The sequence below is a fragment of the Panulirus ornatus genome, chromosome 28, assembly GCF_036320965.1.
Source record: "Panulirus ornatus isolate Po-2019 chromosome 28, ASM3632096v1, whole genome shotgun sequence".
NCBI lineage: Eukaryota > Metazoa > Arthropoda > Malacostraca > Decapoda > Palinuridae > Panulirus > Panulirus ornatus.
In genome coordinates, this window is record NC_092251.1 from 279,526 (window position 1) to 423,704 (window position 144,179).

At 42.1% G+C, this 144,179-nt stretch overlaps 2 protein-coding genes across 3 annotated transcripts; both read left to right on the top strand.

Annotated features, from left to right (window-relative positions):
- The first annotated feature begins 5,567 nt into the window (after positions 1 to 5,567).
- On the top strand, positions 5,568 to 109,604 carry LOC139757749 (putative neural-cadherin 2). 2 transcript variants are annotated; one of them, XM_071678503.1, is made up of 22 exons: positions 5,568 to 5,681; positions 26,685 to 26,997; positions 51,004 to 51,123; positions 66,684 to 66,799; positions 72,034 to 72,198; positions 74,233 to 74,367; positions 83,857 to 84,034; positions 86,296 to 86,529; positions 86,790 to 86,953; positions 87,119 to 87,274; positions 89,707 to 89,883; positions 90,634 to 90,825; positions 91,265 to 91,478; positions 95,190 to 95,398; positions 99,375 to 99,535; positions 101,727 to 101,889; positions 102,099 to 102,311; positions 103,924 to 104,210; positions 105,967 to 106,363; positions 106,597 to 106,905; positions 107,749 to 107,849; positions 109,015 to 109,604. In XM_071678503.1, exons 2-22 carry the CDS (start codon positions 26,949 to 26,951, stop codon positions 109,214 to 109,216), a joined length of 3,942 nt encoding a protein of 1,313 aa, XP_071534604.1. In that variant the 5' UTR covers positions 5,568 to 5,681; positions 26,685 to 26,948; the 3' UTR covers positions 109,217 to 109,604. The 2 variants fall into 2 exon arrangements, with proteins under 2 accessions (XP_071534604.1, XP_071534605.1); XM_071678504.1 differs by lacking the exon at positions 74,233 to 74,367.
- A 21,037-nt stretch (positions 109,605 to 130,641) lies between these two features.
- On the top strand, positions 130,642 to 133,717 carry LOC139757750 (uncharacterized). Its single transcript, XM_071678505.1, has 2 exons — positions 130,642 to 130,966; positions 131,841 to 133,717. Exons 1-2 carry the CDS (start codon positions 130,648 to 130,650, stop codon positions 132,173 to 132,175), a joined length of 654 nt encoding a protein of 217 aa, XP_071534606.1. The 5' UTR covers positions 130,642 to 130,647; the 3' UTR covers positions 132,176 to 133,717.
- Positions 133,718 to 144,179: the final 10,462 nt, after the last annotated feature.

Here is a 144,179-nt window from a genome sequence, read left to right on the forward strand (position 1 = left end):
TCACCATAACGCATATGATTATTCGACTAGTTATTGAAAATGTACTCGGCATTCGGAAAGATATTAGTATATATAATTTATCTAATGAGGATGATGTAACTGCCACTTGAAACTCATATTTCGACAGGATTTCTCAGTAAAGCAATCACCTTCAAACATAAATCCTTTCTATTTCCCCTCTCTTTCTATTTAAATCTTCTCTAATGGATGTGTAATTCTGCCACTAATCAGAATAAACATACTTGTTATCACCGTAACATCTGATTATGATTAACGTATTTGTTATTACCGTAACATCTAATCTAATACACTGGTATTCCTTTTCAAATACCGAAAATTCTTTCCACTGAGCAAACGTTTCAACTGTCCAACGGACGACTGTGTTTTGTGAAGAGTTCTGCTCCCACTGCCTGAAATGTTCTCGCTCTACCTATCAATTTGATAGTCAAATCTACAGCCAACGGACTTGCCCCTTCTCCCAGTCAGACTTCAAGTCTTTACCCATTTTTCCTAGCCACAGTGTGTGTGTTTGTTTGGGTGTGTAGGAAATACAGTGTGAAAAATGTTATCTGTGATATGCATGTTGTGCACCTAAACACTGCTACATGGAATATATCATCTCTGATATGATGTTAGTTGTTTATGTAAACATACTGCTCCATGGGAAAGAAAATTAAAGTAAGAGAGTTACTAAATATTTTATGTAGTCAATTATCTCGAAGTACTCATCCGGACCTTGTCTTTCAAACTGTCTGGTAAGGGAACCTGTTCTTGAACGTCATCCAGATGACAGGTCACCAGTCTTACTACATAACACGTCACCTTCTGCACCAGCTTCGTCCGTCGCTCAGGTTCCTTCACAACTTATTTTCAAGTATCAGGTCCATAGAGCCAGAGTCCAGCACTAACTTCCCTCCCTGGCTCTCACAGGTTTTGATTAACCCCTTAAGGACGATAGTACGCCCTCTTGATGTGTTGTCCTTGGACGTGAACTCTTAGGGTCATGGCAAAAACAAGGCCGTCACACCCGAGGGTTTTATCGTCATGCTGAAGTGTCATGCAAAGGGTTGACGTCCGATTTAGATGCATATGCCGTGCCTCTGTACAAAGCATCACTCTGAACACACCCTGACTGGTCTGTAAACAGATCCTGACTAGTCTGTTTAGGAATTAGATCTACGGTGAATGAATGAAGCTGGGGCAGAGGGCTTACCGAGACAGTTACCACACAATGCGATGGCTACACACACGTCATGAGCCATGTTCAAAAGAGCACAGCTATTCCAGAGGAAACAGATGAGACATTTAGTGCATGATGCTTGCAGGTTTCTTTGTTTATTTTCTTAATTTCCTATGTCGTTTACTCCTGTATGTTAGGCTAATTCCGTGGAGATTCTTTTCCAAGTGTTAATTGTTCTAATCTACTGTACCATGACATCACAGAGATTTCTTAAGGGCCTAAAGTTTTAAGACACAGTACAAGAAGACCTCATAGTATTCCAGGTGATTCCTGAGAGCTTAAGAGACAGAGGGGACCTCATGAGACCAAAAGACTCGAGGAGATCTTGAAAGGTTCAAGGAGACCCTAGAAAACCTCAAGAAATCGTAAGAGGCACCAAGGGAATTTCACAAGCACCGAGAGTTCACAGACGATACTAGAAGACACTTTAACACTTGAAAGTTTCCAGTATACACCCGAAGGGTCAAGAAGACCACTTTGACGCCCATGACATACTACGAGATACCAGGTCTCTCAGGACTTCACAAGATCCGAGTGTACTCTGGACGTAATAAAAGTACTATTATACCTCAGAAAGAGACCAAGAGGCCTTAAGAAACCTCAGGACTTATCAAAGTCACTAATAGCCTCAGGGACCTAGATAGACTTGCACATTCCACTGAAGTTACTAGAAACCTCGAGGAGCTTCAGTTGTTTTCTAGATCTCAGATACAAGAAAACCATAATGAACCCCAGAGAAACTCAGAGAGATGATAGACTTTTCCACAAGTCGCACCATACTTCACGTCCTCGCTGTTGCCAACTGGGTGCTGTGTCAGGCAATGAGAGTGGTGAACTGATAACTGACAACATAGAATGGTAGACTGATAACTGACAACATAGAATGTGGACTGATAACTGACAGCATAGAATGGTAGACTGATAACTGGCAAAATAGAATGGGGATTGATAACTTACAGTCTGGTCGACTGATAACTAACAGGACGGGATAGTCGACTTATAACAAACAGTACTGAAGAGATTAAGGTGAATAAAGTATCATACATATGGACAGACTAAAGTATGCCAAGGGAGTCAAATAAATAAGGCTGGATCAGTCAGATCACACAGGGTTTTAAAACAATTATATTTCACGTACACATCTTTTGATCATACTGCTAATGACAATTTATGTCAGATACAAATACTCAGATTTTGTACATGTATAATGACAACCGTTATCAACTACTCTAGTGAGCCTAGCCATTCTCTTCCTAGCCTTTGCTTTTTACACATGCAGGCATATGAGTCAGACATTCACTGGTCTCGAGCAGAAATTAATTTCGTCTCATCTGAAATTCAAATTCCAGTTCTGATTTGTATAAAACATGGTCCATTCAGTGAGTTATATCAGGACGGAATATTCCGAATATCTGTAAAAATTAGGTATAAAGGAAGTGCATAGCGAAATGAATGGTCTTAACTCAAGGAAATATTACCTGAATTGTATCGTTGGCTGGTAATATGAAGTTTGGAATGATGTGATGTGCATTTTCATATATTCATTCTGGGTGATGAAAAGGTGGACATTTTCGCGGAAAGTAATGTGTAGACCACAAAAGACGTAGAAGAAGAAGAAGAAGAAGAAGAAGAAGAAGAAGAAGAAGAAAAAGAGAGAGAGAGAGAGAGAGAGAGAGAGAGAGAGAGAGAGAGAGAGAGAGAGAGAGAGAGAGAGAGAGAGAGAGAGAGAGAGAGAGAGAGAGAGAGAGAGAGAGAGAGAGAGGAGAGGGGGGGGGGGGGCAAAAAACAGACAGACAGACTCGGATAGGGAATGGATACCATTACCCTATGAGTGATAAGCAGCTAATGCACAAGGTGTTTATAATGTACAAGGTGTTCATAACCTACGAGTTAAAAGTTTTTACTTGTAACCTGTTTGACCAAAGGACCGAGCCTGATCTGTCAAAAGCCAGGTGTCACAACAAAATGTTGGTCTGGCCTGATCACTGAAAACAAAGTCAAAGGTCAAGTCATCATACCCAGCTATCGCTCCTTCGTGAACATAGTCTTAACATGGCAAATGATTTTCTTGGACGCCGTCAAAACTACCTAAGTCACAAGTATGACTTCCTCCTCTTCTACTACAGAACTAGTAAGCAAATTCTATCCTAAATTTTTCGTAGAGATAATATCAACTGATACTGTTGGTGGAGATCAGAGTTATTTAAAACAGAGTACATCTATGTTACCAACGCTATAGGAATTTCGACTGTATGTGCATAGTGTCTTTCTCGCACGCAATACTTATAGGTCAGCCAGCACACACTTCTGATGAAACATGCAGTGAACTGCAAACCGACATGAGCTCATGGGCAAATCATCCACAAAAACTTTAATGGATGCAAGTATTTGCCTAAAACATATCAGTGATCAGCTGCATCCTCTTAATCCATCTGTGAGACCTATGACAACTGGAATTTCTCCAATCCTCCCAACTATGCGTACATTCACTGGACTAGAGAGAGATGAAATATGAATGAAAAAGTGTAAATCATTTGGTACTGGTTGAGGACATCAAGATAATATGTGAAAGTCCTTCTTAACCTGCACAAGACTGGAATGCTTCAGTGTGGTATGTAACTGTAACCAGATAATTTTGGATACATTAAGGAATGATTTGTTCGCAAAAGAAGAACTTGCCAGAGATTAGTTTAATCCATATGATAGCATTTTCCTGGCATCTGAACCGGATTAACTAGCCATTGATCATTTAGTGTCATAGCACACAACAGGATCCGAGTGTACCATACTACGTTAATTTTTGGAAAATTGATGAGATGGGCAGCCTTATAGGCAGTGCCTTGACTAACAAAACAGTTTAAGGAAAAATATGTATCTATGTAAAGAGCAGATAATGTAAATTGTCAAGCAAGGAGGTGCAACTTCTAACATGACGAGTCTTGAACATACAGTTATGTGCGTGATTCAAGACATTTGTCACTCGAACCATCTATGAGTTGGCATCATGATGAGCATGAGTGAAAAGTTATATAATGCAATAAACAATTTATTGTGTGACTGCCAATGTAAGAATGATTACATGGTAATATGTCATGTGTCAACACAAATGATTATAAACATTGAAGTCAACTGGTAAAGTTCGAAGACATTAAACAATTCCACAAGATGTCAACACGTTTTATGTGTAAGTTAAGATGAATATTGACGAAGTAAAAAGTTTTCTGTAAATTTGTTATTATTTACATTCTATCAAGAAAAGAAATGCACTTTTTTTCGCCGACGATTCTTGAAAAATGGTTGTATCTGTCAAGTTCCTCACTGTTGCCTTTAGCATCTCCTCTCCTGCTAGGTCTGGATGGGTTTGGGTGTGAAGGGCCAACCTGCAGTGCATTAGAACTACCACTACAGGTCTTGTAAAACCTTTAACCCTAGCTGTTTGCAATGGAAGTCAATATCATACGCAGCTCATTTCTACAAAAAATCTCCAGTATTGGTTCAATGAGTTGTACTGATCCCAAGTCAGCAAGGGTGACTCTCCTGTCGTGCAATAAGAGGAACCACTAATACCTCACATGACGGCCTCAGGTGAAGAGACTTCTCCAGCAGCTGAGTATAAGAACCGGAAACTTCGAAGAAAATGATTATTATGACTTCTCGAGGTTCTTGGTTATAGCAGAGTGTAACACACCACTTAGGGATAAAGACGTTCTCCACCCCACATGGTTATGTACAGCGAGGGAGAGAGTTAATCATTCTCCCACTTAGACCTTCCCATATAACCGAGCCAGAACCAGTAATGACTCCCCTTATTATGAACCTCTTTCCTCTGCTGGTTACAAAGCAGACTGTATTTATAGAAAGTTCAGATCAGAGGGTTTTGTGAATTTCCTGTAGAGCATAATCTCCCGAGAGTCACTTTGCTGAGTTAGTGAGATGAAAAATTTGAGGAATGGAGAATAGTGAAGGAAGTTGAAACCAGCGCCAGGGTCTCTCACGTAGACGGACGGGAGACACACTGTGAATTATTTGATTGGTCACACTAGCGCAGTGTTTACCCGGTGTTGCAACCCTCTGGGCGACTGTCACCAAAACCTCCCTCGTGCCATAGACAAAAAAAATGAAATGTATGATAACAATTAATGATGAACTTGATATATCTCTCTGACATCCTGTAATTAATCTATGCATGTTTAGGTATCTGTTTCATAAAATTTAATGATCAAAGGAAGTGAGGATAGGGAAAGGGTCACGGTGCTATGTTGTGTTGGCAATAGTGGACCGGGTGTGAGGGTGAGACCAGCATGGCCAACCGTCAGTCTGGGTCCGACCCTCACACCGTGTGAGTGTATACCTTACCGCTCCTGTGAGCCAAACTTGCCATCGTGACCATTTAGTGACGAAGTGCATGACTAAAAAAAACACGGTTGTGTTCTCTGCTTCGGTGAGGCGTTTAAAAAGTGTTTATTGTCCGATTAAACGCTGATGTTTTTAGAGATGTGGAAAGATAATCATATTTCAAAACCTTTACGAAGATAGTGTATTGATATGCAAAATGTTTATCAAATACTCTCAGAAAACTGGTTATTGAAATTATATTTTCATACACGAAACATACGGCTCACCATTATATACATAATTTCGGTAAACTAACAGTTCTTGGAATAAATGTCTTCAAAAATAAGTTTGAGAAAGTTCAGTGTTCTATGCAAAGTAACTTAGACTGTTGTTAACTACCATAAGGTAAGTTTATATATATATATATATATATATATATATATATATATATATATATATATATATATATATTTTTTTTTTTTTTTTTTTTTTTTTTTGCTTTGTCGCTGTCTCCCACGTTTGCGAGGTAGCGCAAGGAAACAGACGAAAGAAATGGCCCAACCCCACCCCCATACACATGTATATACATACGTCCACACACGCAAATATACATTACTACACAGCTTTCCATGGTTTACCCCCAGACGCTTCACACGCCCTGATTCAATCCACTGACAGCACGTCAACCCCGGTATACCACATCGATCCAATTCACTCTATTCCCTGCCCTCCTTTCACCCTCCTGCATGTTCAGGCCCCGATCACACAAAGTCTTTTTCACTCCATCTTTCCACCTCCAATTTGGTCTCCCATTTCTCCTCGTTCCCTTCACCTCCGACACATATATCCTCTTGGTCAATCTTTCCTCACTCATTCTCTCCATGTGCCCAAACCATTTCAAAACACCCTCTTCTGCTCTCTCAACCACGATCTTTTTATTTCCACACATCTCTCTTACCCTTACGTTACTTAGTCGATCAAACCACCTCACACCACACATTGTCCTCAAACATCTCATTTCCAGCACATCCATCCTCCTGCGCACAACTCTATCCATAGCCCACGCCTCGCAACCATACAACATTGTTGGAACCACTATTCCTTCAAACATACCCATTTTTGCTCTCCGAGATAATGTTCTCGACTTCCACACATTCTTCAAGGCTCCCAGAATTTTCGCCCCCTCCCCCACCCTATGATCCACTTCCGCTTCCATGGTTCCATCCGCTGCCAGATCCACTCCCGGATATCTAAAACACTTTACTTCCTCCAGTTTTTCTCCATTCAAACTTACCTCCCAATTGACTTGACCCTCAACCCTACTGTACCTAATAACCTTACTCTTATTCACATTTACTCTTAAATTTCTTCTTTCACACACTTTACCAAACTCAGTCACCAGCTTCTGCAGTTTCTCACATGAATCAGCCACCAGCGCTGTATCATCAGCGAACAACAACTGATTCACTTCCCAAGCTCTCTCATCCCCAACAGACTTCATACTTGCCCCTCTTTCCAAAACTCTTGCATTTACCTCCCTAACAACCCCATCCATAAACAAATTAAACAACCATGGAGACATCACACACCCCTGCCGCAAACCTACATTCACTGAGAACCAATCACTTTCCTCTCTTCCTACACGTACACATGCCTTACATCCTCGATAAAAACTTTTCACTGCTTCTAACAACTTGCCTCCCACACCATATATTCTTAATACCTTCCACAGAGCATCTCTATCAGCTCTATCATATGCCTTCTCCAGATCCATAAATGCTACATACAAATCCATTTGCTTTTCTAAGTATTTCTCACATACATTCTTCAAAGCAAACACCTGATCCACACATCCTCTACCACTTCTGAAACCACACTGCTCTTCCCCAATCTGATGCTCTGTACATGCCTTGACCCTCTCAATCAATACCCTCCCATATAATTTCCCAGGAATACTCAACAAACTTATACCTCTGTAATTTGAGCATTCACTCTTATCCCCTTTGCCTTTGCACAATGGCACTATGCACGCATTCCGCCAATATATATTTTTTTTTTTTTTTTATACTTTGTCGCTGTCTCCCGCGTTTGCGAGGTAGCGCAAGGAAACAGACGAAAGAAATGGCCCAACCCCCCCCCCCCCATACACATGTACATACACACGTCCACACACGCAAATATACATACCTACACAGCTTTCCATGGTTTACCCCAGACGCTTCACATGCCTTGATTCAATCCACTGACAGCACGTCAACCCCTGTACACCACATCGCTCCAATTCACTCTACTCCTTGCCCTCCTTTCACCCTCCTGCATGTTCAGGCCCCGATCACACAAAATCTTTTTCACTCCATCTTTCCACCTCCAATTTGGTCTCCCTCTTCTCCTCGTTCCCTCCACCTCCGACACATATATCCTCTTGGTCAATCTTTCCTCACTCATTCTCTCCATGTGCCCAAACCATTTCAAAACACCCTCTTCTGCTCTCTCAACCACGCTCTTTTTATTTCCACACATCTCTCTTACCCTTACGTTACTTACTCGATCAAACCACCTCATACCACACATTGTCCTCAAACATCTCATTTCCAGCACATCCATCCTCCTGCGCACAACTCTATCCATAGCCCACGCCTCGCAACCATACAACATTGTTGGAACCACTATTCCTTCAAACATACCCATTTTTGCTCTCCGAGATAATGTTCTCGACTTCCACACATTTTTCAAGGCTCCCAAAATTTTCGCCCCCTCCCCCACCCTATGATCCACTTCCGCTTCCATGGTTCCATCCGCTGACAGATCCACTCCCAGATATCTAAAACACTTCACTTCCTCCAGTTTTTCTCCATTCAAACTCACCTCCCAATTGACTTGACCCTCAACCCTACTGTACCTAATAACCTTGCTCTTATTCACATTTACTCTTAACTTTCTTCTTCCACACACTTTACCAAACTCAGTCACCAGCTTCTGCAGTTTCTCACATGAATCAGCCACCAGCGCTGTATCATCAGCGAACAACAACTGACTCACTTCCCAAGCTCTCTCATCCCCAACAGACTTCATACTTGCCCCTCTTTCCAGGACTCTTGCATTTACCTCCCTAACAACCCCATCCATAAACAAATTAAACAACCATGGAGACATCACACACCCCTGCCGCAAACCTACATTCACTGAGAACCAATCACTTTCCTCTCTTCCTACACGTACACATGCCTTACATCCTCGATAAAAACTTTTCACTGCTTCTAACAACTTGCCTCCCACACCATATATTCTTAATACCTTCCACAGAGCATCTCTATCAACTCTATCATATGCCTTCTCCAGATCCATAAATGCTACATACAAATCCATTTGCTTTTCTAAGTATTTCTCACATACATTCTTCAAAGCAAACACCTGATCCACACATCCTCTACCACTTCTGAAACCGCACTGCTCTTCCCCAATCTGATGCTCTGTACATGCCTTCACCCTCTCAATCAATACCCTCCCATATAATTTACCAGGAATACTCAACAAACTTATACCTCTGTAATTTGAGCAATAATTTGTATATATATATATATATATATATATATATATATATATATATATATATATATATATATATATATATATATATTACACATGACAGCTAGAGACTGAGCGAACGAATGTGGCCTTTGTTGTCTTTTCCTGGCCCTACCTCGTACGCGGGGGGAGGGGAAGGTGCCATTTCATGTGTGGCGGGGTGGAGGCGGGAATGGATGAAGGTAGCATGTATGAATATGTACATGTGTATATATGTATGTGTCTATGTATGTATGCGTTGAAATGTATAGATAAGTATATGTGCGTGTGTGGGCGTTTATGTATATACATGTGTGTGTGGATGGGTTGGACCATTCTTTCGTCTATTCCTTTGCGCTATCTCGATGACGCGGGAGATAGCGATATAGTATAATAAATTAATAGATATATATGGTTAAACGTAAAACCACACAACGCAGACGATTTTTTCTGGATTCCATGACAGTTTCGGGTTTTCAGAAGCCTTTACGAATTGGAATGACATCAGAAATAGAGAACGAAATTTTTTTTTTTTTTTTGCCGCTGTCTCCCGCGTTTGCGAGGTAGCGCAAGGAAACAGACGAAAGAAATGGCCCAACCCACCCCCATACACGTGTATATACATACACGTCCACACACGCAAATATACATACCTACACGGCTTTCCATCGTTTACCCCAGACGCTTCACATGCCCTGATTTAATCCACTGACAGCACGTCAACCCCGGTATACCATATCGATCCAATTCACTCTATTCCTTGCCCTCCTTTCACCCTCCTGCATGTTCAGGCCCCGATCACACAAAATCTTTTTCACTCCATCTTTCCACCTCCAATTTGGTCTCCCACTTCTCGTTCCCTCCACCTCCGACACATATATCATCTTGGTCAATCTTTCCTTACTCATTCTCTCCATGTGCCCAAACCATTTCAAAACACCCTCCTCTGCTCTCTCAACCACGCTCTTTTTATTTCCACACATCTCTCTTACCCTTACATTACTTACTCGATCAAACCACCTCACACCACACATTGTCCTCAAACATCTCATTTCCAGCACATCCACCCTCCTGCGCACAACTCTATCCATAGCCCACGCCTCGCAACCATATAACATTGTTGGAACCACTATTCCTTCAAACATACCAATTTTTGCTTTCCGAGATAATGTTCTTGACTTCCACACATTCTTCAAGGCTCCCAGGATTTTCGCCCCCTCCCCCACCCTATGATTCACTTCCGCTTCCATGGTTCCATCCGCTGCCAGATCCACTCCCAGATATCTAAAACACTTTACTTCCTCCAGTTTTTCTCCATTCAAACTTACCTCCCAATTGACTTGACCCTCAACCCTACTGTACCTAATAACCTTGCTCTTATTCACATTTACTCTTAACTTTCTTCTTTCACACACTTTGCCAAACTCAGTCACCAGCTTCTGCAGTTTCTCACATGAATCAGCCACCAGCGCTGTATCATCAGCGAACAACAACTGATTCACTTCCCAAGCTCTCTCATCCACAACAGACTTCATACTTGCCCCTCTTTCCAAAACTCTTGCATTCACCTCCCTAACAACCCCATCCATAAACAAAGTTATGTACATGTATATCTGAGATCTTCCCTGCCATGACCTCACCCGTTACCTGGGCAGTTGTACATATTCCTTAACATTATTACACATAATTTTGTTACATATTCCTTAACATTATTACATATAATTATCTTACATGAGAATTTGCCCAATTCATTAGAATTATGCACAGAACTCATGAGAAGAGATTTAACAATTATGCATTTCACATAATCATAAGATTTAAAAGCAATATCACAGTAGTTGACATCGATATTATGGTCAAAGTCCCTTATGTGTACCAAAACAGCACTGTTATCGTTTTCCGCTCTAACATCTCTTATAATCATAGATTCGTTTACCAGTGTCTATTCCCGTTTCTCCCACATATACTCTATCATGACAATCCTTGCATGTTATCACATATACACCTGTCTCTTTATCATCTGTAGGTTTGTTCTTTGCTAACACAGCCTTTATTAAAGCAACGCTGTTTTTCTTTATCTGTTCGTGGAGCTAATTCGCTAACGCGGAAAACGGCGAGAGTATAATCTATATTGATGCAGTAATAGACATATATAGTATTAACGTAAGGTAAATTAAATTTACAGTGAAAATATTGTATTCCACGACTGATTGTTTCTTCCTTGAAAAAGGAAAAAAGTGTCCTTCTTACATGATGCAGATTCTTAGTAGTAGTTATTTTGTACAGAGATATTCATCTATAAAGGGAGTTCAGCTTTTACAACTGGAAAGACTCTATAACTTCGTAGTTCATGCTCGACACAGTCGTTTCTACAGTTAACCGACTCTAAATCTGTCTTTAAACCTCACTATATACACTAAACCGTGATTTTGGTTCTTCCTCTCTTACAGATATTACGGGGTAAGCCATATTAATGTGTGGCTATTGGTTACTCGAGGATAGACAGTAGTTTTGTTGTTTTTTTCTAAACTACGCTTCACTAGAGTTCTTTACCTTCTAATATTTATCATAATCTCTATTATAAGATGATCCCTATTGAAATGGAAGCTTTCCGCACTTACATTACATTTTTTGTAACCTTGTTTCTTTTCATATATATGAAAAGAAAAGGTGGAAAGATGGAGTGAAAAAGATTTTGAGCGATCGGGGCTTGAACATGCAGGAGGATAAAAGATGTGCAAGGAATAGAGTGAATTGGAACGATGTGGTATACCGGGGTCGACGTGCTGTCAATGGATTGAACCAGGGCATGTGAAGCATCTGGGGTAAACCATGGAAAGGTTTGTGGGGCCTAGATGTGGAAAGGGAGCTGTGGTTTCGGTGCATTATACATGAAAGCTAGAGACTGAGTGTAAACGAATGTGGCCTTTATTGTCTTCCTATCGCTACCCCACGCACATGCGAGGGGAGGGGGTTGTCATTTCATGTGTGGCGGGGTGGCGACGGGAATATATAAAGTCAGCAAGTATGAATTATGTACGTGTATATATGTATATGTGTGTATATATATATGTATATGTTGAGATGTATAGGTATGTACATGTGCGTGTGTGGACGTGTATGTATGTACATGTGTATTTGGGTGGGTTGGGCCATTCTTTCGTCTGTTTCCTTGCGCTACCTCGCTAACGCTGAACCAGCGACAAAGTATAATAAAATATATATATATATATATATAGAAGGTGCGCGTTCATATACACTTTATTCGTATTCATATAACTCCGCGTTGTACAGTCAGGTTCGGTAAAACGCTCTCAGCTGGCTATGTGTTCTGTTCGGAAACAACCGATAGACCCCGTTGCTCACCATAGTGAGACGAAGGGTATTCGAGTACTTAGTATTTCGAATAGTTGTTTCCTATTATACAGTCCCTTAGCCTAGCGGTTAGCATGCCTGCCTCTTGCACAAGGGGTCCCAGGTTCGATCCTGGCTGATGGAGCTTTGTATGTTCTATGAAGGTGCGCGTTCATATCCACTTTATTCGTATATATATATATATATATATATATATATATATATATATATATATATATATATATATATATGTATATATATATATATATATATATATATATATATATATATATATGCGGGTACACATGAGCACGCGTGGGTGAATGTGGATGGGGTGGGCGATATATATTAGATGAGCGTGCGTTAACGTGGGTTTGCTCAGTAGTCATTAATATTTAACGTTCTCATGATGGAACGTGCACGATCCCTTTGTCTTCAAATTTCACGTTGATATCGCATGCATTATGGAGCGGGGAGACACATCGCAAAGGTGTTGTCAGACGACATCTCTTAAATTCTTATTGCCGAGGTTTTCTAGTTACTTTCTCTTGATACTACTTTAGCAAAAGTGAGCGGAAAACGCAGTGGTATGAAAATCATCAGGTCTTCATTGTTATTTGTCATTAACCTAATTTGCTGCCATGCTAACAACACAGCTAATGAGCAATAACATGACTGATGGCGAGAGAGACATATGAGATTTCTGAAAAGAATGTTAAGCATCAGATAGAATAATTTTGTCGTCATTTAGTCTGCAACTAAGACAGACATGGATTTTGAAATGGTTTGGACATGTAGAGAGAATGGGAGACAGCAGATGAACCTGAAAGAGCGGAGGTGCGTGGGAGGAGGGCCCGGGAGGGTGTTGAGGACGGAGGTGCGTGGGAGGAGGAGGAGTCAGGTTGGCCAAGAAGATGGTTAAAGGTTGTAGCAACAGATCTCAGGAACGCGGAACTCAGCGTGAGAAGTGGTGCATGACCTGAGGGACAAGTAACTCATAGTGAGAAGTGGTACAGGTCTTGAGGGACGCGGAGCGCAACGTGAGAGTTGGAGCAGGATATCAGGGACGCGGAGCACAGCGTGAGAGTTGGAGCTGGATATCAGGGACGCTGAGCGCAGCATGAGAGTTGGAGCAGGATATCAGGGACGCGGAGCGCAGCGTGATAGTTGGAGCTGGATATCAGGGACGCTGAGCGCAGCATGAGAGTTGGAGCAGGATATCAGGGACACGGGGCGCAGCGTGAAAGGTGGAGCAGGATATCAGGGACGCGGAGCGCAACGTGAGAGTTGGAGCAGGATATCAGGGACGCTGAGCGCAGCATGAGAGTTGGAGCAGGATATCAGGGACGCTGAGCGCAGCATGAGAGTTGGAGCAGGATATCAGGGACGCGGAGCGCAACGTGAGAGTTGGAGCTGGATATCAGGGACGCGGAGCGCAACGTGAGAGTTGGAGCAGGATATCAGGGACGCGGAGCACAGCGTGAGAGTTGGAGCAGGATATCAGGGACGCGGAGCACAGCGTGAGAGTTGGAGCTGGATATCAGGGACGCGGAGCACAGCGTGAGAGTTGGAGCTGGATATCAGGGACGCGGAGCGCAACGTGAGAGTTGGAGCTGGATATCAGGGACGCGGAGCGCAACGTGAGAGTTGGAGCTGGATATCAGGGACGCGGAGCGCAGCGTGATAGTTGGAGCTGGATATCAGGGACGCTGAGCGCAGCATGAGAGTTGGAGCAGGATATCAGGGACGCGGAGCGCAACGTGAGAGTTGGAGCAGGATATCAGGGACGCGGAGCGCAACGTGAGAGTTGGAGCTGGATATCAGGGACGCTGAGCGCAGCATGAGAGTTGGAGCAGGATATCAGGGACGCTGAGCGCAGCATGAGAGTTGGAGCAGGATATCAGGGACGCGGAGCGCAACGTGAGAGTTGGAGCAGGATATCAGGGACGCGGAGCGCAGCGTGATAGTTGGAGCTGGATATCAGGGACGCTGAGCGCAGCATGAGAGTTGGAGCAGGATATCAGGGACGCGGAGCACAGCGTGAGAGTTGGAGCTGGATATCAGGGACGCGGAGCGCAACGTGAGAGTTGGAGCTGGATATCAGGGACGCGGAGCGCAACGTGAGAGTTGGAGCTGGATATCAGGGACGCGGAGCACAGCGTGAGAGTTGGAGCTGGATATCAGGGACGCGGAGCGCAACGTGAGAGTTGGAGCTGGATATCAGGGACGCGGAGCGCAACGTGAGAGTTGGAGCAGGATATCAGGGACGCGGAGCGCAACGTGAGAGTTGGAGCAGGATATCAGGGACGCGGAGCGCAACGTGAGAGTTGGAGCTGGATATCAGGGACGCTGAGCGCAGCATGAGAGTTGGAGCAGGATATCAGGGACGCTGAGCGCAGCATGAGAGTTGGAGCAGGATATCAGGGACGCGGAGCACAGCGTGAGAGTTGGAGCAGGATATCAGGGACGCTGAGCGCAGCATGAGAGTTGGAGCAGGATATCAGGGACGCTGAGCGCAGCATGAGAGTTGGAGCAGGATATCAGGGACGCGGAGCGCAGCGTGATAGTTGGAGCTGGATATCAGGGACGCGGAGCACAGCGTGAGAGTTGGAGCAGGATATCAGGGACGCTGAGCGCAGCATGAGAGTTGGAGCAGGATATCAGGGACGCTGAGCGCAGCATGAGAGTTGGAGCAGGATATCAGGGACGCGGAGCGCAACGTGAGAGTTGGAGCAGGATATCAGGGACGCGGAGCGCAACGTGAGAGTTGGAGCAGGATATCAGGGACGCGGAGCACAGCGTGAGAGTTGGAGCAGGATATCAGGGACGCGGAGCGCAACGTGAGAGTTGGAGCTGGATATCAGGGACGCTGAGCGCAGCATGAGAGTTGGAGCAGGATATCAGGGACGCTGAGCGCAGCATGAGAGTTGGAGCAGGATATCAGGGACGCTGAGCGCAGCATGAGAGTTGGAGCAGGATATCAGGGACGCTGAGCGCAGCATGAGAGTTGGAGCAGGATATCAGGGACGCGGAGCACAGCGTGAGAGTTGGAGCTGGATATCAGGGACGCGGAGCACAGCGTGAGAGTTGGAGCTGGATATCAGGGACGCGGAGCACAGCGTGAGAGTTGGAGCTGGATATCAGGGACGCGGAGCGCAACGTGAGAGTTGGAGCTGGATATCAGGGACGCGGAGCGCAGCGTGATAGTTGGAGCTGGATATCAGGGACGCGGAGCGCAACGTGAGAGTTGGAGCTGGATATCAGGGACGCGGAGCACAGCGTGAGAGTTGGAGCAGGATATCAGGGACGCTGAGCGCAGCATGAGAGTTGGAGCAGGATATCAGGGACGCGGAGCACAGCGTGAGAGTTGGAGCAGGATATCAGGGACGCGGAGCACAGCGTGAGAGTTGGAGCAGGATATCAGGGACGCTGAGCGCAGCATGAGAGTTGGAGCAGGATATCAGGGACGCGGAGCGCAACGTGAGAGTTGGAGCAGGATATCAGGGACGCGGAGCGCAACGTGAGAGTTGGAGCTGGATATCAGGGACGCTGAGCGCAGCATGAGAGTTGGAGCAGGATATCAGGGACGCGGAGCGCAACGTGAGAGTTGGAGCTGGATATCAGGGACGCGGAGCGCAGCGTGATAGTTGGAGCTGGATATCAGGGACGCGGAGCACAGCGTGAGAGTTGGAGCTGGATATCAGGGACGCGGAGCGCAACGTGAGAGTTGGAGCTGGATATCAGGGACGCTGAGCGCAGCATGAGAGTTGGAGCAGGATATCAGGGACGCGGAGCGCAGCGTGATAGTTGGAGCTGGATATCAGGGACGCGGAGCGCAACGTGAGAGTTGGAGCTGGATATCAGGGACGCGGAGCACAGCGTGAGAGTTGGAGCAGGATATCAGGGACGCTGAGCGCAGCATGAGAGTTGGAGCAGGATATCAGGGACGCGGAGCGCAACGTGAGAGTTGGAGCTGGATATCAGGGACGCGGAGCACAGCGTGAGAGTTGGAGCTGGATATCAGGGACGCGGAGCACAGCGTGAGAGTTGGAGCTGGATATCAGGGACGCGGAGCGCAGCGTGATAGTTGGAGCTGGATATCAGGGACGCGGAGCGCAACGTGAGAGTTGGAGCAGGATATCAGGGACGCTGAGCGCAGCATGAGAGTTGGAGCAGGATATCAGGGACGCGGAGCGCAACGTGAGAGTTGGAGCAGGATATCAGGGACGCTGAGCGCAGCATGAGAGTTGGAGCAGGATATCAGGGACGCGGAGCGCAGCGTGATAGTTGGAGCTGGATATCAGGGACGCTGAGCGCAGCATGAGAGTTGGAGCAGGATATCAGGGACGCGGAGCGCAACGTGAGAGTTGGAGCAGGATATCAGGGACGCGGAGCACAGCGTGAGAGTTGGAGCTGGATATCAGGGACGCTGAGCGCAGCATGAGAGTTGGAGCAGGATATCAGGGACGCGGAGCACAGCGTGAGAGTTGGAGCAGGATATCAGGGACGCGGAGCACAGCGTGAGAGTTGGAGCTGGATATCAGGGACGCGGAGCGCAACGTGAGAGTTGGAGCTGGATATCAGGGACGCTGAGCGCAGCATGAGAGTTGGAGCAGGATATCAGGGACGCTGAGCGCAGCATGAGAGTTGGAGCAGGATATCAGGGACGCTGAGCGCAGCATGAGAGTTGGAGCAGGATATCAGGGACGCGGAGCGCAACGTGAGAGTTGGAGCTGGATATCAGGGACGCGGAGCACAGCGTGAGAGTTGGAGCAGGATATCAGGGACGCTGAGCGCAGCATGAGAGTTGGAGCAGGATATCAGGGACGCGGAGCACAGCGTGAGAGTTGGAGCAGGATATCAGGGACGCGGAGCACAGCGTGAGAGTTGGAGCAGGATATCAGGGACGCGGAGCGCAACGTGAGAGTTGGAGCAGGATATCAGGGACGCGGAGCGCAACGTGAGAGTTGGAGCAGGATATCAGGGACGCTGAGCGCAGCATGAGAGTTGGAGCAGGATATCAGGGACGCTGAGCGCAGCATGAGAGTTGGAGCAGGATATCAGGGACGCGGAGCACAGCGTGAGAGTTGGAGCTGGATATCAGGGACGCTGAGCGCAGCATGAGAGTTGGAGCAGGATATCAGGGACGCTGAGCGCAGCATGAGAGTTGGAGCAGGATATCAGGGACGCGGAGCGCAGCGTGATAGTTGGAGCTGGATATCAGGGACGCGGAGCGCAACGTGAGAGTTGGAGCAGGATATCAGGGACGCTGAGCGCAGCATGAGAGTTGGAGCAGGATATCAGGGACGCGGAGCGCAACGTGAGAGTTGGAGCTGGATATCAGGGACGCGGAGCACAGCGTGAGAGTTGGAGCTGGATATCAGGGACGCGGAGCGCAACGTGAGAGTTGGAGCAGGATATCAGGGACGCGGAGCACAGCGTGAGAGTTGGAGCTGGATATCAGGGACGCTGAGCGCAGCATGAGAGTTGGAGCAGGATATCAGGGACGCTGAGCGCAGCATGAGAGTTGGAGCAGGATATCAGGGACGCGGAGCACAGCGTGAGAGTTGGAGCAGGATATCAGGGACGCGGAGCACAGCGTGAGAGTTGGAGCAGGATATCAGGGACGCGGAGCGCAGCGTGATAGTTGGAGCTGGATATCAGGGACGCGGAGCGCAGCGTGATAGTTGGAGCTGGATATCAGGGACGCTGAGCGCAGCATGAGAGTTGGAGCAGGATATCAGGGACGCTGAGCGCAGCATGAGAGTTGGAGCAGGATATCAGGGACGCGGAGCACAGCGTGAGAGTTGGAGCTGGATATCAGGGACGCTGAGCGCAGCATGAGAGTTGGAGCAGGATATCAGGGACGCGGAGCGCAACGTGAGAGTTGGAGCTGGATATCAGGGACGCGGAGCACAGCGTGAGAGTTGGAGCTGGATATCAGGGACGCGGAGCGCAACGTGAGAGTTGGAGCTGGATATCAGGGACGCGGAGCGCAGCGTGATAGTTGGAGCTGGATATCAGGGACGCTGAGCGCAGCATGAGAGTTGGAGCAGGATATCAGGGACGCGGAGCGCAACGTGAGAGTTGGAGCTGGATATCAGGGACGCGGAGCACAGCGTGAGAGTTGGAGCTGGATATCAGGGACGCGGAGCACAGCGTGAGAGTTGGAGCTGGATATCAGGGACGCGGAGCACAGCGTGAGAGTTGGAGCTGGATATCAGGGACGCTGAGCGCAGCATGAGAGTTGGAGCAGGATATCAGGGACGCGGAGCACAGCGTGAGAGTTGGAGCTGGATATCAGGGACGCGGAGCACAGCGTGAGAGTTGGAGCAGGATATCAGGGACGCTGAGCGCAGCATGAGAGTTGGAGCAGGATATCAGGGACGCTGAGCGCAGCATGAGAGTTGGAGCAGGATATCAGGGACGCGGAGCACAGCGTGAGAGTTGGAGCAGGATATCAGGGACGCGGAGCGCAGCGTGATAGTTGGAGCTGGATATCAGGGACGCTGAGCGCAGCATGAGAGTTGGAGCAGGATATCAGGGACGCGGAGCACAGCGTGAGAGTTGGAGCAGGATATCAGGGACGCGGAGCGCAGCGTGATAGTTGGAGCTGGATATCAGGGACGCTGAGCGCAGCATGAGAGTTGGAGCAGGATATCAGGGACGCTGAGCGCAGCATGAGAGTTGGAGCAGGATATCAGGGACGCGGAGCGCAACGTGAGAGTTGGAGCTGGATATCAGGGACGCTGAGCGCAGCATGAGAGTTGGAGCAGGATATCAGGGACGCGGAGCGCAACGTGAGAGTTGGAGCAGGATATCAGGGACGCGGAGCGCAACGTGAGAGTTGGAGCAGGATATCAGGGACGCTGAGCGCAGCATGAGAGTTGGAGCAGGATATCAGGGACGCGGAGCACAGCGTGAGAGTTGGAGCAGGATATCAGGGACGCGGAGCGCAGCGTGATAGTTGGAGCTGGATATCAGGGACGCTGAGCGCAGCATGAGAGTTGGAGCAGGATATAATAAGGAATTATTTATTTCCAATGGTTCAGATGTTCTTTTTAAGCATCCTAATTTTCATGGAAAATGTGGCACTTATATGTTCCAATGGTTTTACTCAGTAATGAATCTGTCTTTTCAAATACATAACTAATTTCATCCACGACTCTCAGAAAAAGTATTACGTCTTTAAACGAGTGGATTTCTTTCCGAAATGATCATATAGTCTGGATATGTACAATGGTTTTAGATGTCTGGATAAGCCAAGACCCAACCCTCATCTATGGCTACGTGTCATCAGAAATTGTTGGAGCCCCTTTGGTTGCTGTTGGTCTGTGAGAAGCCTGGAAGGCGTGTGGCGACCCATGAGCTGTGAGAGTAGGCGTGCAGCGACCCACGAACTGTGTAGGGAGGCGTGCGGCGGCGTTAGAACTGTATAAGTAGAGACCTGCGCGGATCCGTTTTCAACTGACGCGCACATACCTTGGCACACACACACACACACACACACACACACTCACACACACACACACACACACACCAGCAAGCAAGCAAAACACATAGCTACAGACAAAGAGGAAGTTACATGTTATTTGTTCCTCTCCCCGGGCATCATACGTCCATAGTTTCCCTTTCTCAGTCAGCGTTCTTTATGCACACCACAACACCTCTCCTCTATAGGCCCGCTCGGTCAATAATGGTGTTTAGCAAGATCAGAGGCCACCACGTCTCTCTATCGTGTGGGTGAAGTGTCTGTTGAGTGGTTCCCTGCAGCCTCGCTTCCTGCAGCACTGGGCTAGGTTTTCTGACAGAGATGCAGCCAACTCAGTTGTCTGGTAGTCTACTTGGACAATCCAGCTAATAGATGATCTGATGTTCTATTAAGAGGTTATTGCTGGAGAACAGTAATGGTTCCCGTTCTGTATAATAGAGACAGGCTAAAGCAACTTTGTAGATCTTTTTTATATTAAACAAATAGACATATCTGAAGGTTAAGACAGAAGGATTTGTTGGTATCTTTAGTAGGTAGATAAACATAACCTGACATTAACGACGGTTTAGAATCACATCTTGTTATGAACCCAGCTACATAGGTCGCTGTTCAGGTTACTCAAGAAAAAGAGAGCGCTGGATGTCTTCGACGACACAGCACGTCGTCTTTTATATGGCAGAGCCACCATGGGTCTGAAAAAGGCTGTACCTGTTCCACTTCGAAGACAGCTATATAGTTCTTTCTACAACGTCACGAGAGGATAAAGATACGATAGTTTTAAAGCCAAGTAAGAAAATTTAGAGGGGACATCTTGAAGGATGGTAATGTTAAATGTCGCGAAAGCCAGACTATCTGAAGAACAAGGATTAGGAGGAGGAGGAGGTGAGGAGGCCGATATGGAAATTTGGAAGTCGCTGTACGTAGGTAACCTGAGCCATACGGACGTAAGGCATTGGAAGTCGCGTACCTCTTGAGGTCTGAGAAACAAAAAACCTTAACCCCATGCTTGACGGTATGCCCCTTGTTTATGATGTTACGACCATTAAGCACAAAAGCATGACCTTTAAGGATCAGGTCAAAGACCACACAATCATACCCAAAGGTCGTATCGTCACACTCAAGGGTGTTTGTCGTTCTCAAGGAACACCGCTGTACTGAAAGTCTGGCTCAATGGACTTAACATTATCTACGGGCTAAGAAATCAAACTGAAAGGGAAATGACCATGGTCAACTATCTGAAGTCGATGAAAACAAGATAAGTCAGTCAACATTTCATGCTAATTTTCCTAGCTAAGGTGAACAACAATATATCAGAAGGTTTATAACAATAGGCAGTTGTAAAACTGCGGTAAGAGCTCTCACAGTCTGCGAGAAGCGACCGTCTTGGTCGGAATTTGCACTTCATTAGAAATGAAGCTTTGGAACGAGAAGCAGTTTGAGTTTTAACAGCAAACAATCTGAAACATGATACTCATAGATACTCTCTCTCTCTCTCTCTCTCTCTCTCTCTCTCTCTCTCTCTCTCTCTCTCTCTCTCTCTCTCTTAAGAATATATGACGTGTCTGTTCTCACCTAGCGGAGGAGCGACGCCTGACGCCAAGGACTCACCCAAGAAGGCATAAGGGGAGAGAGAGAGAGAGAGAGAGGGGGGGGGGGGGTTGAATATGTTTCTTTAACGGCCAAACTACTGGCTGGAGAAACGGGTTTAGGAACTTAACAACTTGGCGAAGGTTTTACTGGAGGGATCTTCGGAGTGTGGTGATCAAGAGGAAATTCGAAAATTAGACGAAAAATAGGGGCATTATAGAGCCTTGGGCTCAGCCGAGATGCTGTGCTTATTGCAGTTCAGTAGACCGTGGGGAAAGTTTAGAGACCAATCATACCAATTTTTTTTTTTTTTTACTAAGTTGCTGTATAACAGGAACATTATGAAGTATCTATTACGACATTTGATCTTTCCAAGTTTAGATTATACATCTCTTGGATGTAATGTCACCGTTGAGAGAGAGAGAGAGAGAGAGAGAGAGAGAGAGAGAGAGAGAGAGAGAGAGAGAGAGAGAGAGAGAGAGGGTTGTTCTGCGGTATATAACTGATGAAACTTAGGGCTCTGGCAGACGTCCTCACGTTGTAACGTTATCAAGTAATCACAGCTCCTCAGACCATACATAATTCTGTCCCTTCATTAGTCGGTAAACAACCTACCTGGCACACATGCCTCTCCAGGTTATGAAGATAATGACAGATTAAGATGTTTCCATTAAGAATTTCAATAAATTCAGTAAACGATGGATATCAATAAACTGTTTCCACGATGATAAACAGTTTTCACGATGGATATTAATAAACTGTATCCACGATGGATAATAGTGAAGTATATAGTAACTTGCCCAGAATTATGATCAGGTATATGTTAGTCAAAAACGTACGCATATCAAAAGTTTCTCATTAGAATCTAAAGAGTTCGGAGTCGAGTCTTCGTCTCGTTGGTCTGAGTATAATCATGAGATTTCGTCTTGTGACGTGGCTCACATGGGATGATTTTATATATAAACAAGAACATCGATTCTTTAACGTTTATGTTGTAATAAAAGAAACTTTGTATAATTAACGAATACTACTACAACTTCAGTTTTCATCTCTGTGTTCATTTAAGTCGAGAACTATCAATTATATTTAATGAACTGATAGAACCTGGAATTTAAAGATAATACGCCATTATGAAAGAGACTTACATTCATTCATCCACTCACATGACTACGCCTCCCGGCCTGCTACAGTGTATGTATATTCTAATGCTTCAGGCGTTCGTCTCTTGCTACCTGTTCTCTGCCGTGTGTTTCCTACACGGAGGGAGGGTGAAAATGTGTGAAAGTGTGTGTCATTTCATTTGTGGCGGGGTGGCGGCGTAAATGGATGAAGGCAGCGTGTATGAATATGTGCATGTATATATATGTACATGTCTGTGTTTTTATACGTTAAAATGTATAGTTATGTATATGTACTTGTGTGGGCGTTTATGTATATACATGTGTATGTGGATGGGTTGGGCCATTCTTTTGTCTGTTTCCTTGCACTACCTCGCTAACGCGGAAGACAGCGACAAAGTATAATAGAATAAATAAATATATATATATATATACGAATAAAGTGTATATGAACGCGCACCTTCATAGAACATACAAAGCTCCATCAGCCAGGATCGAACCTGGGACCCCTTGTGCAAGAGGCAGGCATGCTAACCGCTAGGCTAAGGGACTGTATAATAGGAAACAACTATTCGAAATACTAAGTACTCGAATACCCTTCGTCTCACTATGCTGAGCAACGGGGTCTATCGGTTGTTTCCGAACAGAACACATAGCCAGCTGAGAGCGTTTTACCGAACCTGACTGTACAACGCGGAGTTGTATGAATACGAATAAAGTGTATATGAACGCGCACCTTCATAGAACATACAAAGCTCCATCAGCCAGGATCGAACCTGGGACCCCTTGTGCAAGAGGCAGGCATGCTAACCGCTAGGCTAAGGGACTGTATAATAGGAAACAACTATTCGAAATACTAAGTACTCGAATACCCTTCGTCTCACTATGCTGAGCAACGGGGTCTATCGGTTGTTTCCGAACAGAACACATAGCCAGCTGAAAGCGTTTTACCGAACCTGACTGTACAACGCGAAATTATATGAATACGAATAAAGTGTATATGAACGCGCACCTTCATAGAACATACAAAGCTCCATCAGCCAGGATCGAACCTGGGACCCCTTGTGCAAGAGGCAGGCATGCTAACCGCTAGGCTAAGGGACTGTATAATAGGAAACAACTATTCGAAATACTAAGTACTCGAATACCCTTCGTCTCACTATGGTGAGCAACGGGTAAAACCTAACCTTACCTAACCTAACCTAACCTAACCTCTCCGAGATAATGTTCTCGACTTCCACACATTCTTCAAGGCTCCCAGAACTTTCGCCCCCTCCTCCACCCTATGATTTACTTCCGTTTCCATGGTTCCATCCGCTGCCAAATCCACTCCCAGATATCTAAAACACTTCACTTCCTCCAGTTTTTCTCCATTCAAACTTACCTCCCAATTGACCTGTCCCTCAACCCTACTGTACCTAATAACCTTACTCTCATTCACATTTACTCTCAGCTTTCTTCTTTCACACTTTACCAAACTCAGTCACCAGCCTCTGCAGTTTCTCACACGAATCAGCCACCAACACTGTATCATCAGCGAACAATAATTGAATCACTTCCCAAGCTCTCTCATCCACAACAGACTGCATACTTGCTCCTCTTTCCAAAACTCTTGCATTCACCTCCCTATAAACCCCATCCATAAACAAATTAAACAACCATGGAGACATCACACACCCCTGCCGCAAACCAGCATTCACTGAGAACCAATCACTTTCCTCTCTTCCTACAGGTACATCCTCGATAAAAACTTTTCACTGCTTCTAACAACTTTCCCCCCACAACATATATACTTAATACCTTCTACAGAGCATCTCTATCAACTCTATCATATGCCTTCTCCAGATCCATAAATGCTACATACAAATCCATTTGCTTTTCTGAGTATTTCTCACATACATTTTTCAAAGCAAACACGTGATCCACACATCCTCTACCACTTCTGAAACCACACTGCTCTTCCCCAATCTGATGCTCTGTACATGCCTTGACCCTCTCAATCAATACCCTCCCATATAATTTCCCAGGAATACTCAACAAACTTATACCTTTGTAATTTGAGCACTCATTTTTATTCCGTTTGCCTTTGTATAATGGCACTGTGCAAGCATTCCTCCAATCTTCGTGCACCTCACCATGAGTCATACATACAATAAATAACCTTACCACCAGTCAACAATACAGTCACCCCCTTTTTCAATAAATTCCACTGCAATACCATCCAAACCCGCTGCCTTGCTGCTTTAATCTTCCGCAAAGCTTTTACTACCTCTTCTCTGTTTACCAAATCATTTTCCCTAACCCTCTCACTTTGCACACCACCTCGACCAAAACACCCTATATCTGCCACTCTATCATCAAACACCTTCAACAAACCTTCAAAATACTCACTCCATCTCCTTCTCACATCATCACTACTTGTTATCACCTCCCCATTAGTCCCCTTCACTGAAGTCCCCATTTGTTCCTTTGTCATGCGCACTTTATTTACCTCCTTCCAAAACATCTTTTTATTCTTCCTAAAATTTAATGATACTCTCTCACCCCAACTCTCATTTGCCCTCTTTTTCACCTCTTGCAACTTTCTCTTGACCTCCTGCCTCTTTCTTTTATACATCTCCCAGTCATTTGCATTATTTCCCTGCAAAAATCGTCCAAATGCCTCTCTCTTCTCTTTCACTAATAATCTTACTTCTTCATCCCACCACTCACTACCCTTTCTAATCTGCCCACCTCCCACGCTTCTCATGCCACAAGCATCTTTTGCGCAAGCCATCACTGCTTCCCTAAATACATCCCATTCCTCCCCCACTCCCCTTACGTCCTTTGTTCTCACCTTTTTCCATTCTGTACTCAGTCTCTTCTGGTACTTCCTCACACAAGTCTCCTTCCCAAGCTCACTTACTCTCACCACTCTCTTCACCCCAACATTCTCTCTTCTTTTCTGAAAACCTCTACAAATCTTCACGTTCGCCTCCACAAGATAATGATCAGACATCCCTCCAGTTGCACCTCTCAGCACATTAACACCCAAAAGTCTCTCTTTCGCTGACCTATCAATTAACACTTAATCCGATAACGCTCTCTGGCCATCTCTCCTACTTACATACGTATAGTTATGTATATCTCTCTTTTTAAACCAGGTATTCCCAATCACCAGTCTTTTTTCAGCACATAAATCTACAAGCTCTTCACCATTTCCATTTACAACACTGACACCCCATGTACACCAATTATTCCCTAAACTGCCACATTACTTACCTTTGCATTCAAACCACCCATCACTATAACCCGTTCTCTTGCATCAAAACTACTAACACACTCACTCAGCTGCTTTCAAAACGCTTGCATCTCATGATCTTTCTTCTCATGCCCAGGTGCATATGCACCAATAATCACCCATCTCTCTCCATCTACTTTCACTTTTACCCATATCAATCTAGAGTTTACTTTCCAACACTCTATTACATACTGCCACCACTCCTGTTTCATGAGTAGTGCTACTCCTTCCCTTGCTCTTGTCCTCTCACTAACCCCTGACTTTACTCCCAAGATATTCTCAAACCACTCTTCCCCTTTACCCTTGAGCTTCGTTTCACTCAGAGCCAAAACATCCAGGTTCCTTTCCTTAAACAATCTGCCTATCTCTCCTTTTTTTTTCATATTTTGGTTACATCCACACACATTTAGACACCCCAATCTGAGCCTTCGAGGAGGATGAGCACTCCTCGCGTGACTCCTTCTTCTGTTTCCCCTTTTAGAAAGTTAAAATACAAGGAGGGGAGGGTTTCCAGCCCCCTGCTCCCGTCCCCTTTAGTCGCCTTCTACGACACGTGAGGAATGCGTGGGAAGTATTCTTTCTCCCCTATCCCCTATATAAAAGTGTGAATTACAAATAATTCCCTTCTGAGTCCGTGTTGTCCAACTTGCACGTTGGAGTGTGAGGTGAGGATGACTCTACCTCTAGTGTACAGTGAAGACGATTCTTATCCAGAGCGAGGTATTATAAACTAAACCATAGGAACAAAGCCAAAATTAAGGGAACAAATGAAAGCCAACGCAAAGGTTATAACGTAAGCAAAGTCCAACACAAAACAGATATAATTTCATCAGAAAAGTCACAAGCAGTTGTCGTGAACCAGTCGAGAAGCTATGATAAAGCGTGTCTGGTGTGCCACACTACAGACAGATACGGTAAACCAGGACATTCCATAAACCACCAGAGAAGCTTGTGTACACTGTGGCTCCCACCACCGACATGGACCCCGCCAGGATTCTGCAGATCATCACCAACAGCACCTGGATGGGTGAGTAGGTCTTCTGGTGTTATCTTCCGCTCCACTTACTATCTTCTCTCTCTCTCTCTCTCTCTCTCTCTCTCTCTCTCTCTCTCTCATATATATAAATATATATATATATATATATATATATATATATATATATATATATATATATATATATATATATAAATATATATATATATATATATATATATATATATATATATATATATATATATATATATATATATATATATATATATATATATATATATATATATAGTACAGTTACAAAATTGTGTAGTTCTGTATGTATTAGATTATATTATATTGCACAGGTTCCATATTATAAAACAAGTACATGTCCGTGGCTTAGGCCGTAACAGCTTCTAGGAAACCACTGGCCAATCACATCTCAACTGTGACGTCAGCATCTCATTTACATATTTCTTGTTTTCAACCAGTCAGAATTTAGAGGAGTGATGGTTGGTAGGTAACCTCCAGCCAATCATAGTTAAGTTTGGAGCGTGTTCGGGTGACGTCAGCATCTCATTTACATATTTCTTTTTGTTAGCCAATATATATATATATATATATATATATATATATATATATATATATATATATATATATATATATATATATATATATATATATATATATATAGAAATACTTAGAAAAGCAAATGGATTTGTATGTAGCATTTATGGATCTGGAGAAGGCATATGATAGAGTTGATAGAGATGCTCTGTGGAAGGTATTAAGAATATATGGTGTGGGAGGCAAGTTGTTAGAAGCAGTGAAAAGTTTTTATCGAGGATGTAAGGCATGTGTACGTGTAGGAAGAGAGGAAAGTGATTGGTTCGCAGTGAATGTAGGTTTGCGGCAGGGGTGTGTGATGTCTCCATGGTTGTTTAATTTGTTTATGGATGGGGTTGTTAGGGAGGTGACTGCAAGAGTTTTGGAAAGAGGGGCAAGTATGAAGTCTGTTGGGGATGAGAGAGCTTGGGAAGTGAGTCAGTTGTTGTTCGCTGATGATACAGCGCTGGTGGCTGATTCATGTGAGAAACTGCAGAAGCTGGTGACTGAGTTTGGTAAAGTGTATGAAAGAAGAAAGTTAAGAGTAAATGTGAATAAGAGCAAGGTAATTAGGTACAGTAGGGTTGAGGGTCAAGTCAATTGGGAGGTGAGTTTGAATGGAGAAAAACTGGAGGAAGTAAAGTGTTTTAGATATCTGGGAGTGGATCTGGCAGCGGATGGAACCATGGAAGCGGAAGTGGATCATAGGGTGGGGGAGGGGGCGAAAATCCTGGGAGCCTTGAAGAATGTGTGGAAGTCGAGAACATTATCTCGGAAAGCAAAAATGGGTATGTTTGAAGGAATAGTGGTTCCAACAATGTTGTATGGTTGCGAGGCGTGGGCTATGGATAGAGTTGTGCGCAGGAGGATGGATGTGCTGGAAATGAGATGTTTGAGGACAATGTGTGGTGTGAGGTGTTTTGATCGAGTAAGTAACGTAAGGGTAAGAGAGATGTGTGGAAATAAAAAGAGCGTGGTTGAGAGAGCAGAAGAGGGTGTTTTGAAATGGTTTGGGCACATGGAGAGAATGAGTGAGGAATGATTGACCAAGAGGATATATGTGTCGGAGGTGGAGGGAACGAGGAGAAGTGGGAGACCAAATTGGAGGTGGAAAGATGGAGTGAAAAAGATTTTGAGTGATCGGGGCCTGAACACGCAGGAGGGTGAAAGGCGGTCAAGGAATAGAGTAAATTGGATCGATGTGGTATACCGGGGTCGACGTGCTGTCAATGGATTGAATCAGGGCATGTGAAGCGTCTGGGGTAAACCATGGAAAGTTCTGTGGGGCCTGGATGTGGAAAGGGAGTTGTGTTTTCGGGCATTATTGCATGACAGCTAGAGACTGAGTGTGAACGAATGGGGCCTTTGTTGTCTTTTCCCAGCGCTACCTCGCACACATGAGGGGGGAGGGGGATGTTATTCCATGTGTGGCGAGATGGCGATGGGAATGAATAAAGGCAGACAGTGTGAATTGTGTGCATGTGTATATATGTATATGTCTGTGTGTGTATATATATGTGTACATTGAGATGTATGGGTATGTATATTTGCGTGTGTGGACGTGTGTGTATATACATGTGTATGGGGGTGGGTTGGGCCATTTCTTTCGTCTGTTTCCTTGCGCTACCTCGCAAACGCGGGAGACAGCGACAAAGCAAAATAAATGAATAAATAAATGAATAAATAATAAATAAATATATATATATATATATATATATATATATATATATATATATATATATATATATATATATATATATATATATATATATATATGTCGTTAATTTTACTAGGATATATCAGATATATCATTCATCAACGGACAATATCTTCTGTATACATTAAGACAGGCATCGTTTAATACGCCAAGGTCTCATGCTAACCTACTAGCACATGTACCCAGGAGGTACAATCAAGGTAAAGCGCGAGGAAACAAGATGTGTTTACCTGCAATGTTGACAATATTGTTTCCAGGCCACACAACATCAGCTCAAGACTCCCACACACCTCACTTCTCGAGGTCTTTTACCACAATTCCTGACCAGAATATTGATGAGGGCACACACACCCCTTCAGCCTCTCACTTACCCCGTTTCTGGTGCCTCCGTCTCTTATTATCTACCGGTGTTTCCATCCCTTCTCTCTCTACCATTGCTTCCGTCTCTATTTTTTCTAATGAAGATTCCCTCTTTACATTTTCTGTTGGTGCTTCCGCTTCCACAGTCTCTTCTGATGATTCCATCTCTACATTATCTACTGGTGATTCCATCTCTACATTATCTACTGGTGATTCCATCTTTACATTATCTGCTGGTGATTCCATCTCTATATTATCTACTGGTGATTCCATCTCTACATCATCTACTGGTGATTCCATCTCTACATTATCTACTGGTGATTCCATCTCTACATTATCTACTGGTGATTCTAGTTCCATAGACCCTACCGACCCTGGTTCCATATTCTCTAGCACTTTAGACTACAATTTCAGGTAGATATTTCAAACTGTTACTAAACATTATGGAATAAGAAAGAGGATATTTACAAAACGTAAAATGTTGAGTAGAATAAGGTTTTGACTTATTGTAACATGTAAACGATAGTACACATCAAAATGATAAGGAGAGAAATGAGAGAAATGCCCTTTCATTAACAAGATATCTGATATATCTCTTCCTACCACAAACTTATTACTCTCATCCGTTTTAGAGATGGAATTCATGGTAATTCTAGTAATAGTTGGATCTTTTAAGGATCTTAAGCTACAAAAATCACGTTCATTTGGCAGTGTAGAGTAAATCAGTCCTCAGATCAGGATGATGATCCTTCACTTTGATGACCTTCACGTCATTAGATCTATCTGGATTATTTTGTCTCCGCGTGTTCGTTCTCTGGGACTGTAAATCAATCACAGAACTCTCTCTCTCTCTCTCTCTCTCTCTCTCTCTCTCTCTCTCTCTCTCTCTCTCTCTCTCTCTCTCTCTCTCTCTCTCTCTCTTATACTGTTTATTTATGTCTATTATACTTTGTCGCTGTCTCCCGCGTTAGCGAGGTAGCCCAAGGAAACAGACGAATGACCCAACCCACCCACATACACATGTATATACATAAAGCCCACACACGCACTTAACATTCCTATACATTTCAACTTATACATACATATACATACAGACATACATATATACACATGTACATATCATACATGCTGCCTTCATCCATTCTTGCCGCCACCCCGCTACAAATGAAATGGCACGTGCGCGCGAGGTAGCGCTAGGAAAAGACAAAGACCACATTCGTTCACACTCAGTCTCTAGCCGTCATGTGTAATGCACTGAAACCACGGCTCCCTTTTCAGATCCAGCCCCCCTCAAAAACTTTCCATGGTTTTCCCCAGACACTTCACATGCTCTGATTCAATCCACTGACAGCACGTCGACCCCGGTATTCCACATCGTTCCAATTCACTATTCCTTGCACGCCTTTCACCCTCCTTTATGTTCAGGCCCCGAATGCTCAAAATCTTTTTCACTCCATCCTTCCACCTCCAATTTGCTCTCCCACTTCTCCTTGTTTCCTCCACCTCTGACACATATATATCCTCTTTGTCAATCTTTCCTTATTCATTTTCTCCATGTGACCAAACCATTTCAATACACCCTCTTCTGCTCTCTCAACCACACTCTTTTTATTACCACACGTCTCTCTTACCCTTTCATAACTTACTCGATGAAGCCTCCTCACACAACATATTGTCCTCAAACATTTCATTTCCAACACATCCACCTTCCTCCGCACAACCCTATCTATAGCCCACGCTTCGCAACCATATGACATTGTTGGAACCACTATTCCTTCAAGCATACCCATTTTTGGACTCCGAGATAACTTTCTCGCCTTCCACACATTCTTCAACGCTCCCAGAACCTTCGCCCCCTCCCCTACCCTGTGACTCACTTCCATTTCCATGGTTCCGCTTCTAAATCTACTCACAGATATCTAAGACACTTATCCCTGGGGATAAGGGAGAAAGAATACTTCCCACGTATTCCCTGCGTGTCATAGAAGGCGACGAAAAGGGGTGGGAGTAGGGGACTGGAAATCCTCCCCTCTCGTTTTTGATTTTCCAAAAGAGGGAACAGAGAAGGGGGCCAAATGAGGATTTCCCTCAAAGGCGTAGTCTTCTGTTCTTAACGCTACCTTGCTAAAGCGGGAAATGGCGAATAGTATGAAAAAAGAGACAGAGAAATATATATATATATATATATATATATATATATATATATATATATATATATATATATATATATATATATATATATATTTATATATATATTTTTTTTTTTAATTTTCCAAAAGAAGGAACAGAGGGAGCCAGGTGAGGATATTCCAAAAAAGGCCCAGTCCTCTGTTCTTAGCGCTACCTCACTAACGCAGGAAATGGCGAATAGTTTAAAAGAAATAAAAAAGATATATATATATATATATATATATATATATATATATATATATATATATATATATATATATATATATATACATATATATATATATGAAGAAGTAAGAGTATTAGTGAAAGAGAAGAGAGAGGCATTTGGACGATTTTTGCAGGGAAAAAATGCAATTGAGTGGGAGAAGTATAAAAGAAAGAGACAGGAGGTCAAGAGAAAGGTGCAAGAGGTGAAAAAAAGGGCAAATGAGAGTTGGGGTGAGAGACTATCAGTAAATTTTAGGGAGAATAAAAAGATGTTCTGGAAGGAGGTAAATAGGGTGCGTAAGACAAGGGAGCAAATCGGAACTTCAGTGAAGGGCGTAAATGGGGAGGTGATAACAAGTAGTGGTGATGTGAGAAGGAGATGGAATGAGTATTTTGAAGGTTTGTTGAATGTGTCTGATGACAGAGTAGCAGATATAGGGTGTTTGGGTCGAGGTGGTGTGCAAAGTGAGAGGGTTAGGGAAAATGATTTGGTAAACAGAGAAGAGGTAGTAAAAGCTTTGCGGAAGATGAAAGCCGGCAAGGCAGCAGGTTTGGATGGTATTGCAGTGGAATTTATTAAAAAAGGGGGTGACTGTATTGTTGACTGGTTGGTAAGGTTATTTAATGTATGTATGACTCATGGTGAGGTGCCTGAGGATTGGCGGAATGCGTGCATAGTGCCATTGTACAAAGGCAAAGGGGATAAGAGTGAGTGCTCAAATTACAGAGGTATAAGTTTGTTGAGTATTCCTGGTAAATTATATGGGAGGGTATTGATTGAAAGGGTGAAGGCATGTACAGAGCATCAGATTGGGGAAGAGCAGTGTGGTTTCAGAAGTGGTAGAGGATGTGTGGATCAGGTGTTTGCTTTGAAGAATGTATGTGAGAAATACTTAGAAAAGCAAATGGATTTGTATGTAGCATTTATGGATCTGGAGAAGGCATATGATAGAGTTGATAGAGATGCTCTGTGGAAGGTATTAAGAATATATGGTGTGGGAGGCAAGTTGTTAGAAGCAGTGAAAAGTTTTTATCGAGGATGTAAGGCATGTGTACGTGTAGGAAGAGAGGAAAGTGATTGGTTCTCAGTGAATGTAGGTTTGCGGCAGGGGTGTGTGATGTCTCCATGGTTGTTTAATTTGTTTATGGATGGGGTTGTTAGGGAGGTAAATGCAAGAGTCTTGGAAAGAGGGGCAAGTATGAAGTCTGTTGGGGATGAGAGAGCTTGGGAAGTGAGTCAGTTGTTGTTCGCTGATGATACAGCGCTGGTGGCGGATTCATGTGAGAAACTGCAGAAGCTGGTGACGGAGTTTGGTAAAGTGTGTGGAAGAAGAAAGTTAAGAGTAAATGTGAATAAGAGCAAGGTTATTAGGTACAGTAGGGTTGAGGGTCAAGTCAATTGGGAGGTGAGTTTGAATGGTGAAAAACTGGAGGAAGTGAAGTGTTTTAGATATCTGGGAGTGGATCTGTCAGCGGATGGAACCATGGAAGCGGAAGTGGATCATAGGGTGGGGGAGGGGGCGAAAATTTTGGGAGCCTTGAAAAATGTGTGGAAGTCGAGAACATTATCCGGAAAGCAAAAATGGGTATGTTTGAAGGAATAGTAGTTCCAACAATGTTGTATGGTTGCGAGGCGTGGGCTATGGATAGAGTTGTGCGCAGGAGGATGGATGTGCTGGAAATGAGATGTTTGAGGACAATGTGTGGTGTGAGATGGTTTGATCGAGTAAGTAACGTAAGGGTAAGAGAGATGTGTGGAAATAAAAAGAGCGTGGTTGAGAGAGCAGAAGAGGGTGTTTTAAATGGTTTGGGCACATGGAGAGAATGAGTGAGGAAAGATTGACCAAGAGGATATATGTGTCGGAGGTGGAGGGAACGAGGAGAAGAGGGAGACCAAATTGGAGGTGGAAAGATGGAGTGAAAAAGATTTTGTGTGATCGGGGCCTGAACATGCAGGAGGGTGAAAGGAGGGCAAGGAATAGAGTGAATTGGAGCGATGTGGTATACAGGGGTTGACGTGCTGTCAGTGGATTGAATCAAGGCATGTGAAGCGTCCGGGGTAAACCATGGAAAGCTGTGTAGGTATGTATATTTGTGTGTGTGGACGTGTGTATGTACATGTGTATGGGGGGGGTTGGGCCATTTCTTTCGTCTGTTTCCTTCCGCTACCTCGCAAACGCGGGAGACAGCGACAAAGTATAAAAAAAAAAAAAAAAAAAAAAAAAAAAATATATATATATATATATATATATTCTTTCACCCCTATCCCCAGGGATAATATACATATATATATACACATACACACACATACACACACACACGCACATATACACACACACACACATACATATATATACATGTGAAAAATGTAAGAAACAATTTAGAAAACTGAAACTTCTAGCTTGAAATGAAATGAAAAAATGAATGTCACATAATGGTTCAACCTCTAGCTATGGAAAGGAAATGTTTAATTTATTTACACAAACGTCAATAGTAGTTCTCATCAATTTAACCACTGTATCAATAAGCTTCAATGTCTAAGCTACATTTTTTCCAATTTCACTATTTTCTTGTCAAAGCACCATGTATGAAAACTATCACTCCAGTAACACAACTATAAACATTTACTTCCCCTTTAAAAAAAGTTCTGGGGAAGTCTGTCTCGATACACTGCGGGACACTCTACCACCTGGCGAGGTTTGTGTTGCAATGGTTCTTGATTCACAAACGTAGTAGCATCACTGGTGGGCCAAGGTAGTTCCGTTGGCGAAGAGGAGCTCATGAAAATTGGAGGTGGAAAGATGGAGTGAAAAAGATTTTGTGTGATCGGGGCCTGAACATGCAGGAGGGTGAAAGGAGGGCAAAGAATAGAGTGAATTGGAGCGATGTGGTATACCGGGGTTGACGTGCTGTTAGTGGATTGAATCAAGGCATGTGTATGGGGGTGGGTTGGGCCATTTCTTTCGTCTGTTTCCTTGCGCTACCTCGCAAACGCGGGAGACAGCGACAAAGCAAAAAAAAAAAAAAAAAAAAAAATATATATATATATATATATATATATATATATATATATATATATATATATATATTTTCTTATTTGCTTTGTCGCTGTCTCCCGCGTTTGCGAGGTAGCGCAAGGAAACAGACGAAAGAAATGGCCCAACCCACCCTCATACACATGTATATACATACACGTCCACACGCGCAAATATACATACCCATACATCTCAATGTATATTATTATTTATTTTATTTTGCTTTGTCGCTGTATCCCGCATTTGCGAGGTAGCGCAAGGAAACAGACGAAAGAAATGGCCCAACCCACCCCCATACACATGTATATACATACACGTCCACACACGCAATACATACCTATACATCTCAATATACACATATATATACACACACAGACACATACATATATACCCATGCACACAATTCACACTGTCTGCCTTTATTCATTCCCATCGCCACCTCGCCACACATGGAATACCATCCCCCTCCCCCCTCATGTGTGCGAGGTAGCGCTAGGAAAAGACAACAAAGGCCCCATTCGTTTACACTCAGTCTCTAGCTGTCATGCAATAATGCCCGAAACCACAGCTCCCTTTCCACATCCAGGCCCCTCACAACTTTCCATGGTTTACCCCAGACGCTTCACATGCCCTGATTCAATCCACTGACAGCCCGTCAACCCCGGTATACCACATCGATCCAGTTCACTCTATTCCTTGCCCGCCTTTCACCCTCCTGCATGTTCAGGCCCCGATCACTCAAAATCTTTTTCACTCCATCTTTCCACCTCCAATTTGGTCTCCCACTTCTCGTTTCCTCCACCTCCGACACATATATCCTCTTGGTCAATCTTTCCTCACTCATTCTCTCCATGTGACCAAACCATTTCAAAACACCCTCTTCTGCTCTCTCAACCACGCTCTTTTTATTTCCACACATCTCTCTTACCCTTACATTACTTACTCGATCAAACCACCTCACACCACACATTGTCCTCAAACATCTCATTTCCAGCACATCCACCCTCCTGCGCACAACTCTATCCATAGCCCACGCCTCGCAACCATACAACATTGTTGGAACCACTATTCCTTCAAACATACTCATTTTTGCTTTCCGAGATAATGTTCTCGACTTCCACACATTCTTCAAGGCTCCCAGGATTTTCGCCACCTCCCCCACCTTATGATTCACTTCCGCTTCCATGGTTCCATCCGCTGCCAGATCCACTCCCAGATATCTAAAACACTTGACTTCCTCCAGTTTTTCTCCATTCAAACTTACCTCCCAATTGACTTGACCCTCAACCCTACTGTACCTAATAACCTTGCTCTTATTCACATTTACTCTTAACTTTCTTCTTTCACACACTTTACCAAACTCAGTCACCAGCTTCTGCAGTTTCTCACATGAATCAGCCACCAGCGCTGTATCATCAGCGAACAACAACTGACTCACTTCCCAAGCTCTCTCATCCACAACAGACTTCATACTTGCCCCTCTTTCCAAAACTCTTGCATTCACCTCCCTAACAACCCCATCCATAAACAAATTAAACAACCATGGAGACATCACACACCCCTGCCGCAAACCTACATTCACTGAAAACCAATCACTTTCCTCTCTTCTTAAACGTACACATGCCTTACATCCTCGATAAAAACTTTTCACTGCTTCTAACAGCTTGCCTCCCACACCATATATTCTTAATACCTTCCACAGAGCATCTCTATCAACTCTATCATATGCCTTCTCCAGATCCATAAATGCTACATACAAATCCATTTGCTTTTCTAAGTATTTCTCACATACATTCTTCAAAGCAAACACCTGATCCACACATCCTCTACCACTTCTGAAACTACACTGCTCTTCCCCAATCTGATGCTTTGTACATGCCTTGACCCTCTCAATCAATACCCTCCCATATAATTTCCCAGGAATACTCAACAAACTTATACCTCTGTAATTTGAGCACTCACTCTTATCCCCTTTGCCTTTGTACAATGGCACTATGCACGCATTCTGCCAATCCTCAGGCACCTCACCATGAGTCATATATACATTGAATAACCTTATCAACCAGTCAACAATACAGTCACCCCCTTTTTTGATAGATTCCACTGCAATACCATCCAAACCTGCTGCCTTGCCGGCTTTCATCTTCCGCAAAGCTTTTACTACCTCTTCTCTGTTTACCAAATCATTTTCCCTAACCCTCTCACTGCACACCACCTCGACCAAAACTCCCTATATCTGCCACTCTGTCATCAAACACATTCAACAAACCTTCAAAATACTCACTCCATCTCCTTCTCACATCACCACTACTTGTTATCACCTCCCCATTAACGCCCTTCACTGAAGTTCCCATTTGCTCCCTTGTCTTACGCACTTTATTTACCTCCTTCCAGAACATCTTTTTATTCTCCCTAAAATTTAATGATACTCTCTCACCCCAACTCTCATTTACCCTCTTTTTCACCTCTTGTATATATATATATATATATATATATATATATATATATATATATATATATATATATATATATATATTTTTTTTTTTTTTTTTTTTCATATTATTTTGCCCAACCCATCCACATACACATGTATATACATACACGTCCACACACGCAAATATACATACTATACATCTCAACGTATACATATATATATACACACAGACATATACATATATATACATGTTCATAATTCATACTGTCTGCCTTTATTCATTCCCATCGCCACCGCACCACACATGAAATAACAATCCCCTCCCCCCTCATGTGCGCGAGGTAGCGCTTGGAAAAGACAACAAAGGCCACGTTCGTTCACACTCAGTCTCTAGCTGTCATGTAATAATGCACCGAAACCACAGCTACCTTTCCACATCCAGGCCCCACAGAACTTTCCATGGTTTACCCCAGACGCTTCACATGCCCTGATTCAATCTATTGACAGCACGTCGACCCTGGTGAGTGTTCAAACTACAGAGGCACAAGGTTGTTGGGGATTCCTGGGAAATTATATGGGAGTTTATCGATTGAGAGGGTGAAGGCATGAACGGAGCAACAGACTGGAGAAGAGCAGTGAGGTTTCAAAAGTGGTGGAGGATGTGTGGATCAGGTGTTTCCTTTAGAGAATATGTGAGAAATACTTATAGAAATAGATGGATTTGTATGTAGCATTTATGGATCTGGAGAAGACATATGATAGGGTTGATAGACATGATTTTTGGAAGGTCTTAAGAGTATATGGTGTGGGAGGTAAGTTGCTAGAAGCAGTGAAAAGTTTTTATCAAGTATGTAAGGCATGTGTACGAGTAGGAAAAGAGGAGAGTGATTTGTTCCCAGTGAAGGTCGGTCTGCGGCAGCGGTGTGTGATGTACCCATGGTTGTTTAATTTGTTTACGGATGAGGTGGCTAGGGATGTGAATGCAGGAGTTTAGGGGAGAGAGGGGCGAGTATGCAGTCGGTTCTGGATGAGCGGGCTTGGCAAGTGAGTCAGTTCGTAGATGATATAACGCTGGTGGCCGATTCGGGTGAGAAACTGCAGATGTTTGTGACTGAGTTTGGTAAAGTGTGTGAAAGAAGAAAGCTGAGAGTAAATGTGAATAAGAGCAAGGTTATTAGGTTCAGTAGGGTTGAGGGACAAGTCAATCGGGAGGTAAGTTTGAATGAAGAAAAACTGGAGGAAGTGAATTGTTTTAGATATCTGGGAGTGGATTTGGCAGCGGGTGGAACCATGGAAGCGAAAGTGAGTCACAGGGTGGGGAGGGGGCAAAGGTTGTGGGAGCTTAGAAGAATGTGTGGAAGGCGAGAACGTTATCTCGGAAAGCAAAAATGGGTATGTTTGAAAGAATAGTGGTTCCATCAATGTTATATGGTTGTGAGGCGTGGGCTGTAGATATGGTTGTGCGGAGGAGGGTGGATGTGTTGGAAATGAGATATTTGAGGACAATATGTGGCGTGAGGTGGTTTGATCAAGTAAGTAATGAAAGGGTAAGAGAGATGTGTGGTAATAAAAAGAGTGTGGTTGAGAGAGCAGAAGAGGGTGTATTGAAATGGAGAGAATATGTGAGGAAAGATTGTCAAAGAGGATGTATGTATCTGAGATGGAGGGAAAGAGAAGTGGTAGACCAGATTGTAGGTGGAAGGATGGAGTGAAAAAGACTTTGAGCGATCGGCGCCTGAACATAGAGGAGGGTGAAAGACATGCAGGGAATAGAGTGAATTGGAACGATGCCGTATACAGGGGTCGACGTGTTGTCAATGGATTGAACCAGGGCATGTGAAGCGTCTAGGGTAAACCATGGAAAGTTTTGTGGGGCCTGGATGTGGAAAGGGAGCTGTGGAACCTGCACGCACGAGGGTGGGAGGAGGTTGCCATTTCATGTGTGGCAGGGTGGGGGCGAGAATGGATGAAGGCAGCATGTATGAATTATGTACATGTGTATATATGTATATGTCTGTGTATGTGTAAATATGTATACGTTGGAACATATAGGTATATATATATGTGCGTGTGTGGTCGTTTATGTATATACATGTGTATGTGGGTGGGTTGGGCCTTTCTTTCGTCTGTTTCCTTGCGCTTCCTCGCTAACGCGGGAGACAGCGACAAAGTTTGATATGTGTGTGTGATAAGGTTGTAGCACTGGCAGTAGCGTATCGTCACACTTGTCATTCTTAAAGAAGTTTATAATTGCCTGCTGCAGGTAGCCTTTACAAAGGTCCAGGAGTAATTGTAAATCTGAGTCACCTGTGACCTTGTGTGTCTGGTACCTTGTTGTTGTTGTTTTTGTTGTTGTTGTTGTGTTGTGTTGTCTGATTACAGTAGCACATCGAAGTATCGAGATTATCAAAGGGTATATGACCATGTGGGTACCATTACTCTATATCTTTACAGGTTTTCTCATAAATTGTCCTAAATCGCTATGTCGTCGGGGTTCACTTATAGCGTTCGCATGTGTTTCGTAATATTGGTTTCAAAGTCACACCCAGATAACTAGTTTACATATGCATGGAATGCAGATAGGTTCCGAGTGTCCCAGTATTATCAGAGCATTTGTGGAAGAGCTAGGCTGACACAAACACACCGCTGTGTGACGCGACGGGAAAGGAGAGAAGATATGAGAGAGAGAGAGAGAGAGAGAGAGAGAGAGAGAGAGAGAGAGAGAGAGAGAGAGAGAGAGAGAGAGAGAGAGGATGCAGAGGGAAGGGGATGGGATAGGACAAGAGGAAATAAAGTGAGGGTAAAGCGAGGATACATACGTCAGAAGAGAGAAGTCTGGAGTGATGAGAAGAAAACAGGATGATGGCGCGGAAAGTGAATCATGATAAAGAATGGATACATATCTGAGTAACCCTTGCTAGGCCAGCCTTTATATATCTAGGTAGCCCTTGCTAGGCCAGCCTTTATTACCTCACTTGACAATTCTTCATCTTCCTTATCCGTCTGTTGTCTTCCTTCCATCCGGTTTGTCAGTTAGTGTACATGTACATAGAGAAGACGGTACAATTACTCTTCTATAATGCGTTGAAATAATGAAAAAAAAACCTGGAATCTTGGCATGATTCTGTCTAATGAACGATAACCAACCGAGTGGAAATAACCGTCTAGTCTGCTCTGAAATCAGTCAACTATTTTAGCGTGTATAACAGTAGCAGGTAGTTAACCTTTTTCTCAATCACAATATTTTCATATAAAGATGTTTACTGTACGGCTTCCAGGCAACTGTTCCTGCCTACAGGATCCCTTGTAATCCGAACAAACTTTGTAGTGTTGACCTCATCTTATGGTCCCTATGTCGGCTCCACTGCCTTAGTGTTATGGGTTGTGCTGCACTTGAATAAACCCGAAAAAAGAGAAAGTAAACAAGATTCCCAGGTGTTATCAGCGGCGGATCGAGGGGGAACAGGTGAGTCGGGTCTGACACCAGCTCGACTCTCTAGGTGTCTTGGTCGGGTTATGTTGCCGACACTACGCCGCCGGCTCCCCCAACATCCTCACCACCTACCCACACCGTGAGTCTCCTAGCTATAGTTTGGTTACTGTTCCAAGACTCGTAAAGAAAAGAAATATGTAGAGACGGTAATTAAGGCATTAAGTAATTGAATGATATATAGTGGGATGCGGATTAGGTTTGGGTAAGGTCAGACTAACGTATGGGCAAGAAAAGTTGAGTTAATGTATGAAGAAAGGACCGTCAAAAGTTTATCTGATAAATGGATTAGGAAAGAGAGGTCTACATGCCCTTGGAAAGCGCAGAATGAGAAGGCTGTTGTGGTGGGATGGTCAGGTAATATGGAAAGAATAAAAGAGAATAGGATGACTGATGGTGAGGTGTAGCCAGAGCAGGAAACGTTAGATGGGCTTAGATTGAAGAAGTGTGAGGCTTTGAGTGTTGTAAACATGGGCGAATGAGCGTTTGGAATCACGTTAGCATAAGGATAGGTAGGAGAGCCTGCCTGTGCCACTCGAGTAGATAACACAGGACGGACTAGGCGACAGAGATGGACCAACTTGAACTGTAGTTGTAAGAACTGGTGATTTCTTGTTTCTTTCTTTGCATCATCACTAATTCTTCTCCACTAATGCCTCACCAGAAAGTCACCAGTAACACACTCCTGTTTGTCACTACTAACTTCTCCTCCACCAATACCACCACCACAAAAGCCGCCTTCGCCACCATCACCATCCCGTTCTCCACCAATACTACCGTCTTCACCCTTACCATCTCCTCCACTGCCATCACCACCACCACAACCATCTTCACCACCACCACCACCGTCATCATCACCACCACCACCACCATCAGCAGTCAAATAAAGACCACGTTGGTCATTACAACCACAATCCCAACAAAAGCTGGAGCAATACAATGTTTCATATCTTCCATAAACCCACATACAAACAGTGTTATGTTCTGCCATTATGTGTCCTCTAGCTGTCTCAGAGGCAGTGTGCCATCTACGTACGACTCTTCTATCAGTGTGTGTCTGTGCGTATATATATATATATATATATATATATATATATATATATATATATATATATATATATATATATATATATATATATATATATATATATATATATATATATATATATATATATATATATATATATATATATATATATATATATATATATATATATATATGGCCCAACCCACCCACATACACATGTATATACATACACGTCCACACGCAAATATACATACCTCTACATCTCAACGTATACATATATATACACACACAGACATATACATATATGTCTGTGTATGTATACACAGACATATACATATATACATATGTTCATAATTCATACTGTCTGCCCTTATTCATTCCCGTGGCCACCCCGCCACACATGAAATAACAACCCCCTCCCCCCGCGTCTGCGCGAGGTAGCGCTAGAAAAAGACAACAAAGGCCACATTCGTTCACACTCAGTCTCTAGCTGTCATGTATAATGCACCGAAACCACAGCTCCCTTTCCACATCCAGGCCCCACAGAACTTTCCATGGTTTACCCCAGAAGCTTCACATGCCCTGGTTCAATCCATTGACAGCACGTCGACCCCGGTATACCACATCGTTCCAATTCAGTCTTTTCCTTACACGCCTTTCACCCTCCTGCATGTTCAGGCCCCGATCACTCAAAATCTTTTTCACTCCATCTTTCCACCTCCAATTTGGTCTCCCACTTCTCCTCGTTCCCTCCACCTCTGACACATATATCCTCTTTGTCAATCTTTCCTCACTCATTCTCTACACGTGACCAAACATTTCAAAACACCCTCTTCTGCACTCTCAACAACACTCTATTTATTACCACACATCTCTCTTACCCTATTATTACTTACTCGATCAAACCACCTCACACCACATATTGTCCTCAAACATCTCATTTCCAGCACATCCACCCTCCTCCGCACAACTCTATCAATAGCCAACGCCTCGCAACCATATAACATTGTTGGAACCACTATTCCTTCAAACAGACCCATTTTTGCTTTCCAAGATAACGTTCTCGACTTCCACACATTCTTCAACGCTTCCAGAACTTTCACATCCTCCCCCACCCTGTGTTTCACTTCCACTTCCATGGTTCCATCTGCTACCAAATCCACTACCAGATATCTAAAACACTTCACTTCCTCCAGTTTTTCTCCATTCAAATTTACCTCCCAATTGACTTGTCCCTCAACCCTACTGTACCTAATAACCTTGCTCTTATTCACATTTACTCTCAGCTTTCTTTCACACACTTTACTAAACTCAGTCACCAGCTTCTGCAGTTTCTCACCCGAATCAGCCACCAGCGCTGTATCATCAGCGAACAACAACTGACTCACTTCCCAAGCTCTCTCATCCACAACAGACTGCATACTTGCCCCTCTTTCCAAAATTCTTGCATTCACCTCCCTAACAACTCCATCCATAAACAAATTAAACAACCATGGAGGAATCACGCACCCCTGCCGCAAACCAACATTCACTGAGAACCAATCACTTTCCTCTCTTCATACACGTACACATGCCTTACATCCTCGATAAAAACTTTTCGCTTCTTCTGACAACTTGCCCCCCACACCATATATTCTTGATCCCTTCCACAGAGCATCTCTATCAACTCTATCATATGCCTTCTCCAGATCCATAAATGCTACATACAAATCCATTTGCTTTTCTAAGTATTTCTCACATACATTCTTCAAAGAATACACCTGATCCACATCCTCTACCACTTCTGAAACCACACTGCTCTTCCCCTATCTGATGCTCTGTACATGCCTTCACCCTCTCAGTCAATACCTTCCCATATAATTTCCTGGGAATACTCAACAAACTTATACCTCTGTAATTTGAGCACTCACTTTTATCCCCTTTGCCTTTATACAATGGCACTATGCAAGCATTCCGCCAATCCTCAGGCACCTCATCATGAGTCATACATACATTAAATATCCTTACCAACCAGTGAACAATACAGTCACCCCCTTTTTTAATAAACTCTACTGCAATGCCATCCAAACCCGCTGCCTTGCCAGCTTTCATCTTCCGCAAAGCTTTTACTACCTCTTCTCTGTTTACCAAATCATTTTCCCTAACCCTCTCACTTTGCACACCACCTCGACCAAAACACCCTATATCTGCCACTTTATCATCCAACACATTCAACAAACCTTCAAAATACTCACTCCATCTTCTCACATCACCACTACTTGTTTTCACCTCCCCATAAGCCCCCTTCACTGATGTTCCCATTTGTTCCCTTTTCTTACGCACTTTATTTACCTCCTTCCAAACATCTTTTTATTTTCCCTAAAATTTAATGATACTCTCTCACCCCAACTCCCATTTGCCCTCTTTTTCACCTCTTGCACCTTTCTCTTGACCTCCTGTCTCTTTCTTTTATACATCTCCCAGTCATTTGCATTGTTTCCCTGCAAAAATCGTCCAAATGCCTCTCTCTTCTCTTTCACTAATAATCTTACTTGGGCAGATACAAGAAGTATCTGAGGTGACGCACATGCTCTGTCACGTGACATCTGCCTCATAAGTTTCAATATTGTAAGATCATCATTCCTCAGATCTCGTCTCAACAACGTTTTTTCTATAATCTGGGGACGATCTTGTGCCTGGTTACCGCGGTATTTCATAAGGATTGAAAAAGACCATAGAAATCAGGTCACACACAGGAGAAGGTTCTGTTAGGAAGTTGTGAAAATAGAGCGGAGCATCGTAACCCTTGAGAGCGGTTGGAAACTCTGGTCTCTAACCGGTAGAAATTCCTACTACATTTGGTCAACGCATCAGGAGACGAAGAAACTTCCGTTTGATTAAATTACCGCTGATGATGATGGTGATGATGATGATGACGATGATGATTATGATGATGATGATGACCTGTTACGTGCTATAACTTGGCTCACAAGGTTGTTGTTGGGAGCAGATGCTTTATGATGGTGTGAAATGATAGCCTCTTAAGTTTTGCTCTTAATGAGAGGATTCCAGTGTCCATCTCTCTCTCTCTCTCTCTCTCTCTCTCTCTCTCTCTCTCTCTCTCTCTCTCTCTCTCTCTCTTACACACACACACACATACAAAGGTCTCTATATCACTGCACAGCGGTACTGAGACAGTATCCCTGCCCCTCAGCGTTTCTCTGGGTTAAAATTAGTGTGTGGTTCGGCCAGCGTAATGGCGACGGGAGAACCAAAACTTGACAGGGTCTCGTAAAAGCAGAATTTTGGTCGTAAACCGAGAATACTTACCGTAAGGCTTATGAATATATGTTGGAATTTATGAATATATCTCGTAAATTATGAAAATATGTTGTAAATCACGAAGCTGTGCAGCATGATATGACAGTCTTATTGTAAATTGTGTGTGTCACATATACAATTGTTCTATAAGGTGTTGTGTTGTGTATACAACTCTTTGATACATACGATTGTGTCGTACATACATGTGGTGTTGTACATAGCGTTGTGTCGACGTTACAAATTTTCTTAACATATTTTTGGCGATATTCTTTGACTATGTAATGGAGCTTGGGCTCTGTTTTTTAACTACGAAATTCATGAGTTTAGATTCGGCAAATCTCAGCTCCCTGGCACATCTCAGCTCCCATGGTGATTTTTAGCTTTCACGAATAATTTCAGTCGCCCTCACAGTTCGCAGTATCTACTGGCTCCCAGAAACACTCAGCAACTCCAGCAACACTCAACATCTCTAACAACATTTAGCATCCCCAAAAAGCTCATTTTCTTCAGCAATAATCAGCATCGCCAACGACGCTCAACCTTCCCCAGGAACGCAAGCCATACTCTTATAAAGAACCCTCATCTCCCCCTAGCATCCTTCATTGTCCCTCAGCAGCTCTCAGCCTGAGCGTACCTATTGATCCTCGGCATCACTTTAGTTTTCAGCTTCCCAGGAAGACTCCTAGATCTACACCTTTAGGCAGCCGTGTGCTCTCTCCCCGGAAGTTTGATTCGCTAAGAATTCGTCATTCCCACAATATCTGCAAGGTTTTCCTTGCAGTAAGTGTCTCACTCAGCAACATTCAGCTCGCGCAACGTTCACTGGCTCTCAACAACAGTCTTGAACTTCCCCCAGCAACATCCACCAAGTAACATTCCCTTTCATTCCCAAACTTCTTTAAACATCCTCGGTCCCTAACACCATTCGTCAACATTATATCCCTAACAACCCCTGCATTATTTAGCCTCTCCACCAACACTTTACAACTCGCCGATGATAACAAACAAATCACCCCAGCAACCTGCAGGTTCCTCCAGCATTCTCAGAGAGCCTCAGTACCACTGGCAAATTCGAGTTTCCCCACCATCTTGACATCCTTATGGCACTCCCTTGCTTCCCTCTAGACCCTTCAGCAACTCCATGGAACTCCTGGAATGGCCTCCCAGTTCAGTCAGTAGGATGGTCCATTACATTCGACTACGGTTTCAGTGACGGGTTTCACTCGACATTGTCAACATCAAGATGTCATTCAAACAATTTTTCGCTTCGTGATTCTTGTCTGATTAAGAGGAGGTTGCTCTAAGATGATTGGTTTGAGACTTGTTTCTTACTATAGGCAAGCTGTTTGAATATGAATGCCCTCAAGTTTTGTTTTGTTTTTCCTGTACAAATTATGATTTTTCGTTTGAGATAGATGCTATGGAAGCGTTTCTTGACGCGTTTTCTTGACAGTTATCTATATGTTAGTATGTTTGATGAGTGTTTTGGAAGTAATTATTCTCTTCTCATACATGATGTCTCAGAAATCTACGTGAAACGTTATAGTTTGATAATGAGAGACATTCTTAAAACATTTTTAGTTGGAATATTTCGCAACGTGAGTTCACTGTACAGTGTGATAGTCCATCTTGAACACACTGGGTTGAGGATGTGTGTGAGGGAGACCTCGAACGCTGTGGGTACCTGATCTATCCCATGGAATCTGAAATGCAGAAAATGTGATATACTGGGAGGTACATTGAGAGAGAGAGAGAGAGAGAGAGAGAGAGAGAGAGAGAGAGAGAGAGAGAGAGAGAGAGAGAGAGAGAGAGTATAACATTTATTCTCAGACTATCTTTGGATGAATGTTTCCCAGCTGATTGTTTCACAGTTGTTTTGAAACCACAGTCGTGAAAGTCGCTATTCTCAGGTAGTTCCTGTCTTGTTTTGAGCCACTTGTCCTTCCTGGAGGAACAGTTTCTTATCTAAATCTTGAAAGTTATTTTGAGACAAGTTGTCAGGAAGTGGGTCTCCAGCCCAGTTGTTCCAGAGTTGCTCCCACACACCTGGCTGCCAAGTTTTTATGGCCTAGTTTAGGGCTGTTTCGAGGAAAAAACTAAGAGAAGTGCTCCTTGCCCGACACTCTGAGAATTGTTTTGAGACTTAAGTTAGAAAAGATAATTGTAAACTATAATTTACTGTATGTTAAGGAAAGCATTCTGTTAAGTCACACTTTACTGACCAGTCGTTTACACTAATTTGTCTGAGCACCAACGACCTTCGTCTGATTTTTTCGCCTTCGTGAATTATTGGTTCAGAAAAACAACCATTGAACTGGTTTTTTGTTGACGTTCTGTGAATCCTCACGGGCACTTTCAGATTGCTTTCTTCACTCACGATGTACGGTCGCGTTGTGATGACTGAAATGATGATTGGGGAGTGAGTCGTTGTGTGGGGATGAGTGTCTAGTGGCAGTAGGGCGAATGCGTGCTGGTGAGAATGGGATAATGTAACGGAAAGTGTGTTTGTGTGTGTGTATGTGTGTGTGTGTGTGTCTGTCTGTCTGTCTGTCTGTCTCTCTGTGTCAGTGTGTGTGTGTCTGTCTGTGTATGTGCAAGTGGGAAATTTACTTTGATGAGGTAATCTCAAAGTTAGCTCTTGTTGTGTGAGTTTTGTAAATGATCCAGAATTCATCTCTATCAGAGGCTTGCATATCTACATATCTTGGGTTAATTGATGACGCATACTAATACATTCGTCTTCCATGAGTCAGTTTCCTTTTGGGTCGACTTCTATATCAGTGTTCTGGAGAGAAAATATTTGTTTGGCCTTTACATTATCACCTAAAACTCATACAATGCTTGTGCTTGTAGATTCTTGTTAGAAAAATTGCAACGGTGTTTGATTTCTTGATGCCACAGGTTTGCACCTATACTGTTATGGGAGGCAGCACCACATTTCAGTCTGGATTACATATTTATTACGAAAAGAAAATATTCTTCGTTCTTATAATAACATCTTCCAAGAGGAAGCCATGCTTTTCAAAATGTAACATACGTCCTTTTCCAGAGGACACGTCTTTGTTCCACCATTGTGAGCGTTCCAGGAAACCACTGAATATGTCAGAGCTCTGGCTAGAGTTATAAGCCTTCCAGGAAAAGGGAATATAGTTGTTTCCTTCTCACTAGAGGAAGTAGTTTATATATGCCTGTCAATATTGTATGGCTGCTGAAGGTGACTTGTACTAGAAACAGAAGCTTTTGATGATGGAACTCGTTGGGAATAAGTTAACAACGAGGAACTTATATGGATATGAAATTGTTAACATCGTATTGATGTGAGAACTGTGAAATGTGTGTGCTTGTGTGTGTGTGTGTGTGTGTGTGTGTGTGTGTGTGTGTGTGTGTGTGTGTGTGTGTGTGTGTGTGTGTGTGTGATGGTGTGTATGTGTGTCAGTATGTCGGTCTGTTTTTGTAAAATATTGAAGCAGTAGGATCAAGTATCAAATAATCCTACGTCTTCCCTCGCCTTTGTAACGCTTCTGCCACAGTAAACTAACTCTACTGGAATGTGTTGAGAAATGCAGAGCAACGCACAAATAGAGGGAACTCCCTAAATGGTGGCAGGTGTCACTAGGGTGAATTATGTTACCTGAGGAAAAGAAGGAGAGAAAGCGATTCAGGAACTGAAAGGCATAAAAATCGTCATAATTCCAAAGGACATAAATACCAAGACACCAGATGAGCTTCCTCACAATCAAGAACTACCAAGTGACTAAAGGCAAAAGAAAAGACCCATAAAACCCTCCTAAAACATCAGCTTCCATGTAAGATCCTTGGAGCAAATTGCTGTGTGCCTGGACGAGTGAAAGTGGTGAGGTTGACAGCGTAACATCAGGGCTCCCGGGCGATGTCGACAAGAAAGTTGGGTCATAAGAACGAGATAAGAGATAAGAAAACTCCCTACGGCGCAAGATCCTCTCTCTGCCGGACGAACCAAGAATCTGAAATTACTTCACGAGTTGCCTTGGTCGCTATCAACAGTACCGGATGAATCTGATTTTTTTTTAATGACATCACGAGAGACAGAGAGAGAGAGAGTTTTCTTGCTGTGATATTCCTAAAGTAAGTTCGTTTTATGTTTTGCATGTTCCTTCCGCTTGTCTTTCTAAGTTCTCTTTTTCTCCTCCATCAACTTTCTTAAAGCTTCGTTCCATTTTGCTCTACTTCTCTTTGTTTCACCTATGCAGCCCTCAGTATTCACCTCTTTCATACTTGATTCTAAACCATCGGCAATAACATGCTAGACTACATGATCTGACAAATAACTTACTAGAGACAAGTTATGAAATCCTGGACTCGACAAACAAGCTCCCAGACAACAGGTGTGAGTTATCGAGCACACTGGAGAGAAACTTAAGCTGGCCGCTTACGAAACATTTCGTGAAGGGCGGAAGTCTTAATGATTACAGCTTCGGGCAGGTACATACTGGTACTGAACCTTGCCGAGGCTGTCATCTCGAATGACGCCGAGGACTGTGATATATCTGGAGTGTGGCGAGGATGAAGTCTTACTAGGAGCGTAAGAAGTGACAAGAGGCTGGAGACGTAGTGAATTTCCATAATGTCAACTTTTCGTCCGTTGATAACGACGTGTTTGGCAGTGTCCCAGACCTGCAGGGTATCTGATATGAATAGGGTTGATTCTGTAGCTGTGAGATTCGTTGTTAATGGTGGTGTTTGAAATGAATTATTAAGAACTTCCAATCGAAACTGTCCCTTAGAGGACGTCGCTTGGAAGAGTAAGGAAACAAAGAAAGGTCATCCATTACCCTTTGGCACCCGGCAGGTTCAAGACTAGAAGCAGAAGATGGTTCCTTAAAAGAGTACAGCCTACCAGTGCTGAGAAGAAAAGTCTGTTATCAACGGGAAGGGTCCTCCTTCTGCTCGGGTGACGTGGTCGGCTAAGTGGATGTACCCTGCTCAAGACTATGACCATAAGAGTTGCAAAGGTCTTTACGGACCTTCGTGGTAAATTGAAGCCTCCTCAGTGCCGATGAAGCTGCTCACAGAGTGTTGACCTAGAGTATAGTTAGAGCGGAGTTGTCGCAAATCTCGAGACTTGTGCAGGCAGCAGGAAAGCGCTGGAGTTTGGCGAGAATCCCAATTGTTACACAGAATGCGTGTGGTTGCATTCTATGGGCTCATGGTTTAAATTCGCCTACAAGTGAAAACTGCAGAAAGAAAAACTGGAAATACTAAGTGGTCCTATGGGATTCAAAATACATCTTAAGGTTTATCATTAAGACTTAGGAAGAGCTTGATAATTCCAGATTTTAAAAGTGGAGTTAAATAGCAAGAAAGGAAATATGCTTAGTCCCTTTGTTGAAAATCTATGCCATATGGAGATATAGTTTCTACCTTGGATATCTTTCATTTCTCCAAATGTGATTTCCATAATCGACCATTAAGTTTTTGGGGCTGTCTCAGTATAGCTTTTACCCTATCATTTTGTTTGTACGTTAAGGATTGGCAATACTTATTTTTTACTTGATCCACTAGTACCTCTATATCAACGCATTGATGGCGGACATCAGTGTGATCTGTGTACATTGTAGTATAATCACAGACCTTTATATATATCAATTTATGTATTCCTACATATCCACAAAGTTGGCAGACCTCAGTATAACTTATTAATCTTTTTGTTTCCAGTGACAAAGCTGGTGGGGAGCGGACCTGTAGAGTTCGTCAAGTCGCAGTACGTTACCGAGGTCGAGGAGAACACCACACCACACCTCCTGCTTCAGCTGACTGCCCACGTGCAGGCGCAAGGTGGGTCATGCTGCTGCTGTGTTCCTACTCCTCCTATTCTCTCTGCTGCTACTTGCACCACTACTCAACACTCTCTCTCTCTCTCTCTCTCTCTCTCTCTCTCTCTCTCTCTCTCTCTCTCTCTCTCTCTCTCTCCTGCTTTGATCATGTCACTCTGGCTATTCTTAACTGCAAAACTTTCTCAGTAGATCACATTGCTCCTTCGTCCTCCTCATCCTTGGTCTTGTAAACACAGTCCTTTTCTCACTGGGTCATTGAAGAGGTCTTAGTCCTCTCCGTATATAGTTCAAAGTCTCATTCAGTGGTCGTACCTCCAATACATTTTACGTACTAATATGACTGTATTTCAAGAATCTCATAACTTGCAGACGAGTCTAACAAGAAATTTTTTTCTATGTTAGATGAGACGGCTGGCCAGCTAAACACTAATCTGTTCTTAACGCTCCCTCGCTGACGCGGGAATAGCGAATATATATATATATATATATATATATATATATATATATATATATATATATATATATATATTTTTTTTTTTTTTTTCAAACTATTCGCCATTTCCCGCGTTAGCTAGGTAGCGTTAAGAACAGAGAACTGGGCCACTGAGGGAATATCCTCACCTGGCCCCCTTCTCTGTTCCTTCTTTTGGAAAATTAAAAGAAAAAAATTGAGAGGGGAGGATTTCCAGCCCCCCGCTCCCTCCCCTTTTAGTCGCCTTCTACGACACGCAGGGAATACGTGGGAAGTATTCTTTCTCCCCTATCCCCAGGGATAACATATATATATATATATATATATATATATATATATATATATATATATACATGTATATACACACACACACACATATATATATATATATATATATATATATATATATATATATATATATATATATATATATATATATATATATCAACAATACAGTCACCCCCTTTTTTAATAAATTCCACTGCAATACCATCCAAACCTGCTGCCTTGCCGGCTTTCATCTTCCGAAAAGCTTTCACTACCTCTTCTCTGTTTACCAAATCATTTTCCCTAACCCTCTCACTTTGCACACCACCTCGACCAAAACACCCTATATCTGCCACTCTATCATCAAACACATTCAACAAACCTTCAAAATACTCACTCCATCTCCTTCTCACATCACCACTACTTGTTATCACCTCCCCATTTGCGCCCTTCACTGAAGTTCCCATTTGCTCCCTTGTCTTACGCACTTTATTTACCTCCTTCCAGAACATCTTTTTATTCTCCCTAAAATTTAATGATACTCTCTCACCCCAACTCTCATTTGCCCTTTTTTTCACCTCTTGCACCTTTCTCTTGACCTCCTGTCTCTTTCTTTTATACATCTCCCACTCAATTGCATTTTTTCCCTGCAAAAATCGTCCAAATGCCTCTCTCTTCTCTTTCACTAATACTCTTACTTCTTCATCCCACCACTCACTACCCTTTCTAATCAACCCACCTCCCACTCTTCTCATGCCACAAGCATCTTTTGCGCAATCCATCACTGATTCCCTAAATACATCCCATTCCTCCCCCACTCCCCTTGCTTCCATTGTTCTCACCTTTTTCCATTCTGTACTCAGTCTCTCCTGGTACTTCCTCACACAGGTCTCCTTCTCAAGCTCACTTACTCTCACCACCCTCTTCACCCCAACATTCACTGGTTGGTAAGGTTATTTAATGTATGTATGACTCATGGTGAGGTGCCTGAGGATTGGCAGAATGCGTGCATAGTGCCATTGTACAAAGGCAAAGGGGATAAGAGTGAGTGCTCAAATTACAGAGGTATAAGTTTGTTGAGTATTCCTGGTAAATTATATGGGAGGGTATTGATTGAGAGGGTGAAGGCATGTACAGAGCATCAGATTGGGGAAGAGCAGTGTGGTTTCAGAAGTGGTAGAGGATGTGTGGATCAGGTGTTTGCTTTGAAGAATGTATGTGAGAAATACTTAGAAAAGCAAATGGATTTGTATGTAGCATTTATGGATCTGGAGAAGGCATATGATAGAGTTGATAGAGATGCTCTGTGGAAGGTATTAAGAATATATGGTGTGGGAGGAAAGTTGTTAGAAGCAGTGAAAAGTTTTTATCGAGGATGTAAGGCATGTGTACGTGTAGGAAGAGAGGAAAGGGATTGGTTCTCAGTGAATGTAGGTTTGCGGCAGGGGTGTGTGATGTCTCCATGGTTGTTTAATTTGTTTATGGATGGGGTTGTTAGGGAGGTAAATGCAAGAGTTTTGGAAAGAGGGGCAAGTATGAAGTCTGTTGGGGATGAGAGAGCTTGGGAAGTGAGTCAGTTGTTGTTCGCTGATGATACAGCGCTGGTGGCTGATTCATGTGAGAAACTGCAGAAGCTGGTGACTGAGTTTGGTAAAGTGTGTGGAAGAAGAAAGTTAAGAGTAAATGTGAATAAGAGCAAGGTTATTAGGTACAGTAGGGTTGAGGGTCAAGTCAATTGGGAGGTGAGTTTGAATGGAGAAAAACTGGAGGAAGTGAAGTGTTTTAGATATCTGGGAGTGGATCTGGCAGCGGATGGAACCATGGAAGCGGAAGTGGATCATAGGGTGGGGGAGGGGGCGAAAATTCTGGGGGCCTTGAAGAATGTGTGGAAGTCGAGAACATTATCTCGGAAAGCAAAAATGGGTATGTTTGAAGGAATAGTGGTTCCAACAATGTTGTATGGTTGCGAGGCGTGGGCTATGGATAGAGTTGTGCGCAGGAGGATGGATGTGCTGGAAATGAGATGTTTGAGGACAATGTGTGGTGTGAGGTGGTTTGATCGAGTGAGTAACGTAAGGGTAAGAGAGATGTGTGGAAATAAAAAGAGCGTGGTTGAGAGAGCAGAAGAGGGTGTTTTGAAGTGGTTTGGGCACATGGAGAGAATGAGTGAGGAAAGATTGACCAAGAGGATATATGTGTCAGAGGTGGAGGGAACGAGGAGAAGAGGGAGACCAAATTGGAGGTGGAAAGATGGAGTGAAAAAGATTTTGTGTGATCGGGGCCTGAACATGCAGGAGGGTGAAAGGAGGGCAAGGAATAGAGTGAATTGGAGCGATGTGGTATACCGGGGTTGACGTGCTGTCAGTGGATTGAATCAAGGCATGTGAAGCGTCTGGGGAAAACCATGGAAAGCTGTGTAGGTATGTATATTTGCGTGTGTGGACGTATGTATATACATGTGTATGGGGGGGGGGGGGTTGGGCCATTTCTTTCGTCTGTTTCCTTGCGCTACCTCGCAAACGCGGGAGACAGCGACAAAGTATAAAAAAAAAAAAAAAAAAAAAAAAAATATATATATATATATATATATATATATATATATATATATATATATATATATATATATGTGCGTGTGTGTGTGTGTAAATATGAATATATTTATTTTTTCATACATATTTGCCATTTCTCATGTAAGTTAGGTAGTACTAAGAACAGGGGACTGAGCCTTAGAGGGAATATCCTCACTTGGCACCCTTCTCTGTTTCTTCTTTTGCAAAATTAAAAATTACATGCACAGAAAACCTTTAATTTAACAAACCCCAATATAATGGATTTCGGATTTAATGGACTGGGCAAATAATAACACATTAGTAAATAATAATTTGGAAAATAAAAAAATTCAAGAGTCTCAAAAGCCACACCACGAACATTTCATATTACACTTGTTTTCTTGGTAGCATGGGGGTATACTTTTTTTGTTTTGGTCTCATGCTGCCACAATTCAGTTAACTGGGATTCTGTCTTATAGTACTGTAAATATCACATTATGTTTGCTGCTGTTAATGTTAAGAAACTTCATGAAGTACTTGATATTAATAAAGATGCCAATTTCCATGGTTACATATCAACAGAGAAGCATAACTTAATCTTGGTGAACGTTGGAAGAGAACAGAAATACAAGGAAAACCAGATTACATTAGATTCATATACTGTGCTGAGAATTACAGGAACAATAATATAAGTTTAGAGCTGGTGAAAGACACTTTTTTTGTCTCCATTTCTGGATGCTGCTCTATGGACAGTGAGAACATACCCACAGAAAGGATATATATATATATATATATAGGGAGGTAAATGCAAGAGTCTTGGAAAGAGGGGCAAGTATGAAGTCTGTTGGGGATGAGAGAGCTTGGGAAGTGAGTCAGTTGTTGTTCGCTGATGATACAGCGCTGGTGGCGGATTCATGTGAGAAACTGCAGAAGCTGGTGACGGAGTTTGGTAAAGTGTGTGGAAGAAGAAAGTTAAGAGTAAATGTGAATAAGAGCAAGGTTATTAGGTACAGTAGGGTTGAGGGTCAAGTCAATTGGGAGGTGAGTTTGAATGGTGAAAAACTGGAGGAAGTGAAGTGTTTTAGATATCTGGGAGTGGATCTGTCAGCGGATGGAACCATGGAAGCGGAAGTGGATCATAGGGTGGGGGAGGGGGCGAAAATTTTGGGAGCCTTGAAAAATGTGTGGAAGTCGAGAACATTATCCCGGAAAGCAAAAATGGGTATGTTTGAAGGAATAGTAGTTCCAACAATGTTGTATGGTTGCGAGGCGTGGGCTATGGATAGAGTTGTGCGCAGGAGGATGGATGTGCTGGAAATGAGATGTTTGAGGACAATGTGTGGTGTGAGGTGGTTTGATCGAGTAAGTAACGTAAGGGTAAGAGAGATGTGTGGAAATAAAAAGAGCGTGGTTGAGAGAGCAGAAGAGGGTGTTTTAAAATGGTTTGGGCACATGGAGAGAATGAGTGAGGAAAGATTGACCAAGAGGATATATGTGTCGGAGGTGGAGGGAACGAGGAGAAGAGGGAGACCAAATTGGAGGTGGAAAGATGGAGTGAAAAAGATTTTGTGTGATCGGGGCCTGAACATGCAGGAGGGTGAAAGGAGGGCAAGGAATAGAGTGAATTGGAGCGATGTGGTATACAGGGGTTGACGTGCTGTCAGTGGATTGAATCAAGGCATGTGAAGCGTCCGGGGTAAACCATGGAAAGCTGTGTAGGTATGTATATTTGTGTGTGTGGACGTGTGTATGTACATGTGTATGGGGGGGGTTGGGCCATTTCTTTCGTCTGTTTCCTTGCGCTACCTCGCAAACGCGGGAGACAGCGACAAAGTATAAAAAAAAAAAAAAAAAAAAAAAAAATATATATATATATATATATATATATATATATATATATATATATATATATACTCTAGCCTGAGTCATGTACCCATTTTGTCGACCAAGCCCAAGGGGTGGATGAACAACTGGGTTGACTGTAGACCGACTGTCGCTTCCAGGGTTCGAACTTACGCGCTCGACCCAGGGCGGCCCGTGTGTGTTTCGTGATTAAGAACACTTACTGCTACACCAACAACAGATTTCGCCATTCTGTAAGTCTCTGTGATGAAACACCTCATTTACAACACGTTGAGGAAGGAGGGTCCTTATGAGTTTATGATTAAGGAGGGAACTATTGTTACATTCCCAGAAACCTAAAGAAATTTGTTTGTCTTAACGTTGCTTAAAGAGGTTTATAGGTTTGGCTAACACACTGGTTTATTGCACAAGGTATGAACTGCCATGAGAATTCATTGTCTCCCTTACATACAAAGGTTATGACAGTCTGGAGCCTCAGTGTAAGCTTGACTTGTATTGACATCCTTGATCACCATAGCACTCTCCCAACCAGTGTGATGTCGTCCAGACTTCAGCTATGTCTAACGAAGCTCAAGTTATTAACTTCTTTTCTTACTCATAATTCAGTACTAATCAATCATGGCCATGTAACAGACATAATAGTGACTCTAATCAAATCTAAACATACTAATGTTTTATGTGCAGCCACTTGCATGTTTACCTTTGTATCTACAAATCTTTGTGTTTCACTGTATGTATGCATGTGCTTTTGTGAGTTGTGTTGTATTTTTCTACGTTTGTTGCTTGTATGTGTGATTGCAGTTGTGAATATTCTGTGTGTTAAAAGAAGAGTTTTACATCATGTATATAGGCTACCCTAATCTGATATAGACTAGCACATACACACCTCAGCCTACGCTAGGAACCCATTCATCCACCTGTCCAAAATGATAGGAAGAACAGCTGGGTTGGCTGTGAGCCGGCTGCCGTACCCGGAACTCATTCGTCTCTTTTAATTGATAGGTTATAACTCAGACCAGTACACACAGACTTGTATTTTGGTTAATGTGTTTGCGTTTATGTACCTTTGAGGGTTTTAGTGTATGAATTTTGTATTCGTGTAAGTGTTTTGATGATGGGAATGCAATGTTGTCTTACCAACATTTCATCTATATCACAAACAGCTAGTCCAAGTAACAGGGATACGGGCAAACATGGGCGATCTCCTAAACCCAAGATGAGGTTCACTTCCCTTCCACTCCATTAATCTAGGGTGCCTCAGTCAGGGAAGGAGGAGGAGGAGGAGGGAAGGGGAAGAAGGAGGAGAGGAAGGGGATGGGGAGGAAGAGGATAGACGGAAAGGCTAGACAAGATAAGAACACTTTCTCTCAGTGTGGTATTCGGCGATGTGAGAGTTTCATCACCGCCAGACGCTACCCATCAGGCATGTATGTATCTTTGATCACAGTTTCTTGGGAGCATCGTAGCCTAACTCAACTCCATCAGTTCCTACCAATCAGGCAACATGTTCCCCACTGATAAGGCCTTCCTGGGACCGTCACGGCCTGGAAGGCATGTATTCATGAAATCCTCACTTTTTTACTCTGGAAGTTCCTGGAAATTTTGGTATTCAGTGTTTCAGTTGACGTTTGCATGGCAGATGGTTACCATGTATGTATGTATGTGTGTGTGTGTGTGTGTGTGTGTGTGTGTGTGTGTGTGTGTGTGTGTGTGTGGGAAGGGGAGGAGAGGGGAGGGGAAGAGAGATGTGGGATCTCAGGTGAGCCCACAATCATGAAGTATCTTGCCACATATTAAACAGTCCTTCACAGGGAAAGCCTGAGTTCAGTACTGATTCAGCCTCTTCGGTGAGTTCCTCGGGGACACATTTTATATAGAACCGTCACAGCCAGAAGATTAATCATCTGACTACGAGAGTAAGTAAGCTGTGCTTATTATGAAATGAAAAAGAAAAGGACTACATTGCAGAAGATTAGTAGGGGATAACTACATTCAGCAGCGAAATCCTGTTGTAGCGAGAATTAAATGGCTACACTCATATATATATGTATATATATATATATATATATATATATATATATATATATATATATATATATATATATATATATATATATATATATATATGTATGTATATATAAGTCCGTATCATTGAACACACACACACACACACACACACACACACACACACACACACACACACACACACACACACACACACACACATACACACGCACATTCAAACATGGAGAAAACTGACCGGAAATAAAGACAGTTACAGGAAACTGGAGTGGAGAGTTCGCGTCCATTTCTTTGCTTTCTTATGTTTTAGAAATACTTCTCTGAAATTATGCTGTTGTTGATAAGTTTGGATGTTGTTCCCATTTCCAAGCATACTTTTACAGCAGATAACCCAAGTATCTAAAGAGCTTCATTTCCTCCATGTTATCCCTATTGTGATTCACACTCAAACCAACCTGCATCGTCCTTCTGCTAAACTTCATCAGCTCACTTATATTCATATTAATCCTTAACTTCTTCCCTTCATAGACTCTCTCAGAGTCAGGCATCAACTTCTGGAGTTTCTCACTCGAGTCTTCCACTAAGGCTGTGTCATCTGCAGACAGCAGCAGCCTCGCCTTCCAGGCACCCCACCCCCCTATACAGAGTACTTACCCCATTTTCCAAGAGCCTCGCGTTTTTATATGCAACGTGAGTGCAACTCATTGTATATGTATAGTGATGCATCTTGAGGACAAGGTGGCGATGGCTTCCACATACTTTATGTGTGAACTCTTGATATACGAAGGACATTTGGAGGCAATTCTGCATCCATTTGAGGCTGGTGACCCTGACGAAATTTCTGGTCTTCATGTTCTTGTGCAGGTGCGGAATATCTTTGCGTTTGTTTGGTAAGCCGAGCACCCTTTTTTTTTCCAACTTTACAGGGTTAGGTTAGGTTAGGTCTGGGGGGATGACTTCTGCTGGTTTGGTTGATCAAGCAAGACTTTCTGATCTGAGAGGTAAGGTCAGCCCTGCTTGTCTGAAGGGTGTTATCTTCGACTGATGTGTTCGAGAGATGGCGTTGTCCTCACCAGTAAGTCAGCCGGAGGGGCCAGATTCAGGTATCCTTGTTTGTGTATCAATAGTGGTCACCAGAGGGAGGGAGGGAGGGAGGGGGGGGAGACACAAACAAAAGACTTAGTCAGGGAAAAGCTTCGTGCAAAAGGTGGTGTATTATATCCTTTGTTGTCATTTCTTTGTGGACTAGTTTTTCATCCTGTGTTTACTTTAAGCCTTTGTTGTTCAGTGTATGAACTGGGGAGAAGGAAGAAGGGAAGGCGGAGGAATAGGTTAGGGTGGTAACCTTGGTTCTAACCGTCATGTTGCACATTCCGTATATAATGATAAAATAACTAATAATTTGTCGTAATCTTTCTTTGTCTTAAAGATTTCAGCTTTTACAAATATATCTGAAAAAAACCTTCGGTTCGTTCTTGTAAATATAATAATGGCTTTGAAAAGTAGTACAGATAAAAGAAAATGTCATATCTTATGATGTTATATTAGTAGAGTTCTTGTACGCTATGGCGTCATCAGAGTACTGGTTAGCTGACACTGAACTCCCATGAAAGGTGTCTGATGTCTCATGATCAGGTGGAACACACCCACTTCAACCCACTAGAAAATCTGACGTACTGCCGTCCCTCTAGAACTCGCGTGACAAACCAACCGCCTCTCTGCATTGCTTACATTTTTCCTTCAGGTTAACGAGACTGTTTCACTTCTTCAGCTTCATCCGAGAAAAGATCAAGACAAATAGAAAAAGAAACAGAAAGACAGACAGACATGCTGAGAGAGAGAGAGAGAGAGAGAGAGAGAGAGAGAGAGAGAGAGAGAGAGAGAGAGAGAGAGAGAGAGAGAGAGAGAGAGAGACTGAGAGACAGAGAGACAGACTGAGAGACAGTCATACATACTGAAAGACAGACATACTGAGAGACAGAGGTGAAAATTTTGTTAGACTTGGATGGAGGGTTAAATGCTGACTTGATGAGTTGATTAAACGTAATCAACTACAGATTATTTAATTTGCCAGCAACTGTTGTTGATCTTCGACAAAGGAAAGCCCGCAAACGTCCCTTATATGAGATTTTCATTTACTTTATCCTACTACAAATTAATCACAATTTTGTGTATAGAATACGTTGTGTTTATGAAATTTATCAAATACGATTGATGGTAATGTGACAACACTTATTTGTTGTTGTCGCTGAGAGAACTGCTCATACATAGGTTTAGAGTCAAGTATTGCATGATCCTAACCAACCTAAGCTTAACATGATATCAACCAAGCCAAGCTATGCATGACCCTAACAAAGCTAAGCCCATCGAGGGTTAAACTTGGTCACTCCCCAGATATTGTAGGTCCCTTCTCGCCTCTCTACATGACCCAACCTTGATCATGTACAACCTGTTGCCACGAATATTTCCTGAGAATTAAACGAAAGCTTGGCGTTTCTCTTTGTTTTTGTAGGTCTATTTAATCTCCACTATACCATTGTGTTTATCTTATTGTAGAGGGCGACTATAGGGGGTGGGAGCGGGGGGCTGGAAATCCTCCCCTCCAGTTGTTACATTTTCATAAGGAGGAACAGAGAAGGGAGCCAATTGAGGATTTTGCCTCATAAAGTTCAGTCCTCTGTTCTTGACGCTATCTCGCTAACGCGGGGAATGGCAAATATGTGGGGGAGGAATGGGATGTATTTAGGGAAGCAGTGATGGCTTGTGCAAAAGATGCTTGTAGCATGAGAAGCGTGGGAGGTGGGCAGGTTAGAAAGGGTAGTGAGTGGTGGGATGAAGAATTAAGATTATTAGTGAAAGAGAAGAGAGAGGCATTTGGACGATTTTTGCAGGGAAATAATGCAAATGACTAGGAGATGTATAAAAGAAAGAGGCAGGAGGTCAAGAGAAAGGTGCAAGAGGCGAAAAAGAGGGCAAATGAGAGTTGGGGTGAGAGAGTATCATTAGATTTTAGGGAGAATAAAAAGATGTTTTAGAAGGAGGTAAATGAAGTACGTAAGACAAGGGAACAAATGGGAACATCAGTGAAGGGGGCAAATGGGGAGGTGATAACAAGTAGTGGTGATGTGAGAAGGAGATGGAGTGAGTATTTTGAAGGTTTCTTGGATCTGTTTGATGATACAGTGGCAGATATGGGGTGTTTTGGTCGAGGTGGTGTGCAAAGTGAGAGAGTTAGGGAGAATGATTTGGTAAACAGGGAAGAGGTAGTAAAAGCTTTACGGAAGATGAAAGCCGGCAAGGCAGTGGGTTTGGATGGTATTGCAGAGGAAGTTATTAAAAAAGGGGGTGAATGTATTGTTCACTGGTTGGTAAGATTATTTAATGTATGTATGGCCCATGGTGAGGTGCCTGAGGATTGGCGGAATGCTTGCATAGTGCCATTGTAGAAAGGCAAAGGGGATAAAAGTAAGTGCTCAAATTACAGAGGTATAAGTTTGTTTAGTTTTCCTGGGAAGTTATATGGGAGGGTATTGATTGAGAGGGTGAAGGCATGTACAGAGCATCAGGTAAGTTGTTAGAAGCAGTGAAAAGTTTTTATCGAGGATGTAAGGCATGTGTACGTGTAGGAAGAGAGGAAAATGATTGGTTCTCTATCAATGTTGGTTTGCGGCAGGGGTGCGTGATATCTCCATGGTAGTTTGATTTTTTATGGATGGGGTTGTTAGGGAGGTGAATGCAAGAGTATTGGAAAGAGGGGCAAGTATGCAGTCTGTTGTGGAAGCTTGGGAAGTGAGTCACCCTCTAATTTGATCTCCCAATTCTCCTCGTTCCCTCCACCTCTGACACATATATCTTCTTTTTTCAATCTTTCGTTACTCATTCTCTCCATGTGACCAAACCATTTCAAAACACCCTCTTCTGCTCTCTCAACTACACTCTTTTTACCACCACATATCTCTCTCACTCTTTCATTACTTACTCAATCAAACCACGTCACACCACATATTGTCCTCAAACATCTCATTTCCAGCACATCCACCCTCCTCCACACAAGTCTATCTATAGCCCACGCCTCGCAACCATATATCATTGTTGGCACCACTGTTCCTTCAAACATACCCATTTTTGCTTTCCGAGATAATGTTCTCGCCTTCCACACATATTTCAACGCTTCCAGATATATATATATATATATATATATATATATATATATATATATATATATATATATATATATATATATATATATATATAAATATATATATATATATATATATATATATATATATATATATATATATATATATATATATATATATATATATTATATATATTTTTTTTTTTTTTTTTTCCAAAAGGAACAGAGAAGGGGGCCAGGTAAGGATATTCCCTCAAAGGCCCATTCCTCTGTTCTTAACGCTACCTCGCTAACGCGGGAAATGGCGAATAGTTTAAAAATATATATATATATATATATATATATATATATATATATATATATATATATATATATATATATATATATATATATATATCCCTGGGGATAGGGGAGAAAGAATACTTCCCACGTATTCCCTGCGTGTCGTAGATGGCGACTAAAAGGGGAGGGAGCGGGGTGCTGGAGATCCTCCCCTCTTGTTTTTTTTTCTTTTTTTTTTCCAAAAGAAGGAACAGAGAAGGGGGCCAGGTGAGGATATTCCCTCAAAGGCCCAGTTCTCTGTTCTTAACGCTACCTCGCTAAAGCGGGAAATGGCGAATAGTTTGAAAGAAAAGAATATATATATATATATATATATATATATATATATATATATATATATATATATATATATATATATATATATATATAATCCCTGGGAATAGGGGAGGAAGAATACTTCCCACGTATGTATATATATATGTTTATATGTATATGTATGTATATATATATATATATATATATATATATATATATATATATATATATATATATATATATATATATATATATATATATCAAAAAGTTTGGGAGCGTTGAAGAATGTGTGGAAGTCGAGAACGTTATCTTGGAAAGCAAAAATGGGTATGTTTGAAGGAATAGTGGTTCCAACAATGTTATATGGTTGCGAGGCGTTGGCTATAGATAGAGTTGTGCGGAGGGGGATGGATGTGCTAGAAATGAGATGTTTGAGGACAATATCTGGTGTGAGGTGGTTTGATCGAGTAAGTAATGAAAGGGTGAGAGAGATGTGTGTTGATAAAAAGAGTGTGGTTGAGAGAGCAGCAGAGGGTGTTTTGAAATGGTTTGGTCACATGGAGAGAATGAGTGAGGAAAGATTGACAAAGAGGATATATGTGTCAAAGGTGGAGGGAACGAGGAGAAGTGGGAGACCAAATTGGAGGTGGAAAGATGGAGTGAAAAAGGTTTTGAGTGATCGGGGCCTGAACATGAAGGAGGGTGAAAGACGTGCAAGGAATAGAGTGAATTAGAACGATGTGGTATACCAGTGTCGACGTGCTGTCAATGGATTGAACCAGGGCATGTGAAGCGTCTGGGGTAAACCATGGAAAGTTTTGTGGGGCCTGGATGTGGAAAGGGAGCTGTGGTTTCGGTGCATTATACATGACAGCTAGAGACTGAGTGTAAACGAATGTGGCCTTTGTTGTCTTTTCCCAGCGGTATTTCGCGCACATGCGGAGGGAGGGGGTTGTCATTTCATGTGTGGCGGGGTGGCGATGGGAATGAATAGGGGCAGACAGTATGAATTATGTACATGTGTATGTATGTATATGTCTGTGTATATATATATATATATATATATATATATATATATATATATATATATATATATATATATATATATATATATATATATATAAATATATATATATACGTTGAGATGTATAGGTATGTATATGTGCGTATGTGGACGTGTATTTATATACATGTGTATGTGGGTGGGTTGGGCCATTCTTTCGTCTGTTTCCTTGCGCTACCTCGCTAACGCGGGAGACAGCGACAAAGTTTAATAAATAAAAGAAAATAATTAAAAAGGGAGGATCCAACGATATTGAAAGACTTGCATCCATAGGTAGGAAATAAGTGAGTCTAGGAATGCGAAAACATTCATAAATACATAAGAAAATCAACAAAGAACATCACAGAACCTGAGACACGTTCCCTAGCGTTTCAGATGTTATCATTCGACGGCTTCCAGCCTAGTTGACAGCTAGCCTGGAGGGCTGTTGATGGTGATGGTGGTAGTGATGGTGAAGTAGGAGATGACTGTGGTGTTGGTGGTGGTGTTGGTGATGACGGCGAAGGCAGTGGCGCAGAAGGCTGTCTCACCCTGGGCATTTTGTTACTTTCTTTCTGTATGTCTTCGGATGGGAGTATAGAAGGTCGGATGGGGACGGTGTTGTGGGTCCAGGTGGAGTAGCATGAAGGACGAACATGAGCGGGAGGACATGAGGGGACATATTCATTCTCTTGTTCATTAAAAGCGTAACGACGTTCTGTGACGCAGCAGTAGTATTGGTACAATGATTTAGTGTACCCATGGCCACCACAACCAGGCTCTTTACTACTGTTGTAACCCCAGCCAGGCTCTGTACCAGTGTTATAACCTCAGCCTGGCTCTGTATCATCGTTGTAACCCCAGCCTGGCTCTGTACCAGTGTTATAACCTCAGCCTGGCTCTGTACCATCGTTGTAACCCCAGCCAGGCTCTGTACCAGTGTTACAACCTTAGCCAGTCTCTGTATCAATGTAGCATAACAGCTTCGGTTTATAAACCTCTTTCCACACACAAAAATAACTGTGCGTCATAATTGTATGCATTACTCAGGATTAACATTAATTCCGTGTTCTCACTTGTTCATTGTATATGTACAAAACCGTAAATTTTCCGAGAAAAGCTGTATAGATATATGTATGGTTATGTTACTCAATAATCTATACTGTTTATAGACCATAACATACATAATGAGACTGACCTTTCTTTACTCACTAGAGTTCCTTAACTGGGTTATGTGTAGCCTAACTTTAAGATGGACTGAAGATTTATGACATAATTATATCACAGAACACCCGAACTAGACTTAGTAACAAATTCGACCTCGATATGATTCTGTATTTGACCTCAAGACAAAAGATATGCATAAGTATGTTTTTTATAATCGTACTTTATACAATACAACACGAGGAAAGACCAATACTTGAGCAGTGGTGGTATTCGCGATGTTTGTTCAGATACATAAATAATGAGAACAACTAAAATTTAATGTACATGAACATCAGACTAAATGTAACCAGTGTCACTTCAACAACAACATAAGGTAAAGGTCATAGAAATGACATGATTCTCATACTATATTTGATATATGTGTTATCAGTTATAATTACATTTATTAGCACACATTTGGGCGAGTGGTCGCTCTGTTACTTGTCACCAGTAGCCTTAATGATCTATTGTACTTTCTGCTTTCTACATTTATGTATCATCGTTAATTCCATTTCTATTTTCATAAGGTCGAGCAGTTAGAAATACAGTCACTTGATATCACATACACGTGTACATCCTCAGCCCAGACCCAGTGTGTTTAAGCGACACATTGACTTCCACAACTACATGACACAAGCGCTTCTTGCCTTTTCGCTTTACATACTGTTTTGATTGACAGTACAAGAAACTTAAGTCCAGTACCATTGAATAAGATTATATTTCCAGTATACCAGTGTAACATCATTCTTCTGTCCTGGGAACGGAGTGGTTTACAAGACACCGATTTCTCGAGTTTAGCTTTGTATTTGATTAAAAAATCCACTTCAGCTTCTTAACTTAGAAGTTAGCCATTCTTACAGGAGTTTTCCTCGCAGTAGATCTGGTTAGATATACGATACATAGTTCTAAAATTCAGTATCAGTATCTTGGTCTCTCGTCCATACAGGAGAGAACCACATGAACAGTTCTGAACACGTCAAACTTACTGATCAAACGGGCCAGACGAATTCTAAGATGCTTGTAATTAGAAGTTTATTAGACAGACGTATAATACACGTGTTTATCAGACTTATGTGACACCAGCACCGCACTCTAAGGTTCATCGTCGAGAGAGAGAGAGAGAGAGAGAGAGAGAGAGAGAGAGAGAGAGAGAGAGAGAGAGAGAGAGAGAGAGAGTTACTCAAGCTTAGTTGTTTCAGTTAACCACAACTTGTTATGTTTTGCTTGTACCTTCCAGTTGGTAATGGTGTCATGCAATAACCAACTCTCCACCGGATCTCCTTCTCTTTCACCCACATAAACTCTCCCCCCCCCCCCCCTCTCTCTCTCTCTCTCTCTCTCTCTCTCTCTCTCTCTCTCTCTCTCTCTCTCTCTCTCTCTCTCTCTCTCTCTCTCTCCCTCTCAGGGGAGTCAGTGGAGTTCAGGATCAAGGAAGGAAATGATGAGGGAGTCTTCACTCTGGGCAGCAACACCGGTCGCCTCACCCTCCAGCAGCCTTTGGACTTCGAGGAGCAACAGCAGGTAAGAAAATGAATGCTACTGATTCATTGTTAACGAAATAAGATAAAAAAAAAAGGGGGAACAGAAGGAGGCAAGAAAGAGCAGCAGCTGCACATAAAGTAAGAGTTCTTTACATGATTGGGTTACGAAATAAAAACAGATAAACCTCAAGAGAAACAGCTTCTTTCAAACGCAATATTATTTAGAACAGTGATAAGTAGACACTCGAGACTACAATGTGTGTTTCTATGGAGTAGCAAACACATCTCAAGCTGCGTTGGGTCTCTTCTTGTAAATCTCTTCAGAAGAATGTCACCCAGCAACGACCCGGCGACGAAAATAGTATTGCTCTCTTATTTCTACCAAAAAGCAATGAATGGAACTTCTTTTTGCGTTGGTTTAATATATATATATATATATATATATATATATATATATGAAGTCTGAAGTATGAAGTCTGTTGTGGAGGAGAGAGCTTGGGAAGTGAGTCAGTTGTTGTTCGCTGATGATACAGCGCTGGTGGCTGATTCATGTGAGAAACTGCAGAAGCTGGTGACTGAGTTTGGCAAAGTGTGTGAAAGAAGAAAGTTAAGAGTAAATGTGAATAAGAGCAAGGTAATTAGGTACAGTAGGGTTGAGGATCAAGTCAGTTGGGAGGTAAGTTTGAATGGAGCAAAACTGGAGGAAGTAAAGTGTTTTAGATATCTGGGAGTGGATCTGGCAGCGGATGGAACCATGGAAGCGGAAGTGGATCATAGGGTGGGGGAGGGGGCGAAAATCCTGGGAGCCTTGAAGAATGTGTGGAAGTCGAGAACATTATCTCGGAAAGCAAAAATGGGTATGTTTGAAGGAATAGTGGTTCCAACAATGTTGTATGGTTGCGAGGCGTGGGCTATGGATAGAGTTATGCGCAGGAGGATGGATGTGCTGGAAATGAGATGTTTGAGGACAATATGTGGTGTGAGGTGGTTTGATCGAGTAAGTAATGTAAGGGTAAGAGAGATGTGTGGAAAGATTGACCAAGAGGATATATGTGTCGGAGGTGGAGGGAACGAGGAGAAGTGGGAGACCAAATTGGAGGTGGAAAGATGGAGTGAAAAAGATTTTGAGTGATCGGGGCCTGAACATGCAGGAGGGTGAAAGGAGAGCAAGGAATAGAGTGAATTGGATCGATGTGGTATACTGGGGTCGACGTGCTGTCAGTGGATTGAATCAGGGCATGTGAAGCGTCTGGGGTAAACCATGGAAAATTCTGTCGGGCCTGGATGTGGAAAGGGAGCTGTGGTTTCGGGCATTATTACATGACAGCTAGAGACTGTGTGAACGAATGGGGCCTTTGTTGTCTTTTCCTAGCGCTACCTCACACAAATGAGGGGGGAGGGGGATGTTATTCCATGTGTGGTGAGGTGGCGATGGGAATAAATAAAGGCAGACAGTGTGAATTGTGTGCATGTGTATATATGTATATGTCTGTGTGTGTATATATATATGTGTACATTGAGATATATAGGTATGTATATTTGCGTGTGTGGACGTATATGTATATACATGTGTATGGGGGTGGGTTGGGCCATTTCTTTCGTCTGTTTCCTTGCGCTACCTCGCAAATGCGGGAGACAGCGACAAAGCAAAATAATAAAATAAAAATATATATATATATATATATATATATATATATATATATATATATATATATATATATATATATATTCCATGTGTGGCGAGGTGGCGATGGGAATGAATAAAGGCAGACAGTGTGAATTGTGTGCATGGGTACATATGTATGTGTCTGTGTGTGTATATATATGTGTACATTGAGATGTATAGGTATGTATATTTGCGTGTGTGGACGTGTATGTATATACATGTGTATGGGGGTGGGTTGAGCCATTTCTTTTGTCTGTTTCCTTGCGCTACCTCGCAAACGCGGGAGACAGCGACAAAGTAAAATGAATGAATATAATAATAAATATATATATATATATATATATATATATATATATATATATATATATATATATATATATATATATATATATATATATATATATATATATATATAAGTTGATGGAGAGAGATGGGTGATTATTGGTGCATATGCACCTGGGCATGAGAAGAAACATCATGAGAGGCAAGTGTTTTGGGAGCAGCTGAATGAGTGTGTTAGTGGTTTTGATGCACGAGACCGGGTTATAGTGATGGGTGATTTGAATGCAAAGGTGAGTAATGTGGCAGTTGAGGGAATAATTGGTATACATGGGGTGTTCAGTGTTGTAAATGGAAATAGTGAAGAGCTTGTAGATTTATGTGCTGAAAAAGGACTGGTGATTGGGAATACCTGGTTTAAAAAGCGAGATATACATAAGTATACGTATGTAAGTAAGAGAGATGGCCAGAGAGCGTTATTGGATTACGTGTTAATTGACAGGCGCGCGAAAGAGAGACTTTTGGATGTTAATGTGCTGAGAGGTGCAACTGGAGGGATGTCTGATCATTACCTTGTGGAGGCTAAGGTGAAGATTTGTATGGGTTTTCAGAAAAGAAGAGTGAATGTTGGGGTGAAGAGGGTGGTGAGAGTAAGTGAGCTTGGGAAGGAGACTTGTGTGAGGAAGTATCAGGAGAGACTGAGTACAGAATGGAAAAAGGTGAGAACAATGGAAGTAAGGGAAGTGGGGGAGGCATGGGATGTATTTAGGGAATCAGTGATGGATTGCGCAAAAGATGCTTGTGGCATGAGAAGAGTGGGAGGTGGGTTGATTAGAAAGGTTGGTGAGTGGTGGGATGAAGAAGTAAGATTATTAGTGAAAGAGAAGAGAGAGGCATTTGGACGATTTTTGCAGGGAAAAAACGCAATTGAGTGGGAGATGTATAAAAGAAAGAGACAGGAGGTCAAGAGAAAGGTGCAAGAGGTGAAAAAGAGGGCAAATGAGAGTTGGGGTGAGGGAGTATCATTAAATTTTAGGGAGAATTAAAAGATGTTCTGGAAGGAGGTAAATAAAGTGCGTAAGACAAGGGAGCAAATGGGAACTTCAGTGAAGATCGCAAATGGGGAGGTGATAACAAGAAGTGGTGATGTGAGAAGGAGATGGAGTGAGTATTTTGAAGGTTTGTTGAATGTGTTTGATGATAGAGTGGCAGATATAGGGTGTTTTGGTCGAGGTGGTGTGCAAAGTGAAAGGGTTAGGGAAAATGATTTGGTAAACAGAGAAGAGGTAGTAAAAGCTTTGCGGAAGATGAAAACCGGCAAGGCAGCAGGTTTGGATGGTATTGCAGTGGAATTTATTAAAAAAGGGGATGACTGTATTATTGACTGGTTGGTAAGGTTATTTAATGTTTGTATGACTCATGGTGAGGTGCCTGAGGATTGGCGGAATGCGTGCATAGTGCCATTGTACAAAGGCAAAGAGGATAAGAGTGAGTGCTCAAGTTACAGAGGTATAAGTTTGTTGAGTATTTCTGATAAATTATATGGGAGGGTATTGATTGAGAGGGTGAAGGCATGTATAGAGCATCAGATTGGGGAAGAGCAGTGTGGTTTCAGAAGTGGTAGAGGATGTGTGGATCAGGTGTTTGCTTTGAAGAATGTATGTGAGAAATACTTAGAAAAGCAAATGGATTTGTATGTAGCATTTATGGATCTGGAGAAGGCATATGATAGAGTTGATAGAGATGCTCTGTGGAAGGTATTAAGAATATATGGTGTGGGAGGCAAGTTGTTAGAAGCAGTGAAAAGTTTTTATCGAGGATGTAAGGCATGTGTACGTGTAGGAAGAGAGGAAAGTGATTGGTTCTCAGTGAATGTAGGTTTGCGGCAGGGGTGTGTGATGTCTCCATGGTTGTTTAATTTGTTTATGGATGTGGTTGTTAGGGAGGTAAATGCAAGAGTTTTGGAAAGAGGGGCAAGTATGAAGTCTGTTGGGGATGAGAGAGCTTGGGAAGTGAGTCAGTTGTTGTTCGCTGATGATACAGCGCTGGTGGCTGATTCATGTGAGAAACTGCAGAAGCTGGTGACTGAGTTTGGCAAAGTTTGTGAAAGAAGAAAGTTAAGAGTAAATGTGAATAAGAGCAAGGTAATTAGGTACAGTAGGGTTGAGGGTCAAGTCAATTGGGAGGTAAGTTTGAATGGAGCAAAACTGGAGGAAGTAAAGTGTTTTAGATATATGGGAGTGGATCTGGCAGCGGATGGAACCATGGAAGCGGAAGTGGATCATAGGGTGGGGGAGGGGGCGAAAATCCTGGGAGCCTTGAAGAATGTGTGGAAGTCGAGAACATTATCTCGGAAAGCAAAAATGGGTATGTTTGAAGGAATAGTGGTTCCAACAATGTTGTATGGTTGCGAGGCGTGGGCTATGGATAGAGTTGTGCGCAGGAGGATGGATGTGCTAGAAATGAGATGTTTGAGGACAATGTGTGGTGTGAGGTGTTTTGATCGAGTAAGTAACGTAAGGGTAAGAGAGATGTGTGGAAATAAAAAGAGCGTGGTTGAGAGAGCAGAAGAGGGTGTTTTGAAATGGTTTGGGCACATGGAGAGAATGAGTGAGGAAAGATTGACCAAGAGGATATATGTGTCGGAGGTGGAGGGAACGAGGAGAAGTGGGAGACCAAATTGGAGGTGGAAAGATGGAGTGAAAAAGATTTTGTGTGATCGGGGCCTGAACATGCAGGATGGTGAAAGGAGGGCAAGGAATAGAGTGAATTGGATCGATGTGGTATACCGGGGTTGACATGCTGTCAGTGGATTGAATTAGGGCATGTGAAGCGTCTGGGGTAAACCATGGAAAGCTGTGAAGGTATGTATATTTGCGTGTGTGGATGTATGTATATACATGTGTATGGGGGTGGGTTGGGCCATTTCTTTCGTCTGTTTCCTTGCGCTACCTGGCAAACGCGGGAGACAGCGACAAAGCAAAAAGAAAAAAAAAAAAAAAAAAAAAATATATATATATATATATATATATATATATATATATATATATTTTTTTTTTTTTTTTTTTTATACTTTGTCGCTGTCTCCCGCGTTTGCGAGGTAGCGCAAGGATACAGACGAAAGAAATGGCCCAACCCCCCCCCATACACATGTACATACACACGTCCACACACGCAAATATACATACCTACACAGCTTTCCATGGTTTACCATATATATATATATATATATATATATATATATATATATATATATATATATATATATATATCCTCTTTCCACTCGCACATTCCTCACTTTCTCCGATGGTAACCACTGGTCCTTTCAGTATGAGCTGGTGGTGGAAGCGCGGGCGGGGGAAGCTACGAGCGAGGCGCGGGTGAAGCTGCAGGTTGTCGACCAGAATGATCACGCCCCCGTCTTCCCCAGGAACCTGCACGAGACGCAAATCACTGAGGAGGACGACAGGCACTTACCCAAGACTATACTTACCGTCAGTATCACGAGGAAGGATCCTTCTTCCCCCGATGTCTTTCTACTTTGAAGTATTTTGGTTTCTGCAACTCTATTTCTGTAAAATCTCTCTTATATATATATATATATTTCATAGTCGACCGACGTTTCCCGCGTTACCGAGATAGCGCCAGAAACAGACGAAGATAGGCTGTATCTGCTCATATCCATTCTCCAGCTGTCGTGTGTGATCCACCGAAACCACAGTCCCTATCCACATCCAGGCCCCATAGACCTTTCCCTGGTTTACCTCGTACGCTTCACATCCCCTGGTTCGGTCCAGTGACATCACGTCGACCCTAGTATACCACTTCGTTCTCGTGCACCTCTTTATCTTTCCTAAAAGTTCAGGCCCAGATCGATTAAAGTCTCTTTCACTCCATTCTTCCATCTCCAATTTGGTCTCCTCTCTCCTTGTTCCCTCCACCTCTGACACATATCCACTTTATCGACCTTTCTTCACTCATTCTCTCCATGTGTCCAGACCATTTCAGCACACCTTCCTCAGCTCTCCCAACCATACTTTTTATTAACACGCCTTTCTTTTACCCTTTCATTTCTTGCTCGATCAGACCACCTCGCACCACATATTGTCCTCAAACATTTAATTTCTAATACATCCACCCTCTTCCACACAACCTTATTCATCGCTCATGCCTTACATCCAAATGATATTGTTAGGACTACTATGCCTTCAAACATGCCCATTTTTGCTCTCCGAAAGAAGGTTCTCTTTTCACACATTTTTCAGCGTTAGCAGAAAGTTGGCCCCTCACCCACCCTATGATTCACTTCTGCTTCCATGGTTTCATTCGCAGTCATGTATCTAAATAACTTTACCTCCTCGAATTTTTCTCAACTCTGACTCACACCCCATCCATCCTATCCCTCAACCCTGATAAATCTAAGAAACTTTCTTTTATTCACATTCACTCTCAACTTCCTCCTTTCACACACTCCTCCAAACTCAGCCACCATCTTCTGTCGTTTCTCTTGTGATGTTGATTAGGTAAGTATTCCAAGAAAGAGTGGAGGATAAAGCTCTGGCCTGCGTGATAATATTATTGCAGGGTTGAGTTGTAGTACTGTAGAAATGAAAAGGGGACACGAGGAACATTAGAAAGAGATGTAGGTAGAAACTGCGATTTAACACTATTGGATTTAAACAAGTTACTACTGTTCCCATTCAGAGATAATACACATTGTCCAAAGGTGAGCCAGGACGGAAGTTAGCTCAGATGCACACTCCCAAGGACTCGAGATGATGTGTTATCTGTGCCATGTGCTAATTGTTTTGAAGACCTTTGCGATGGAAGTAGTGGATGACATTGGTTGTGTGGGAGGAGATCGGAGAGGGGAACTTGACGCGGGATCATCCAAAGAAAAATTATAGGAGCTTAAGGTAAAGAAAAGAGCAGCTTCATCAGTTGGAGAGTTTGCTGTAGATTGATCAGGCTAAAAGAAAGCTTAAATAATGAGGTTATTGGTGATGCTTTTCGTTAAGACTCAAAAATATGAGGAGGAAGATCTGGTAGGGGAAAGAATACTGAACCCCATCCCAACCAAAAAATAACTACCTTTATACGAACAATTCTGCTGAGGACTTGCTGGCCCGCGAATTGATTACCTATTCTAAGGAAAATTAGTGGAAAACTGTCAGAATTGGTGTTTCAAGAGTAAATAGGGGAGGATGTGTCCAGTAGGATGTGACAAGTTCATTGTCTGTCAGGAAATATCTATATCCCTTGGCATAATACAGATTGTACACAACGGCTCTTCATCTCTTCCATTAAGTTATTTGCTTCTCTTAGCTTCAGAGAAAGCTAACGTATGGTCACTTTGTAGAAAATGATACTTGCTTTGTATTATTTCGCCGAGATATTGTGCAAAAGCAGATAGTGGTAGAACACACATTCTCAAAGATAGTGCCAATCGATTTTTTTAAATGCCATTATACGCTTCCCAAATCACTAACATGTGCCAATTAACCCTCCCTCCACCTCTTCTATCACAGGTGAAAGCGCGAGATGCGGACGCCGGCCAGTATGGTCGCCTCCGCTACTCTCTTTCGGGTGACGGCGTCTACAGCAACGGCTCAACGTCTTGCTTCGCAGTCGACCCCAACAGCGGGGCCATCCACCTCCTCAAGGTGAGGGGTTCCTTTTCTTTTGGGTACATCTGTTCTAGTGTGTGTTGTAGATTATCCAAGTCACTTGTGTTCAGATCGTAATTTGGATTCTTTTTCTTGGATTTCTGTCCAGGGGGAGTTCTGATCGTTAGATGTTTTTGGATGAGTTCCCATAAATGGAGCTCTTAGATTGATTTTTCGTGAGGATTCCTCTTGCACGCGAGTCCTCCAAGGGAACATCATCTTAGAATAAAATGTTCTTCTGAAGGTGAATTACCCAGAGTTAAGATATCCTGAGGACTTTTCTTAAAAAGGAAATTCTTTGGGTATTATTTTCCTGAAGAGAGTTCTCCCAAAGAGAGTTCTCTTGGAGTATGTTTATCTGGTAATTTGAAGAGCGTTCTTCTGGATATATTCCTTCTGCAAGGATTTCTCACTGAAACAATACCTCTGGAAAGTTCTTAGAAAGTTCTAAAATATTTTCCAAAAGTGAAAATATGAAAACATGGAAAAAGTTCTTTTTGGGAAGGTTCTTCGTGAAAGTGTTTTCTCTGAAAAAATTGTACTGGAAAGATTTCTTCTGAAAAGAGTTGATATGGAAGGAGTTTTTTTGGAAATAAGTTGCCTGGGGAAAATCGCCGTAGCCACAGCTCTCCTGAGAGTGAATTTTCCTGATCCATCTACTCAGGAATTCCACTTGTCTTGTCTTATTGTTTGTATTGTGCAGCTAGCCACCAACACACCAGACATTTTCAGCATTAGTTTAACCCAGGAAAGTAATTTCCTGACAATTCTTCATTCAACAGCTTCTCGTAGTCAGGTTATGATACTGTAAACGTATGACAGTATGTAGCCAGTGATCCTTTATAGCTTTCCCAGAAAGAGGAAACCTCACAAACACTGTTCTGTAGTTTACAAACTCACAGTGCAATCAGACATGAGATTTATAAGGGTCTAAGTTGGTGATGCTGATAACAAAACTGTAAAGGAAGGAGCATCTTACAGAGAACTTGTTTCAGGAATGTCAGAAGAGAGAGCAGAGAATGGGATACACTCTCCACTCCGATATGGAAGAATAGATAGTAAATAATGCAATGAATACAAACAATAAAATGGAGTGGATGTATGAACAAACTAACGAGGGTTATAGCTCTGTTAGGAAACCACTGGGAGATTTTCGTGCAGATTCTAAATTGAATCCAGTGATCCGTCTGGTATTCCTGCATACTTGTTACCCCTCTGGGGAGGAACCGTCTGGTGTTCAGTCACAGCTGACGCTCTCTCAGGCTATGACTAACAAACAATGTTTCTGGAGGAATTGTGAAACAGAAAATTGTTTACAGCTAAAACATGGAAACAAAATCATTTTGAGAAGCGGTTTGAAAGGTAACAGAACAAAAACCTGAATGACTTGTACGAAACGAACAAAAACATCATGAAAAAAAATGAAAGTAGATATCACTACAGTTTATCGCAAATAGGCTTAATAAGCAGAGATGTTACTAAGAGAAGAAAACAAGAAGTTGGGCTAAAATTATAAATGAAAATAGACGTGGAAATTGCGAATAAACAATCTGTTTGAGTAGGCAAAAAATTGTGAATAAACAATTTTGCTTTGGTTGAGAAAAACCGTAAAATAAAAAAAGAAGTTTTGAAGAAACGTACAAAACACAAGAGTGTCTGAGGGAATGATACTGAAAACACAAATGCTGAGAATTGGCAAACATATAGCATTACACTAGTGTCTGGTAGATGGAAGCATGTTAGTCAACACAGATTAGAAAAATTATATTGTTTACGGAATAGTTTAACATCAATCATAAAATAACTTTGTTGCCGTGTGGATAAACCAAATTAACGGATCATATCACAAGGGAAAGGTTTATAGACAACATTAACTTGTATCATGGGAAAGATATCATAGGTCATGGGAAAGATATCATGCGTCATGGGAAACATATCATGGGTCATGGAAACATATCATAGGTCAAGGAAAGTATCATAGGTCAATGGAAGCATCATGGGTCATGGGAAGCATATTATGGGTCATGGGAAGCATCATGGGTCATGGGAAGCATATTATGGGTCATGGGAAAATAATGATGAATACGACTAGTAAAGTGGAATGAGAGCAGAAAATGTTTCTGTTTACGGGAGAAAATTGAGTAAACGATTCAAAGTTTATGAATAAACGTTTTATAGCGCGTTGTTAACGTCTATGATATCGGATTAAACGTTTTATAGCGTGTGATAAACGTTTATAGTGGATGTACACGTTCATTGTGTCGGGTAAACGTTTATAACAAGGAAAAAATAGAATATGAAAGTAATGAAGGTGAAATCGCACTTCAGTAGTTTATACAATTTTATCTAACACGTTTTTCTCTACAAGTGGCACATGTTTCATGGAGACAGTCCACCTCATCAGGTGCCAGTACTTAACAAAGTTATTTAGATCCCAACATCATACTTGAGTACCGCCGTCGAGCACCAGTGGGGATGCTGGACGACGGGACTCAAGTGTGATGTTGGGATTTAGATATTTTTGTAAAGTACTGACAACTGATGATGAGGTGGATTGTCTCCACGAAACATGTCGTGCCACACATATAGAAAAATTACATGTAGAATTGTATGAACTCCTACTGAAGAGCGATTTCACCTTCATATATATATATATATATATATATATATATATATATATATATATATATATATATATATATATATATATATATATATATATATATATATATATATATCACCCCAACTCTCATTTGCCCTCTTTTTCACCTCTTGCACCTTTCTCTTGACCTCCTGTCTCTTTCTTTTATACATCTCCCACTCAATTGCATTTTTTCCCTGCAAAAATCGTCCAAATGCCTCTCTCTTCTCTTTCACTAATAATCTTACTTCTTCATCCCACCACTCACTACCCTTTCTACTCAACCCACCTCCCACGCTTCTCATGCCACAAGTATCTTTTGCGCACTCCATCACTGATTCCCTAAATACATCCCATGCCTCCCCCACTCCCCTTACTTCCATTGTTCTCACCTTTTTCCATTCTGTACTCAGTCTCTCCTGGTACTTCCTCACACAAGTCTCCTTCCCAAGCTCACTTACTCTCACCACCCTCTTCACCCCAACATTCACTCTTCTTTTCTGAAAACCCATACAAATCTTCACCTTAGCCTCCACAAGATAATGATCAGACATCCCTCCAATTGCACCTCTCAGCACATTAACATCCAAAAGTCTCTCTTTCGCGCGCCTGTCAATTAACACGTAATCCAATAACGCTCTCTGGCCATCTCTCCTACTTACATACGTATACTTATATATATCATTAAATTTTAGGGAGAATAAAAAGATGTTCTGGAAGGAGGTAAATAAAGTGCGTAAGACAAGGGAGCAAATGGGAACTTCATTGCAGGGCGCTAATGGGGAGGTGATAACAAGTAGTGGTGATGTGAGAAGGAGATGGAGTGAGTATTTTGAAGGTTTGTTGAATGTGTTTGATGATAGAGTGGCAGATATAGGGTGTTTTGGTCGAGGTGGTGTGAAAAGTGAGAGGGTTAGGGAAAATGATTTGGTAAACAGAGAAGAGGTAGTAAAAGCTTTGCGGAAGATGAAAGCCGGCAAGGCAGCAGGTTTGGATGATATTGCAGTGGAATTTATTAAAAAAGGGGGTGACTGTATTGTTGACTGGTTGGTAAGGTTATTTAATGTATGTATGACTCATGGTGAGGTGCCTAAGGATTGGCGGAATGCGTGCATAGTGCCATTGTACAAAGGCAAAGGGGATAAGAGTGAGTGCTCAAATTACAGAGGTATAAGTTTGTTGAGTGTTCCTGGTAAATTATATGGGAGGGTATTGATTGAGAGGGTGAAGACATGTACAGAGCATCAGATTGGGGAAGAGCAGTGTGGTTTCAGAATTGGTAGAGGATGTGTGGATCAGGTGTTTGCTTTGAAGAATGTATGTGAGAAATACTTAGAAAAGCAAATGGATTTGTATGTAGCATTTATGGATCTGGAGAAGGCATATGATAGAGTTGATAGAGATGCTCTGTGGAAGGTATTAAGAATATATTATGTGGGAGGCAAGTTGTTAGAAGCAGTGAAAAGTTTTTATCGAGGATGTAAGGCATGTGTACGTGTAGGAAGAGAGGAAAGTGATTGGTTCTCAGTGAATGTAGGTTTGCGGCAGGGATGTGTGATGTCTCCATGGTTGTTTAATTTGTTTATGGATGGGGTTGTTAGGGAGGTGAATGCGGGCAAGTATGAAGTCTGTTGTGAATGAGAGAGCTTGGGAAGTGAGTCAGTTGTTGTTCGCTGATGATACAGCGCTGGTGGCTGATTCATGTGAGAAACTGCAGAAGCTGGTGGCTGAGTTTGGTAAAGTGTGTGAAAGAAGAAAGTTAAGAGTAAATGTGAATAAGAGCAAGGTTATTAGGTACAGTAGGGTTGAGGGTCAAGTCAATTGGGAGGTAAGTTTGAATGGAGAAAAACTGGAGGAAGTAAAGTGTTTTAGATATCTGGGAGTGGATCTGGCAGCGGATGGTACCATGGAAGCGGAAGTGAATCATAGGGTGGGGGAGGGGGCGAAAATCCTGGGAGCCTTGAAGAATGTGTGGAAGTCGAGAACATTATCTCGGAAAGCAAAAATGGGTATGTTTGAAGGAATAGTGGTTCCAACAATGTTGTATGGTTGCGAGGCGTGGGCTATGGATAGAGTTGTGCGCAGGAGGGTGGATGTGCTGGAAATGAGATGTTTGAGGACAATGTGTGGTGTGAGGTGGTTTGATCGAGTAAGCAATGTAAGCGTAAGAGATGTGTGGAAATAAAAAGAGCGTGGTTGAGAGAGCAGAAGAGGGTGTTTTGAAATGGTTTGGGCACATGGAGAGAATGAGTGAGGAAAGATTGACCAAGAGGATATATGTGTCGGAGGTGGAGGGAACGAGGAGAAGTGGGAGACCAAATTGGAGGTGGAAAGATGGAGTGAAAAAGATTTTGAGTGATTGGGGCCTGAACATGCAGGAGGGTGAAAGGCGGGCAAGGAATAGAGTGAATTGGATCGATGTGGTATACCGGGGCTGACCTGCTGTCAGTGGATTGAATCAGGGCATGTGAATGGGGTAAACCGTGGAAAGTAGTGTGGGGCCTGGATGTGGAAAGGGAGCTGTGGTTTCGGGCATTATTGCATGACAGCTAGAGACTGAGTGTGAACGAATGGGGCCTTTGTTGTCTTTTCCTAGCGCTACCTCGCACACATGAGGGGGGAGGGGGATGGTATTCCATGTGTGGCGAGGTGGCGATGGAAATGAATAAAGGCAGACAGTGTGAATTGTGTGCATAGGTATATATGTATGTGTCTGTGTGTGTATATATATGTGTACATTGAGATGTATAGGTATGTATTTTTGCGTGTGTGGACGTGTATGTATATACATATATTATCCCTGGGGATATGGGATTAAGAATACTTCCCACGTATTCCCTGCGTGTCGTAGAAGGCGACTAAAAGGGGAGGGAGCGGGAGGCTGGAAATCCTCCCCTCTCGTTTTTTTTTAATTTTCCAAAAGAAGGAACAGAGGGGGGCCAGGTGAGGGTATTTCCACAAAGGCCCAGTCCTCTGTTCTTAACGCTGCCTCGCTAACGCGGGAAATGGCGAATAGCTTAAAAGAAAAAGAATATATATATATATATATATATATATATATATATATATATATATATATATATATATATATATATATATATATATTTTTTTTTTTTTTTTTTTTTTTTTTTTTTGCCGCTGTCTCCCGCGTTTGCGAGGTAGCGCAAGGAAACAGACGAAAGAAATGGCCCAACCCACCCCCATACACATGTATATACATACGTCCACACACGCAAATATACATACCTACACAGCTTTCCATGGTTTACCCCAGACGCTTCACATGCCTTGATTCAATCCACTGACAGCACGTCAACCCCAGTATACCACATCGCTCCAATTCACTCTATTCCTTGCCCTCCTTTCACCATCCTGCATGTTCAGGCCCCGATCACACAAAATCTTTTTCACTCCATCTTTCCACCTCCAATTTGGTCTCCCTCTTCTCCTCGTTCCCTCCACCTCCGACACATATATCCTCTTGGTCAATCTTTCCTCACTCATTCTCTCCATGTGCCCAAACCATTTCAAAACACCCTCTTCTGCTCTCTCAACCACGCTCTTTTTATTTCCACACATCTCTCTTACCCTTACGTTACTTACTCGATCAAACCACCTCACACCACACATTGTCCTCAAACATCTCATTTCCATCACATCCATCCTCCTGCGCACGTATAAAGATATATGTATATATATATATATATATATATATATATATATATATATATATATATATATATATATATATATATATATATATATATAGATTTGTATGTAGCATTTATGGATCTGGAGAATGCATATGATAGAGTTAATAGAGAGGCTCTTTGGAAGTTATTAAGAATATATGGTGCGGGAGGCAAGTTGTTAGAAACAGCGAAAAGTTTTTATCGAGGAGGTAAGGCATGTGTGCGAGTGGGAAGAGAGGAAAGTGATTGGTTCTCAGTGAATGTCGGCTTGCGGCAGGGGTGCGTGATGTCTCCATGGTTGTTTAATTTGTTTATGGATGGGGTTGTTAGGGAGGTGAATGCAAGAATTTTGGAAAAAGGGGCAAGTGTGCAGTCTGTTGTGGATGAGAGAGCTTGGAAAGTGAGTCAGTTGTTGTTCGCTGTTGATACAGAACTGGTGGCTGATTCGGGTGTGAAACTGCAGAAGCTGGTGACTGAGTTTGGTAAAGTATGTGAAAGAAGAAAGCTGAGAGTAAATGTGAATAAGAGCAAGGTTATTAGGTACAGTAGGGTTGAGGGACAAGTCAACTGAGAGGTAAGTTTGAATGGAGGAAAACTGGAGGAAGTGAAGTGTTTTAGATATCTCGAAGTGGATTTGGCAGCGGATGGAACCATGGAAGCGGAAGTGAATCATAGGCCTGGGGAGGGGAGAAAGGTCTGGGAGCGTTGAAAAATGTGTGCAAGTCGAAAATGTTATCTTGGAAAGCAAAAATGGGTATGTTTGAAGGAATAGTGGTTCCAACAATGTTATATTGTTGCGAGGCGTGGGCTATAGATAGAGTTGTGCGGAGGATGGCGGATGTTCTGCAAATGAGATGTTTAAGGACAATATGTGGTGTGAGGTGGTTTGATCGAGTAAGTAATGAAAGGGTGAAAGAGATGTGTGGTAATTAAGAGTGTGGTTAGGAGAGCAGAAGAGGGTGTTTTGAAGTGGTGTGGTCACATGGAGAGAATGACTGAGGAAAGATTGACAAAGAGGATATATGTGTTAGAGGTGGAGGGATCGAGGGGAAGTGGGAGACCAAATTGGAGGTGGAAAGAGAGAGTGAAAAAGATTTTGTGTGATCTGGGCCTGAACATGCAGGAGGGTGAAAGGCGTGCAAGGAATAGAGTGAATTGGAACGATGTGTATACCGGGGTCGACGTGCTGTCAGTGGATTGAACCAGGGCATGTGAAGTGTCTGGGGTAAACCATGGAAAGTTTTGTTGGGCCTGGATGTGGAAAGGGAGCTGTGGTTTCGGTGCATTATACATGACGGCTAGAGACTGAGTGTAAACGAATGTGGCCTTTGTTGTCTTTTCTTAGCGCTACCTCGTGCACATGCGGGGGGGAGGTGGTTCTCATTTCATGTGTGGCGGGGTGGCGATGGGAATGAATAAGGGCAGACAGTATGAATTATGTGCATGTGTACATATGTATATGTCTGTGTTTGTATATATATGTATACGTTGAGATGTATGGGTATGTATATGTGCGTGTGTGGACGTGTATGTATATACATGTGTATGTGGGGGGTTGGGCCATTCTTTCGTCTGTTTCCTTGCGCTACCTCGCTAACGCGGGAGACAGCGACAAAGTATAATAATTAGATAAATGATATATGTATATATATATATATATATATATATATATATATATATATATATATATATATATATATATATATATATATATATATATTCCTATGAGTCCACGGGGAAAATTAAACACGATAAGTTCCCAAGTGCACTTTCGTGTAATAATCACATCATCAGGGGAGACACAAGAGAGAAATATAACAGTTAGTTGATATACATCGAAGAGACGAAGCGTCCTAGCTTATATATATATATATATATATATATATATATATATATATATATATATATATATATATGTATATGTATATGTATATATATATATATATATATATATATATATATATATATATATATATATATATATGTATATGTATATGTATATATATATATATATATATATATATATATATATATATATATATATATATATATATATATATATATATGGAGAGAATGAGTGGGGAAAGATTGACCAAGAGGATATATGTGTCGGAGGTGGGGGGAACGAGGAGAAGTGGGAGACCAAATGGAGGTGGAAAGATGGAGTGAATATATGTATATATATATATATATATATCCCTGGGGATAGGGGAGAAAGAATACTTCCCACGTATTCCCTGCGTGTCGTAGAAGGCGACTAAAAGGGGAGGGAGCGGGTGGCTTGAAATCCTCCCCTCTCTTGTTTTTTTTTTTTTTTTAATTTTCCAAAAGAAGGAACAGAGAAGGGGGCCAGGTCAGGATATTCCCCCTAAGGCCCAGTCCTCTGTTCTTTACGCTACCTCGCTAACGCGGTAAATGGCAAATAGTATGAAAAAAATATATATATACCGGGGTCGACGTGCTGTCAATGGATTGAACAAGGGCATGTGAAGCGTCTGGGGTAAACCATGGAAAGTTCTATGGGGCCTGGGTGTGGAAAGGGAGCTGTGGTTTCGGTGCATTATTACATGACCGCTAGAGACTGAGTGTGAACGAATGGGGCCTTTGTTGTCTTTTCCTTGCGCTACCTCGCACACATGATAGGGGAGGGGGATGTTATTCCATGTGTGGCGAGGTGCCGATGGAAATAAATAAAGGCAGACAGTATGAATTATGTACATGTGTATATATGTGTATGTCTCTGTGTGTACATATATGTGTACATTGAGATGTATAGGTATGTATATTTGCGTGTGTGGACGTGTATGTAATTTCATGTGTATGTGGGTGGGTTGGGCCACTTCTTTCGTCTGTTTCCTTGCGCTACCTCGCTAACGCGGGAGACAGCGACAAAGCAAAATAATAATAAATAATATGTATATATATATATATATATATATATATATATATATATATATATATATATATATATATATATATATATATATATTTAGAGAGAGAGAGAGAGAGAGAGAGAGAGAGAGAGAGAGAGAGAGAGAGAGAGAGAGAGAGAGAGAGAGAGAGAGAGAGGTAGATATGTGTGTGTATGTATTTGTATGTGTGTGTGTGTGTGTGTGTGTGACCTTCATTAACCCCTTAACGACCATTCTTCAGCCTCTGGACCGTGACCCGCCCTACGGACGGTCCCAATGGCGGCTGCAGGTGTCGGCAACAGACGGCGAGCTGGTGACCTACACGACCGTCCACGTCAACCTGAAGGACATCAACGACAACGCCCCCTACTTCCCTCAGCCCGTCGTCAACGCCACCATCTCCGAAAACACTCGTCAGGGTGGGCGGCACACAGTTTTGTTGTGTATTACAGTTTGTGTGTTACGGGCGAGTTGTGATGTCATGTATTGTAATAACGGTATATGAACATCATGTTTTAACCTTAAATATATATATATTTTTTTTTCTTTTTTTTTTGCCGCTGTCTCCCGCGTTTGCGAGGTAGCGTAAGGAAACAGACGAAAGAAATGGCCCAACCCCACCCCCATACACATGTATATACATACGTCCACACACGCAAATATACATACCTACACAGCTTTCCATGGTTTACCCAAGACGCTTCACATGCCTTGATTGAATCCACTGACAGCACGTCAACCCCGGTATACCACATCGCTCCAATTCACTCTATTCCTTGCCCTCCTTTCACCCTCCTGCATGCTCAGGCCCCGATCACACAAAATCTTTTTCACTCCATCTTTCCACCTCCAATTTGGTCTCCCTCTTCTCCTCGTTCCCTCCACCTCCGACACATATATCCTCTTGGTCAATCTTTCCTCACTCATTCTCTCCATGTGCCCAAACCATTTCAAAACACCCTCTTCTGCTCTCTCAACCACGCTCTTTTTATTTCCACACATCTCTCTTACCCTTACATTACTTACTCGATCAAACCACCTCACACCACACATTGTCCTCAAACATCTCATTTCCAGCACATCCATCCTCCTGCGCACAACTCTATCCATAGCTCACGCCTCGCAACCATACAACATTGTTGGAACCACTATTCCTTCAAACAGAGCGTGGTTGAGAGAGCAGAAGAGGGTGTTTTGAAATGGTTTGGGCACATGGAGAGAATGAGTGAGGAAAGATTGACCAAGAGGATATATGTGTCGGAGGTGGAGGGAACGAGAAGTGGGAGACCAAATTGGAGGTGGAAAGATGGAGTGAAAAAGATTTTGTGTAATCGGGGTCTGAACGTGCAGGAGGGTGAAAGGAGGGCAAGGAATAGAGTGAATTGGATCGATTTGGTATACCGGGGTTGACGTGCTGTCAGTGGATTGAATCAGGGCATGTGAAGCGTCTGGGGTAAACCTTGGAAAGCTGTGTAGGTATGTATATTTGCGTGTGTGGACGTATGTATATACATGTGTATGGGGGTGGGTTGGGCCATTTCTTTCGTCTGTTTCCTTGCGCTACCTGGCAAACGCGGGAGACAGCGACAAAGCAAAAAAAAAAAAAAATGTATATATATATATATATATATATATATATATATATATACGCGCACATTTACACCCCAGCTTACATCATATACCTATGTGTGTATGTGTGTGTGTGTGTGTGTGTACAGTAAGCGGAGTAATTTTCAAAAATACTTCCGCGGGTGAGAGTGACCTTGCCATTGTCTCGGGATTGTTCTTGTGCTATTGTTGTGCTGCCCACGCCATCACCATCTACAGCAGCAACCCTGGGGATCACTTAAGTTGTCCCATCTCCCGGAATTTTTACTTACATTTTTCTCCGATGTTACGTTACTTCCTCTAAACTTACATCGCCTTGTCCGGGGTTATGACGTCACGACAGCTAAAGTTACTTACTCAGCTCTAAAGAAGGTAGGGTTGTTCCTCACTGTTTATATCGATCTTTTTCCAAGACTTTTTGACTTTTTATTGATTATCATTCTGTGTGGACAAGGGCATTGCCTGGGCCTTAGAGGCAAACACTTGCGTATAACAGGGGCGCCATACGTCTGAAGGAAGTGCTGTGTTAGTCTCGAATCATGATGAGAAGTTGTCTCACTGACTAACTTTTGCCTAATGAACGACTTTATGACCAGGTCATAACGCGCACACTACTGACAACTCCCGCATACTACTTGTTAGGTTCTCTCATAACTTGTCTAGATGGTCAATAACCTGGCTAGAATATCACTGACCTGTATAGATCACGTGTGACCCACGTTGGTCACCCATACTTGTCTGGATCATACTTAACCTGTTCATGTCACTGTAACATGTCTAACTCATTGGTCTCAACCTTCCCGTTCAGAGATGGAGTAGAATTACAGCAAATTCAGAGAAAATCACCAAAACTTATTCCTTCACTTGGAAATATTACGCTATACACGACGTATGTGACGGTACACAATACACATGTACATGACAGCACACCGTGCACATGTATGTGACGGTACACCGCACACATTTACCTGATAGTGCTATGTACACATGTACGTGAAAGTGCACGGTATTGTATTTGCTGTTTGATGTAGAGCTGTTTGTTGTGTGGCTCGAGACCTCACTTACCCTGCAGGAATGTTGGTGGCGCAGGTCTCAGCCAGAGACAACGACGACCCGCTGGAGGGGCACAACGCCCGTCTCGTCTACTCCCTGGAGAAGAACGTGATTGATGAGGCTTCGGGAAGACCCATTTTTGCAGTGGATAGCGGACAGGGAGTAATCACCACAGCGCTCTGCTGTCTCGACCGAGAGAAGACTCAGCGATACGCCATCCAGGTCGTGGCCACAGACGGGGGAGGACTCAAAGGTAGGTGGTGGTAGGTCCTCTGTCTTGCATCTCCTTAACAGTCGGTGATGATCAAAGACGAGTCTGAAAATCAAGCGTTTGCGTAGATTCTGGATTGCATTGATTAAGAAAAGAAAATCTGAGTAACTTGGATAGGAAATACCATACCATAGAAGAGATACCTCATTAATGTACTCTTTATAGTTCCATGGCAAGTGAAACCTTTCAACAGTGTAAACATCGCCTCATTCTACTGTCATGGTCATCTGTCCTTCTGCCAGGCACGGGTACGGTGCTCGTGGAGGTTTCTGATGTGAACGACGTACCTCCGAGGTTCTCCAAGCCGGAGTGGACGCTGGACGTGTCAGAGAGCCTCACCCCAGACCACGTCCTCGCCACCCTGTCTGTACTCGATCAAGACGCCTCCAATAACTTCACCTACCGGGTAGGTCTACCTCTTACGGAGAAGTTGGAGTCTTTCCACACGTGCCTGTTAAACATTTTCTTATCGTCTTATGAGAAAAGCACTCTCTTCCCATGTGGCTGTTTAGTGACTGTTCCATCTCCGTCAGCTGATGCTGGGGGTTCCTCCCTCCCTTGGTGTCCACAGGTGGTCCCTGGTAGCGGGCGTGGGTGGCACATGTTCCGCGTGGTTGGGCGACGAAGCGGAAGTCCAGGCGGGGATCTTCGGGTGGTGGAAGCCTTGGATTACGAAAACCCTGATCATCGCAAGGGCTTCCGCTTCAGAGTCCAGGTCACAGACTTGGTAGGTTAGGTTACGCTTTTAGTGGCTTGGTGGTGAATCATCAGGCTAGTGTGTGTGTGTGTGTGTGTGTGTGTGTGCCATGTAAGGGCCGTATGTCAATATTTACTATTATCTTTCATTATTCATCGACTGTTTATCGTAAGCATCGCACTGTAATTCCAACTCGTGGTTTAAACTCTAAGATACCTTTTCAAGTCAGGATTATTGTTAATCTCTCATTTAGTTGTCAATATATTCTACATTTCTACGAACTTTTTTTATTCATTTCCAAGACAACTGATTTTATAGTACATTATGTGTTATATATGCTTGCCACAGTATTTCCTTGATCACATGTACACTGCACCTCCTGCAGGGTGATCACATGTACACTGTACCTCCTGCAGGATGATCACATGTACACTGTACCTCCTGCAGGATGATCACATGTACACTGTACCTCCTGCAGGATGATCACATGTACACTGTACCTCCTGCAGGATGATCACATGTACACTGCACCTCCTGCAGGGTGATCACATGTACACTGCACCTCCTGCAGGGTGATCACATGTACACTGTACCTCCTGCAGGATGATCACATGTACACTGTACCTCCTGCAGGATGATCACATGTACACTGTACCTCCTGCAGGATGATCACATGTACACTGTACCTCCTGCAGGATGATCACATGTACACTGTATCTCCTGCAGGATGATCACATGTACACTGTACCTCCGGCAGGATGATCACATGTACAGTGTACCGACTGCAGGATGATCACATGTGCACTGTACCTCCTGCAGGATGATCACATGTACACTGTATCTCCTGCAGGATGATCACATGTACACTGTACCTCCTGCAGGATGATCACATGTACAGTGTACCTCCTGCAGGATGATCACATGTACACTGTACCTTCTGCAGGATGATCACATGTACACTGTATCTCCTGCAGGATGATCACATGTACACTGTTCCTCCTGCAGGATGATCACATGTACACTGTGCCTCCTGCAGGATGATCACATGTACACTGTACCTCCTGCAGGGTGATCACATGTACACTGTTCCTCTTGCAGGATGATCACATGTATACTGTACCTCCTGCAGGATGATCACATGTACACTGTACCTCCTGCAGGATGATCACATGTACACTGTACCTCCTGCAGGGTGATCACATGTACACTGTACCTCCTGCAGGATGATCACATGTACACTGTACCTCCTGCAGGATGATCACATGTACACTGTACCTCCTGCAGGATGATCACATGTACACTGTACCTCCTGCAGGGTGATCACATGTACACTGTACCTCCTGCAGGATGATCACATGTACACTGTACCTCCTGCAGGATGATCACATGTACACTGTTCCTCCTGCAGGATGATCACATGTACAGTGTACCTCCTGCAGGGTGATTACATGTACACTGTTCCTCCTGCAAGATGATCACATGTACGCTGTACCTCCTGCAGGATGATCACATGTACACTGTACCTCCTGCAGGATGATCACTTGTACACTGTGCCTTTTGCAGGATGATCACATGTACACTGTGCCTCCTGCAGGGTGATCACATGTACACTGTACCTCCTGCAGGATGATCACATGTACAGTGTACCTCCTGCAGGATGATCACATGTACAGTGTACCTCCTGCAGGATGATCACATGTACACTGTACCTTCTGCAGGATGATCACATGTACACTGTACCTCCTGCAGGATGATCACATGTACACTGTACCTCCTGCAGGGTGATCACATGTACACTGTACCTCCTGCAGGGTGATCACATGTACACTGTTCCTCCTGCAGGATGATCACATGTACACTGTACCTCCTGCAGGGTGATCACATGTACACTGTACCTCCTGCAGGATGATCACATGTACACTGTACCTCCTGCAGGATGATCACATGTACACTGTACCTCCTGCAGGATGATCACTTGTACACTGTGCCTTTTGCAGGATGATCACATGTACACTGTGCCGCCTGCAGGGTGATCACATGTACACTGTACCTCCTGCAGGATGATCACATGTACACTGTTCCTCCTGCAGGATGATCACATGTGCACTGTACCTCCTGCAGGATGATCTCATGTACACTGTACCTCCTGCAGGGTGATCACATGTACACTGTGCCTCCTGCAGGATGATCACATGCACACTGTACCTCCTGCAGGGTGATCACATGTACACTGTGCCTCCTGCAGGATGATCACATGTGCACTGTACCTCCTGCAGGATGATCACATGTACACTGTGCCTCCTGCAGGATGATCACATGTACAGTGTACCTCCTGCAGGGTGATCACATGTACACTGTACCTCTTGCAGGATGATCACATGTACACTGTACCTTCTGCAGGGTGATCACATGTACACTGCTCCTCCTGCAGGATGATCACATGTACACTGTACCTTCTGCAGGGTGAGCCTGGGTGGCAGGAGAAGTACCACGTGGACGGTACCTGGGTCAACCTTCACCTGGTCGACGCCAACGACAACTCACCTGTCTTCAGTGATGACCAGGCTCACCTAACTCTGACTGAGGACACTCCCCATGGCACCCACCTGGCCACGTTCACAGCTCATGATATTGACGGGGTGAGAGAGAGAGAGAGAGAGAGAGAGAGAGAGAGAGAGAGAGAGAGAGAGAGAGAGAGAGAGAGTAGCTCAGGATATGGTATGGTGCTTATATAGTTTCTTTCAGAGCTGCAGTTTCGATACAACACTTTCGGCTAAATGCATTTCTGTCATCATAAACCATGAACACAATTCTTCGTTGATAAGCACATTATGTTAAGTCCAAAGTTGTTATCCATTACTGTTTAGTTAATAGTCGTTATCCATTACTGTTTAGTTAATACAGCTATCAATATATTCGTAAACGCTTTGAAAACACTGTTCTCCCACAATATTTCAAAACCAACACTACAGGTTCAACATTAGTGATTTTACTGTCTCATCACAATACTTTCAACAATACATGTAATATGTAGTACACTCATACCAACACTGTCATCGTAACTTGTTAACAACACAACACAGTAAACACATTACCGTGCCAACATAACTGATCAATCAAAGACGCTGTCAGTAGCAGCATGGTGACGTTCCACCCTCACCACTACACTGCCAACACTACGCTGACACCACAAGTCACTAACAACCCATCACTATCACCAATCCGTCATTACCAATCCATCACTAACCCCGTCACCAACCATCTATCACCAACCAACGATCCGTCACTAATCATCTACCACCAAACACCCGTCACCAACCACCCATCACGAACCACCTATCACAAACACCCATCACCAACCACCCAACACTAACCACCTGTCATTACAGGGAGGAGAAAGTCGGGTGAACTACACTATATCGCCGGCCAGCGACCCTGGGGGGCAGTTCAGCGTGGAGAGGGCGGGCGGGGGGGTGAGTTTGGCGGCGGGGTTGGACAGGGAGGCTGCCCGCACCCATACGGTGCTCGTGCTAGCCGTGGACGACGGCCTACCGCCCAGGACAGCGACTGCCACCCTCACTGTGAGTACTGAGCGAGAAACAGACAGATCTTATGGCAAGGTGAGGTTGGGGGATACGTGTAAATTATGAAGGACATGTGTCAGAGGAGTTGATTTATTGAGAGGGATGTAACAATGAGATATAAGGGTAGAATTGCTGAAGGGTGAGGAGTGGACAACTGAAAAGTGAAGGAGGGACGAATAAGGTATGGGAGACAGGTGAAGTGCGAGGGACATGTAAGAAGTGAGGGACGGATGAAATATATGGGATAGATGAGGCGTGAGTGACAGGTGAGGTATGAGGAACACATAAGGTATAAGGCATAGATGGGGTATCAAGGACTAGTGAGGTACGAAAGAGAGGTGAAGTATGAGGGACGATAGAGTATGAGGAAGGGATAGTTGAGTTATAAGGGAAGAAGACTCAGGATCTCCTCCCTCGTCGGGTGTTCCTCCTTCAGGTAAACGTAACTGACGTGAATGACAATCCACCGTTCCTGTCGGAGCCGCGGCAGGTGCAGGTAGTGGAGAACTCATCACCTCAGGTGGTGGCTGAGGTCAAACTGGGTGACCCCGACGACTGGCGACAGGGTCATGGCCCACCGTTCACCATAAAGCTTGACCCCAGGGCTCCACCCCACATCAAGGCTGCCATTCAGGTCAAATTCGACAAAAGTAAGTAATTACGTTCCAATGTATCTCACGTATATGTATATTCTTAAGAGTCCACGGGGAAAATGAAACACGATAAGTTCCCAAGTGCACTTTCGTGTAATAATCACATCATCAGGGGAGACACAAGAAAGAAATATAACTATCAGTTGATATATAATGAAGAGACGTAGCTTGGACGTCATTTGGTAAACGTGCGATTGTCCAAGACTGACATGTTTATGATACGCTCGTTGTCTGTCTTGGACAATTGCATGTTTACCAAATGGCGTTAGCGAGGTAGATTAAGGAAACAGACGAAAGAATGGCCCAACCCACCAACATACACAATGTATATACATACACGTCCACACATATACATACCTATATATACATACACAGACATATATATACACATGTACATAATTCATACTTGCTGCCTTTATTCATTCCCGGCGCCACCCCGCCACACATGAAATGACAACCCCCTCCCCCCGCACGCGCGCGAGGTAGCGCTAGGAAAAAAACAACAAAGGCCACATTCGTTCACACTCAGTCTCTAGCTGTCATGTATAATGCACCGAAACCACAGCTCCCTTTCCACATCCATGGTTTACCCCATACGCTTCACATGCCCTGGTTCAATCCATTGACAGCACGTCGACCCCGGTATACCACATCGTTCCAATTCACTCTGTTCCTAGCACGCCTTTCACCCTCCTACATGTTCAGGCCCCGATCGCTCAAAATCTTTTTCACTCCATCCTTCCACCTCCAATTTGGTCTCCCACTTCTCCTCTGATACATATATCCTCTTGGTCAATCTTTCCTCACTCATTCTCTCCATGTGACCAAACCATTTCAAAACACCCTCGTCTGCTCTCTCAACCACACTCTTTTTATTAACACGCATCTCTCTTACCCTATTATTACTTACTCGATCAAACCCCCTCACGCCACATATTGTCCTCAAACATCTCATTTCCAGCACATCCACCCTCCTCCGAACAACTCTATCTATAGCCCACGCCCCGAAACCATATAACATATTACTATATAAGTATATAACTATAAAACCATATAACTATTCCTTCAAACATACCCATTTTTGCTTTCCGAGACAATGTTCTCGACTTCCACACATTCTACAACGCTCCCAGAACTTTCGCCCTCTCCCCCACCCTATGATTCACTTCCGCTTCCATAGTTCCATCCGCTGCCAAATCCACTCCCAGATATCTAAAACACTTCACTTCCTCCAGTTTTTCTCCATTCAAACTTACCTCCCAATTGACTTGTCCCTCAACCCTACTGTACCTAATAACCTTGCTCTTATTCACATTTACTCTCAGCTTTCTTCTTTCACACACTTTACCAAACTCAGTCACCAGCTTCTGCAGTTTCTCACACGAGTCAGCCACCAGCGCTGTATCATCAGCGAACAACAACTGACTCACTTCCCAAGCTCTCCCATCCACACACACACACACACACACACACACACACACACACACACACACACACACACACACACACACACACACACACACACACACACACACACACACACACACACACACACACACACATATATATATATATATATATATATATATATATATATATATATATAGGTGCCCTTTACTCCATTCTGTAGGTTTTAACATATGGCCACTCATTCCACATAAGGTGTTATCAGTCATTACAAATTACAAGTATACACGGCTTAGATTATCTACTCAGTCTTTGGATTCTAGATTTTGTTTATAGTCTTTCATGGAATACACACTCTGTGAGACTTATTCATTTACCAGTATGAATGTTATCGAGATGAAGAATTCCCCAGGATTTCTGACGAGTGTATGATTTGCCAGTGAGTGATTCTCTGGCTGGTTTAGTGTGAGAGAACGTTGGGTGGTTGAGAGTAAGATGTTTCACCTTTGAATAGAATCTTAGTGTTTATCTATCTTTCACTCATTCACTCCTATGATTGTCGTAAGGTATCAGGACCCCTGCCGCTGTCACCATTACTACACCATACTGGGTCTAGTGGGAGATTTGTCCTTTACTCTCCTTCTTACAATGTAGCTTTGGTGTCTGAAAAAATTCATGAAAACTTCATAGCAATCATTTATAGGTTCTTTGCTTTGCAACTTTACACCTTTCATGAACTAATCATCTCAGCAACAGTTTCATTATGATATTTCAAAACGTTTCCAAGTCATTTTCTACAATGTTTATGATAGATTTTTCTTTGATCATCATTAAGTATCCCTGTTACTCTGTCGCACATTTTGATGTTCATTTTCACGTATGCTTGTTTTTGTTTGTCTGCTCCTTTCACCACACTAGCTGTTGGGCCACCATCACCACACTAGCTGTTGGGCCACCATCACCACACTAGCTGTTGGGCCACCTTCACCACACTAGCTGTTGGGCCACCATCACCACACTAGCTGTTGGGCCACCATCACCACACTAGCTGTTGGGCCACCATCACCACACTAGCTGTTGGGCCACCTTCACCACACTAGCTGTTGGGCCACCATCACCACACTAGCTGTTGGGCCACCATCATCACACTAGCTGTTGGGCCACCATCACCACACTAGCTGTTGGACCACCATCACCACACTAGCTGTTGGACCACCATCATCACACTAGCTGTTGGGCCACCATCACCACAGTAGCTGTTGGGCCACCATCACCACATTAGCTGTTGGGCCACCATCACCACACTAGCTGTTGGGCCACCATCACCACACTAGCTGTTGGACCACCATCACCACACTAGCTGTTGGACCACCATCACCACACTAGCTGTTGGGCCACCATCACCACACTAGCTGTTGGGCCACCATCACCACACTAGCTGTTGGGCCACCATCACCACACTAGCTGTTGGGCCACCATCACCACACTAGCTGTTGGGCCACCATCACCACAGTAGCTGTTGGGCCACCTTCACCACACTAGCTGTTGGGCCACCATCACCACAGTAGCTGTTGGGCCACCATCACCACATTAGCTGTTGGGCCACCATCACCACACTAGCTGTTGGGCCACCATCACCACACTAGCTGTTGGGCCACCATCACCACACTAGCTGTTGGGCCACCATCACCACACTAGCTGTTGGGCCACCATCACCACACTAGCTGTTGGGCCACCATCACCACACTAGCTGTTGGGCCACCATCACCACACTAGCTGTTGGGCCACCATCACCACACTAGCTGTTGGGCAACAATCACCACACTAGCTGTTGGGCAACAATTACCACACTAGCTGTTGGGCCACCATCACCACACTAGCTGTTGGGCAACAATCACCACACTAGCTGTTGGGCAACAATCACCACACTAGCTGTTGGGCCACCATCACCACACTAGCTGTTGGGTCACCTTCACCACATCAGTTGTTGGGTCACCTTCACCACATCAGTTGTTGGGTCACCTTTTCAGTGAACGTGTCATGTTACAAGAGTGCTGTGGTAATGTTAGTGGCTCAATGTACGGATGTGAAGGTCAACAATGCACTACTAACCATAGTATGTTAATTCACAAAATAATTGACACAGATGAGACAATATGTAAGAAACTTTCACACTAGTTTCGTCAGTGTTTGTAACTACGGGAATGATGATCTTACAAAGCTCTCTGGAGCAGCACTCTGGGAGTTTCTTCTCTGTATATCAAAGCCAATGCGGCCCCCCCCCCCTCCTTTCCTTTGCAGAAGGCGACGAAGGGCGAGGCGTGGGCGTCGTCTCCACTACAGTGGCTCTGGACCGCGAAGAACGACGTGCTTTATTGGTGCCTCTCGTGGTCGGAGACGACGGGTCGCCGCCCCTCTCTACGACCGTCACCCTGACGCTACACGTCGCCGATCTTAACGACAACCCCATGGCTCCAGCCGCTAAGGTCATCACCCTACACACTGTACAGGTCGGTCCTCGTCTTGAACCATTACCTCAACAGCCACCCTTCCAAACCTTCCGTACAGCTTCCATCATTATATATTATTCTTCATAGTCTAGCTGTGCATGACATAAAAACCCACATGCCACACATATTCTATCATCTTCCATACTTCAACATAACCTCACACATTTCATCATTATCGTACAAACTCCACAATTTACCAGGATACGTTATCGTCATACCGGACTATGTTCTATTATCCACATGTCGTCTACTTGTAAGCAATACAAGTTACAAATGCTATTGAAGGTTGGCTGTTTAAAGCTGTGTACCTCACAGTTATTCCATCTGGTTATATCTCCAGTTACTACAACCGATTTCTAGTCAGTTTCCTTGTGTTGGCCTTTGGTTATGGAGTGAGATCAAGGCTGCCACACACTGTAAATTCTATCTCAGTACGAAACCCATGAAACCTTTCCCTCCGCAGAGGTATAATCATTTATTCCATCCAGCGTCTACTAACATCAATTAAAGATATTCCGTCGAAGGAAAAGATTATTCTAATAAAGATGGAGCGAGTTATTTCATACGACCTAAAGAGTAGAGAGCACTCGTATGCTAACATTTATGATATCACTAACTTCGTTTTAAGGTGACGTGAGATGGCTTGAAAAAGAATTAGCGACCTGTTCTGGAAATATCGCTACACGCGGAAAATTACATCGTTTCTCTTTTGGTAAGTTTCACACAAGACCTGTGTCCTTCCTCCTTAGTCCTTCGTAACTGAGCCTTAGATATGGTCTACCCACGCCTGCTCTGCCTCAGCCTTTGGCTCCCAGACTCATTGTTCTATATTTTCTTATTCAGTCAGAACATTTTAGAGATTATTTATCACATGCGTGTCGGAGCGACCTTTCTACGTCAGGGGTCTAAGCCGACCACCTTGGTACATTCCTTCTAACTACTTTCTGTTGCGCTGCTCTTACAAGGTTGGATTTTTATTTCGATCTGCCTCCAGTCAGGAAGAGACTGAGAGGAGCCAGCTTAGAAGACCTGGGCATCTTTAAGGGGCTGCAGTCTTCAGGCCTTTCGTGTTAAATTCCAATTAACTGGCTCAGGTGTAGCCTCGAACCAACATATGCCGACATATTTTCAAATCTATTCAGTATTTTAAGGTTAGGACACAGCAGCTGCCACCAGTGGTGTTAGGTTATGACGTAGTAAATCCTGCGGTGTCTTGAGCATCTCGCACATCAGCTTTGTTACTGATGTGAACTTTTGTACGTAGATTTTAGCCGTAGAATGAAGATTAGTGTTAGTCTTTATAAACGTCAGGGATCCACGTTCTGCTAAAGTTTGCCTAAGATTTATGAAAACAAAAATAGTTTTGGCACAACTGTATAATTGTAACAGTTGACTCCTCCAGAAGCCATACTTACCTGTTTCCCTTGTTTACCAAGGATAATTGCAGCTATAAAGCTATATACGTTATATAGATGTATAGAACATCATTTTACTTAGGTTATGGCGAATATCATTGCCTTATAGGGGCAACGGTTAAGAAATTACAAATTCTTCAGAGACATAAGTTGCTGGTCTTGATGATATATTTTGGTTCAGATCGCCCTATTTACTCGATTTATTTACCACAATCAAATTCTCTTTCCTTCGGTCATTAACTCTTCAGGTGTGGACGGGCCGTCTAAGGAGGATGTCCTGAGCGACGCTTGGTTCCGAGAAATCGTAGAAGAATTACTAAACAACTGATCTTGCGGGTGTTGTGCCGGGGAGGGCTGACCTGCCTGCAGTCAGGGGTAATTTATCTCAAGTAATATATATCCTGGCTAATATATCGTGGGTGTTATGTCGCAGGTAAAATATACCGGGATTCACGTTCAGGCAGCATGTACTGCACAGGAATTATCAAATAAAGTGTTTCCAGGAACCTTTCTACATTATTATTATTATTATTATTATTATTATTATTATTATTATTATTGTTAGTAGTAGTATGATATATATATATATATATATATATATATATATATATATATATATATATATATATATATATATATATATATATATATATATATATATATATTACAAGACTTGGCCGGCTTGTGCTCACTCTGCGAGAGAAAAGTCACCTACGGTGAGGCTGCTGTATGGATGGTATTGCAGTGGAATTTATTAAAAAAAGGGGGTGACTGTATTATTGACTGGTTGGTAAGGTTATTTAATGTATGTATGACTCATGGTGAGGTGCCTGAGGATTGGCGGAATGCGTGCATAGTGCCATTGTACAAAGGCAAAGGGGATAAGAGTGAGTGCTCAAATTGCAGAGATATAAGTTTGTTGAGTATCCCTGGTAAATTATATGGGAGGGTATTGATTGAGAGGGTGAAGGCATGTACAGAGCATCAGATTGGGGAAGAGCAGTGTGGTTTCAGAAGTGGTAGAGGATGTGTGGATCAGGTGTTTGCTTTGAAGAATGTATGTGAGAAATACTTAGAAAAGCAAATGGATTTGTATGTAGCATTTATGGATCTGGAGAAGGCATATGATAGAGTTGATAGAGATGCTCTGTGGAAGGTATTAAGAATATATGGTGTAGGAGGCAAGTTGTTAGAAGCAGTGAAAAGTTTTTATCGAGGATGTAAGGCATGTATACGTGTAGGAAGAGAGGAAAGTGATTGGTTCTCAGTGAATGTAGGTTTGCGGCAGGGGTGCGTGATGTCTCCATGGTTGTTTAATTTGTTTATGGATGGGGTTGTTAGGGAGGTGAATGCAAGAGTTTTGGAAAGAGGGGCAAGTATGAAGTCTGTTGGGGATGAGAGAGCTTGGGAAGTGAGTCAGTTGTTGTTCGCTGATGATACAGCGCTGGTGGCTGATTCATGTGAGAAACTGCAGAAGCTGGTGACTGAGTTTGGTAAAGTGTGTGAAAGAAGAAAGTTAAGAGTAAATGTGAATAAGAGCAAGGTTATTAGGTACAGTAGGGTTGAGGGTCAAGTCAATTGGGAGGTAAGTTTGAATGGAGAAAAACTGGAGGAAGTAAAGTGTTTTAGATATCTGGGAGTGGATCTGGCAGCGGATGGAACCATGGAAGCGGAAGTGGATCATAGGGTGGGGGAGGGGGCGAAAATCCTGGGAGCCTTGAAGAATGTGTGGAAGTCGAGAACATTATCTCGGAAAGCAAAAATGGGTATGTTTGAAGGAATAGTGGTTCCAACAATGTTGTATGGTTGCGAGGCGTGGGCTATGGATAGAGTTGTGCGCAGGAGGATGGATGTGCTGGAAATGAGATGTTTGAGGACAATGTGTGGTGTGAGGTGGTTTGATCGAGTAAGTAACGTAAGGGTAAGAGAGATGTGTGGAAATAAAAAGAGCGTGGTTGAGAGAGCAGAAGAGGGTGTTTTGAAATGATTTGGGCACATGGAGAGAATGAGTGAGGAAAGATTGACCAAGAGGATATATGTGTCGGAGGTGGAGGGAACGAGGAGAAGTGGGAGACCAAATTGGAGGTGGAAAGATGGAGTGAAAAAGATTTTGTGTGATTGGGGCCTGAACATGCAGGAGGGTGAAAGGAGGGCAAGGAATAGAGTGAATTGGATCGATGTGGTATACCGGGGTTGACGTGCTGTCAGTGGATTGAATCAGGGCATGTGAAGCGTCTGGGGTAAACCATAGAAAGCTGTGTAGGTATGTATATTTGCGTGTGTGGACGTATGTATATACATGTGTATGGGGGTGGGTTGGGCCATTTCTTTCGTCTGTTTCCTTGCGCTACCTCGCAAACGCGGGAGGCAGCGACAAAGCAAAAAAAAAAGTATATATATATATATATATATATATATATATATATATATATATATATATATATATATATATATATATGTGTGTGTGTGTGTGTGTGTGTGTGTGTGTTGTGTGTGTGTGTGTGTGTGTGTGTGTGTGTGTGTGTGTGTATGTGTTAACCTTGGCACCTCTCTCACTTTAGCCACAGACCACTGTGGTTCCCTTGGGCAGAGTGTACGTGAAAGACCCAGACGACTGGGATGCTGCCTCCAAGACTTACGCCTGGAGACACCAGCATCCCAACTTTACCCTGAACACCACTACGGGAGACCTCGCCGTGAGACCCGGCACCATGGATGGCAGGTGAGGGAGGGCGAGAACCTCATTGTTATCATAACAGCACATGTATATAAGGACCAGTGAGCACTAGACACCAATGCCCTGTGCTCTTCCCTGTCCCAGGTATGACCGTGGCTAAGGTGTAAAGATTGGGTTGGTAACGAAGGAATCAAAGTGCGGTTTATGAGAAACTAAAGAGCTGTTTTAGTCAGCAGTAGTGTGTTTTATGTAGAGCTAGAGTGTAGGCTGCATAAGTAATAAAGAACTGTTTACTTAAGAGGCAGAATATGGTTTATATAATGAGAATATGATTTACGTAAGAAGTAGAGTATGGTTTACATGAAAAAAACAGGTTACGTAGAAAGCAGAGTGCGGTTTACAAAAGCAGAGTACAGTTTACGTAGGAAGCAGAGTACGATTTGTTTTGAGAATTTTAACTTATTGAAAACGAGACCCCGAACGATGCATGCCTGTGTAAGGTGAACATCAATGTATGTTACCTGGCAGTAAACAAGTTCCCTAATCGTGTAGCAGAGGGAAGAGTCTTTTTTTCTTCCTCACAAATTGATCATAAATTTGCTTTAACGTCGCGAAGGTCATTCCTTTTTCAGGGCGTTGTATTATGGACCAAAATAGCATGTCTGAGAACTGAGCACTTTATGTCACGAGTTATAACTTATTACCAGGAAAGAGGTTACTATAATGTAAACATTTTCAGAAAATTGAGTAACATTAAGCAACGATTGTCACACTTTTTTTCAAGTCTTGCCACTGAAATCGACGATATTTCGTTTTTTCTGACTGTTCAACAAAATTTCTGTCGATTGCATTTTGCCGTCAAAAATCGCATTCATTTCATCAAGTATCTTGGTAACAGCTGCTTCTCCGTTCCTTCTCTCCACACCGATTACCCGCATATCTTCTGAGTCGGCAAAATCATCAGAAAACTTTGTTTCTTCTGTGGAACGTTCCATCTGAAGCACATCATTCTATCATTAGAAGACTCAGTAGTATTTATTTCTCACTCTTCACCCTTGCTGCAGCACTTCTCACCAGTTGTGCTACGTTTCTCCCGTCTCATATGATGTCAGACTGCAGTTTTTCCTTGTAATTTTGGTACTTTAGTGGAATACCATATGAACTTACGCGTCTCGCGTCTGTCTCATTTTTACTATCTCAGCAGCAGTCATCTCATTCATCATTTTGAATAAAAACATCTGATTTCATTAGTCATTTGTTATAAACATTCCCGCTCATCACATTCTCTCTCTCTCTCTCTCTCTCTCTCTCTCTCTCTCTCTCTCTCTCTCTCTCTCTCTCTCTCTCTCTCTCTCTCTCTCTCTCTCTCTCTCTCTCTCTCTCTCTCTCTCTCTCTCTCTCTCTCTCTCTCTCTCTCTCTCTCTCTCTCTCTCTCTCTCTCTCTCTCTCTCTCTCTCTCTCTCTCTCTCTCTCTCTCTCTCTCTCTCTCTCTCTCTCTCTCTCTCTCTCTCTCTCTCTCTCTCTCTCTCTCTCTCTCTCTCTCTCTCTCTCTCTCTCTCTCTCTCTCTCTCTCTCTCTCTCTCTCTCTCTCTCTCTCTCTCTCTCTCTCTCTCTCTCTCTCTCTCTCTCTCTCTCTCTCTCTCTCTCTCTCTCTCTCTCTCTCTCTCTCTCTCTCTCTCTCTCTCTCTCTCTCTCTCTCTCTCTCTCTCTCTCTCTCTCTCTCTCTCTCTCTCTCTCTCTCTCTCTCTCTCTCTCTCTCTCTCTCTCTCTCTCTCTCTCTCTCTCTCTCTCTCTCTCTCTCTCTCTCTCTCTCTCTCTCTCTCTCTCTCTCTCTCTCTCTCTCTCTCTCTCTCTCTCTCTCTCTCTCTCTCTCTCTCTCTCTCTCTCTCTCTCTCTCTCTCTCTCTCTCTCTCTCTCTCTCTCTCTCTCTCTCTCTCTCTCTCTCTCTCTCTCTCTCTCTCTCTCTCTCTCTCTCTCTCTCTCTCTCTCTCTCTCTCTCTCTCTCTCTCTCTCTCTCTCTCTCTCTCTCTCTCTCTCTCTCTCTCTCTCTCTCTCTCTCTCTCTCTCTCTCTCTCTCTCTCTCTCTCTCTCTCTCTCTCTCTCTCTCTCTCTCTCTCTCTCTCTCTCTCTCTCTCTCTCTCTCTCTCTCTCTCTCTCTCTCTCTCTCTCTCTCTCTCTCTCTCTCTCTCTCTCTCTCTCTCTCTCTCTCTCTCTCTCTCTCTCTCTCCTATCCCAGGTATGAATTGGGCTTCACCGTGAGCGACGCTAGCCAAGGTCAGTCTGGGGTCACGGCCAACGTGACAATAGATATCAAGTCCCTGAGCCGGAATGACGTCATTAGTGCCACCCCTCTCACACTGGCGGCTGATCCCTACAGTGTGGTCAGGCAGGAGGGCGAGGTAAGACGGTGGTTACACATGGAGAGAAAGAGCCAAGTAAGAGTGAACATTTGAAAAGTGAGGTTGACCTTAGATGTAATAATATTATGTAAGATTGTTACCACGAGGACATCCCAGATCATAAAGAAAGACATCAGAATCCAAAGTCGTCCATACTAGAATATCTGATAAGATTTTCCTTTTCTGTACCTCGTGCTGGCCTGCTACAGGATGGAACATCCGTACTGCATCAGTTAGTGGTGGCAGCGAGGGCGTGGCTCTACCGAAGCAGCAGTAGGGAGGGCGTGCAGGTGGTATCAGTGCATCAGGTAGCGCGTGCCACGCCCATCATGACCACCACAACGCCAACGTTTACACGGGTCTGGCTGACAGCACCTGGCCTACCAAATCTTCAACATATTCTCTTACATAAGAAAGAAGAGGTAGGTCCAGCTGTCATTGTTTTATACGTTTCGTATGTATGACCTGACACGCGAAATAAACGATCATACATAGTATGTATTCCAAACAAAGTGGGGTCTTCTTGAATATTGATTTATGAAAAAGAAAATTATTTTTCTACATGATATGTATAAAAAACATAACTACTTTGTTATGATATCTATAACCAACCTAACCATAAATAAAGACAGGAGGATAAAGAATGGGTTAACAACATTTACTTGGCGACCTGGCCCTCGAGATCTCGTCTAGTGATTCACTGGCAGCGTCAGTCTTGTCTATAATTTCATCGCAAAATTGTATTCCTCTTCACGGTCATGCAACATTCTCAGCACGACATCTTTATCAAAATAGACAGCACTGTATTATTTGGCTCATGCAGATTGCCAATATTCTTGAACAGTTGTCAAAGTTTGCCAGTAACGCCATCTTATCGTTAAGCTAGTAACCTGTAAAGGAGAACGTGTAGAGAACGATTAGAGAAGCGATTCCTGAGTGATGCAGGGCAGATAACATCCCTCTTTAGAGCATCAAGGATTTCTTTAATCTTGATCACTTTATAGAAATGTATAAAATATTGATACTTTTTTGTATATACATATCTTTGATTACCGTGTTTAAGCTTCATGTACATAACTTTCATGCGATTTCAATTCTCCATTCATACAATTAAGGTGTATAAATCAGTTAGTTATACAACATTTCTCTCTCATTCTCCAGTTACCCTAAATTTCTCTAATGAAATTATATTCACTTTAAGTATGAATTGTATCAAGGTTAGACTAGAAATATGAAATATTGATTTTGTCATGTCTGCAGCAAATTGAAATTACATGAACCATATTTGTGATAAGTATCGAAATAACAACAAAGCCATTCAAGCTTAATAAGGCAATCAAGCAAACAACCTTAAAAAATCATGTGATTCTAAATTATATAGAAAAATTAGACTAAAACAAACGTAAAATAAAGAAAACAATAAATAGATATAAGAAATGTATGCAAATACCTTTACTAGAACAAGAAACAAACAACATAGTATAATAAACTCATGAAAATATATTTACGATATCAAAAGAAACTAAAACACTACAAATAGACAAGCATGACCCCACCAGTCTTGGAGAGAAACATTTCTTAAATATATCTTCCTTACTTGGACAGATGTGCCAGCCATATGATACGTCCAGCCACTATCGACGCAAATGACCCGTACTAAAGCCAGTGACTCAGTAAATCCAAACTCAAGATTATATTGAGTGCTGGGTGTATGAAAGCCTTAACATATCAAGTTAAAGATAACATTCTGTACACTTTGCACCAGCGCTCTAACGCTCTAATTCGATAAAGTAAAGCTTCACTAATACACTTTAAGCCACACTGTACACTAGTAACATTTTGTCTGCAATAAATATCTTAGCACTCTATACTGATGCTCTGATGCTTCATGATGTAGCACTGACACTTTATACTGCTAAACTAACACTTTATACTGCTACACTGACACTTTATACTGCTGGTCTGACACTTTATACTGCTATAATGACACTTTATACTGCTATACTGACACTTTCCAACGGGGCGTACCCACAGCTAGGCCAGGCAGTGGGTGTCAGTATAACAGAGATTGGTGTGGGGACGTGCCTGGAGGCGGCTCACGCCACTTGTGAGGCTGGATGTTGGGCCCGTGCCGCCCTCGGTGACCGTTTCACAGTGGTGGACGCCAACACCTCTTCCGTGGTGGGACCTTGGCTTGGGATCCATACTGGCTGTGGCTGCGGCCACACTACCAACACTACGCCAGAGGACGAGAACAACGTGTGTAGCCCCCACACCTGCCTCAACGGCGGCCGTTGCGTTCCCTCCGCCTCAGGGATCAGGTAGGTACTGCAGGTGTTGCCAATGACAGATGTAACAGATGCTGTTCATGACATGTGAGTCCAAGGGTGCTGCTGATGACAGGTGAGTCTACAGGTGTCGTTGACGTCAAGTGAGTGCCGCAGGTGTTGTTGATGACAAGTCCTGCTGCATAGGTGTCCAGTAGGTGCTAGTGGCTATGACAAACATGCTGCTCAGAGGCACATATTCCTATGACAAACATTCTAATATCATTAGTCCTTCAATGTAACACCTTTAGTTCTTCATTCCAACATCACAAGTCATTCATGCTGACGTCACGAGTCCTTCCTTCATTCTAACACCATGAATTGTAATGTACTATTAGGAGAGAGCAGTCCACCGTAAAGACATTTCCACATTCTTCATTCAAACCCATAAAAGGTCATTCAAACTTTTTGTATTACTCATGACTGATTCCCTATTACTCACAACCAAAATATGAATAAAATGAAGACCAAGTTATGTTTACAGATTCTACTCCTTCCTCGCGGTTCTTCACATATATCTCTCCAGTAATGATGGTCACCTGAGTGGTTAATGGGGTTGTGGTTCGTCTCTCAACAAACAGGCGTCATGTGTTCTGATCTGAATTATTCTTACTGAGCACAAAATCGAAGAATATATAAAGTCCTTTTTAGTATTCGTCCTTCCTTTCACAACCCTTCCTCTATCTCTGTTTCTAGGGTTTTACATCATCGTGTGGCGTCATAAACAGTTCAATTACTTTATTTTTCACACCACCTGACGATTATCTGGACGGTTTTGAAAAGCAGACCTGAAATTGATGAGGGGACAAAGTAAATTATCTCCAAGTTGTATTATCTTGACATATGAACGGCCGTATTAGATGCACCTGTCGTTTCGTCACATTTTCGTAAGAAATTCGTAAAAGACAGACCAACCGCCATAGGTATGGTAATGAGGCCATGCAAGTGAGGAGGGGGCAATAATAAGCCATAGTGAGGTAGCGCAGTGCACAAGTCGACCATGATATTTGTCACCTGCGGTGTGTTGACGTCACAGACGCTCACAAATACTAGCCTCTCTTTTATTCCCTTGATTTTAGGTTTGAGCTCCTCCTGGGAACTGTGGTATGAATATTGTGTTACTATAGCTAGTCATGCAGGGGTAGAGAAAGAGTGAAAAAAGAGAGAAAGCGCTAACCACTGGAAAATATAGGCTTACGAAGAATAAGTTGTGCTATTTACTTGTAGTCAAGTGTTGTGTGACACGGAGAGATTGTTTGTGGACAGAATGCCAGCAGTCAGCGTAACGGTGAAGCAGATAGAAAAAAACGGCCACTGAAGTACTGGTTCATACGTAACCGTCACTGATCATCCCCGGTATCCAGGCGGGTAGTACCGGTAATATCCCTCCCTGGCTAGGGGGGGGGGGGGTGATTGGGCTTAGATGTACTGAGAGTGACAGATACTGGGAAGGAAGGAGAGGGGAGCTAGCACAAAAGAGTAGTTATAAGTAATGTCCCTAACAACTTCATTTAAAGAAAAATTATAAATGTGAGCAGCGCCACATTGAGGTACAAATGACTATTCGCTATTTAGTTCCCAAAGTTTAGTCATCTTTCCTGTTACGGTTCCTCATGTGACTATTAACAGAGGAACAATCCTTGACCTGTAGCTGAAACAATCAGATACGAATATTTCAAGAGTGTGTGTCAGCGTGGATCCAGAGTTTCCTATAATCCTAAGCCCTAATGCTGCTCTCTGCCCACCACAGGTGTATATGTCCCCACGGGACACTAGGCTCCCGCTGTAAAATCCTCAGCAGACACTTCGAGGGTGGAGGATACGAGAAGGCCTCCGAGGATGACGCAGAAGGCAAGTCCGTAGGTGGAGGGTGGGCCTGGGTGCCACCTGTGCCCTCCTGTGCTGAGGTTCACCTAAGCCTCGAGTTCCTGACCAAGTCCGAAGAGGCGACGCTGCTGTACTCTGGTCCAGACCACTTATCTGCCGCCCCTGGTGCCGCTAGCGACGTGGTGGCCCTAGAGCTAAGGGGTGGTCGCCCCTCACTCCTGCTGGACTTAGGGGCCGGTCCAGCCTCCCTCACCCTTAGTGCCTCATATTCCCTCGCCGATGAGTCCTGGCACCGGGTTGACCTCATCTGGAAAGATGAGGTGAGTAGCCATCCCCACAGGCTTCTCTGAGGTCAAATCTAGAAAACGTTTAGTACATTGTCTTCGCTAACTTAGGAATACTCGCATCATGTAGTCGTTTGTCCAACATATTTCCGTATTACAAACTTAGTTATTTCGTACATCCTATAACGATTGCACGGCAGTCTATAATGTGTCACATTGGTCTTGTAAGTCTGTACAACGGCTCCAGCACCCGTCCCTCTCTCCATCAGTTAGTGGAGATGATCGTTGACCTGTGTTCTGGGGGCAGCATCGACGGTCCGCCCGCATCGCCACCCAAGTTCTCCTCCCTCAACACATCCACCACACCTTCTCCATCCCCGCCCGTTCCTCCCGACGCCCACACCTGCCGTGGGGCGGCAAGACTACCCCGTGGCGCCCACCTGCTGAACGTACCCCATCCCCTGCAGGTGGGCGGACTAGCTCACCCCGCCCCCGCCCACAAGGCGTACGGTTGGCCCGAGCCGCTTCTGGCCTGGCCTCTCGACGGCTGCATCAGGAACCTTAGGATTAACGGAGAGGTAAGTGTCAGGCTAGTATGAACTTGTGTGTTTGTGTTTGTGTGTCTTCATATGTTTGCATTTGTATGTCTGAGTGTTTCTATACGTGTGTATTTATGTCTGTACACGCAATACCCTGTCTGTTACATTTTTACAGCTGCCAGTCAGTACTGACAGCGAAGGTTTTGCACTCGTAGTGCCCCATCTTTTTTTTTTTCTTCATAAATGTACATAGATTGCTGTGGCAGTTGTACCATAAGCGTTCACTCTGGTATTAATGGCAGAGCCTTTGATGACCATATCTCATGTTATAAGCCCCTTGGTTCTCTGTGCAGGTGTCTGTGACAGTTGTGCCTCGCATGCACCATACCTCTTTGTCCTTTGTAGAGATGCGTGTGAGAGTTGTGATTCATGTATGCCTGTTATCACCTGTTAGGTGGAAGCGATTGATGTGATATGTCATCAAGAAGTGACCTCACTGTGTTGCTGCTCGTAAGTGTGCATGCCCAGGAAGCGGGACATTGTCACCCCTTTGCTGCTATCTGGACGGCCATTTTGCGCCACTGCTACTGAAGGAATGGTCTATGATTAAGTATTCAAGTATGTGATGATTATCATATTATGATAACGTGTTCACCACTCTTCGTTTCCCTGCTACTGACTGCAGTACATTGTTGAAGCTGCAGAAGCCCGTAAAAGGGATCCTGGGGATACATATGTAACTGATGACACATAGAGTATATACTTACGTGTGTCTACAGGACCGTTCAGCTACCTGATCACCTTGTCATGCACATGAATATCTCGTATTATTGTCCCACCGTCTGCACTCGGCTGATATATTCCCTGCTCGTCTCTACACAGTTAATCGACCTTGGTAGGAACGTCCTAAGCCATCGCAGCGCGCCCGGGTGTCCCTCCATTGACTGTACGTCTCACGGCCTTGATTGCGGTGTCCACGGCAGGTAGGTTACGCCAGTGTTAGTAGTGGTATATCTGCAGAACTTAAAAACATAAAGAAAAGTTAAGGCAGAAGACAGACGTTTGTGTATCAGAAATAAGATCTCGATAAGAACAATATCAGCATACTTATCCTTTCCATAGCAGCAAAAGTAATGGAATATGTGAAGACAAATTTCTTAGTAAACTCATAAACAAACTATGTGGAAACTTTCTTATCGAGGAATGTTGACGCAAGTAGCAAGGTAATGTGTATTGGTTGTGTACTACTTTGACTATCATAATAAGATGATTATTTATGGTTGTGTATATGATGATAATATACGAGGTCATGTGTCAGACATTAGTGCCTCTACCACTGCCCACAACCCTAGCCCTGGTGTTACCACCATCACCTACAGTCCCAACACTGGTGTTACCACCATCACCTACAGCCCCAACACTGGTGTTACCACCATCACCTACAACCCTAGCCCTGGTGTTACCACCATCACCTACAGTCCCAACACTGGTGTTACCACCATCACCTACAACCATAACACTGGTGTAACCACCATCGCCTACAACCCATATTCTGGCACCCGCACCATCGCCTACAATCCGGGTTCTGGTGCCCCGCCCCCATCATGACACCCAGCTCACCTACACAGCCCCAAGATAACAGCAGCAAAAGTCTTAAGTTTACTCTCATTGTCATCACCACAAAATATAGAATAATTGGTCACTGCGCCTTAGTGTTTGCTTACATCAGTAAAGGTACTACGGAAGTCTCATATTAATGAAAGACAAATAGAAAGTATACAACTATTTTGGTTATAACTTACATCAAGATATTACAACCCGCTAATTTTGTTTGTCATTCTGCGGGAGATATAACTTCACTGATCAATGAGACCTGAAGAGAAAAGCAACAGAAGAGAAACAGCTGTACCAGGCAGAGGTAGGGTAAGAGGGCAGGTGTCTGTGTAATGATAAGAAAGTTCAATTATGGCGTGAAAGGAAAAGACAACTATAATCCATATGAATGGAATACTGTTAGAGTACTACAAAAACGAAGGATCACAAACGCCGAACAAGGGCAACGTGTATTCTTCACCTTAAGAGCTTCTGTGGTTTATCATTTTTCACTACCTTATAAGTGACCTATCGAGATCTCCCGTCTCCCACCAGGTGCCAGGGGTCACCAGGCCAGCTGCGGTGTGAGTGCCAGCTGGGGTGGGAGGGGCAGGGCTGTGCCACGCCCACCGTGCCCGCGGCCTTCCAGGTAAACAGTTACGTTAAACTGGCTTTGTCCTTCACGCCCCTGGCCTACACCACCACTCTGCATCTCAGGTCAGTGGCCCTCCAAAATGGCTTTGATTCTTATGTTTGACTTTATTTATTTCTCATTCTATTGACATATCAGGTTATATAACAGTCATTACTGATGAATGTGTCAAACCATAATATCAAATCAATAATTAGACTTCCATCGAAGATTGGTCATGTTCTCAACGTAAAATTGGAATCAAACCTGATCACTTCATTACGCTGTGGCACTAGTGGTTATAGAACTATAGAAGTTACATTGACGGATGCAAGTGATATTTTGACGGATACAAGTGATACATTGACGGATATAAGTGATACATTGACGGATACAAGTGATACATTGACGGATACAAGTGATACATTGACGGATACAAGTGATACATTGACGGATACAAGTGATACATTGACGGATATAAGTGATACATTGACGGATACAAGTGATACATTGACGGATGCAAGTGATACATTGACGGATACAAGTGATACATTGACGGATACAAGTGATACATTGACGGATACAAGTGATACATTGACGGATACAAGTGATACATTGACGGATACAAGTGATACATTGACGGATACAAGTGATACATTGACGGATACAAGTGATACATTGACGGATACAAGTGATACATTGACGGATACAAGTGATACATTGACGGATACAAGTGATACATTGACGGATACAAGTGATACATTGACGGATACAAGTGATACATTGACGGATACAAGTGATACATTGACGGATACAAGTGATACATTGACGGATACAAGTGATACATTGACGGATACAAGTGATACATTGACGGATACAAGTGATACATTGACGGATACAAGTGATACATTGACGGATACAAGTGATACATTGACGGATACAAGTGATACATTGACGGATACAAGTGATACATTGACGGATACAAGTGATACATTGACGGATACAAGTGATACATTGACGGATACAAGTGATACATTGACGGATACAAGTGATACATTGACGGATACAAGTGATACATTGACGGATACAAGTGATACATTGACGGATACAAGTGATACATTGACGGATACAAGTGATACATTGACGGATACAAGTGATACATTGACGGATACAAGTGATACATTGACGGATACAAGTGATACATTGACGGATACAAGTGATACATTGACGGATACAAGTGATACATTGACGGATACAAGTGATACATTGACGGATACAAGTGATACATTGACGGATACAAGTGATACATTGACGGATACAAGTGATACATTGACGGATACAAGTGATACATTGACGGATACAAGTGATACATTGACGGATACAAGTGATACATTGACGGATACAAGTGATACATTGACGGATACAAGTGATACATTGACGGATACAAGTGATACATTGACGGATACAAGTGATACATTGACGGATACAAGTGATACATTGACGGATACAAGTGATACATTGACGGATACAAGTGATACATTGACGGATACAAGTGATACATTGACGGATACAAGTGATACATTGACGGATACAAGTGATACATTGACGGATACAAGTGATACATTGACGGATACAAGTGATACATTGACGGATACAAGTGATACATTGACGGATACAAGTGATACATTGACGGATACAAGTGATACATTGACGGATACAAGTGATACATTGACGGATACAAGTGATACATTGACGGATACAAGTGATACATTGACGGATACAAGTGATACATTGACGGATACAAGTGATACATTGACGGATACAAGTGATACATTGACGGATACAAGTGATACATTGACGGATACAAGTGATACATTGACGGATACAAGTGATACATTGACGGATACAAGTGATACATTGACGGATACAAGTGATACATTGACGGATACAAGTGATACATTGACGGATACAAGTGATACATTGACGGATACAAGTGATACATTGACGGATACAAGTGATACATTGACGGATACAAGTGATACATTGACGGATACAAGTGATACATTGACGGATACAAGTGATACATTGACGGATACAAGTGATACATTGACGGATACAAGTGATACATTGACGGATACAAGTGATACATTGACGGATACAAGTGATACATTGACGGATACAAGTGATACATTGACGGATACAAGTGATACATTGACGGATACAAGTGATACATTGACGGATACAAGTGATACATTGACGGATACAAGTGATACATTGACGGATACAAGTGATACATTGACGGATACAAGTGATACATTGACGGATACAAGTGATACATTGACGGATACAAGTGATACATTGACGGATACAAGTGATACATTGACGGATACAAGTGATACATTGACGGATACAAGTGATACATTGACGGATACAAGTGATACATTGACGGATACAAGTGATACATTGACGGATACAAGTGATACATTGACGGATACAAGTGATACATTGACGGATACAAGTGATACATTGACGGATACAAGTGATACATTGACGGATACAAGTGATACATTGACGGATACAAGTGATACATTGACGGATACAAGTGATACATTGACGGATACAAGTGATACATTGACGGATACAAGTGATACATTGACGGATACAAGTGATACATTGACGGATACAAGTGATACATTGACGGATACAAGTGATACATTGACGGATACAAGTGATACATTGACGGATACAAGTGATACATTGACGGATACAAGTGATACATTGACGGATACAAGTGATACATTGACGGATACAAGTGATACATTGACGGATACAAGTGATACATTGACGGATACAAGTGATACATTGACGGATACAAGTGATACATTGACGGATACAAGTGATACATTGACGGATACAAGTGATACATTGACGGATACAAGTGATACATTGACGGATACAAGTGATACATTGACGGATACAAGTGATACATTGACGGATACAAGTGATACATTGACGGATACAAGTGATACATTGACGGATACAAGTGATACATTGACGGATACAAGTGATACATTGACGGATACAAGTGATACATTGACGGATACAAGTGATACATTGACGGATACAAGTGATACATTGACGGATACAAGTGATACATTGACGGATACAAGTGATACATTGACGGATACAAGTGATACATTGACGGATACAAGTGATACATTGACGGATACAAGTGATACATTGACGGATACAAGTGATACATTGACGGATACAAGTGATACATTGACGGATACAAGTGATACATTGACGGATACAAGTGATACATTGACGGATACAAGTGATACATTGACGGATACAAGTGATACATTGACGGATACAAGTGATACATTGACGGATACAAGTGATACATTGACGGATACAAGTGATACATTGACGGATACAAGTGATACATTGACGGATACAAGTGATACATTGACGGATACAAGTGATACATTGACGGATACAAGTGATACATTGACGGATACAAGTGATACATTGACGGATACAAGTGATACATTGACGGATACAAGTGATACATTGACGGATACAAGTGATACATTGACGGATACAAGTGATACATTGACGGATACAAGTGATACATTGACGGATACAAGTGATACATTGACGGATACAAGTGATACATTGACGGATACAAGTGATACATTGACGGATACAAGTGATACATTGACGGATACAAGTGATACATTGACGGATACAAGTGATACATTGACGGATACAAGTGATACATTGACGGATACAAGTGATACATTGACGGATACAAGTGATACATTGACGGATACAAGTGATACATTGACGGATACAAGTGATACATTGACGGATACAAGTGATACATTGACGGATACAAGTGATACATTGACGGATACAAGTGATACATTGACGGATACAAGTGATACATTGACGGATACAAGTGATACATTGACGGATACAAGTGATACATTGACGGATACAAGTGATACATTGACGGATACAAGTGATACATTGACGGATACAAGTGATACATTGACGGATACAAGTGATACATTGACGGATACAAGTGATACATTGACGGATACAAGTGATACATTGACGGATACAAGTGATACATTGACGGATACAAGTGATACATTGACGGATACAAGTGATACATTGACGGATACAAGTGATACATTGACGGATACAAGTGATACATTGACGGATACAAGTGATACATTGACGGATACAAGTGATACATTGACGGATACAAGTGATACATTGACGGATACAAGTGATACATTGACGGATACAAGTGATACATTGACGGATACAAGTGATACATTGACGGATACAAGTGATACATTGACGGATACAAGTGATACATTGACGGATACAAGTGATACATTGACGGATACAAGTGATACATTGACGGATACAAGTGATACATTGACGGATACAAGTGATACATTGACGGATACAAGTGATACATTGACGGATACAAGTGATACATTGACGGATACAAGTGATACATTGACGGATACAAGTGATACATTGACGGATACAAGTGATACATTGACGGATACAAGTGATACATTGACGGATACAAGTGATACATTGACGGATACAAGTGATACATTGACGGATACAAGTGATACATTGACGGATACAAGTGATACATTGACGGATACAAGTGATACATTGACGGATACAAGTGATACATTGACGGATACAAGTGATACATTGACGGATACAAGTGATACATTGACGGATACAAGTGATACATTGACGGATACAAGTGATACATTGACGGATACAAGTGATACATTGACGGATACAAGTGATACATTGACGGATACAAGTGATACATTGACGGATACAAGTGATACATTGACGGATACAAGTGATACATTGACGGATACAAGTGATACATTGACGGATACAAGTGATACATTGACGGATACAAGTGATACATTGACGGATACAAGTGATACATTGACGGATACAAGTGATACATTGACGGATACAAGTGATACATTGACGGATACAAGTGATACATTGACGGATACAAGTGATACATTGACGGATACAAGTGATACATTGACGGATACAAGTGATACATTGACGGATACAAGTGATACATTGACGGATACAAGTGATACATTGACGGATACAAGTGATACATTGACGGATACAAGTGATACATTGACGGATACAAGTGATACATTGACGGATACAAGTGATACATTGACGGATACAAGTGATACATTGACGGATACAAGTGATACATTGACGGATACAAGTGATACATTGACGGATACAAGTGATACATTGACGGATACAAGTGATACATTGACGGATACAAGTGATACATTGACGGATACAAGTGATACATTGACGGATACAAGTGATACATTGACGGATACAAGTGATACATTGACGGATACAAGTGATACATTGACGGATACAAGTGATACATTGACGGATACAAGTGATACATTGACGGATACAAGTGATACATTGACGGATACAAGTGATACATTGACGGATACAAGTGATACATTGACGGATACAAGTGATACATTGACGGATACAAGTGATACATTGACGGATACAAGTGATACATTGACGGATACAAGTGATACATTGACGGATACAAGTGATACATTGACGGATACAAGTGATACATTGACGGATACAAGTGATACATTGACGGATACAAGTGATACATTGACGGATACAAGTGATACATTGACGGATACAAGTGATACATTGACGGATACAAGTGATACATTGACGGATACAAGTGATACATTGACGGATACAAGTGATACATTGACGGATACAAGTGATACATTGACGGATACAAGTGATACATTGACGGATACAAGTGATACATTGACGGATACAAGTGATACATTGACGGATACAAGTGATACATTGACGGATACAAGTGATACATTGACGGATACAAGTGATACATTGACGGATACAAGTGATACATTGACGGATACAAGTGATACATTGACGGATACAAGTGATACATTGACGGATACAAGTGATACATTGACGGATACAAGTGATACATTGACGGATACAAGTGATACATTGACGGATACAAGTGATACATTGACGGATACAAGTGATACATTGACGGATACAAGTGATACATTGACGGATACAAGTGATACATTGACGGATACAAGTGATACATTGACGGATACAAGTGATACATTGACGGATACAAGTGATACATTGACGGATACAAGTGATACATTGACGGATACAAGTGATACATTGACGGATACAAGTGATACATTGACGGATACAAGTGATACATTGACGGATACAAGTGATACATTGACGGATACAAGTGATACATTGACGGATACAAGTGATACATTGACGGATACAAGTGATACATTGACGGATACAAGTGATACATTGACGGATACAAGTGATACATTGACGGATACAAGTGATACATTGACGGATACAAGTGATACATTGACGGATACAAGTGATACATTGACGGATACAAGTGATACATTGACGGATACAAGTGATACATTGACGGATACAAGTGATACATTGACGGATACAAGTGATACATTGACGGATACAAGTGATACATTGACGGATACAAGTGATACATTGACGGATACAAGTGATACATTGACGGATACAAGTGATACATTGACGGATACAAGTGATACATTGACGGATACAAGTGATACATTGACGGATACAAGTGATACATTGACGGATACAAGTGATACATTGACGGATACAAGTGATACATTGACGGATACAAGTGATACATTGACGGATACAAGTGATACATTGACGGATACAAGTGATACATTGACGGATACAAGTGATACATTGACGGATACAAGTGATACATTGACGGATACAAGTGATACATTGACGGATACAAGTGATACATTGACGGATACAAGTGATACATTGACGGATACAAGTGATACATTGACGGATACAAGTGATACATTGACGGATACAAGTGATACATTGACGGATACAAGTGATACATTGACGGATACAAGTGATACATTGACGGATACAAGTGATACATTGACGGATACAAGTGATACATTGACGGATACAAGTGATACATTGACGGATACAAGTGATACATTGACGGATACAAGTGATACATTGACGGATACAAGTGATACATTGACGGATACAAGTGATACATTGACGGATACAAGTGATACATTGACGGATACAAGTGATACATTGACGGATACAAGTGATACATTGACGGATACAAGTGATACATTGACGGATACAAGTGATACATTGACGGATACAAGTGATACATTGACGGATACAAGTGATACATTGACGGATACAAGTGATACATTGACGGATACAAGTGATACATTGACGGATACAAGTGATACATTGACGGATACAAGTGATACATTGACGGATACAAGTGATACATTGACGGATACAAGTGATACATTGACGGATACAAGTGATACATTGACGGATACAAGTGATACATTGACGGATACAAGTGATACATTGACGGATACAAGTGATACATTGACGGATACAAGTGATACATTGACGGATACAAGTGATACATTGACGGATACAAGTGATACATTGACGGATACAAGTGATACATTGACGGATACAAGTGATACATTGACGGATACAAGTGATACATTGACGGATACAAGTGATACATTGACGGATACAAGTGATACATTGACGGATACAAGTGATACATTGACGGATACAAGTGATACATTGACGGATACAAGTGATACATTGACGGATACAAGTGATACATTGACGGATACAAGTGATACATTGACGGATACAAGTGATACATTGACGGATACAAGTGATACATTGACGGATACAAGTGATACATTGACGGATACAAGTGATACATTGACGGATACAAGTGATACATTGACGGATACAAGTGATACATTGACGGATACAAGTGATACATTGACGGATACAAGTGATACATTGACGGATACAAGTGATACATTGACGGATACAAGTGATACATTGACGGATACAAGTGATACATTGACGGATACAAGTGATACATTGACGGATACAAGTGATACATTGACGGATACAAGTGATACATTGACGGATACAAGTGATACATTGACGGATACAAGTGATACATTGACGGATACAAGTGATACATTGACGGATACAAGTGATACATTGACGGATACAAGTGATACATTGACGGATACAAGTGATACATTGACGGATACAAGTGATACATTGACGGATACAAGTGATACATTGACGGATACAAGTGATACATTGACGGATACAAGTGATACATTGACGGATACAAGTGATACATTGACGGATACAAGTGATACATTGACGGATACAAGTGATACATTGACGGATACAAGTGATACATTGACGGATACAAGTGATACATTGACGGATACAAGTGATACATTGACGGATACAAGTGATACATTGACGGATACAAGTGATACATTGACGGATACAAGTGATACATTGACGGATACAAGTGATACATTGACGGATACAAGTGATACATTGACGGATACAAGTGATACATTGACGGATACAAGTGATACATTGACGGATACAAGTGATACATTGACGGATACAAGTGATACATTGACGGATACAAGTGATACATTGACGGATACAAGTGATACATTGACGGATACAAGTGATACATTGACGGATACAAGTGATACATTGACGGATACAAGTGATACATTGACGGATACAAGTGATACATTGACGGATACAAGTGATACATTGACGGATACAAGTGATACATTGACGGATACAAGTGATACATTGACGGATACAAGTGATACATTGACGGATACAAGTGATACATTGACGGATACAAGTGATACATTGACGGATACAAGTGATACATTGACGGATACAAGTGATACATTGACGGATACAAGTGATACATTGACGGATACAAGTGATACATTGACGGATACAAGTGATACATTGACGGATACAAGTGATACATTGACGGATACAAGTGATACATTGACGGATACAAGTGATACATTGACGGATACAAGTGATACATTGACGGATACAAGTGATACATTGACGGATACAAGTGATACATTGACGGATACAAGTGATACATTGACGGATACAAGTGATACATTGACGGATACAAGTGATACATTGACGGATACAAGTGATACATTGACGGATACAAGTGATACATTGACGGATACAAGTGATACATTGACGGATACAAGTGATACATTGACGGATACAAGTGATACATTGACGGATACAAGTGATACATTGACGGATACAAGTGATACATTGACGGATACAAGTGATACATTGACGGATACAAGTGATACATTGACGGATACAAGTGATACATTGACGGATACAAGTGATACATTGACGGATACAAGTGATACATTGACGGATACAAGTGATACATTGACGGATACAAGTGATACATTGACGGATACAAGTGATACATTGACGGATACAAGTGATACATTGACGGATACAAGTGATACATTGACGGATACAAGTGATACATTGACGGATACAAGTGATACATTGACGGATACAAGTGATACATTGACGGATACAAGTGATACATTGACGGATACAAGTGATACATTGACGGATACAAGTGATACATTGACGGATACAAGTGATACATTGACGGATACAAGTGATACATTGACGGATACAAGTGATACATTGACGGATACAAGTGATACATTGACGGATACAAGTGATACATTGACGGATACAAGTGATACATTGACGGATACAAGTGATACATTGACGGATACAAGTGATACATTGACGGATACAAGTGATACATTGACGGATACAAGTGATACATTGACGGATACAAGTGATACATTGACGGATACAAGTGATACATTGACGGATACAAGTGATACATTGACGGATACAAGTGATACATTGACGGATACAAGTGATACATTGACGGATACAAGTGATACATTGACGGATACAAGTGATACATTGACGGATACAAGTGATACATTGACGGATACAAGTGATACATTGACGGATACAAGTGATACATTGACGGATACAAGTGATACATTGACGGATACAAGTGATACATTGACGGATACAAGTGATACATTGACGGATACAAGTGATACATTGACGGATACAAGTGATACATTGACGGATACAAGTGATACATTGACGGATACAAGTGATACATTGACGGATACAAGTGATACATTGACGGATACAAGTGATACATTGACGGATACAAGTGATACATTGACGGATACAAGTGATACATTGACGGATACAAGTGATACATTGACGGATACAAGTGATACATTGACGGATACAAGTGATACATTGACGGATACAAGTGATACATTGACGGATACAAGTGATACATTGACGGATACAAGTGATACATTGACGGATACAAGTGATACATTGACGGATACAAGTGATACATTGACGGATACAAGTGATACATTGACGGATACAAGTGATACATTGACGGATACAAGTGATACATTGACGGATACAAGTGATACATTGACGGATACAAGTGATACATTGACGGATACAAGTGATACATTGACGGATACAAGTGATACATTGACGGATACAAGTGATACATTGACGGATACAAGTGATACATTGACGGATACAAGTGATACATTGACGGATACAAGTGATACATTGACGGATACAAGTGATACATTGACGGATACAAGTGATACATTGACGGATACAAGTGATACATTGACGGATACAAGTGATACATTGACGGATACAAGTGATACATTGACGGATACAAGTGATACATTGACGGATACAAGTGATACATTGACGGATACAAGTGATACATTGACGGATACAAGTGATACATTGACGGATACAAGTGATACATTGACGGATACAAGTGATACATTGACGGATACAAGTGATACATTGACGGATACAAGTGATACATTGACGGATACAAGTGATACATTGACGGATACAAGTGATACATTGACGGATACAAGTGATACATTGACGGATACAAGTGATACATTGACGGATACAAGTGATACATTGACGGATACAAGTGATACATTGACGGATACAAGTGATACATTGACGGATACAAGTGATACATTGACGGATACAAGTGATACATTGACGGATACAAGTGATACATTGACGGATACAAGTGATACATTGACGGATACAAGTGATACATTGACGGATACAAGTGATACATTGACGGATACAAGTGATACATTGACGGATACAAGTGATACATTGACGGATACAAGTGATACATTGACGGATACAAGTGATACATTGACGGATACAAGTGATACATTGACGGATACAAGTGATACATTGACGGATACAAGTGATACATTGACGGATACAAGTGATACATTGACGGATACAAGTGATACATTGACGGATACAAGTGATACATTGACGGATACAAGTGATACATTGACGGATACAAGTGATACATTGACGGATACAAGTGATACATTGACGGATACAAGTGATACATTGACGGATACAAGTGATACATTGACGGATACAAGTGATACATTGACGGATACAAGTGATACATTGACGGATACAAGTGATACATTGACGGATACAAGTGATACATTGACGGATACAAGTGATACATTGACGGATACAAGTGATACATTGACGGATACAAGTGATACATTGACGGATACAAGTGATACATTGACGGATACAAGTGATACATTGACGGATACAAGTGATACATTGACGGATACAAGTGATACATTGACGGATACAAGTGATACATTGACGGATACAAGTGATACATTGACGGATACAAGTGATACATTGACGGATACAAGTGATACATTGACGGATACAAGTGATACATTGACGGATACAAGTGATACATTGACGGATACAAGTGATACATTGACGGATACAAGTGATACATTGACGGATACAAGTGATACATTGACGGATACAAGTGATACATTGACGGATACAAGTGATACATTGACGGATACAAGTGATACATTGACGGATACAAGTGATACATTGACGGATACAAGTGATACATTGACGGATACAAGTGATACATTGACGGATACAAGTGATACATTGACGGATACAAGTGATACATTGACGGATACAAGTGATACATTGACGGATACAAGTGATACATTGACGGATACAAGTGATACATTGACGGATACAAGTGATACATTGACGGATACAAGTGATACATTGACGGATACAAGTGATACATTGACGGATACAAGTGATACATTGACGGATACAAGTGATACATTGACGGATACAAGTGATACATTGACGGATACAAGTGATACATTGACGGATACAAGTGATACATTGACGGATACAAGTGATACATTGACGGATACAAGTGATACATTGACGGATACAAGTGATACATTGACGGATACAAGTGATACATTGACGGATACAAGTGATACATTGACGGATACAAGTGATACATTGACGGATACAAGTGATACATTGACGGATACAAGTGATACATTGACGGATACAAGTGATACATTGACGGATACAAGTGATACATTGACGGATACAAGTGATACATTGACGGATACAAGTGATACATTGACGGATACAAGTGATACATTGACGGATACAAGTGATACATTGACGGATACAAGTGATACATTGACGGATACAAGTGATACATTGACGGATACAAGTGATACATTGACGGATACAAGTGATACATTGACGGATACAAGTGATACATTGACGGATACAAGTGATACATTGACGGATACAAGTGATACATTGACGGATACAAGTGATACATTGACGGATACAAGTGATACATTGACGGATACAAGTGATACATTGACGGATACAAGTGATACATTGACGGATACAAGTGATACATTGACGGATACAAGTGATACATTGACGGATACAAGTGATACATTGACGGATACAAGTGATACATTGACGGATACAAGTGATACATTGACGGATACAAGTGATACATTGACGGATACAAGTGATACATTGACGGATACAAGTGATACATTGACGGATACAAGTGATACATTGACGGATACAAGTGATACATTGACGGATACAAGTGATACATTGACGGATACAAGTGATACATTGACGGATACAAGTGATACATTGACGGATACAAGTGATACATTGACGGATACAAGTGATACATTGACGGATACAAGTGATACATTGACGGATACAAGTGATACATTGACGGATACAAGTGATACATTGACGGATACAAGTGATACATTGACGGATACAAGTGATACATTGACGGATACAAGTGATACATTGACGGATACAAGTGATACATTGACGGATACAAGTGATACATTGACGGATACAAGTGATACATTGACGGATACAAGTGATACATTGACGGATACAAGTGATACATTGACGGATACAAGTGATACATTGACGGATACAAGTGATACATTGACGGATACAAGTGATACATTGACGGATACAAGTGATACATTGACGGATACAAGTGATACATTGACGGATACAAGTGATACATTGACGGATACAAGTGATACATTGACGGATACAAGTGATACATTGACGGATACAAGTGATACATTGACGGATACAAGTGATACATTGACGGATACAAGTGATACATTGACGGATACAAGTGATACATTGACGGATACAAGTGATACATTGACGGATACAAGTGATACATTGACGGATACAAGTGATACATTGACGGATACAAGTGATACATTGACGGATACAAGTGATACATTGACGGATACAAGTGATACATTGACGGATACAAGTGATACATTGACGGATACAAGTGATACATTGACGGATACAAGTGATACATTGACGGATACAAGTGATACATTGACGGATACAAGTGATACATTGACGGATACAAGTGATACATTGACGGATACAAGTGATACATTGACGGATACAAGTGATACATTGACGGATACAAGTGATACATTGACGGATACAAGTGATACATTGACGGATACAAGTGATACATTGACGGATACAAGTGATACATTGACGGATACAAGTGATACATTGACGGATACAAGTGATACATTGACGGATACAAGTGATACATTGACGGATACAAGTGATACATTGACGGATACAAGTGATACATTGACGGATACAAGTGATACATTGACGGATACAAGTGATACATTGACGGATACAAGTGATACATTGACGGATACAAGTGATACATTGACGGATACAAGTGATACATTGACGGATACAAGTGATACATTGACGGATACAAGTGATACATTGACGGATACAAGTGATACATTGACGGATACAAGTGATACATTGACGGATACAAGTGATACATTGACGGATACAAGTGATACATTGACGGATACAAGTGATACATTGACGGATACAAGTGATACATTGACGGATACAAGTGATACATTGACGGATACAAGTGATACATTGACGGATACAAGTGATACATTGACGGATACAAGTGATACATTGACGGATACAAGTGATACATTGACGGATACAAGTGATACATTGACGGATACAAGTGATACATTGACGGATACAAGTGATACATTGACGGATACAAGTGATACATTGACGGATACAAGTGATACATTGACGGATACAAGTGATACATTGACGGATACAAGTGATACATTGACGGATACAAGTGATACATTGACGGATACAAGTGATACATTGACGGATACAAGTGATACATTGACGGATACAAGTGATACATTGACGGATACAAGTGATACATTGACGGATACAAGTGATACATTGACGGATACAAGTGATACATTGACGGATACAAGTGATACATTGACGGATACAAGTGATACATTGACGGATACAAGTGATACATTGACGGATACAAGTGATACATTGACGGATACAAGTGATACATTGACGGATACAAGTGATACATTGACGGATACAAGTGATACATTGACGGATACAAGTGATACATTGACGGATACAAGTGATACATTGACGGATACAAGTGATACATTGACGGATACAAGTGATACATTGACGGATACAAGTGATACATTGACGGATACAAGTGATACATTGACGGATACAAGTGATACATTGACGGATACAAGTGATACATTGACGGATACAAGTGATACATTGACGGATACAAGTGATACATTGACGGATACAAGTGATACATTGACGGATACAAGTGATACATTGACGGATACAAGTGATACATTGACGGATACAAGTGATACATTGACGGATACAAGTGATACATTGACGGATACAAGTGATACATTGACGGATACAAGTGATACATTGACGGATACAAGTGATACATTGACGGATACAAGTGATACATTGACGGATACAAGTGATACATTGACGGATACAAGTGATACATTGACGGATACAAGTGATACATTGACGGATACAAGTGATACATTGACGGATACAAGTGATACATTGACGGATACAAGTGATACATTGACGGATACAAGTGATACATTGACGGATACAAGTGATACATTGACGGATACAAGTGATACATTGACGGATACAAGTGATACATTGACGGATACAAGTGATACATTGACGGATACAAGTGATACATTGACGGATACAAGTGATACATTGACGGATACAAGTGATACATTGACGGATACAAGTGATACATTGACGGATACAAGTGATACATTGACGGATACAAGTGATACATTGACGGATACAAGTGATACATTGACGGATACAAGTGATACATTGACGGATACAAGTGATACATTGACGGATACAAGTGATACATTGACGGATACAAGTGATACATTGACGGATACAAGTGATACATTGACGGATACAAGTGATACATTGACGGATACAAGTGATACATTGACGGATACAAGTGATACATTGACGGATACAAGTGATACATTGACGGATACAAGTGATACATTGACGGATACAAGTGATACATTGACGGATACAAGTGATACATTGACGGATACAAGTGATACATTGACGGATACAAGTGATACATTGACGGATACAAGTGATACATTGACGGATACAAGTGATACATTGACGGATACAAGTGATACATTGACGGATACAAGTGATACATTGACGGATACAAGTGATACATTGACGGATACAAGTGATACATTGACGGATACAAGTGATACATTGACGGATACAAGTGATACATTGACGGATACAAGTGATACATTGACGGATACAAGTGATACATTGACGGATACAAGTGATACATTGACGGATACAAGTGATACATTGACGGATACAAGTGATACATTGACGGATACAAGTGATACATTGACGGATACAAGTGATACATTGACGGATACAAGTGATACATTGACGGATACAAGTGATACATTGACGGATACAAGTGATACATTGACGGATACAAGTGATACATTGACGGATACAAGTGATACATTGACGGATACAAGTGATACATTGACGGATACAAGTGATACATTGACGGATACAAGTGATACATTGACGGATACAAGTGATACATTGACGGATACAAGTGATACATTGACGGATACAAGTGATACATTGACGGATACAAGTGATACATTGACGGATACAAGTGATACATTGACGGATACAAGTGATACATTGACGGATACAAGTGATACATTGACGGATACAAGTGATACATTGACGGATACAAGTGATACATTGACGGATACAAGTGATACATTGACGGATACAAGTGATACATTGACGGATACAAGTGATACATTGACGGATACAAGTGATACATTGACGGATACAAGTGATACATTGACGGATACAAGTGATACATTGACGGATACAAGTGATACATTGACGGATACAAGTGATACATTGACGGATACAAGTGATACATTGACGGATACAAGTGATACATTGACGGATACAAGTGATACATTGACGGATACAAGTGATACATTGACGGATACAAGTGATACATTGACGGATACAAGTGATACATTGACGGATACAAGTGATACATTGACGGATGCAAGTGATATTTTGACGGATACAAGTGATACATTGACGGATACAAGTGATACATTGACGGATACAAGTGATACATTGACGGATACAAGTGATACATTGACGGATACAAGTGATACATTGACGGATACAAGTGATACATTGACGGATACAAGTGATACATTGACGGATACAAGTGATACATTGACGGATACAAGTGATACATTGACGGATACAAGTGATACATTGACGGATACAAGTGATACATTGACGGATACAAGTGATACATTGACGGATACAAGTGATACATTGACGGATACAAGTGATACATTGACGGATACAAGTGATACATTGACGGATACAAGTGATACATTGACGGATACAAGTGATACATTGACGGATACAAGTGATACATTGACGGATACAAGTGATACATTGACGGATACAAGTGATACATTGACGGATACAAGTGATACATTGACGGATACAAGTGATACATTGACGGATACAAGTGATACATTGACGGATACAAGTGATACATTGACGGATACAAGTGATACATTGACGGATACAAGTGATACATTGACGGATACAAGTGATACATTGACGGATACAAGTGATACATTGACGGATACAAGTGATACATTGACGGATACAAGTGATACATTGACGGATACAAGTGATACATTGACGGATACAAGTGATACATTGACGGATACAAGTGATACATTGACGGATACAAGTGATACATTGACGGATACAAGTGATACATTGACGGATACAAGTGATACATTGACGGATACAAGTGATACATTGACGGATACAAGTGATACATTGACGGATACAAGTGATACATTGACGGATACAAGTGATACATTGACGGATACAAGTGATACATTGACGGATACAAGTGATACATTGACGGATACAAGTGATACATTGACGGATACAAGTGATACATTGACGGATACAAGTGATACATTGACGGATACAAGTGATACATTGACGGATACAAGTGATACATTGACGGATACAAGTGATACATTGACGGATACAAGTGATACATTGACGGATACAAGTGATACATTGACGGATACAAGTGATACATTGACGGATACAAGTGATACATTGACGGATACAAGTGATACATTGACGGATACAAGTGATACATTGACGGATACAAGTGATACATTGACGGATACAAGTGATACATTGACGGATACAAGTGATACATTGACGGATACAAGTGATACATTGACGGATACAAGTGATACATTGACGGATACAAGTGATACATTGACGGATACAAGTGATACATTGACGGATACAAGTGATACATTGACGGATACAAGTGATACATTGACGGATACAAGTGATACATTGACGGATACAAGTGATACATTGACGGATACAAGTGATACATTGACGGATACAAGTGATACATTGACGGATACAAGTGATACATTGACGGATACAAGTGATACATTGACGGATACAAGTGATACATTGACGGATACAAGTGATACATTGACGGATACAAGTGATACATTGACGGATACAAGTGATACATTGACGGATACAAGTGATACATTGACGGATACAAGTGATACATTGACGGATACAAGTGATACATTGACGGATACAAGTGATACATTGACGGATACAAGTGATACATTGACGGATACAAGTGATACATTGACGGATACAAGTGATACATTGACGGATACAAGTGATACATTGACGGATACAAGTGATACATTGACGGATACAAGTGATACATTGACGGATACAAGTGATACATTGACGGATACAAGTGATACATTGACGGATACAAGTGATACATTGACGGATACAAGTGATACATTGACGGATACAAGTGATACATTGACGGATACAAGTGATACATTGACGGATACAAGTGATACATTGACGGATACAAGTGATACATTGACGGATACAAGTGATACATTGACGGATACAAGTGATACATTGACGGATACAAGTGATACATTGACGGATACAAGTGATACATTGACGGATACAAGTGATACATTGACGGATACAAGTGATACATTGACGGATACAAGTGATACATTGACGGATACAAGTGATACATTGACGGATACAAGTGATACATTGACGGATACAAGTGATACATTGACGGATACAAGTGATACATTGACGGATACAAGTGATACATTGACGGATACAAGTGATACATTGACGGATACAAGTGATACATTGACGGATACAAGTGATACATTGACGGATACAAGTGATACATTGACGGATACAAGTGATACATTGACGGATACAAGTGATACATTGACGGATACAAGTGATACATTGACGGATACAAGTGATACATTGACGGATACAAGTGATACATTGACGGATACAAGTGATACATTGACGGATACAAGTGATACATTGACGGATACAAGTGATACATTGACGGATACAAGTGATACATTGACGGATACAAGTGATACATTGACGGATACAAGTGATACATTGACGGATACAAGTGATACATTGACGGATACAAGTGATACATTGACGGATACAAGTGATACATTGACGGATACAAGTGATACATTGACGGATACAAGTGATACATTGACGGATACAAGTGATACATTGACGGATACAAGTGATACATTGACGGATACAAGTGATACATTGACGGATACAAGTGATACATTGACGGATACAAGTGATACATTGACGGATACAAGTGATACATTGACGGATACAAGTGATACATTGACGGATACAAGTGATACATTGACGGATACAAGTGATACATTGACGGATACAAGTGATACATTGACGGATACAAGTGATACATTGACGGATACAAGTGATACATTGACGGATACAAGTGATACATTGACGGATACAAGTGATACATTGACGGATACAAGTGATACATTGACGGATACAAGTGATACATTGACGGATACAAGTGATACATTGACGGATACAAGTGATACATTGACGGATACAAGTGATACATTGACGGATACAAGTGATACATTGACGGATACAAGTGATACATTGACGGATACAAGTGATACATTGACGGATACAAGTGATACATTGACGGATACAAGTGATACATTGACGGATACAAGTGATACATTGACGGATACAAGTGATACATTGACGGATACAAGTGATACATTGACGGATACAAGTGATACATTGACGGATACAAGTGATACATTGACGGATACAAGTGATACATTGACGGATACAAGTGATACATTGACGGATACAAGTGATACATTGACGGATACAAGTGATACATTGACGGATACAAGTGATACATTGACGGATACAAGTGATACATTGACGGATACAAGTGATACATTGACGGATACAAGTGATACATTGACGGATACAAGTGATACATTGACGGATACAAGTGATACATTGACGGATACAAGTGATACATTGACGGATACAAGTGATACATTGACGGATACAAGTGATACATTGACGGATACAAGTGATACATTGACGGATACAAGTGATACATTGACGGATACAAGTGATACATTGACGGATACAAGTGATACATTGACGGATACAAGTGATACATTGACGGATACAAGTGATACATTGACGGATACAAGTGATACATTGACGGATACAAGTGATACATTGACGGATACAAGTGATACATTGACGGATACAAGTGATACATTGACGGATACAAGTGATACATTGACGGATACAAGTGATACATTGACGGATACAAGTGATACATTGACGGATACAAGTGATACATTGACGGATACAAGTGATACATTGACGGATACAAGTGATACATTGACGGATACAAGTGATACATTGACGGATACAAGTGATACATTGACGGATACAAGTGATACATTGACGGATACAAGTGATACATTGACGGATACAAGTGATACATTGACGGATACAAGTGATACATTGACGGATACAAGTGATACATTGACGGATACAAGTGATACATTGACGGATACAAGTGATACATTGACGGATACAAGTGATACATTGACGGATACAAGTGATACATTGACGGATACAAGTGATACATTGACGGATACAAGTGATACATTGACGGATACAAGTGATACATTGACGGATACAAGTGATACATTGACGGATACAAGTGATACATTGACGGATACAAGTGATACATTGACGGATACAAGTGATACATTGACGGATACAAGTGATACATTGACGGATACAAGTGATACATTGACGGATACAAGTGATACATTGACGGATACAAGTGATACATTGACGGATACAAGTGATACATTGACGGATACAAGTGATACATTGACGGATACAAGTGATACATTGACGGATACAAGTGATACATTGACGGATACAAGTGATTTGCACACACACACACATCTGATGATAGGTTAGGTGAAATTCAGCCCATCATGAGTCCAACACAAGACTATTGTATATGGCATATACTTCTTTTAACAAACATAGTGTACGTACTGTCTCCAGTAAGGCGATGGAAGTCTCAACTTTCCACGATTTTCTTCCTTACAGACGTGGACGTGCTGCAGGTGGACGCCGCCTCCGTCACCAGCAGCCTTGAGGGCCAGAGGCGTAGTGGCGGGGGACCGGGTGCTGGGGCCGGCCAGACAGGCAGAGGAAGTGAAGATGCGAGGAGGAATGGTAGTGCAACGACTCGAGGTGGAGCTGGAAACTCTCCTGCCGGCGACGACCTGAGAAACTACGCTTACGAAGGTGAAGGATCTTCTCCTGGATCTCTCTCTTCTTGTAAGTCTATCAGGAGCGAGGGAAGGAAGAGGGTAGAGAGTATCCCTTGGAGGAGGAAGGGATGGGGAGCAATAAAGGAAATTAGAATTTTAGCGACCATAAAGGAAGGGAAGGAGGGAAGAAGAGAACTGTTCATACTTCACTTTCTCCATTTAGATTTAATGGAAAGGGAAAGGAAATGGTTTAGAAAAGATGAGGGAAGAATGAGCATTTCTATTCCTCTTCCAGATCTAGCAGGAGGGAAGAAGGTGCGCGAGGAATTTTCGCAGGAACATATTCTCCTTAAAACTAGGAGGCGAGTGATGGGAGTTGATGCGTAAGGGTCAGTTAGCTGTGTTGGTGGACCATGACAGTGAACCAGACAACTATGTTGGTACACCATAGTTCTGGGCCAGACAATCATGTTGGCTATGTTGGTGGATCAAGAGGCTTCCCTGGAGGAAGGCAATCTCTCGAGGAAGGAAACAGTATCCTCCAGGACGAAGGTTATTTTCTTGTAGGTTCTCCAAGGGAGACGGTAGGAGAACTCTTACTGAAATCTTTATTCTGGTAGGTCAAACAGAGACGACGTCTGGCACAAGGATAAGATAACCATTCTTTATATCACATTTTGCGTTATCAGTTAATCCAGTATGATCCGTAGATTAACAGTGAATGAGAAACAAATCAGATAAAGTATATATAGCGACATCGTTATTCTAACCGCAGTAACGCTGTTGTCTCGAGCTTTTAACTGAGTTGACATTAATTTTTATGGTAAATGATAATGATACATGGATACTTTTTTTACTATCAAGTTTACTATAAGTTTTCCAATGTCAGTATTATCTGTTTGTGTCAGGTTTGGAGAGTTGTAGTGGCAGCGCCAAGCTCCTTGGAGGATTCCGTGAGGTGGCCCACATGCTGGAGTCATGGGACCCTACTGGTTCACATTCCAACCAAACACAAGCCACCACAACCAAAACAAACATGACAAAAGATGTTGTTGCTGCACCAGTCAGGATGAATCCCTGTGGTATCGATATGGCAAGTGGACCAGACGGTGACGTGACCACAGCAATTACGTACCCAGATCCGTTGCCTCCACCAATCAGCGAGGGGCTACCCCCAGAGCCTGTGACCACACCTCTCCTCATGCCAGTACCCGAACCACCGCGTGCCTTTAAGACCAAATAAGCGGTTTTGTTGAGGAAACACTAACTTAATATTCACTTTATCTTATTGTAGAATTAATTACATTTATCTTTACCATATCAAACTAAGATTTTACTATGTTTATATTATCTTTAAATCTATTGTAAAAAGAGTTCGACAATTATAATCATTTCTCATTTTTCAGCAGAAGAGTATTTTTGAATCTCTCTCTCTCTCTCTCTCTCTCTCTCTCTCTCTCTCTCTCTCTCTCTCTCTCTCTCTCTCTCTCTCTCTCTCTCTCTCTCTCTCTCTCTCTCTCTCTCTCTCTCTCTAGGGTAAGTTATCCCAGCACATTGCTGGCAGTAGCTGATGTATAAAAATAATTAATTTTTTCGTATTGAACCCTTTCTATAAACCTGCTTTGGGCTCCCGCGATATGCCTGTGTGTATTTGGTGGGGATGTGTCCGTGTGTGCTTGACTATCCGTGTGTGCTTGACCAGGATGTGTCAGCGTATGACTGGCCAGTACGCATCCACGTGTAACTGGCTTTGCGATGTTTATATGAGCGTATAGAAGAGTTTCGTGTTAGATGGGAGTATTTTGCGTCCAATTCTGAATTTTGATATACAATGACAGGCAAAAATATTTAACCTTCTACAGCGTTAGATGAAGTTGTTGTTTGTATAACAGAAAATGAAATGAAAAGTTAGAATCATCAGAGATGAATCCTGGCGAACGATGTGGTACAAGGCCTCGCCTCACAGCCTCTGGTCAGACTGTGACGCAGTTTCTTAGAGTCGTTCTTCCCAAATGTTAACCTTTCCTCAGTAGCCTTCACGTGGGTATAGCATTTACTTCAATGCAAGTGGTCGTCTCTATATAGCGTGAGTTGTACTGTTGAGTCACCTTCACTGAAGTTAGTGTCTGTCAGCGGTCACTTCTCTGTAGCGTCATAGCGGCCACTTGTACATAGTATCAACTTGGACCAGCGGTTGGTTACCAGCAAGTTTGAGCAAGAGGTCTTGACCCGTGGCCACGACGGTGCTACCCTGGCAGGTGAGGCCATATTGATCAAGAATTGTAGTGTCGTGCTCAAGGTTCCTAACGTCGTGCTTTAGTACTTGATCACCTACAATGGTTAAACCTCTAGAGAGCGTTCACTGTTCCTGTTGTTCACGTGTGTATATTTACTACTTCTACCCAGCAGCACCTGGGAACAACCGTTGTTACCTGTTGTGAGCGATCGATTCATTTGCTGGAACAGCCACTGACACCAGATGACTCTAGTCCACGCAGAAATTTTTCACGATCTCTTTATACTTCCTCTGAAGCCTCGAGTCTCCAAGCTCTGTGGTTTGATGACGTTCACTGATGGTATTGTGTATCTGTAGTTTTTTATCACTGACTTTTAGCAGGAGAGTAGGTGAACACGAGCAATGAACGGATGGGAAGAACACTAATGAGGTTAATAGGTGGGGAGGACGCTGCTAAGTTCTACTTGTGGAAGACGAGACCTGGAGCCGCATTCTGACGTCAGTGATTCTGTATTTTTCTAAAATTTTTATGAAATAAAATAGATAATGTTGTTACCCCTGTTTTATTACCCACAAGTTACTATATACAAGTTACTGTATACAGCAACGGCTGTATACACGTGGAGTGCGTTGACCGCCTTTACAGATTCTCTCTCTCTCTCTCTCTCTCTCTCTCTCTCTCTCTCTCTCTCTCTCTCTCTCTCTCTCTCTCTCTCTCTCTCTCTCTCTGACAAATATCATACCTGTAAGGAGAGAGACACATGCACAATGAGAAATGAATACAGAAACCTGCCATTACTACAAGAGTTTTTCAGAAATGTAAGTTGGAGTAGAGAGGTAGTTTTAAACAGCCAGTAAAGTGAACACAAAAGATGATCAAAATGAAATGAAAGAACTGAAAGATTAAGAGATAAAGCAAACCAAACACAAGAACAGAATTAAAGGAAGAGTAGAACACCACTAGAGGCCATATATATACCTAGAACCTGAGTATGAACTAAAGATTATGACAGGAACAGATATGGACAAGAAAGGTGAACAACAAAAACAATTCTACAACAGACTACAGCTGTAGTTGGACAGAACATGAGTATTACCAACCAGCGCTAACCATGAGATCCAATTGCTAACGATGACCAAAACTATCACTAGTCAGAGTCCACGAACTACAGCAACGCTGGACACCCAACAAACATGATGTTAACAAAACCCAGGAAGATCTTTGGCATAAATATACGAAGTTTGGTAACTGATGATTATACATCCCAAGTGAAATACTTTAATTAATACACAAATTAGAACATGCATGAACAATAAAGTGAATGATAAAACAAGCCAGAACAATAACAATTTCCGAGCAGATAGTATCAGAATCAAACGATGTGAAGTGACAGTAGAGGTCCATGATACACTGGAAGATGAGTGACAGTATATGTGAGTCCATGATACACTGGAAGATGAGGAGTGAAAGTATACGTCCATGATAAACTGAAAGATGAGGATTGACAGTATAAGTCCATGATAAACTGGAAGGATAATAGACAGTGAATATAAGTTAACAAAAATATGAAAAAATTACAATAAAAACTCCGCCATTCTTCCTGTTATATCTTATCATCTTTGCCTTTTCTCTTGTTATACGTTCAATTTACTTTGTTCTATCTTTTTACAACTGTTGTACAACACTTCGAGTCTGGCTGTGGCTAATGAAAAAGGCTTTTAGGCATCCGGTAAGTCCAAGCTCAAGGGTATGGCAGAACAATGAAATTATGTGGGGAGAACAACATTATTCATTACATGTAGATCTTTAAGACACCGTGCCTTCTTCAGGTCTATTTTCTGAGAGGTAAAAAGAAAAAGTCGTATCTGCCTCATTTGAACTTCCAACAAAAAAATCTGAGGAACTTTGTTTATTTCGTGACGTGTCTAAAGTCTTACCGTCACAGCAACACACAAGAACAACAAGCAACGCTACAAGAGACGATGTTCTACATGGTTGTCTGTACCTCTCCACCCTCGACAATTCTGGGTTGGATGTTGTTGACCTCTCTCCCATCAGCGACATAGTTTACCACGCGAGGAGCAGCGTCTTGGCTTTGATCATAGGCACCTCGCTTGCTCCGCTACACTCGGGCAGAAGTTTGATGAGTTCACAGGAACTTGACTAGCCTGCAAGATTTCTAATCAGAATCTGTAAGTCATCTAATAAATCCCACATATAATCATGTAATATCAACCATGCGTGTTTATTGTTTATCTTGTTACTGTTGGATTGATTGATAGCGTAGCACGGCTTCATTACTGTGTTTGTAGTTGAATATGTGAGGCATACGATTGGCAAAGAAACGCAGGAAAATATTCAGGGACTGGGCCTTAACTCTTGTATCAGAGGCAGGTCCTCAGGTCTCGTCATTTCACTTCACCCAGAATTGATGAAACTCAGCATAAACTATTTTTCAACGAATGGTTCAATATTGGACTTTCTAGTTTGTCAGGAAGTATGTATGTGAAAGATGAGAGAAACACAATGGAGAAAACATGTAGGATAAGGTGTGTAAATTTTCTATTATGAAATTAGAGGACACATCAACAGCAATTTCTTTAAACTGACACATATCATTGTGTTATCAACTATGTAAAGATGTAACTTAGACGAATTGATCATGAATCCCAACCACGACCCTAAATTTTGTATGTATGTATAGGGTGTTGTAGTCAACTTTAATAAACTGTCTGGGATCTGTTCAGTAATGGTATGATTTATCGTTTTCTTTCATTGCTGTTTTAGTTGGGTAGCATGCCGTAAGATGGCGTAAATACATGGGGTCTCGGCATCACACTAAAATTGTGCTAAAACACCTTAGTTTTCCTTTCTTTGTAAATCTTCCTGGAGTTGGACAAAGCCCACCAGGATAACAGCTCAGTTTTGTTCACAGTGTGTTAGTGGTGAGCCAGAGCCCGCAACTGACTGAGCTTCATACATAGGTCTACTCCGTAGGTAAGATTTCCGTTGTTTATTTGTTGGCCGTAGGCTGGGGTCATGTTGGCAGTGGGCTGGAGCTATGTTGGCAGTTGGCTGAGGTTAAGTTGGCCGTAGGCTGGATTTGTGTTGACAGTGGTCTGGGCTTATATTGGCCGTAGATGAAAAACCTAAGGAATTAAGGAATTCCGTCACTTCTACAGGTTGCCTGTAGGTGTCACTGTTAGAGTTCATAATAGATGTTTTCCTTGACCTCAGCGAGGAATATTCATATCTCCTTTCGTCTATGCGTGGTCACTGGACATTGGGAAAAAATAATTCGCTTGGCAAACGGTTAGTAGCTGTCCGGGGAAGTTTGCTTTTCAGAGAACAAATAGCGTTTTGGGCTAAGAGGGACCTGCATGTGTATCGCTTTTAAGCTGAATAATAAAGACGAAAGAGGTACGCACAAGTGACTGACGTTAAAGGGAGTTAAAATGTTAGTGTAAATATCAGACTAGAGGATTTCCTATACTGTATCTGATGGAAGATGGTGACAATCTGAGGTAGGTGGCTGTGGATGAAGTAATGGGACGGTGGTACATATATCACGAGCTATGTTGATGTGTGGAGGTGACTGCCTCCACGTTAAGTGTGGTTCGTCTTGTTGGTTGGGTTGTTCAGCAGACTCCATGAAATGATATATTTCTTGTTTCATGATGAAATATTTTTGTTTCATCAAAGTTTTGAATGTTGTGTTGTGTTAGATGAGGGATGTTGCTGGTCGAGTCGTTTAGTTTTGTGCTTTGAGTTTTCATAGGTTTGTGTTACAATAGTTTAACGTTTGTGTTACAATAGTTTGACGTTTGTGTTACAATAGTTTAACGTTTGTGTTACAGTAGTTTAACGTTTGTGTTACAATAGTTTAACGTTTGTGTTACAATAGTTTGACGTTTGTGTTACAATAGTTTGACGTTTGTGTTACAATAGTTTAACGTTTGTGTTACAATAGTTTAACGTTTGTGTAACAATAGTTTAACGTTTGTTACAATAGTTTGACGTTTGTGTTACAATAGTTTGACGTTTGTTACAATAGTTTGACGTTTGTGTTACAATAGTTTGACGTTTGTGTTACAATAGTTCAACGTTTGTGTTACAATAGTTTAACGTTTGTGTTACAATAGTCTGACGTTTGTGTTACAATAGTATAACTTTTGTGTTACAATAGTTTGACGTTTGTGTTACAATAGTTTAGCGTTTGTGTTACAATAGTTTGACGTTTGTGTTACAATAGTATAACGTTTGTATTGCAATAGTTTGACGTTTGTGTTACAAAAGTTTAACGTTTGTGTTACAATAGTTTAACGTTTGTGTTACAATAGTCTGACGTTTGTGTTACAATAGTTTGAATTTTGTGTTACGATAGTTTGACGTTTGTGTTACAATAGTTTAACGTTTGTGTTACAATAGTTTGACGTTTGTGTTACAATAGTTTAACGTTTGTGTTACAATAGTTTGACGTTTGTGTTACAATAGTATAACGTTTGTATTACAATAGTTTGACGTTTGTGTTGCAATAGTTTAACGTTTGTCTTACAATAGTTTAACGTTTGTGTTACAATAGTCTGACGTTTGTGTTACAATAGTTTAACGTTTGTGTTACAATAGTTTGACGTTTGTTACAATAGTTTAACGTTTGTGTTACAATAGTTTGACGTTTGTGTTACAATAGTTTAACGTTTGTGTTACTATAATTTGACGTTTGTGTTACAATAGTCTGACTTTTGTGTTACAATAGTCTGACTTTTGTGTTACAATAGTTTAACGTTTGTGTTACAATAGTCTGACGTTTGTGTTACAGTAGTATAACGTTTGTATTACAATAGTTTGACGTTTGTGTTACAATAGTATAACGTTTGTATTACAATAGTTTGACGTTTGTGTTACAATAGTTTAACGTTTGTGTTACAATAGTCTGACGTGTTACAGTAGTATAACGTTTGTGTTACAATAGTTTGACGTTTGTGTTACAATAGTATAACGTTTGTATTACAATAGTTTGACGTTTGTGTAACAATAGTTTAACGTTTGTGTTACAATAGTCTGACGTTTGTGTTACAGTAGTATAACGTTTGTGTTACCATAGTTTGACGTTTGTGTTACAATAGTATAACGTTTGTATTACAATAGTTTGACGTTTGTGTTACAATAGTTTAACGTTTGTGTTACAATAGTCTGACGTTTGTGTTACAGTAGTATAACGTTTGTGTTACAATAGTTTGACGTTTGTGTTACAATAGTATAACGTTTGTATTACAATAGTTTAACGTTTGTGTTACAATAGTTTGACGTTTGTGTTACAATAGTTTAACGTTTTGTGAATGAAGTCTCGATTTTTGGTGAGTTGTTTATTGGAAAACGAGAGCTGCTAGGGCTTATAGTGCGTATATTTTGCGCATATATTTTGAGTTGTTGAATAAATGAAAAAATGATATTTATGAATCAATGGATTGAAAATATTCTCTAAGAAACAGGATATGTTTTGGACAATTGTGAGACCGAAAGTTTACAGTTCTGCTTCATCTGTCCCCTTGTCAACTGAGGTTTCAGTGCCAGGCTGCCTTGTGACCTTTCATGTGGGGCTTGAGTTGTGTCAGTTGTTCATGCGATGATCATGTGGTTATCGCACTACAGAGCTCAGTGGCGGTGTAGAGGTGGGTAATTTATGACGCCATGGGTCATGATGAGCCAGAAAGTGATAAAAGTTGGGTCTGCAATGTCAGGGATTACGAGAGAGAGAGAGAGAGAGAGAGAGAGAGAGAGAGAGAGAGAGAGAGAGAGAGAGAGAGAGATGGGAGGGGGGGGGGGGGGGAATGGGAAGGGTGTGAGTGTATACCTATCTACCCTCTAGTACATAAGACCCTCGAGGTATTCCGACCCTGAGCTAACGTGGGGCACTCAACTCGTGGAGTGCTTGTTTCACAATGCTGCCGCCACCTGATACAATACATTGTTTCACAATGCTGCCGCCACCTGATACAATACATTGTTTCACAATGCTGCCGCCACCTGATACAATACATTGTTTCACAATGCTGCCGCCACCTGATACAATACATTGTTTGACAATGCTGCCGCCACCTGATACGATACATTGTTTCACAATGCTGCCGCCACCTGATACGATACATTGTTGTCTCCAATTTTGTGTTCAATTGCAGAAGTTTCGAACCATTTGTCTGTCCAATCTTGACAACTTCTCTAAGCTCATGCCTCGCTCATATCTAATTCTGTTGTACAAATTCTTGAAATGTCTCATCTGTCTGGTTAAGTTCTTGAGTATTTTTGTTATTATAGATTTAGTTGTAGTGATTCAGTCTGGGAAGTTTTAAATTTAGGCTGGTTTTTTTTTTGAAATATGTGTTGCCATGTTGGGATTGTGTATTTCATTCTCTAGAAAATTTGGTTTCATGATAGTTATGTTCCAATCCCTAGATTTTACAAATAATGTGTCTCAAGTTTCTCCAGAGAGAGAGAGAGAGAGAGAGAGAGAGAGAGAGAGAGAGAGAGAGAAGGGGGGGGGGGGCGTCCATCAAAGAATCTATCACATTAAGCGAGCCCACATCAGATCCTCAAATCCTGTAGGAAGGAAAACAGCCAACGTGTCCACGGCGACATTACTCTGCTAGATCGGGTTACTGAAGGTCATTAATCTCTCTATATCTTTTTCGTTATTGTCATCATATTATCTTTGACAACAAAGACATCAAAATTTTCGCCGTTTGAAGTTGACTATTATTGAATTTTCGTGACGCTAATAACGTTGACTGAAAACTTTTTGTTGTTATGTTCCGGATGGGAGATGTACCAGCTGCTCGGGTCAACTGTACCACCTGCTCGAGTCAGCTGTACCAGCTGTTTGGGTCAACTGCACCACCTGCTCGGGTCAGTTATACCAGCTGTTCGGGTCAGCTGTACCATCTGCTCAGGTCAGCTGTACCCCCTGCTCGGGTGAAACAATCATCACGAGCAATGACACCAACATCAGGGTCAACAATAGTCGATCGATGATGTTTCACAATTAAAAGAAATATAGATTTTGAGTAAGTACGAGTAAGTATTATGAATAATGAGTAAGTACGAGTAAGTATTATAAGTAATGAGTAAGTACGAGTATTATAAAGAGCTAAGATTTTCTCATTTTACCTCATTAGGTTCTCTCCACTGTGTGTAGCGCAGTGGAAAACATGGACAAAAGTTAGAAATTTTGTACCTTGGAACTCGAGTCTTTTTTCCTCGTGTTCACCTTGGAACTCAAATTATTTTTTCCTCGTGTTCATTCTTCTAATTTCTCTTTCGCACTGACCAAATTATCATGGAAGTCATGACAAACTAATGAGGCTTTAACTTCTAGTTATCAATATGTCGTCATTGCCGTTAGACGTCTATTATGAGTAATTCATTATGAGTCGTCTCCCATAACAGGGCTAAAACTGGCCATGAAAAATCCCGTTCTTGTGTTTAACTGATGCGAATGTCTCGACTTCCAATACGATTTGTTCAACAGTTCAGGAAGTAAGATATATATTGGTCATTAACATGGCCAGTGTTCCGTACACACTGCCAACTGTCACTGTAATAGTCAGCATCATATGTTGCCTTCGCTCGTCTCTCCCGCAGGAAACTCGGGATGATATGAGTCATACTTAAAAAAAAAGAAAAGCCTTGTGACTGACGTGAGGATATATTTCATTGTTGTGTAAGAGATGTGGCAACACTTTAGAAACAATGAAGCAGCTTAGCCAACATGAGCTGATATGTTGTATGGTCGAGCTTTACTAAGCATGGGGAAGTGGGGTAAACGACGCAGTTTGTGTTCTGTGAGGGAGGGAGTTTTACACTCGTGGGGCTCCATCACCTGGCCTTCCTGTACCATCATCAACTTAACCTTCTGTATGTTCTCCTTATTCACAGTTTCATCACTCCTTTTGTGCATGAATGTTTGGGTTCTATTTAGCAATCTATGTATTTTTCAACATCGATCATTCAAGATGATATTCATCAATATTCCTCATAATACTCCTCATATCTATATCAAACAATACTAATGAAATTATAACATCCCTGTCTAACCTTCATTTGCCCACCTTCCACAGCGGAGCACCAGATGTCTTAACTTGAATTTTCTCATCATAATTGTGAAGGGTTTGGGCAGACTTAACGTCACTTGGGTCGTGTCCTGTAGTCAGATGTGCAGTACAATAAAAGGCTCGCAGAGTAACTTTGTATCTCGGTAATGTAAACCAAGCCAAGCTAGGCCGGGGATACATTCATTTCATGCAACAATAAATGTCACGAGTAGTGCGGCAATACAAGAGAGACCTGTGCTAGGACACATGGCAAAGTTATACCTAAATGTTCCATGAAACTACTTCTGGAATTGTATGAGGACAGTGTTGTGTGTAGTCTGTTAGAGCAATTTGCAATAACGTTAAGGTGAACTGATCATGTCATATCTTTTTTTTTTATACTGATTCTGGGATTCTTATGATAGTTCATTACATATAACACATCACTTCTGCTCCGGCAGTTCATTACATATAACACATCACCTCTGCTCCGGCAGGTAACGCTTCTCTTCATCTTACAGTGCGCGTTCCTCTACTGTGTGCGCCGGACTGGCTCATCTGATTCCTAAACAGTATACTTTTGCGGGTTGAGTTTTGATGCTGTTCTTAGCGTTCGATGGTGTTATTCAAGAATGTGTTTATTTGCCAGTCGATGATTGTATTATGATAGCAATTATCAACAAGACTTTGTTTCACGATGGTTACGTCTTGACGGTGTATAGTCCAGTGTGGGCAATTTCCATGGTCACATAAGCTCTTCGTAGATATGAGTTTATGACACTAAGTTTATATCTTGTAGGGCCTTCACTGTTGGCATTCATATAACTTCCTAGCTTGGTGGACTTTCTACACATGCTTGTTATGTATATGTTATTCTTTCCCTCTATTTGGGAAGAGAATTATGTTGTCCACACTAAGGTCACATACGTATTGTCACACCAACATACTTCCACATTCATAGATATAAACATGTTAACCACTGTATCAATGTAGCTATCATCACTTAATGTTCAATCAAGTTCATAATCAATAAACCATACTATTTACTGCGTAAACATTCCTGTATATCTGTCACCTTTTCTGTCTAAACGTACTTCACCCATATGCTCATCCATGATGTAGAAATATCCAGATCACCCCAGTCATAAGCTCTTACACTATCACTTAACTAGTAACTAACTCATGACTTTTCGGTTCTACAAAAACTGTAACGCCTGAACTGTGTACTCTCGACCGGCTGGCTGCCTGAACCCAATAGACCGTTATTTTATGTTTGATTAGATTTACATACATACATACATCATGCATACATACATACATACATAGTATACATACATACATCATACATACATAAATACATACATACATACATGAAGAAGACATAACCACTAAACTGATCACTCTCTCACTGGAGTCTCTTGGTTGTACTGGAATGTTATAATGAAAAGTTTATACGTATTCCTCGTCAGAAAATCGCAAGAAAATCGTTTTATCGCAATGAATGGCTCTGAAACAAGCGCCGAGCAACCGCTAACACTTTCTATTTTCTTATTTTTTTTCTGGTCTAGCGTAGCAATATATCTCAAGGGTCGGTGGGGATAAAAGGTTTTGTGGCGGTCAGTGTGATGGGCGGTACCAGCTGTGGAGAAGCTGCCTCTCACAATCTCACTCGCTTTCCTTCTTTACGTAACGTAAACATAACTAGCCATTTGCCTTACACAGTACTCGTATCGCCACTTGCAGGCGACTCATATCTTGCTAAATACGTTCTTCATGGGTTAATAGTGGTCAGGAAGAAGACTCGATGCTTTGCATAGATATAGTGCATAAGCATTTATTACCACCGTGAAACTTGGCTCGACTTTTGACCCAGCAGACACATCACCACCTCTCATGTACCACGAATTTCAAAAACTGTCCACTACAGAATGATAAGGAGTCATTATGGGTGTGATCTGACTACATCAAGATGTTCTAGACGTCTTCAAGATGTACCCGGCAAATGATCTTATCTTTAGTACGTCCCAAATAATATTTCGGACACTGCAACTTTCGTAGAGTAACATACATCTAAACGCGAGAGGTTTAGTGTCTTCCAGACCGCCCATTACACTAATGGAATCTGTACGTAACTCTGTACATTATCAGAGTCACACGTTAAGGCTCTTGTTTTAACCCATAAAATAGTCGTAATAATTTTTAGTAGATTTCATGAACCAGCCAGCAGAAAGTTGCTAGAAAATAGAGCTGTTAGTACAACAAAGAGGTAGTAGTCCTGCATGGCTCTCCACTCTAGCCTAGGTCCGTAGCTACACCTAAATACCTCGAGTAGCAGTAAATCCTAAACACTGTCACTCGTGTGACCTCCTCCTCCTCCTCCTCCTCCCATTGTACCAAATTGTCAATATGACGTTCGCTCTTACTGCGTCTGGTGGCGAGGGGCCACCATGTTTAAACACCAAGTGTTAACCGAGGAGAAAACATATTTAAAGAGTTTACCGAAGAACTGAAAACAGCTGGCCGGCCCTCAGCTGGACCAGGTAGAGCAACGTATCTGACGGCTTAACAGAGTGACCCTCAGGTTTGTTTTTTGTATGCCTGTCTATCCTTGTGCACGTGTGTGTGTGTGTGTGTGTGTGTGTGTGTGTGTGTGTGTGTGTGTATGTGTGTAATCATCTACTTGAACGGTGCGGGGAGAAACTTCTACATACGCAGGTTTCCATCTCCTGTGTGTTTATATTTACATGATCTTATTCTCATTTATTTATTATACTTTGTCGCTGTCTCCCGCGTTAGCGAGGTAGCGCAAGGAAACAGACGAAAGAATGGCCCAACGCACCCACATACACATGTATATACATGTGTTTATACACGCACATATACATTACTATACATCTCAACGTATGCATATATATATATATAT

Excerpts from the sequence above, each read along its gene's own strand:
- LOC139757749 (XM_071678503.1), top strand. The coding sequence starts at position 26,949 with ATGGACCCCGCCAGGATTCTGCAGATCATCACCAACAGCACCTGGATG. Across the intron at positions 89,884-90,633 it reads CAGCTCATGATATTGACGGG|GGAGGAGAAAGTCGGGTGAA; the intron begins GTGAGAGAGAGA and ends CTGTCATTACAG. Across the intron at positions 101,890-102,098 it reads TGGTCAGGCAGGAGGGCGAG|GATGGAACATCCGTACTGCA; the intron begins GTAAGACGGTGG and ends GGCCTGCTACAG.
- LOC139757750 (XM_071678505.1), top strand. The coding sequence starts at position 130,648 with ATGAGTCCAACACAAGACTATTGTATATGGCATATACTTCTTTTAACA. Across the intron at positions 130,967-131,840 it reads GAGAAACTACGCTTACGAAG|GTTTGGAGAGTTGTAGTGGC; the intron begins GTGAAGGATCTT and ends TGTTTGTGTCAG.